Source organism: Aegilops tauschii, chromosome 7 (assembly GCF_002575655.3).
Source record: "Aegilops tauschii subsp. strangulata cultivar AL8/78 chromosome 7, Aet v6.0, whole genome shotgun sequence".
NCBI classification, from domain to species: domain Eukaryota; kingdom Viridiplantae; phylum Streptophyta; class Magnoliopsida; order Poales; family Poaceae; genus Aegilops; species Aegilops tauschii.
The window spans coordinates 342,953,096-343,097,274 of NC_053041.3; positions in this window are offsets into that span (position 1 = coordinate 342,953,096).

Consider the following 144,179-nt stretch of genomic DNA (forward strand, 5'->3'; position numbering starts at 1 on the left):
TTAGAGTCTAGTCTTTTAGAGTTTCGAGTTCTGGTCATAAGTTGTCACGCCGCCGCCGCACCATCATCATCGCCTTGCCATCTACCACCATTGCTTATCCGCCACTGCTTTGAATCCGTATCCATATACCACGACCGCTACCATATACCACCACCGCTGCCATATACTACCGCCATATATCCACCACCAATCCGAGTTCTTTTCATATTCGGTTTGTTTTAGAGATCCATATATTTTCCGTTTTGTGTTTCCTTGCCTGAGTAGGTCTCGGAAAAAAAAAAGTCTGGAGACCCCCGGGCAGTTTTTAGGCCAAAATTTCGGCAACCAAAAATATTTTTTCCCTATCCTATTTTTAGGCCCCGGGTAGTGTTTTGAGACACTCGCCATCATAGTGATTTTTTGTCGCACTTTTTCGTCGTCGCTGCCCTGATTTCCGAAAAAAAAAATAGTCAAAAAAATTTTGTGCCCATCTTGTCAGTTTGACCTGGGAAGAGTTTTGAGACACTCGCCATTATAGTGATTTTTCGCAAAAAAAAAAGAGGAGCGCAAAAAAAAAGAGCGCAAAAAAAAAGAGCGAAAAAAAAATTCCAGAGTGTGCTTTTCCCTTGTTTACGTGCAGCGCCGTGATTTTGTTAGTGTTCTAGGCTCGCGTCTCTAGCACGGTCTAGCCTAGGACCAGCACAGTACCGTCGTTGAGCGTTTATTCAACTTTGCATCTCTGAATTGATTATTGCTTACCATTTTGCTACCATATTATAAGCCTTCCCAGCTCCACATAAGTCTACATCGTGCGTTTGACTCTCCCTGGTAATCGCTATACCCAAGCTTTGAGAGTTTTTGACTACAACGGTTGCCGATCACCACCTGCTGCTGGGTAAGAACTGGTAAGAATTTGAGATTCGCTTGAAGGTTTTGTGACACACCACCATCACCACCACTTCTAGTAGTCTGCAGGATCATATTCTTTTGTGTTTCTATTGCTGCTAACCATGGCAGGTTCACAAGCCGATGAGACTGATTGGGAGAACATGACGAACAAGGAGTTGCATGATAAATTTCAGCAAATGATGAGTGGCCAGGTGGGAGATGTGCTAAACAGATTTGAAGAGGCTATGGAGAAGATAGATGCCGTGGAGAAGTCGTTTGAGACAAAGCTGGATAACAAGTTTACTGAATTACTCAAGCGTCTTCCCCAACCACCACCGGCTGCACATGTCGCACCTCTACAACAACAACAACCACATCTCCAACGCCGCCTTCCAAATCAAGTGGGACGGGCACAGCGCGTTCCAATTGAGATTGGTCAAAAATCGGGTGCTGCTGCCCCTACTGTTGATGCTTCTTTGGCTCCTGCTCCTGCGGCGGCTGAGGAGGATGACGATTATGCGGGCGATTATGAGGATGAGGTTGATCAAAATCAGAACTACGTGCAGCCACCAGCACCACCACCAGCAGGTCGACCTCAGGTATATATTCGCAACGGTAGGCCGGCACCACCACCTCAGGTACGAGATCATGACCATCTCCCTAAACTGAAATTGAATATTCCACCATTTGAGGGTAGATATGTTCCTGATATATATCTTACTTGGGAGTTAGAAACTGAACAACGATTTACATGTTTACAATATCCTGAGGAGAGACGTGTTCCTGCTGCTGTTTGTGCTTTCACTAGCTTTGCATGTGTTTGGTGGTCTGAACATTGTAGATTATATCCTGTTCCAGCTACTTGGGCTGCTTTGAAAACTGCTATGCGTACTCGTTGGGTTCCACCATATTATCAACGTGAATTACTTCAAAAATTGCAGCGTTTAAGACAAGGAAAAAATTCTGTAGAAGAATATTATCAGGAATTACAAACTGGCATGATTAGATGTGGTATTGTTGAGGAGAATGAAGCTATGCTTGCACGTTTTATGGGTGGATTAAATAAAGAGATTCAGACCATTCTAGAGTATAAGGATTATAATAATATCACTCGTTTATTCCATCTTGCTTGTAAAGCTGAACGTGAAGTGCAGGATCGACAGCCATTGGCGCGAACTAACTTTTCTGCAGGTCGACCTTCATCATGGACACCGCGCGCATCTTCTACTTCCACTTCACCATCACCTCCATCAGGTGCCACCTCCAGCCGTGATACAAGAAAGCAGGCACAACCACCACTCTCTGCCAAGAGCACACCTGCCGGGCCTGTGCAGAGCTCTTCTTCTTCCATGGCATCGATAGGGCACACAAGTGATATTATTTGTCGTCGTTGTAAGGGAAGAGGACATTTTGCGAGAGAATGCAAATCTCAGCGTGTCATGATTGCTACTGAGGATGGTGGGTATGAGTCCGCTAGTGACTATGATGAGGAGACTTTGGCTCTTATTACACGTGAAGAACATGGTGGAGATGATTCTGAAAATGAGACGCAATACATGGCTCCTGAAGACGCTGACAGGTATGAATGTTTAGTTGCTCAACGTGTTTTGAGTGTGCAGGTCACACAAGCAGAGCAAAATCAGAGGCATAATTTGTTCCATACAAAGGGAGTTGTGAAGGAACGTTCTGTTCGCGTCATCATAGATGGAGGGAGCTGTAACAACTTGGCTAGCATGGAGATGGTGGAGAAGCTATCTCTCACCACAAGACCACATCCACATCCTTACTACATCCAATGGTTCAACAACAGCGGCAAGGTTAAGGTAACACGTACTGTTCGAGTGCATTTTAGTATCTCTACATATGCTGATTATGTTGATTGTGATGTGGTACCCATGCAAGCATGTTCCTTATTACTAGGTAGACCATGGCAATTTGATAAAAATTCTGTACACCATGGTAGAAACAATCAGTATACTCTTGTTCATAAGGATAAAAATATTACTTTGCTTCCTATGACTCCTGATTCCATTTTGAAAGATGACATTAATAGAGCTAATAAAGCAAAACAGGAGAAAAATAAGAGTGAAAATCAGATTGTGGCAAAGGAATTTGAGCAACAAATGAAACCTAATAATAAACCATCTAGTGTTGTTTCTGAAATTAAATTGAAAAGTGCATGTTTACTTGCCACAAAATCTGATATTGATGAACTAGATTTCAGCAAATCTGTTTGCTATGCTTTTGTGTGCAAAGAGGCATTATTTTCATTCGAGGACGTGCCTTCCTCTTTGCCCCCTGCTGTCACTAACATTTTGCAGGAGTTCGCTGACGTCTTCCCACAAGACGTGCCACCGGGATTACCACCTATTCGAGGGATTGAGCATCAAATTGACTTAATTCCCGGTGCATCGCTACCCAACCGTGCACCATACCGTACCAATCCAGAGGAGACGAAGGAGATTATGCGTCAAGTACAGGAGCTGCTCGACAAAGGTTATATACGCGAATCTCTTAGTCCTTGTGCTGTTCCTATTATACTCGTGCCTAAAAAGGATGGTACGTCGCGTATGTGTGTTGATTGTAGAGGCATTAATAATATTACTATTCGTTATCGTCATCCTATTCCTAGGCTCGATGATATGCTTGATGAATTGAGTGGCTCTACAATATTCTCCAAAGTTGATTTGCGTAGTGGATACCATCAAATTCGTATGAAATTGGGAGATGAATGGAAAACTGCATTTAAAACTAAGTTTGGTTTATATGAGTGGTTAGTCATGCCTTTTGGGTTAACTAATGCACCTAGTACTTTCATGAGACTAATGAACGAAGTTTTACGTGCTTTCATTGGACGATTTGTGGTAGTCTATTTTGATGATATACTGATTTATAGCAAATCTTTGGAAGAACATTTGGAACATTTACGTGCTGTTTTTATTGCTCTACGTGATGCACGTTTGTTTGGTAACCTTGGGAAGTGCACCTTTTGCACCGACCGAGTATCTTTTCTTGGCTATGTTGTTACTCCACAGGGAATTGAAGTTGATAAAGCCAAGATTGAAGCTATTGAGAGTTGGCCGCCGCCCAAAACGGTCACACAAGTGCGGAGTTTTCTTGGACTTGCTGGTTTCTATAGGCGTTTTGTGAGAGATTTTAGCACCATTGCTGCACCTCTCAACGAGCTTACAAAGAAGGATGTGCCTTTTGTTTGGGGTACCGCACAGGAAGAAGCCTTCACGGTATTGAAAGATAAGTTGACACATGCTCCTTTACTCCAACTTCCTGATTTTAATAAGACTTTTGAGCTTGAATGTGATGCTAGTGGCATTGGATTAGGAGGTGTGTTATTACAAGATGGCAAACTTGTTGCATACTTTTCTGAAAAATTGAGTGGGCCTAGTCTGAATTATTCTACTTATGATAAAGAACTATATGCTCTTGTTCGGACTTTAGAAACATGGCAACATTATTTATGGCCCAAAGAATTTGTTATACATTCTGATCATGAATCTTTGAAACATATTAAAAGTCAAGCTAAACTGAATCGTAGACATGCTAAATGGGTTGAATTCATTGAAACTTTCCCTTATGTCATTAAACACAAGAAGGGTAAAGAAAACGTTATTGCTGATGCATTGTCTCGTCGCTATACTATGCTTTCACAACTTGACTTCAAAATATTTGGTTTGGAGACCATCAAAGATCAATATGTGCATGATGCTGATTTTAAAGATGTATTCCAGAATTGTAAAGAAGGAAGAACCTGGAACAAGTTTGTCGTTAATGATGGATTTGTGTTCCGTGCTAACAAGCTATGCATTCCAGCTAGCTCTCTTCGTCTTTTGTTGATGTAGGAGGCGCATGGAGGAGGATTAATGGGACACTTTGGCGTGAAGAAGACGGAGGACGTACTTGCTACACATTTCTTTTGGCCAAAGATGAGACGGGATGTTGAGCGTTTTGTTGCTCGCTGCACTACATGTCGAAAAGCTAAGTCACGACTCAATCCTCATGGTTTATATATGCCTTTGCCTGTACCTAGTGTTCCTTGGGAGGATATATCTATGGACTTTGTTTTAGGTTTACCTCGAACAAAGAAGGGGAGGGATAGCATATTTGTTGTCGTGGATAGATTCTCGAAAATGGCACACTTTATACCATGTCATAAAAGCGATGATGCTGTTAATGTTGCTGATTTGTTCTTTCGTGAAATTATTCGCTTGCATGGTGTGCCAAATACTATTGTTTCATATCGTGATACTAAATTTCTTAGCCACTTTTGGAGATGTTTATGGGCTAAGTTGGGGACCAAACTGCTTTTTAGTACTACTTGTCACCCCCAAACTGATGGACAAACTGAAGTAGTCAATAGAACATTGTCTACAATGCTTAGGGCTGTTTTGAAGAATAATAAGAAAATGTGGGAAGAATGCTTGCCTCATATTGAGTTTGCTTATAATCGTTCATTGCATTCTACTACTAAGATGTGCCCTTTTGAAATTGTGTATGGTTTCCTACCTCGTGCACCTATTGATTTGTTGCCTCTTCCATCTTCGGAGAAGGTTAATTTTGATGCTAAACAACGTGCTGAATTGATCTTAAAAATGCATGAGTTAACTAAGGAAAACATTGAGCGTATGAATGCTAAATATAAACTTGCTGGAGATAAGGGTAGAAAACATGTTGTGTTTGCACCTGGAGATCTTGTTTGGTTACATTTGCGTAAGGATAGATTTCCTGATTTGCGCAAATCAAAGCTAATGCCACGTGCTGATGGTCCTTTTAAGGTGTTAGAGAAAATAAATGATAATGCATATAAACTTGAGCTGCCTGCAGATTTTGGGGTTAGTCCCACTTTTAATATTGCAGATTTGAAGCCTTATTTGGGTGAGGAAGATGAGCTTCCGTCGAGGACGACTTCATTTCAAGAAGGGGAGGATGATGAGGACATCAATACCATTGTTACACCCACAGGCCCTGCTGCTATACATACTGGACCAATTACTAGAGCTCGCGCACGCCAATTAAATTACCAGGTACTTTCGTTTCTTGCTAATGATTCTAATGTTCATGAGAATATGATGCTGCCTAAATTGGATACATTTGTTTTGCTTACAAATGAAGGGCCTAGCTTTGAGAAGGATGAACATTGGAGCAAGAACAAGCATGGAGATGATGGCATGCGCATGGGGAACAAGAACGGAGTTACAAGTGATGATTTCAGGACGTTGAAGCCACCATAATGCGTGCATGAAGCCTTGGACGAAATATACAAGATGCTACTTCATAACTTTCGTCCAGAGGCTATTCTAGGTGCTGCGTCACCTTATTATTGGGCCAGGCCCATGTAATTTCGAAATACATAAGTATAGGCTGTTTTTAGAGTCCGTATGTGTGGGGAAACAAGAGATAGGGTTGGTTTCGGACCCCTTCCTCAAGGGCCACGAAATTCCCCCCCTCTTCCTCCATATATACAGCCCTTAGGGCGTCGTTTAGACTTTGGGTTTTGTTTAGATTAAAAGTTCGCCCTAGCTGCAACTTCGCGTACTTCGTTTGTGTTCAGCGACCAGACAAAGGCGTCACAGAACCCCACCTTGATCAATAAAGCTTTCATCTTATATTCGCAATATCCGGATTGCAATCTCAGTTTCTTGCTTGTTCTTCGTTTGCTCGCAGGAAACAGACCCTCGTGGTCAGGTTGATCGTGCTCCGGCGTGGTCGATAACCTCTCGGAGTTGGTTTAGCGATTGCTAAGGCGCGACGTCCTCGCACGTTCGTAGTCGGATCGTCAAAGTCGACTTCCACCAAAGCGATATCCATCATCTCATCGAAAGACGGGACACCTTTGCCTCTATCACCAGAAGGCTACACAGATTTCATCGGAGTTTGTCTACATTAAGCTCTTCGTCTTCAAGCGTCGTGTTCTTGGTTGAAGATGACCCAGAAGCAGCCAGAGCTCACCAACGACGCAGCCCACCCGCTAGCACTGGTGCTCTACCAAGGCGGCCTACATGCCCTCGGCGAACAAGTCGTGACGCACAGGTCATGCCGAACAGGTCTCCGATGCACAGGTCCATGATGTTCCAATCACGGTGTACAGGTTCCGACGCACAGGTCCTCGGCGAACAGGTCACCGGTGCACATGTCCATGATGCCCCAAATAGGTCACGCGCCTTACTTCCCGGAGGAGACGACATGGCGGAGCCGGAGCTCGCAACGACGTAGCCCGAGACAAGTCCATGACGAACAGGTCTCCCCGATGCACAGGTCCATGGCGTTCCGATCACGGTGCACAGATCTGGTGTCTTGCTTCTCGGAGGAGATGACGTGGCAGAACCGGTGCTCACAACGATGCAGCCCGAGACCAGTCCCGCCTATGAAGGCACACTCACCATGGCGTACAGGTCTCGGCGTCCAATCAAGGGAGGCGCACCCATCAGGGCGAACAGGTCGTTTGGTGTACAGGCCCATGGCATCGCCGTCGTTTAGGTCACCCTTGGTGTAGCATCAAACCAAGGCGATGTGGCCTCTAAGATGTCACCTTTCTATGGCCATGTGAGGTGGCATCCTTTGTCTTGGTGGACCGCCGTAAACTCGGTGTACAGCCGAGACGAGGTGCCAACCACGCCGGCATTGCCGATACGAGCATGTGTTGGTTTTACACCGACGCCGGTCTCCAAAAAAAACAATACTCCCGCGAGGCAACCCCTTGCTTACCTCGACGAAGCTGCTACATCGTCAAGAAGTCCGAGCCAAGCAGGACCCATGCAACTTCAACACCGACTACATCAACGTAGTCAAGACCGACGAGGCGCGACAGCAAGGGCGGACATGGCTAGCACAAAGCCATGTTTTGAGTGGCACGTGTACCGACGAGGACACGGGCTTTGTCGCCGCCCACACCATACACTCACACCATCATCATCATGCATGGAGAACGCGAAGCGAAGACGACGAAGACGACCACACAGCTTAATCGAAGGTATCTCGCGGAGCAACCCGCGGGAGTAATTCACCGGGAGCCTTCCGAGGCCCCGGGAACCAGAGACCGCAATCTCTATAGTCAGGCAGAACGCGCTAGTAGGCCACGGAGTGCATATCGGGAATTGTATTTGTTATCCTTGTGATTAATAAAATATTGTTCCCATCTCTTTGTTTTCATTGTGTACCACGGTACACTGGCACGCCCACATTCTTTTCCCCGACGCATGAGAGAAATCCATACTCCTTCTCTTTCCTTCTCCCGGAGTGCATTTAAGATTTTTCTCGTGTCAAACAAATTGGCACGCCTAGTGGGACCTGGTTCTCCTCCCATCTTCGCTTTGTTGTGGTCGTCTGAATCGTCTTCGCTCGTCTCCCAACCTGCACAGCATGCTGCATGACAAGGCGTAAGCGAGGATTTCCGCTCATCAAGATCCCTTTCATGCAGGTGGACTCTCCCGCGATAGCAACTTGGAGCCGGTGATGATCCAGTTTGGATCGATGCCGCCCATGGTCGACATCGAGCTCGGCGAGAAGGTCTACATCCATCAAGCCCAGGATCCTGCGCAGTTCCAGACTGTGCAGTCGAAGAAGGCACTAAGGTGGGAGGCTGCCAAGGTGAAGAAGGTGCGTCGTGAGCTAATGCTTGAAGCGCACGCCCTGTTGAAGGAGTCGACAAGGGCAGATTTGAAAGGAGATGTAGAGGCAGCTCAATGCCTCCGCACTAGAGCCGCCAATAGGCAGGCTAGTGCGGTGTCCCTCCACACCCCTACCATGACTACGCATTCGGAGCCGCTGAAACCAACCCCGTGGTGCACCGAGGTAGAGCTTCTCGAGGGTTTGGAGGCCATGTCCCATAACTTGCGTAGGCTCATGGCCAACGCTCGTTTGTCGGATAGCCCTCATCCCCTACGCAACTACAGGAGGAAGTACCGCAAGGTACAGTTACTCCACCAACAGATAGCTTCCCGCATCGCTCAGAGAACGGTGCCGGAGGAGGATTGGTCCCTTGGCGCTATGGACCTAGCTGATAAGGTGTTCACTTACCGAAGCACCTTAACCCTCCGTATGACTTGTTCCCTGATGATTGGGCATACCAGCCATGCAAGGTCAAGGAGCTGGTGAGACGCGCCATCATGAAGGAGTTCTGGAAGCGGCACTCGCGCAAAGAGCCCGTTCTACCAGGCCCTACTGTCTCCCTCAACATCGGCGACACTCGAAGGGGTGCATGGGCGCCGTGTCTCCACAACTCAGCAGTCGACAGAAGGTCTCTCCCCAGCAACAACAGGTTTTCCACCCTTCGGCATGAAGCACCCGCGCCACGGGACGACGACCTACGGCGAGAATTTCGCTAACTCCAAGAGCAGATGAACAATATCCAGAGGAGGCTCCAAGATCCAACGGCGCCAAGTGCATCAACGGCTCAAGCTGCTGGAAGGATGAGGCATCAAGCCCCAAGCCATCGTCCTCAACATGAGCGCCAGACTTTGGCACCTCGGCGACAACCTTCACCAACACGACACTTCCCACAACGATGATATCCCCACATGCCTCCACGTTGGAACCAATGGTCAAGACATCAAGATGATGAGAGGGACCCCCGGCCCACTCAACAGTGGCAACCACGGGAACCTTTGCGACAGACACTTCCACCACGACCGTCGTCACCTCCCAGGCGGGGACATCAAGACGATGAGAGGGACCCTCGGCCCACTCAACAGTGGAAACCACGGGGACCTTTGCGACCGACACTTCCACCATGACCTTCGTCACCTCCTAGGCAGGGAGATCGGCCACAGCTGCAGGCGATGACGGACAGGACTTCAACATCCACGAGGCGCCCTGCACCAACACTCCTACGCACGCCACCAGTGCAAAGGGATGGTGTCTTTCCAATGGAGAATCAGCGCAAGCGCGAGAGGCGTCGGAGAAACTGCCATCTTCTTTATAAAGAACTTGAGAACTTAGTCCTTCGACACACTCAGGTACGTTTACGACCCGATGGTGGGGTCGTTCAAGAAAATGACAGGATCAAATTTCGCATCTCCCCCGACTTGGAGGGGCATGAGCGGTATAGCTACCTGCTCAGCCGGTTGGCGCCGAAACCACGCAAGACGTCCACGAGAAGCACTGAGCAAGGGAGCAAGGAGGTTCTTTCTTCATCCCTTCCCCAGAAGAATGATGAACATGTGAAGGCTACTGCACCAGCACCCCCACTAGAGAATCAGAAGATGCCAGCGCCGACGGCCACACCGATGGAAGGCGTCAAAGAAGCCAAGCTTACGTTCTCCTCCAATAATGAAGTAGCTTCCGAGGGTGCAGCCAACGCTGCCCTCCCACAAGACACAACACTTCCCACGGAGTTTCTCTTGTTCCCTCTGAAAGGATGGACCAAGATGGAGAAGCTCAAGCCCAGCAGGAGGCTGAAAAAGCGAAGGAATCAACTAAGAAGAACCTTGCCTTGTGCGGTAATCTTGCAGTGCAGCCAAGTGAAGGGTCAAGTAATGAATGGCGGCCTCCCGCCATCACCGAGGAGTTTGACTATCCTTCTGAAGAAGAGATCATGCCGAACCCAAGGGCGGACTTCCAGAGGACCTTTCTACCGCGCCTTGGCCTTGTTCGCGCTTGGCTCATGGGTGCGGAGGGGGATGCCAAGACAGGCTCATCGACGTCGCAAGAAGCTGCAAGATCCAGGGCCACATGTCTTCCTATGACAATAGGGAAAGGCTCATTAGGTGGAGGGTGCACATCACAAAATGAAGATATATACAAGCGCCACTACACCGACTTTACATCAAGGCTTCCTCAAGACCTTGAAGGACGACAACAAGTTGCAAACCGGCCAGGGGCCAATACAAGATTAAAATCCATCGCCCGTTCAAGGCGTGACGGATGGGTTTCCCAGAGATGGAGAATGCCAAGACAACCTTGATGATGAAGAAGGCTTCTCCGACTCATCTTCCTCTCCATCGTTGGAGAGTCGCTCACACTCCCCTCGTTACCATGAACTAGTTGCATCGGTTTTGTCAGATTACGAGGGAGGTGATGAAGACCTCCACATCACGCCCGTTCGCATGGTGAATCATGGTGATAGCCTTGTGGATCAAGATCCTGCTGCCAAGCCACCCATTGATGGCACCCATGGCCCAAGTGTTGTAAACAAAGTAGCACCACAAGAAGTGTCTCTAGAAGAAGAGGTCAGAAGCCAGCGCCAGACAATTGACCAGTTGGCATCAAAGCTTGACCAGTTCATTGTGCTCATGATGTCCAGCCAAGGCGTTCCTCCACAAGGCGTGCTGCAGCGTGTGGTGGATCCGCAAGAGGAGGAACTGCAGGTGGGCCCTCCTGCTAGGCTGCCCTTAAATGATGTGCCTCAACACGACCCGAACAGACAAGCTCAGCCTTGGGTTAGCCCTACTGGAGCTGCCAACGCATTACCACGCGCGGTTATGCTGAAGGACTACCACAACATGGTCGGGGATATGGTGGACAAGAAGTTGAAGCAAATGGCGATAGATCAAGCCCCTCGCACCTCTGAGAGTGAGCTGGAGAAGCCTTACGAGGCGTGGCATGACATGATGGCGTATCCCGCAGGGTGGCACCCACCAAAGTTCCGTCAATTTGATGGAACCATTGATGCAAGGGAGCACTTGGCGTACTTCGAGGCGGCATGCAGCCACACAGCAAACAGCCCGTCACTTCTCCTTCGCCAATTTTCAGGGTCATTAACCGGGCCCGCCTTCGATTGGTACAGCCGTTTACCAGTTGGGTCCATTGGGAGTTGGGCGGCCATGAAGGAGGTTTTCAAGAAGCACTTCGTCGCCATGAAGAAGGACTTCTCTATTGTCGAGCTGGCGCAAGTCCGACAACGACTAGATGAGTCCATTGACGACTACATCATCCGCTTCCGCAACAGTTATGTGCGTCTTGCCAGGGAGATGCACCTCGAGGATGCCATTGAGATGTGCGTCCACGGGATGCAGCAACATTGGTCACTCGAAGTCTCTCTGCGTGAGCCTAGAACTTTTAGTGCCCTCAGCACGGAGGTAGCGGCCACGAAGCTTGAGTTTGAGAAATCACCGCAGATAATGGAGCTCTATAAAAATGCCAGCGCATGTGATCCCGCCAAGCGCTTCGCCTCGACGTCCAAGCAAATCAACAATGGTAGCAGGGCGAAGGCACCAGCCGAAACAAACACCACCAAGGTCTTCTTGTCTGCACCGCAAGGCCATGTGCCCATCTTGGGTGCAAGGGGCGAACAAGCCGGAGGGAGGCAACGCCCGTCGATGCAGGAACTCCTCAAGAAGCAGTACATCTTCCGTCGGGAGCTCGTCAAGGACATGTTCGACCAGTTGATGGAGCATTGAGCCTTGAACTTACCAGAGCCTCGGAGGCCTGATCAGGTGAGGATGACAGATAATCCTTTATTTTGCCCATATCACAGGTATGTGGGACATGTCATTGAAGATTGTGTCGCGTTTAAAGAATGGCTCCAAAGAGCTATTAATGAGAGGAGGATCAACCTCGACCCAGAAGCTATCAACCCAGATTACCATGCAGTAAACATGGTGAGCATGAAGTTACCGTCTCCGCCAAGTGAAGACACAGAGCTTGAAGAAACATGGGTGCCACTGTCCCAAGTCGAAGACCAGCTATCCAACCTCGTCCTCTCCAGGACGCAGGAATCTCCCTTTCAGCCACAGGTGACCCCAACCGTTCCCGAGGAGGAGCCTTGGAGGACAGTGCGCCGAAGGTCGTACGCAAGAAGGCTTCCACCCCGACATCCTCGCCCGGTTTTGCCAGAACGTGTTCCCCCAAGAATTCTAAGGCGGTTTGATCCAAGTGAACGCCAACCTCCGCCAAGATTTGTCCCTATGTCAGAGGGGGACGAGCCTTTTCCCCGACGGGGGCGTGTGCTACCAACCTTGGGGCAGTTCTTGCCACCTGGCTGGGGGCAAGCACCGGCAAAGGAGGAGGAGCAAGTTCAAGAAGGAGCCAGCTCATCCCAATCACCAATCATAGAGAGTTGCAACGCCAACCATGACTACAGCGACACCCCTTCCGAAGACGTGTTTACTCCTGAAGAGCAGGCGGTCATCCACGCCGAAGAGGAGACAAAGGAAGTGCCATTGGAAGAGGTGAACATGAACCTGCGTGGGGGCAAAGTCCTACCTGAACCACTAAAGATCAAGCCGACAAGGGTGCAGAAACCAATCGCCCCAAAGGAGGCGCCTTTGCAGGTGGAGGAATCTGAACACCAAGGCCAAGAGAAGATGAAGGCACGTGACGTCGACTACAACATCATCGCCCACCTCAAGCGGATCCCTGCACTTTTGAGTGTGCATGATGCGCTCATGATGGTGCCTGACCTTCGCGAAGCCCTTATCAAGGCACTCCAAGCTCCGGAACTCTACGAGGTGTCCATGGTGAAACACCGTCTTTGCTCCAGCCCTTTGTTCGTGAACGAGTTCACGTTCGACGAGGAGGATAAGCTCATAGATGATGGTGACCACAACCGGCCACTGTGTGTAGAAGGTAATATTGGTGTTGCACATCTTCGCAGGATCCTCATAGACCCAGGGTCTGCCGTGAACATTCTCCCTCTTCGGAGTTTGACGCGGGCAGGTTTCACGGTGAACGACTTGGAGGCTACAGACGTGATGATCTGCGGCTTCGACAACCAAGGGAAGCCTACGTTAGGTGCCATTACATTGAAGATCCAGATGTCAACTTTTAGCTTCAAGGTGCGGTTCTTCGTCATCGAGGCGAATACCCCCTACTCCGCCCTTCTAGGAAGACCATGGATCCACAAGTACCGTGTCGTTCCATCCACCCTCCATCAATGCCTGAAGTTCCTCGACGCCAGCGGCACACAAAAGTGCATCATCGGCAACATATCCCCTTATACTGTGCAGGAGTCTCACCATGCAGATGCGAAGTACTACTTCCCCGTTGTAGACAGCGACCAACAGTTGGGGCGCACAACACCTCCGGTGGATCTCTTGACCAAACCAAGTTTTGGGCCAGTAGCCGAGATGAAGCTCCCCATCGTGACGAGCTCACCTGCCTATGCAAAGGGCTCCTCCACTCGGAGCCATAGGAGCCAAGTCCGTAGGCGGTCATCTTCATCTGCGCGGTATGACTATAGCCCCTCTTCCCAATTGCAGGTAGGGAGCTCTACTTCGACATCATGTGGAACAGGATCTTCTATGCCTGGTCCAGTGGCCCCATTATTGTTGAAGGCAAGGTTCCCGACGTCAACACCAATAACGCTGAGGTCGGCCACAATAATTTCTCAAGAGGCTACCACTTCTTCATCAACTTTGGCGCGCTGAGAGCCCATTTGTTTAACACTTGGAAGCTCTGCAGGTGCCCAGGAAGGCTCCAGGACGCTAACAGGCGGCAATGATGCGCCACCACCCATCACGCTACGGGCACGCAACCCCCGGAGGGAAGAGCATGTGCCCGTACCAATATCCGATAGAAGAAGAATGAAAGAGGTGTAGGAAGTCGCAAGGGAAGCTCAAGGCGTACAACCCCCGTCGCTCTATGTCTTAGTGACTTCCCCATTGGAGGTTTGGGCAATCCCCGGTTTGTCTGGATCTAGAGTCCAGACCATTTTCTACAAAGTCCCGCAGGTAAAACAATGTGATTTTGTATTTGAATTTCCCCAAACTTGCAGTAACCTAGAGGAGGTACTATCGACAAGAAGGCGGAGCCCAAGATGGTTCGCTTATTGGAGAAGGCCGGGATCACTCTTGGGCGGAACAACAGGATTCCTCCACCACCTGCCATATGCGAGGAATGGTTGAGACAAGCGGAAGACCTCATCAAGCAAAAAGGCAAAGCTCAACCAAAGTTTGGGCTTGGCTACAACAACCCCGACGCCCGTAGCGATGAGGGGAAGCTCAGCTCCACGCCAGCACCACGAGAACCAGAAGATAAAGGGCGACCGATGCCAGAAGGAGACTTATACATTGCGATGCTAGTGGTAATGGCATAGGAGGTGTGTTAACGCAAGAGAAGCGTTGCATAACATATTTTAGTGAGAAACTTTTCGGAGCGCTACTCAATTACCCCATCTATGACAAAGAGCTATATGCTTTAGTGCGAGTTTTGCGTGAATGGGAACATTACCTCCGCTCTCCTGAATTCATCATCCACGCCGATCATGAAACACTTAAATATCTTAAGGGTCAAACTAAGTTGAACAGGCGTCATGCTAAGTGGACTGAATTTATAGCGTCATTTCCTTATGTCATCAAGTACATCAAAGGTAAGGAAAATGTTGTGGCGGATGCACTTTCCCGTATATGCATGATTGTTACTCAACTTGAATTGAATGTCATTAGCTTTGAGCACATAAAAGACTTGTATGTGCATGATTCTACTTTTGCCATTCCTTATGCCAAATGTTTGACGCATACATCTTGGGAACGATATTACATCAAGGATGGTTATCTTACGAGGGCTAACAAAATATGCATCCCCGAGTCTTCTCTTCGTTTGTTGCTTTTGCAAGAATCTCATGGAGGAGGACTAATGGGACATTTTGGACACGACAAAACCCTTGCTATGCTCTCCAAGAACTACTTTTGGCCTAAGATGTTCCGCGACGTCAATCGCTTCACCAATTGATGCTCTACATATTGCAAAGCTAAGTCTAAAGCTCAATCTCATGGACTATATATGCCTCTTCCAATTCCATATCAACCATGGGAAGATATTAGCATGGATTTTGTGCTTGGTTCGCCTAGAACTAGAAATGGCAAGGATTCCGTTTTTGTTGTTGTGGACCGATTCTCCAAAATGGCTCATTTCATTCCTTGCAACAAGATAGACGATGCTTCACATGTTGTCAATCTCTTTTGTAGGGAAATATTGCGTCTACACGGAGTTCCAAAGACGATTGTCTCGGACCGCGACGTCAAGTTCTTGAGTTACTTTTGGAAGACCTTATGCGCCAAGTTCGGAATCAAGCTACTATTCTCCACGGCATACCATCCACAAGCCGACGGCCAAACGGAGGCAACGAACCGCACGCTCTCCACTCTTCTTCGCATGCTAATCAAGAAGGACATCAAGGAGTGTGAGGAGTGCCTACCCATCGCCGAGTACGCCTACAATCGTGTAAGACATTCGACTACCGGTAAGTCCCCTTTCGAGGTCGTTTACGGTTTCAACCTGTTGTCCCCACTGGACATTCTTCCTCTACCTCTACAAGAGCGCACCAACATGGACGTGAGTGCCCGAGTCAACCACCTCAAGAAGATGCATGAAGATACAAGGCACACCATCGAGCGCCAAGTACAACGACTCGCGACCAAGCTCAACGTCAACAAGCAACCCATGATATTCAACATTGGCGATCTTGTGTGGCTACACCTTCGCAAGGACCGTTTCCCCAACGAACGCAAGTCCAAACTCCTACCTCGCACCGATGGACCCTTCAAGGTGCTAGCACGCTACAACAACAACGCTTACAAGATCGACCTTCCAAGCGACAAGTACAACGTGAGCGACGTCTTCGACGTGAAGGATCTCTCTCCCTACCATGGTGATGAAGATTTCGATCCGAGGTCGGATCTTTCACAAGGGGGGGGGGAGATGATGCGGAGCATCCCAAGGCCATCCCCATGGACCTACGTACATCTCCCACGACACCACTTGGACCAATGACAAGAGCCTGTGCGAGAGCCATCGAGAACGAGGTTAACTCTCTCCTGTTGTGATAGAGGCAAAAGTGTCCCGTCTTTCGGTGAGATGATGAATATCGCTTTGATGGAAGTCGACTTTGACGATCCGACTACGAACGTGCGAGGACGTCGCGCCTTAGCAATCGCTAAACCAACTCCGAGAGGTTATCGACCACGCCGGAGCACGATCAACCTGACCACGAGGGTCTGTTTCCTGCGAGCAAACGAAGAACAGGCAAGAAACTGAGATTGCAATCTGGATATTGCGAATATAAGATGAAAGCTTTATTGACCAAGGTGGGGTTCTGTGACGCCTTTGTCTGGTCGCTGAACACAAACGAAGTACGCGAAGTTGCAGCTATGGCGAACTTTTAATCTAAACAAAACCCAAAGTCTAAACGACGCCCTAAGGGCTGTATATATGGAGGAAGAGGGGGGGAATTTCGTGGCCCTTGAGGAAGGGGTCCGAAACCAACCCTATCTCTTGTTTCCCCACACATACGGACTCTAAAAACAGCCTATACTTATGTATTTCGAAATTACATGGGCCTGGCCCAATAATAAGGTGACGCAGCACCTAGAATAGCCTCTGGACGAAAGTTATGAAGTAGCATCTTGTATATTTCGTCCAAGGCTTCATGCACGCATTATGGTGGCTTCAACGTCCTGAAATCATCACTTGTAACTCCGTTCTTGTTCCCCATGCGCATGCCATCATCTCCATACTTGTTCTTGCTCCAATGTTCATCCTTCTCAAAGCTAGGCCCTTCATTTGTAAGCCAAACAAATGTATCCAATTTAGGCAGCATCATATTCTCATGAACATTAGAATCATTAGCAAGAAACGAAAGTACCTGGTAATTTAATTGGCGTGCGCGAGCTCTAGTAATTGGTCCAGTATGTATAGCAGCAGGGCCTGTGGGTGTAATAATTGTATTGATGTCCTCATCATCCTCCCCTTCTTGAAATGAAGTCGTCCTCGACGGAAGCTCATCTTCCTCACCCAAATAAGGCTTCAAATCTGCAATATTAAAAGTGGGACTAACCCCAAAATCTGCAGGCAGCTCAAGTTTATATGCATTATCATTTATTTTCTCTAACACCTTAAAAGGACCATCAGCACGTGGCATTAGCTTTGATTTGCGCAAATCAGGAAATCTATCCTTACGCAAATGTAACCAAACAAGATCTCCAGGTGCAAACACAACATGTTTTCTACCCTTATCTCCAGCAAGTTTATATTTAGCATTCATACGCTCAATGTTTTCCTTAGTTAACTCATGCATTTTTAAGATCAATTCAGCATGTTGTTTAGCATCAAAATTAACCTTCTCCGAAGATGGAAGAGGCAACAAATCAATAGGTGCACGAGGTAGGAAACCATACACAATTTCAAAAGGGCACATCTTAGTAGTAGAATGCAATGAACGATTATAAGCAAACTCAATATGAGGCAAGCATTCTTCCCACATTTTCTTATTATTCTTCAAAACAGCCCTAAGCATAGTAGACAATGTTCTATTGACTACTTCAGTTTGTCCATCAGTTTGGGGGTGACAAGTAGTACTAAAAAGCAGTTTAGTCCCCAACTTTGCCCATAAACATCTCCAAAAGTGGCTAAGAAATTTAGTATCACGATCTGAAACAATAGTATTTGGCACACCATGCAAGCGAATAATTTCACGAAAGAACAAATCAGCAACATTAACAGCATCATCGCTTTTATGACATGGTATAAAGTGCGCCATTTTCGAGAATCTATCCACGACAACAAATATGCTATCCCTCCCCTTCTTTGTTCGAGGTAAACCTAAAACAAAGTCCATAGATATATCCTCCCAAGGAACACTAGGTACAGGCAAAGGCATATATAAACCATGAGGATTGAGTCGTGACTTAGCTTTTTGACATGTAGTGCAGCGAGCAACAAAACGCTCAACATCCCGTCTCATCTTTGGCCAAAAGAAATGTGTAGCAAGTACGTCCTCCGTCTTCTTCACGCCAAAGTGTCCCATTAATCCTCCTCCATGCGCCTCCTGCAACAACAAAAGACGAAGAGAGCTAGCTGGAATGCATAGCTTGTTAGCACGGAACACAAATCCATCATTAACGACAAACTTGTTCCAGGTTCTTCCTTCTTTACAATTCTGCAATACATCTTTAAAATCAGCATCATGCACATATTGATCTTTGATGGTCTCCAAACCAAATATTTTGAAGTCAAGTTGTGAAAGCATAGTATAGCGACGAGACAATGCATCAGCAATAACATTTTCTTTACCCTTCTTGTGTTTAATGACATAAGGGAAAGTTTCAATGAATTCAACCCATTTAGCATGTCTACGATTCAGTTTAGCTTGACTTTTAATATGTTTCAAAGATTCATGATCAGAATGTATAACAAATTCTTTGGGCCATAAATAATGTTGCCATGTTTCTAAAGTCCGAACAAGAGCATATAGTTCTTTATCATAAGTAGAATAATTCAGACTAGGCCCACTCAATTTTTCAGAAAAGTATGCAACAGGTTTGCCATCTTGTAATAACACACCTCCTAATCCAATGCCACTAGCATCACATTCAAGCTCAAAAGTCTTATTAAAATCAGGAAGTTGGAGTAAAGGAGCATGTGTCAACTTATCTTTCAATACCGTGAAGGCTTCTTCCTGTGCGGTACCCCAAACAAAAGGCACATCCTTCTTTGTAAGCTCGTTGAGAGGTGCAGCAATGGTGCTAAAATCTCTCACAAAACGCCTATAGAAACCAGCGAGTCCAAGAAAACTCCGCACTTGTGTGACCGTTTTGGGCTGCGGCCAACTCTCAATAGCTTCAATCTTGGCTTTATCAACTTCAATTCCCTGTGGAGTAACAACATAGCCAAGAAAAGATACTCGGTCGGTGCAAAAGGTGCACTTCCCAAGGTTACCAAACAAACGTGCATCACGTAGAGCAATAAAAACAGCACGTAAATGTTCCAAATGTTCTTCCAAAGATTTGCTATAAATCAGTATATCATCAAAATAGACCACCACAAATCGTCCAATGAAAGCACGTAAAACTTCGTTCATTAGTCTCATGAAAGTACTAGGTGCATTAGTTAACCCAAAAGGCATGACTAACCACTCATATAAACCAAACTTAGTTTTAAATGCAGTTTTCCATTCATCTCCCAATTTCATACGAATTTGATGGTATCCACTACGCAAATCAACTTTGGAGAATATTGTAGAGCCACTCAATTCATCAAGCATATCATCGAGCCTAGGAATAGGATGACGATAACGAATAGTAATATTATTAATGCCTCTACAATCAACACACATACGCGACGTACCATCCTTTTTAGGCACGAGTATAATAGGAACAGCACAAGGACTAAGAGATTCGCGTATATAACCTTTGTCGAGCAGCTCCTGTACTTGACGCATAATCTCCTTCGTCTCCGCTGGATTGGTACGGTATGGTGCACGGTTGGGTAGCGATGCACCGGGAATTAAGTCAATTTGATGCTCAATCCCTCGAATAGGTGGTAATCCCGGTGGCACGTCTTGTGGGAAGACGTCAGCGAACTCCTGCAAAATGTGAGTGACAGCAGGGGGCAAAGAGGAAGGCACGTCCTCGAATGAAAATAATGCCTCTTTGCACACAAAAGCATAGCAAACAGATTTGCTGAAATCTAGTTCATCAATATCAGATTTTGTGGCAAGTAAACATGCACTTTTCAATTTAATTTCAGAAACAACACTAGATGGTTTATTATTAGGTTTCATTTGTTGCTCAAATTCCTTTGCCACAATCTGATTTTCACTCCTATTTTTCTCCTGTTTTGCTTTATTAGCTCTATTAATGTCATCTTTCAAAATGGAATCAGGAGTCATAGGAAGCAAAGTAATATTTTTATCCTTATGAACAAGAGTATACTGATTGTTTCTACCATGGTGTACAGAATTTTTATCAAATTGCCATGGTCTACCTAGTAATAAGGAACATGCTTGCATGGGTACCACATCACAATCAACATAATCAGCATATGTAGAGATACTAAAATGCACACGAACAGTACGTGTTACCTTAACCTTGCCGCTGTTGTTGAACCATTGGATGTAGTAAGGATGTGGATGTGGTCTTGTGGTGAGAGATAGCTTCTCCACCATCTCCATGCTAGCCAAGTTGTTACAGCTCCCTCCATCTATGATGACGCGAACAGAACGTTCCTTCACAACTCCCTTTGTATGGAACAAATTATGCCTCTGATTTTGCTCTGCTTGTGTGACCTGCACACTCAAAACACGTTGAGCAACTAAACATTCATACCTGTCAGCGTCTTCAGGAGCCATGTATTGCGTCTCATTTCCAGAATCATCTCCACCATGTTCTTCACGTGTAATAAGAGCCAAAGTCTCCTCATCATAGTCACTAGCGGACTCATACCCACCATCCTCAGTAGCAATCATGACACGCTGAGATTTGCATTCTCTCGCAAAATGTCCTCTTCCCTTACAACGACGACAAATAATATCACTTGTGTGCCCTGTCGATGCCATGGAAGAAGAAGAGCTCTGCACAGGCCCGGCAGGTGTGCTCTTGGCAGAGAGTGGTGGTTGTGCCTGCTTTCTTGTATCACGGCTGGAGGTGGCACCTGATGGAGGTGATGGTGAAGTGGAAGTAGAAGATGCACGCGGTGTCCATGATGAAGGTCGACCTGCAGAAAAGTTAGTTCGCGCCAATGGCTGTCGATCCTGCACTTCACGTTCAGCTTTACAAGCAAGATGGAATAAACGAGTGATATTATTATAATCCTTATACTCTAGAATGGTCTGAATCTCTTTATTTAATCCACCCATAAAACGTGCAAGCATAGCTTCATTCTCCTCAACAATACCACATCTAATCATGCCAGTTTGTAATTCCTGATAATATTCTTCTACCGAATTTTTTCCTTGTCTTAAACGCTGCAATTTTTGAAGTAATTCACGTTGATAATATGGTGGAACCCAACGAGTACGCATAGCAGTTTTCAAAGCAGCCCAAGTAGCTGGAACAGGATATAATCTACAATGTTCAGACCACCAAACACATGCAAAGCTAGTGAAAGCACAAACAGCAGCAGGAACACGTCTCTCCTCAGGATATTGTAAACATGTAAATCGTTGTTCAGTTTCTAACTCCCAAGTAAGATATATATCAGGAACATATCTACCCTCAAATGGTGGAATATTCAATTTCAGTTTAGGGAGATGGTCATGATCTCGTACCTGAGGTGGTGGTGCCGGCCTACCGTTGCGAATATATACCTGAGGTCGACCTGCTGGTGGTGGTGCTGGTGGCTGCACGTAGTTCTGATTTTGATCAACCTCATCCTCATAATCGCCCGCATAATTGTCATCCTCCTCAGCCGCCGCAGGAGCAGGAGCCAAAGAAGCATCAACAGTAGGGACAGCAGCACCCGAATTTTGACCAATCTCAATTGGAACGCGCTGTGCCCGTCCCACTTGATTTGGAAGGCGGCGTTGGAGATGTGGTTGTTGTTGTTGTAGAGGTGCGACATGTGCAGCCGGTGGTGGTTGGGGAAGACGCTTGAGTAATTCAGTAAACTTGTTATCCAGCTTTGTCTCAAACGACTTCTCCACGGCATCTATCTTCTCCATAGCCTCTTCAAATCTGTTTAGCACATCTCCCACCTGGCCACTCATCATTTGCTGAAATTTATCATGCAACTCCTTGTTCGTCATGTTCGCCCAATCAGTCTCATCGGCTTGTGAACCTGCCATGGTTAGCAGCAATAGAAACACAAAAGAATATGATCCTGCAGACTACTAGAAGTGGTGGGATGGTGGTGTGTCACAAATCCTTCAAGCGAATCTCAAATTCTTACCAGTTCTTACCCAGCAGCAGGTGGTGATCGGCAACCGTTGTAGTCAAAAACTCTCAAAGCTTGGATATAGCGATTACCAGGGAGAGTCAAACGCACGATGTAGACTTATGTGGAGCTGGGAAGGCTTATAATATGATAGCAAAATGGTAAGCAATAATCAATTCAGAGATGCAAAGTTGAATAAACGCTCAACGACGGTACTGTGCTGGTCCTAGGCTAGACCGTGCTAGAGACGCGAGCCTAGAACACTAACAAAATCACGGCGCTGCACGTAAACAAGGGAAAAGCACACTCAGGAAATTTTTTTTTTCGCTCTTTTTTTTTTTGCGCTCCTCTTTTTTTTTTTTTTTTTTTTTGCGAAAAAATCACTATAATGGCGAGTGTCTCAAAACTCTTCCCAGGTCAAACTGACAGGATGGGCACAAAATTTTTTGACTATTTTTTTTTCGGAAATCAGGGCAGCGACGACGAAAAAGTGCGACAAAAAATCACTATGATGGCGAGTGTCTCAAAACACTACCCGGGGCCTAAAAATAGGATAGGGAAAAAATATTTTTGGTTGCCGAAATTTTGGCCTAAAAACTGCCCGGGGGTCTCCAGACTCTTTTTTTCCGAGACCTACTCTGGCAAGGAAACACGAAACGGAAAATATATGGATCTCTAAAACCAACCGAATATGAAAAGAACTCGGATTGGTGGTGGATATATGGCGGTAGGATATGGCAGCGGTGGTGGTATATGGTAGCGGTAGTGGTATATGGAAACGGATCGGTGGTGGTATATGGATACGGATTGGTGGTGGTATATGGATACGGATTCAAAGCGGTGGCGGATAAGCAATGGTGGTAGATGGCAAGGCGATGATGATGGTGCGGCGGCGGCGTGACAACTTATGACCAGAACTCGAAACTCTAAAAGACTAGACTCTAAGACCAGCAACTTGACACGACGATGCAACCGCAAATTCAACAAAGCAAAAACCCTAAAAAGATTATGCAAAGGCTCAGATTGGTTCGGATATGGTGAACTAACCCTAATTTTTTTGTGCCTTTTTCGTGGACTGTAGGTATGAAGAACAGACTCGATCTAAACTACGAAAAACTGTAAAATCTCACCGAGCAACCTGGAAATCTGATACCACTTGATAGAGGCAAAGGTGTCCCGTCTTTCGATGAGATGATGGATATCGCTTTGGTGGAAGTCGACTTTGACGATCCGACTACGAACGTGCGAGGACGTCGCGCCTTAGCAATCGCTAAACCAACTCCGAGAGGTTATCGACCACGCCGGAGCACGATCAACCTGACCACGAGGGTCTGTTTCCTGCGAGCAAACGAAGAACAAGCAAGAAACAGAGATTGCAATCTGATATTGCGAATATAAGATGAAAGCTTTATTGATCAAGGTGGAGTCCTGTGACGCCTTTGTCTGGTCGCTGAACACAAACGAAGTACGCGAAGTTGCAGCTATGGCGAACTTTTAATCTAAACAAAACCCAAAGTCTAAACGACGCCCTAAGGGCTGTATATATGGAGGAAGAGGGGGGGAATTTCGTGGCCCTTGAGGAAGGGGTCCGAAACCAACCCTATCTCTTGTTTCCCCACACATACGGACTCTAAAAACAGCCTATACTTATGTATTTCGAAATTACATGGGCCTGGCCCAATAATAAGGTGACGCAGCACCTAGAATAGCCTCTGGACGAAAGTTATGAAGTAGCATCTTGTATATTTCGTCCAAGGCTTCATGCACGCATTATGGTGGCTTCAACGTCCTGAAATCATCACTTGTAACTCCGTTCTTGTTCCCCATGCGCATGCCATCATCTCCATACTTGTTCTTGCTCCAATGTTCATCCTTCTCAAAGCTAGGCCCTTCATTTGTAAGCAAAACAAATGTATCCAATTTAGGCAGCATCATATTCTCATGAACATTAGAATCATTAGCAAGAAACGAAAGTACCTGGTAATTTAATTGGCGTGCGCGAGCTCTAGTAATTGGTCCAGTATGTATAGCAGCAGGGCCTGTGGGTGTAATAATTGTATTGATGTCCTCATCATGTTGAACTTCCCTTTGACCCACTTGAGACATGGCTACTACCTCAAACGGAGATGCTTTGTGTGCTTAGGTACCATGTAAGCAACCAAGGAGAAGGAATGGTGCAAGATGGACACCAAGAGTATGGACATGGATTTTCCCAACACAGAGATAGAGGTACTACCGGTCAACTACCGCCCAACTACCGGTCGGCCGGTACAACCGCCCAACTACCGGTCAACTACCGGTCAAGCTTCTGTGATGAGACCGGTGCAAGGCCGGAACAGCACCGGAACAACCGCTATATCCGCTAAAACCGGTACTACCGGCCCCATGACCGGTACTACTGCCCTGCCTGCGCACAGTTGAAGGGGTTTCACCCCATGTATCCCCCAACTTACCCCTTGGACTATATATACATGTCCCTTAGCTCCGTACTACGGTTAGCATTGGTTTAGCTCATATGTGAGATAGAGCTTTGGTCATCCATTACGGATCTACTCTACGAGAGAGACCGCGGCCCCTCTACGGAGAAGATCCCCTTGGATTCAAGGCCCCCTCTTGGGGGGCCCCATCAAGACCTCCTCACGGAGAAGAACCGGTTACCTATGTATCGTCCCATGTTGGATTTGGACCGTGTGATCTCTATGTGTTCTTGGATTTAGCATATGAGTGACTTTCTCTTGTTGGTTTGAGAGTTCCTCTTGTGTTTTCCCTCGTGTTCTTCGTGTTCTTAGTTGGGATCCGCTCCTTTCATGAAAGATCGGCCGTTTAGGGTTCCACCCCGTATCAGATTGCCTCTTGGGCTGAGGATGAACAGTACAAGGGGAGAACAGCCTCGCGGGGAGAGTTGTTCTTGTGCTCGGTGAGCTTGTGTGTGTGAGGATCCAGTCTCCCCCTCCTACTGTGGTGGCTAGTCCTATTTATAGAGGCCCTGGTCCTCTTCCCAAATATTGCCCGGGGAGGGATCCCACAACGGCCAGTTTGAAGGGGGACAACTAGTACAAGCTATCCGGACTAAAGGTGGTCTTCGCCTGCCAAAGGCTCTGGTGGTGACGCCGCCTTGGTCTCCACGGTGACCTCCGTCTTGCCATCCTTCTGGTCTTGGTCTCGTTGCACCGATATGGAAACCTTTGCCTGATACCTTGGGACTCCTCGCCTACGCTTGCCCCTTTAGCACCAAAGAGGAAACGAGGACACTGTGCGCGCTAGCGCGCGCCTGGCCTTGGTCGTCATGGCTTACGTCTTGGGAACCTCGCGAGGTTCCCCTTGCCTTGATCTCTCCGCCCCTCGTGAGCCAGCCTGGTGAGGCTACCCCCGAGGAGGTCTTGTGTCGTCCGCCTCGCGAGGCTTGGCCCCTCACGAGGGTCTTGTGGGTTTGTTGGTGAAGATGGGCCGTACAGGGCCGCTGGTGGAGCCACGCCGTGGGCCGCAGGCAGGCAAGTCTGGGGACCCCCGTTCCCACGACGTCGACAAACATCCACCTACTGATAATGACAATAATGATGTTCATGTTGATGATCAACTAGACGATGATAAAGAACCCGATAATGATGTTGAAATAGAACATATTTTTGATCTTGTTAACCCATCTCCTAAGAATAAATGATATGATCAAATAGATTTCATTGCTGGAAAACATGGTAAAGTAAGAGAACCATGGGTGTAGAAACCTATTCCTTTCCCTACTAAGCCACCTAAAAATAAGGATGAGGAAGAATTTGAATGTTTTCCTGAAATGCTTAGGCCAACTTTTTGTGTACTTGTCTGACTATGTTGCTGTTCTGGGAACCAGGGTACCCAGACTTGCCTGCCTGGGGCCCACGGCGTGGCTCCATCAACGGCCTGGTACGGCCCATCTCCAGCATCGACAAGACAAGACCCTCGCGAGGCGGACGACGCCAAGACCTCCGAAGGGAGCGGCCTCGTCAGGCTGGCTCCAGAGGAGCGGAGATTCCTATGCAAGCGCCCATCTCATGTGGTCTGGATGACGCAAGCCATGACGACCAAGGCCAGGCGGGCGCCAGCGGGCGCAGAGCAGCAGGTTTCCTCTTTGGTGCTAAGGAGGCAAGCGCAGGCACGGAGTACTGGGGAATCAACCAAAGGTTTCCATTCCCGTGCAACGAGACCAAGACCGCCAGGACAGATGTCATTGTCGAGCCCACCACGGCGTCACAACCAGAAGCTTTGCAGGCGAAGACCACATTTCTTCAGGATAAGATGTACTACTTGTCTCCCATCAAACTTGGCCATTGTGGGATCCCTTCCCGCCTTCTTTTTGGAGGAAGAGGACCGAGGCCACTATAAATATAGCTTAGCCACCACCATAGGAGGGGATCCGATCCGACCGGAACCCTAACTAGCTCACACCAACACAAGAACAGACCTCCTGAGGTTGTTCTTCCTTTGGAATAGTTCATCCTCAGCCCCTCACGAGGCTAATCCACCCCAAAGCAGGAGTATGGTCTCACACCGCAAGGTAGCCCAAACCTGGGTAAATTGTTGTGTCTCTTTTCCTTCCCGTTCATCGAGCTAGGCTGTGAGCGCGACGAGTTGGTAGGCTGGGGAGATCGAGTTCTTCGCACGCACCCCAGAGTTCGAACTTTTCTTGGGTCTGCGGAGCCCTGAATCTGACATTTGGCGCGCCAGGTAGGGGTGCGTCGGAGCCTCTCTCCCGTCGGTCGATTCGCCACCGTTCCACCGATCTCATGGCTGGCGCTCGTCGAGTTCGTGCTGAGCGCCGGGCTGCCCTCGCCGCCTGCGTCGCCCAGACAGTGCCTGCGGGCGACGGCGCCCCCGCCGTTCCCCATCGCCTGTGGCTAACGCCGCCACCGGCCCTGCGGCCCACGAGCAGCAGGCTTCGTCTGTGCAGCGCGATGGACGCACCGCCACTCCATCACTGACTCCGGCTGCTACTTCGTCTTCCCATGCTCGTTGCGGGCCGGCGAACGCGCAGGCTGCATTTCTCATGGCATGCGAGCCTCTGTGCTATCTGTTCGAGGGGTTTTTGTGCACTTTGCATAAAATTATATTATTATTATTTTTGATGATTTTTCACGCAGGTTATACGTACAAAGAGAAGATTTGATGCAAAGGCAAAATACCTTTGCATGCCACATGCGTGCATGTACTTGTATATGCACATGCATGCATGAAATCATGGTGCAGACTATACAGAGGCAAGTTTGATAATGTAGCACGTACACATATGTGTCCGGCTGCCTACGCACATACATGCATGCATAAAGGCGGCAATATGTACAACAGAGATATATACCTTGGTTATACGTGGCGGCCGCGACGACGGACCCAGCGAGTAAAAGTAAAAAAAAGAGATATATCACAAAAGCCATCAATTTATTGATCGATCATACAAAAATTCACTGGGACTAATCAATCTTTATTTTGGACGAGCTAGGACAGTTTATATTTAACTAAGATAAAAAAAATGTATTTGAACTAAGTGCAGCTTTTGCAGAGCAGACCATGATCTCTAGTCGGCTCCCTCACTCAGGAGCTTTGTACGCGAGGACTCTAGCGATCTCCGGAAGTGTTCCCCTGGCGGCCAGGAAGGCAGTGGCCTCTGCACGGTGTCTTTCGTACGACTCGGCCACCTTCGAAGAAGTCCGGATGGCATCCTCATGAGCTTCAAGATGGCGGGAGCTAGAAGTCATCATGCCAGCTAGGACGCCTGCGCGCTTTTCAGCTAGTGCCGCCATCTCGGTTTCCTTCTCGCAGAGGGCCTTGTACTCCTCGGCAAGCTGTTGATGTTTGCCGGCAAGCGTCCGATGTTCTTCAGCCAACTTCTTTTGTCTGTTGCAGATGGAGGCAAGGTTGGCAAGGTGTCCCTCTAGGCGCGACCCTTCCTTCTCGAGGCGGCGAAGTCCTTGAGTGATCCCCGCATGAGCCGCATCGAGTATCTCCAGCAGAGATGGCACTTGCGCCGGCACGGGTGCCGATGTGTGGGAGGTGGCAAGACCACCCTTTCCGCCTAGACAAGCCACCACTGCTTCAAGGTGGCGAATCAGAATCTCAAGGTCCGGCGGGACCTCATTTGCATACGGGATCTTCCACATACTTATCATAGACACTATTCTAGTTATGGTTAGCTCCTCATTGATCGGCTGCTCCCTTAGCGCCTCTTGGATATCTTTGAGTCCTATCGAGATATACTTTGCTGCTGTTCCGGGCAGGAGGACAAGGCTTGGCGTCGAGATGTTGTTAGCTAGAGGGACTTTGAGCTTCTCCAGCAGAGTACTTTCTCCGGCAAGGATGTTCTGGTGTCTCTCAAGTATTGCCTGGAGCTCCTTTGCTTCAGGGGAGTAGAAGCCTTCTAGTTTAGTTGACTTGTTTGTGACATCTAAAAAAAAGAGAGTCAAGAGAGCATATAAAAAAGATAGAAAGAATATGCAAGAGCGCTGGCGTAGTATACACGTACCAAAAGCAGACGATCTTGGCCTATTCACAGTCACCCCATCGTTTTTGTTGTTGATAGCTCCTGGTGACCCTTTTTTGTTTGCTTCAGTGGTCCCGGTTGATGTTGCTAGAGAAGCGGGTTTTGTCATCACGAAGGTGGATTTGGCAATGAGGTCGTTCCCTGCCGCAGATGAAGAATTCACAGTTGGATCATTCGCTGACGGTGATGTGTGTTTCGCCGCCGAACTAGACCCAGCTGGAGGTGCCGATTTGGTGACCAGATCGTCTTGGTCCATGCCTTCCATCACTTCGTTTAGGAGTCGCTCCACGCCGCGATTCATAGGCACATGCGGCAACACATCTTCGAGTTTGTCCTGCATGCACACATGATATACGTGGGATTAAAGGAAGATATACATTCATACAAGTTTTATTTGTTACTAGTATAATTACTATTTTCTCTACCTCCAGGTTCCCTAGTGGCGGAGCATCGGCGTCAAGGGAGAGGACCGTCCTGTCAGAATTTTTGGAGTTTCGGCTAGGTTGATGTCGCAAAGATAGTGGTGCACTCGGCAACGGAGGCGTCAAGCGCGTATACTCCACACCGCTAGAGCTACCTTTCGACCTGCTTGGCGGTGTGGGAGGAGTCGAGTCACCTTTGCTTTTCTTAGTACCACTCGTCGAGCCGTCGGCATCTCGACTCCAGCCAGACCTCTTTCCCATGGTATCCTGATGACACGGGGGAAGACAACAAATACAAAATTAGCAGGAGACCAAGAAACACATGTTTTTCTTGCATGTATTCAAGACGTGCATAGGTAAAGCAATGCATTGGCTTGTGAAGAGGTAACGAAGCTGTACCTTTTGTTTTTCTTCCAATAGGACGTGTCGTCGACAATGGGCGAATTCGTAAGCTTTGAGACGCTGCCCAGGATCTCATCTTTAAAGGAGCTCATATGATGTTTACATGGCAAGATCCGTGCGAGAGCCCTGGTCAGACGCGTCAAGAAATAGCATCAACCGGGAGCTTTGGTCTGCGTTGAGGATGTAGCTTCCTTGTATAAAAATTGGAAACTGAACTTGGCTTGTAGGGAGATGTCCGAGGGCGACTCATTATTCATCGGCAAAAAGAGTATTATACATGAGATTTGGTTTATTATCATATGCACTTACCTTATGCATGCATGTTCAAGAAAAAGAAGGTTTGCATGTACGTGGTTAGCTTTGCCTAGACTTGATACGTATATACGTATTCGGGTATCTCGGCCGGCCGGCAAGCTTGCCGGTGTACGTATACCCGAACACCCATACAATACTTGGTTAACTTGCCTTTTTTTACATAACTAAACCAATACAAACGCTAGTTTGGATACATGTATGGGTTTTACATGTTATTTTCTTTGGTGTTATTAAACAGGTATACATGGACATGGCATGTTTTGGTCTTCCAAAGAATCACACGTTCGGTCTGGAGCTGGCTAGCTAGGTATGTTACGATTTGTTTTGCAGCCGTGCAGGGCAAGAAGAACGATGGCATGGAAAGGCAAGTTTTAAGATGGAAACCCCAAATATTGGAAGGTTTGCGCCGACGTACGACCCAGAAGGTTTGACTCCTCCCTATAAATACCAAGGACTTTGGCACCCACAGGGGCACAACTCATGCAAAAGGACAACTCACGCACGACCAGAACCCACGCGGCCGCAACATCACCTCACGCATCCATCCGGCCGGCTTCTACAAGCGCAAGGAACCCCGGCGGCTGCAACATGAACATGAAGCTCACGTTTCCCTATGGTGAGATGATTGTCTAATTTTTCTTTCTTCTATTTCTCCCTCACATCCAGCATGCATGCACTATGCACGGAGAGTACGTACCCGATCCCGCCGTCGCCGCCGGAGACGATTTCATTGGACCAAGAGGCTACATAGATTTCATCGGAGTTTGTCTACATTAAGCTCTTCGTCTTGAAGCATCGTGTTCTTGGTTGAAGATGACCCAGGAGCAGCCGGAGCTCACCAACGACGCAGCCCACCCGCTAGCCCTGGTGCTCTACCAAGGCGGCCTACATGCCCTCGGCGAACAAGTCGTGACGCACAGGTCATGCCGAATAGGTCTCCGATGCACAGGTCCATGATGTTCCAATCAAGGTGTACAGGTTCCGACGCACAGGTCCTCGGCGAACAGGTCACCGGTGCACAGGTCCATGATGCCCCAAATAGGTCACGCGCCTTGCTTCCCGGATGAGACGACATGGCGGAGCCAAAGCTCGCGACGACGTGGCCCGAGACAAGTCCATGACGAACAGGTCTCCCCGATGCACAGGTCCATGGCGTTCCGATCACGATGCACAGATCTAGTGTCTTACTTCTCGGAGGAGATGACGTGGCGGAATCGGTGCTCACAACGATGCAGCCCGAGACCAGTCCCGCCTATGAAGGCACACTCACCATGGAGTACAGGTCTCGGCGTCCAATCAAGGGAGGCGCACCCATCAGGGTGAACAGGTCGTTTGGTGTACAGGCCCATGGCATCGCCGTCGTTCAGGTCACCCTTGGTGTAGCATCAAACCAAGGCGATGTGGCCTCTAAGATGTCACCTTTCTATGGCCATGTGAGGTGGCATCCTTTGTCTTGGTGGACCGCCGTAAACTCGGTGTCCAGCTGAGACGAGGCGCCAACCACGCAGGCATTGCCGATACGAGCATGTGTTGGTTTTACACCGACGCCGGTCTCCAAAAAAAAAAGAATACTCCCGCGAGGCAACCCCTTGCTTACCTCGACGAAGCTGCTACATCCTCAAGAAGTCTGAGCCAAGCAGGACCCATGCAACTTCAACACCGACTACATCAACGCTGTCAAGACCGATGAGGCGCGACAGCAAGGGCGGATATGGCTAGCACAAAGCCATGTTTTGAGCGGCACGTGTACCGACGAGGACACGGGCTTTGCCGCTGCCCACACCATACACTCACACCATCATCATCATGCATGGAGAACGCAAAGCGAAGACGACGAAGACGACCACACGGCTTAATCCGAGGTATCTTGCGGAGCAACCCGCGGGAGTAATTAACCGGGAGCCTTCCGAGGCCCCGGGAACCAGAGACCGCAATCGCTATAGTCAGGCAGGCCGCGCTAGTAGGCCACGGAGTGCATATCGGGAATTGTACAAGGTGTCCATGGCGAAACACCGTCTTTGCTCCAGCCCTTTGTTCGTGAATGAGATCACGTTCGACGAGGAGGATAAGCTCAAAGATGATATTGACCACAACAGGCCACTGTATGTGGAAGGTAATATTGGTGTTGCACATCTTCACAGGATCCTCATAGACCCAGGGTCTGCCTTGAACATTCTCCCTCTTCGGAGTTTGACGCGGGCAGGTTTCACGGTGGACGACTTGGAGGATACAGACGTGATGATCTGCGGCTTCGACAACCAAGGGAAGCCTACGTTAGGTGCCATTACATTGAAGATCCAGATGTCAACTTTTAGCTTCAAGGTGCGGTTCTTCGTCATCGAGGCGAATACCCCCTACTCCGCCCTTCTAGGAAGACCGTGGATCCACAAGTACCGCGTCGTTCCATCCACCCTCCATCAATGCCTGAATGTTCCTCGACGCCAGCGGCACACAAAAGTGCATCATCGGCAACATATCTCCTTATACTGTGCAGGAGTCTCACCATGCAGATGTGAAATACTACTTCCCCGTTGTAGACAGCGACCAACAGTTGGGGCGCACAACACCTCCGGTGGATCTCTTGACCAAACCAAGTTTTGGGCCAGTAGCCGAGATGAAGCTCCCCATCGTGAGGAGCTCACCTGCCGATGCAAAGGGCTCCTCCACTCGGAGCCACAGGAGCCAAGTCCGTAGGCGGTCATCTTCATCTGCGCGGTATGACTATATCCCCTCTTCCCAATTGCAGGTAGGGAGCTCTACTTCGACATCATGTGGAATAGGATCTTCTATCCCTGGTCTAGTGGCCCCATTATTGTTGAAGGCAAGGTCCCGACGTCAATACCAATCACGCTGAGGTCGGCCACAACAATTTCTCAAGAGGCTACCACTTCTTCATCAACTTTGCACGCCGAGAGCCCATTTGTTTAACACTTGGAAGGTCTGCAGGTGCCCAGGAAGGCTCCAGGATGCTAACAGGTGGCAATGATGCGCCACCACCCATTACGCTACGGGCACGCAACCCCCGGAGGGAAGAGCATGCGCCCGTACCAATAGCCGATAGAAGAAGAATGAAAGAGGTGGAGGAAGTCGCAAGGGAAGCTCAAGGCGTACAACCCCCATCGCTCTATGTCTTAGTGACTTCCCCATTGGAGGTTTGGGCAATCCCCGGTTTGTCTGGATCTAGAGTCCAGACCATTTTCTACAAAGTCCCGCAGGTAAAACAATGTGATTTTGTATTTGAATTTCCCCAAACTTGCAGTGACCTAGAGGAGGTACTATCAACAATGAAGGCGGAGCCCAAGATGGTTCGCTTGTTGGAGAAGGCCGGGATCACTCTTGGGCGTAACAACAGGATGCCTCCACCACCTGCCATATGCGAGGAATGGTGGAGACAAGCGGAAGACCTCATCAAGAAAAAAGGCAAAGCTCAACCAAAGTTTGGGCTTGGCTACAACAACCCTGACGCCCCCGGCGATGAGGGGAAGCTCAGCTCCACGCCCGCACCGCGAGAACCAGAAGATAAAGGGCGACCGATGCCAGAAGGAGACTTATACAACAATGGCATGCCTTTTGGGTTGAAGAATGCAGGTGCAACATACCAGCATGCCATGACATGCATCCTTGGAGATCCGATACACGATGCGATGGGATGTTGTACCTACGATGTCTCTGCCGATGAAGAGGAGGAGCTCGGTGTCGGAACACGAGTCAACTGCCACGCCATGTCTATCTCATCAAGCGATGAGGCTGACACTTTGTCCGTCGTTCCTCATCAACAACACTCTGCCAACGGTGAGCCAAGTGACGCCGAGGAACTTAGCTCCATATCAGCACCACAGGAGTTAGAAGACGGAGGGCAGCCCACCATCGATGATCTCGTCCAAGTCAACCTTGGAACAGAGGATGACCCATGCCCCACTTTTGTTAGCGCCACGCTGACGGAAGAGGAGCGGGAGGACTACCGAAGCTTCTTGATGGAGTACCGAGACTGTTTCGCCTAGAGTTACAAGGAGATGCCAGGTTTGGACCCTCGTGTTGCCACGCACAAGTTGGCAATTGACCCACGGTTCCGTCCCATCAAGCAGCAACCACGGCGGTTACGTCCAGAACTTGAAGACGATGTCATCGCAGAGGTTGACAAGTTAATCGCTGCAGGTTTCATCAAGGAGACGAAGTATCCACGATGGCTCGCCAATATTGTCCCAGTGGAGAACAAGAATGGGCAGATACGGATCTGCCAGGATTTCCGCGACCTCAATCGGGCCTGCCCAAAGGATGACTTTCCTCTCCCAATCCCAGAGATCATCATCGACTCCACTACAGGCCATGCCGCACTTTCCTTCATGGACGGTTCGTCAGGCTACAACCAGATCAAGATGGACCCCGATGACGCCATCGACACCGCTTTTAGGATCCCAAAGGGCAACTTCTACTACACCGTCATGCCGTTTGGGCTGAAGAATGCTGGCGCAACGTACCAGCGTGCCATGACATGTGTTCTTGGTGATTTGATATATCATTCAGTGGAATGCTATGTTGATGACATGGTAGTCAAAACCAAGTATCGCAAACATCACCAGGAGGATCTTCGAGTTGTCTTCGAGCGACTACGTCGACATCAACTCAAGATGAACCCCATGAAGTGTGCCTTTGCTGTTCAGTCAGGCCTCTTCCTTGGCTTTGTTGTTCGTCACCGAGGCATAGAGATCGAGCCTAAGAAGATCAAGGCCATCCTCGACATGCCGCCGCCTCAAGATCTCAAAGAGTTGAGGTCATTGCAAGGGAAGCTAGCATACATCAGGCGTTTCATCTCCAACCTCTCCGGACGCATCCAGCCCTTCTCGAGCCTCATGAAGAAAGGAGCTCCGTTCGTGTGGGATGAAGGATGCCAACGTGGATTTGATGAAATCAAAAGGTACCTCCTTAATCCACCTGTCTTGGCAGCTCCCGTGAAGGGGCGCCCACTCATTCTATACATTGCAGCACAGCCTACTTTGATAGGCGCTTTGTTCGCCGAAAACAATGATGAAGGGAAGGAGGTAGCGTGTTATTACTTGAGCCGCACCATGGTGGGGCCTGAGCGAAACTACTCTGCTATAGAGAAGTTGTGCTTGGCCCTAATCTTTGCTTTGAAGAAGCTCAGGCACTACACGTTGAAGCATGAAGTCCAGCTCGTCGCAAGGGCGGACCCCGTGAGGTACGTTTTAAGTCAGCCCGCGCTCATGGGGCGACTTGGAAAATGGGCACTTATCATGATGGAGTTTGACGTCACCTTTGTGCCTCAAAAAGCAATCAAGGGTCAAGCCTTGGCGGAGTTTCTCGCAGCGCACCCAAGTCCAGACGACTCACCTCTTGTCACAGACCTTCCTGACGAGGAGGTTTTCAATGTCAACCTCGACGCGTCGTGGGAGCTTTACTTTGACGGTGCCTCCCGCATGGACGCCGACTCTGATGGTACCCCAAGACGAAGAGCCGGTGCAGGTTTGGTGTTCAAGACGCCACAAGGAGGGGTGATGTATCACTCATTCTCCCTCCTCAAAGAAGAATGCTCCAACAACGAAGCAGAGTACGAGGCGCTCATCTTCAGCCTCCTCTTGGCGCTCTCCATGGAGGTTCGTTCCTTGCGGGCTTATGGAGAGTCTCAACTCATCATTCGTTAAGTCAACGACATCTATGAAGTTCGCAAGCCTGAACTGGTGCCGTACTATTCCGCGGCCCGGAATCTAATGGGAAAATTTCAACGTGTTGAAGTGCTTCCTGTCCCGCGAAGTAGGAATGCACCTGTTGATGGCTTAGCAAAACTAGCAGCAGCGTTGGTGCTTCCTGAAGATAAAACAATGCAGGTGAACATGGAAGAAAGGTGGCTACTCCCAGCTGTCTTGGAGCTCATCCCGGTGGAGTACGAAGTCAACACCGTCATGACAAATGTCGTAGAGGAGGGCGAGTGGCTGCAACCATTCCTCAACTACTTCAAGCATGGGAGCCTCCCCGACGACCCTTTCACGAGGCGCCAACTACAACGATGACTCCCTTTCTACCTTTTTGAAGCAGGTGTCCTATACAGGCGTTCGCATGGGCAGGAGGTCCTACTTCGGTGCGTCAACCGAAGTGAAGCCGACAAGATCCTACAAGAGATGCATCATGGAGTCTGCAGCAGGCACCAAGGAGGGGCCAAGATGTATCATAGTATACGTCTAGCAGGATACTACTGGCCCGGCATTATGGTAGACTGCCTTCGGGTGGCTAGATCGGGCCACAATTGTCAAGTTCATGGTGATTTCAAGCATAGGCCACCGGTCCTTCTTCACCCTACCATTCCCTCTTGGCCATTCGATGCCTGGGGAATCGACGTCATTGGCCCTATCGACCATCCATCTTCCAGGGGGCATCGCTTCATCCTCGCCGCAACGGACTACTTCTTGAAGTGGGCGGAAGCTGTTCCACTACGGGAGGTGAAAAGTGACAACGTCATCAACTTCCTAGAGCGAAACATAATATATCGCTTTGGGATACCTCATCGGATCACCTCCGACAACGGCAAGGCCTTCAAGTCCAACAAGATGTACAGGTTCACGGAGAAGTACAAGATCAAGTGGAACTACTCCACCGGCCACTACCCTCAAACTAACGGTGCGATCAAGGCTTTCAACAAGACGCTCGGCAAGATACTCAAGAAGACGGTGACAAGAAATCAGAGAGACTGGCATGATCGTCTCTTCGAGTCCTTATGGGCATACCGTGTCACAGTCCGTACCCCAACGCAGGCGACTCTGTTTTCTCTCGTTTAAAGGAGTGAGGCGGTCCTACCACTGGAGGTCCAGCTACCCTCTTTGAGGGTGGCTATCCAAGATGAGATCGCCCAAGACGAACAGGTACAACTGCGGTTTCGGGAGCTCGATGCCCTTGAAGAGGGGCGACTTAATGCCCTACAAAACTTGGAGCTTTACCGCCAGAATATGGTGAGAGCTTACGACAAGCTCGTCAAGCAACGCGTCTTCCGAAAAGGCGAGTTGGTTCTCGTGCTCAGGCGACCCATCATCATGACGCACAAGACGAAGGGCAAGTTCGAGCAAAAGTGGGAAGGGCCATACATCATCGAGCAAGTCTACGACGGGGGAGCATACCAGCTTGTAGCTTCCCAGGGAGTTCGACCTATGCCCCCAATCAACGGAAGGTTCCGCAAAAAATATTTTTCTTAAAATTTTGCCTCTTTTGTTGCCTTTTGGATTTTCATTGGGGAAACTTTTTCTGTGGGCTCTCGGATCCATGATGCATTCTCCTTAGCATTTCGTGGATATATCTAGTTTTCCCCAATTTTCACGGACTAAGTCCAAAAAAAATGGCTTCCCCCTATCGCACTACGCTGTTGATTGAAGTTTCGGCTACCCTAGGACTTGTTGGAGGGCGGCACAATGTGTCGATTTGCAGGTGGAGCGGCTCCTACACCCACAATGCACGACATGTACCAGGTGTGTGTTTCCGGAGGCAACAAAGATGATTACTTGGGCACTTCTGAGTATTGAGACCCGCGCTCTTCATGTTTCCCGGCGTGCCTCGTGTTCACAGAGGCTCGCACTCCAGGGAAGACCATAGCAAAAGATCATGGAGGGCTGCCTGCCCCAACACAAGTTGTTTCGGTGCGTAGTCACATGGCAACCCTGGGGTGCGCTACTAGAAGCCCCAGATAAAGTGCTAGAGGGTTTTTTCCCAAGTCCACAGAGGTGAACAGTTCCCTTCCAAGTTCCCAAGGTGGGTCCCGAAGAATCCTGGAAGAAGAGTCCCCAAGAAGTTCGAGCCGAATGTCAAAACAAGTCCATGAAGTCTGTGGCCAATCAATCATCCGCATGAGCAATCAAGATGAAATTCTGAAAGTCCAAGAAGCAAATTCAAGAAAGAAAATCCCAACAATCCAAGAAGCAATTGAGCGGTCCCAAGCAGTAAGGAACCCACTGGAAGGAAGGCGGGAGGAAGCTGTTCACCACCCCTCAATATGCATGAAGAAAAATCGCCAAGCCGTTGACCCAAAACCATTTACCCTGAACTTATCACACCCAAGTCTCTGGATTCATGAGGCGTGTGCAGTGGGCATGTTGAGCTATGGGGGCCCTCAGTATGATGATGGGCTAGAGTATGAATTTTTGTTGCCTCTCGGAAGCATCCCGAAACACGGCGTCTTCATGCACGTACACCAAAGCTATTTAAGTTGTTGAGTTGCAATCGTCAAGGTCTTTCGACGGTTCCCAATGACAAGTCCTTCGGTAGCCTTCTCAGATATCACGCCTATAGCTGGTGTATAATGGGAAAGCCAACATTTTAAATCCTGCAAACATTTTCCCCTCTCTTTTTCGCCTGTTTTCGTTTGGTGCTTCTAGTTTGTGCCCCACCAACATCTTTGCAGCCATGGAGAGACGCTTCCTGTCGTCGTCGACGGCATTCCGACGATAAACCACTACATCGACCTACATCGTGGGCGTTTGGGGGCAGCAGTACCCATGTATCCATGACAACACCAACGACACCCGGACAACCAATGGTCTAGAGCGACACGCACGATGGGCGCCAGAAGGCCACGCCTGCGCTCATGAAGGTGGAGCAGATTCGTCTCCGCAACCTCGTCTCCGACAACAATGAAGCATGGGGGCAACGTCAACCCCTCAATTATCCGTAAGGCCGATGGCGTCCCGGCGCACCACCAGAATTGTCACACCATGGATGGTGTGACGGTTCGTCAACGAAGGGGAGCTATTGACAGTCTACCGATGCCTCACCTACATCAACACAAGGAGATCACGGGAGCAGTGCAACGCGCCAGTGCGGCCAGCGTGAATCTGTGAAACCCTCCAATCAAGTCAGCTGGCACCGTAGCAGCTAGACGGTCGTAACGAGATTGGTAAATATATTTTTTCGGGATAAGGCATGATGTTTCGCCATGGAATGAAGACGGAATAGGGTTGCTTTTGTTGACTGGCATCATTCCCATTATACGATCCAACGAGCTCCTTAAAAGAATGCAAGTGTAGATGGACATGCCTACACCAATTTACATTGTTGTTACACTATCATCTTTGGAACCGCTTGCACGGTGTCACAGAGAGGGTCGATCCTTCTTCGGTTCTTCGGGTTTCACACATGTTGGTGCACCGAATCAATCCAGGAGAAATATTCGTCGAGTCAAGCTCGATTTGCTTCGCACTCAAGCTCAACTCGACGAGGGGGCATTTGTTCGAGGGGTTTTTGTGCACTTTTGCACAAAATTATATTATTATTTTTTGATGAATTTTCACACAGGTTATACGTACAAAGAGAAGTTTTGATGCAAAGGCAAAATACCTTTGCATGCCACATGCGTGCACGTACTTGTATATGCACATGCATGCATGAAATCATGGTGCGGACTATACAGAGGCAAGTTTGATAATGTAGCACGTACACATATGTGCCCGGCTGCCTACGCACATACATGCATGCATAAAGGCGGCAATATGTACAACAGAGATATATATACCTCGGTTATACGTGGCGGCCGCGACGACGGACCCAGCGAGTAAAAGTAAAAAAAAAGATATATCACAAAAGCCATCAATTTATTGATCGATCATACAAAAATCCACTAGGACTAATCAATCTTTATTTTGGACGAGCTAGGACAGTTTATATTTAACTAAGATAAAAAAAATCTATTTGAACTAAGTGCAGCTTTTGCAGAGCAGACCATGATCTCTAGTCCACTCCCTCACTCAGGAGCTTTGTACGCGAGGACTATAGCGATCTCCGGAAGTGTTCCCCCGGCGGCCAGGAAGGCAGTGGCCTCTGCACGGTGTCTTTCGTACGACTCGGCCACCTTCGAAGAAGTCCGGATGGCATCCTCGTGAGCTTCAAGATGGCGGGAGCTAGAAGTCATCATGTCAGCTAGGACGCCTGCGCGCTTTTCAGCAAGTGCCGCCATCTTGGTTTCCTTCTCGCAGAGGGCCTTGTACTCCTCGGCAAGCTGTTGATGTTTGCCGGCAAGCGTCCGATGTTCTTCAGCCAACTTCTTTTGTCTGTTGCAGATGGAGGCAAGGTTGGCAAGGTGTCCCTCTAGGCGCGGCCCTTCCTTCTCGAGGCGGCGAAGTCCTTGAGTGATCCCCGCATGAGCCGCATCGAGTTTCTCCAGCAGAGACAACACTTGCGCCAGCGCGGGTGCCGATGTGTGGGAGGTGGCAAGACCACCCTTTCCGCCCAGACAAGCTACCACTGCTTCAAGGTGGCGAATCAGAATCTCAAGGTCTGGCGGGACCTCGTTTGCATACGGGATCTTCCACATACTTATCACAGACTCTATTCTAGTTATGGTTAGCTCCTCATTGATCGACTGCTCCCTTAGCGCCTCTTGTATATCTTTGAGTCCTATCGAGATACACTTTGCTGCTGTTCCGGGCGGGAGTACAAGGCTTGGCGTCGAGATGTTGTTAGCTAGAGGGACTTTGAGCTTCTCTAGCAGAGTACTTTCTCCGGCAAGGATGTTCTGGTGTCTCTCAAGTATTGCCTGGAGCTCCTTTGCTTCAGGGGAGTAGAAGCCTTCTAATTTAGTTGACTTGTTTGTGACATCTAAAAAAAGAAAGAGAGTCAAGAGAGCATATAAAAAAGATAGAAAGAATATGCAAGAGTGCTGGGGTAGTATACACGTACCAAAACCAGACGATCTTGGCCTATTCACAGTCACCCCATCGTTTTTGTTGTAGATAGCTCCTGGCGACCCTTTTTTGTTTGCTTCAGTGGTCCCGGTTGATGTTGCTAGAGAAGCGGGTTTTGTCATCAGGAAGGTGGATTTAGCAATGAGATCGTTCCCTACCGCAGATGAAGAATTCACAGCTGGATCACTCGCTGACGGTGATGTGTGTTTCGCCGCCGAACTAGACCCAGCTGGAGGTGCCGATTTGGTGACCAGATCGTCTTGGTCCATGCCTTCCATCACTTCGTTTAGGAGTCGCTCCACGCCGCAACTCATAGGCACATCCGGCAACACATCTTCGAGTTTGTCCTGCATGCACACATGATATACGTGGGATTAAAGGAAGAAATACATTCATAGATGTTTTATTTATTACTAGTATTATTACTATTTTCTTTACCTTGTAGGGAGATGTCCGAGGGCGACTCATTATTCATCGGCAAAAAGAGTATTATATGTGAGATTTGGTTTATTATCACATGCACTTACCTTATGCATGCATGTTCAAGAAAAAGAAGGTTTGCATGTACGTGGCTAGCTTTGCCTAGACATGATACGTATATACGTATTCGGGTATCTCGGCCGGCCGGCAAGCTTGTCGGTGTACGTATACCCGAACACCCGTACAATACTTGGTTAACTTGCCTTTTTTGTCCATAACTAAACCAATACAAACGCTAGTTTGGATACATGTATGGGTTTTACGTGTTATTTTCTTTGGTGTTATTAAACAGGTATACATGGACATGGCATGTTTTGGTCTTCCAAAGAATCACACGTTCGGTCTGGAGCTAGCTAGCTAGGTAGGTTATGATTTGTTTTGCAGCCGTGCAGGGCAAGAAGAACGATGACATGGAAAGGCAAGTTTTAAGATGGAAACCCCAAATATCGGAAGGTTTGCGCCAACGTACGACCCAGAGGGTTTGACTCCTCCCTATAAATACCAAGGACTTTGGCACCCAGAAGGGCACAACTCACACAAAAGGACAACTCACGCAAGGGAACTCACGCACGACCAGAACCCACGCGGCCGCAACATCACCTCACGCATCCATCCGGCCAGCTTCTACAAGCGCAAGCAACCCCGGCGGCTGCAACATGAACATGAAGCTCACGTTTTCCTATGGTGAGATGATTGTCTAATTTTTCTTTCTTCTGTTTCTCCCTCACATCCAGCATAGATGCACTATGCACGGAGAGTACGTACCCGACCCCGCCGTCGCCGCCGGAGACGATTTCATTGGACCAGGAGGCTACACAGATTTCATCGGAGTTTGTCTACATTAAGCTCTTCGTCTTCAAGCGTCGTGTTCTTGGTTGAAGATAACCCAGGAGCAGCCGGAGCTCACCAACGACGCAGCCCACCCGCTAGCCCTGGTGCTCTACCAAGGTGGCCTACATGCCCCCGGCGAACAAGTCGTGACGCACAGGTCATGCCGAACAGGTCTCCGATGCACAGGTCCATGATGTTCCAATCACGTTGTACAGGTTCCGACGCATAGGTCCTCGGCGAACAGGTCACCGGTGCACATGTCCGTGATGCCCCAAATAGGTCACGCGCCTTGCTTCCCGGAGGAGACGACATGGCGGAGCCGGAGCTCGTGATGACGTAGCCCGAGACAAGTCCATGACGAACAGGTCTCCCCGATGCACAGGTCCATGGTGTTCCGATCACGGTGCACAGATCGGGTGGCTTGCTTCTCGGAGGAGATGACGTGACGGAATCGGTGCTCACAACGATGCAGCCCGAGACCAGTCCCGCCTATGAAGGCACACTCACCATGGCGTACAGGTCTCGGCGTCCAATCAAGGGAGGCGCACCCATCAGGGCGAACAGGTCGTTTGGTGTACAGGCCCATGGCATCGCCGTCATTCATGTCACCCTTGGTGTAGCATCAAACCAAGGCGATGTGGCCTCTAAGATGTCACCTTTCTATGGCCATGTGAGGTGGCATCCTTTGTCTTGGCGGACCGCCGTAAACTCGGTGTCCAGCCGAGACGAGGTGCCAACCACGCCGGCATTGTGGATACGAGTGTTTGTTGGTTTTACACCGACGCTGGTCTCCAAAAAAATAATACTCCCGCGAGGCAACCCCTTGCTTACCTCGACGAAGCTGCTACATCGTCCAGAAGTCTGAGCCAAGCAGGACCCATGCAACTTCAACACCGACTACATCAACGCTGTCAAGACCGACGAGGCGCGACAGCAAGGGCGGACATGGCTAGCACAAAGCCATGTTTTGAGCGGCACGTGTACCGACGAGGACACGGGCTTTGCCGCCGCCCACACCATCATCATCATGCATGGAGAACGCGAAGCGAAGACAACGAAGACGACCACACGGCTTAATCGGAGGTATCTCGCGGAGCAACCCGCCGGAGTAATTAACCGGGAGCCTTCCGACGCGCCGGGAACCAGAGACCGCAATCGCTATAGTCAGGCAGGCCGCGCTAGTAGGCCACGGAGTGCATATCGGGAATTTATTTGTTATCCTTGTGATTAATAAAATACTGTTCCCATCTCTTTGTTTTCATTGTGTACCACGGTACACTGGCACGCCCACATTCTTTTCCCCGGCGCATGAGAGAAATCCATACTCCTTCTCTTCCCTTCTCCTGGAGTGCATTTAAGATTTTTCTCGTGTCAAACACTATCGCCCGACCAATGACCTCTACGAGGACTGGCTGGACTGCATCGCCGAGCTCATCAACGCCGCTGGAGAGGCCCCTGCATTGTCTCGCTCGCTGCCTCCCCCGCCGCCTCTTGCGGGCAACATGGCCCACGGTGCGCCTCCTCCACCTCCCACGCAAGATGTCATCCTGGAGCCAAGACGTGAGCCCCCGCCCGCGCGACATGCTGTGTAGGGCGCCAACGCACGACGAAGAAAGCTGCCAAGTGGTGCAGCTGCCTCAAGGAGAGGCGCGTGCGCTCCCAGCACTGCCGCGTCAAGACCGCATGCTTCTCGAGGCGACGGCGCGCGAGCACTAAGGCTAGGCTCCCCCTCTACGGCGGGCTCTCGTGAGCACGACAGGCTGCCCTGCGTTCACCCCGGAGCTGCGCCGCATCGTCTGGCCTAGGAAGTTCAAGCCAGACCTGCCTCCACATTATGACGGCACCCCTGACCCTGCCGAGTTCCTCCAGCTCTACGAGCTGAGCATCAAGGTGGGGAACGGCGAAGAGAAGGTCATGGCAAACTGGTTTCCCATGGCCCTTAAGGATGGCGTGCGCTCATGGCTCCTAAACTTCCCCGCGGGATCGATCTCCTCCTAGGATGAAATGCGAGAGCGTTTCATCGCCAACTTCCAGGGCACTCGCGACCGCGCCCCTGCTACAGGCAACCTATGGCGCATCAAGCAGCAACCAGGGGAGACCTTGCACAAATACATCCAGCGCTTCACCAACGTTCACCTCAAGATCCCCAAGGTGTCGGATGAGGCCATCATTTCGGCATTCACTGATGGCGTCCGGGATTTCAAGATGAAGGAAGAGCTCGCCATACATGAGGACCTGTGCTCGGCTCTGGAGATGTTCAACATGGCAATCAGAATGCGCGAGGGCTGAGGAAGGTCGCCTCTCCCTCCTTGAGCTCCTGGAGGCCGATCCTGAAGATAGGAAGTCCAAGGCCAAGGGCGTGAAGCGCAAGGGCCCGGCTGTGCTCGCGGCCGAACCTGAGATGAAGCGCGGCTGCGACCACCCTGAGTCTTCCAAGGGCAGTCGCCCGTTCTACGTCTTCCACAATGTACACAGCGACAACGCCACTGACTGCCAATAGCTCAGGGCCATCCGAGACGAGCGCCTTCACTACAAAAAATACACTTGCGTGATGATATGTGTTTCTCACAGTAGGTCACGTTTTCTGTCATGCATGTACATCCATGATGATTTTATGACATCATCAAGATAGTCATACCTGTGCTGTCGTAGAAGTGTTCCATGACATTACCAAAATTATCATGACAAAAGTGTCCACTTCCATGACGATAAATCGCGCGTCATAGAAGTGCTTTCGTCAAGGGTGACCGGCACGTGGCATCCACCGTAACGGGTCGCCGTTAAGCTATCGGGTTCCGGTTTGGATCCGATAGCCCGTTAACAGGCTGGACTAATGGGGATTTTCCACGTGTATGATTCTCAATGGCCAGAGGAACCACGTGTCGGCTCGCCGTTGGGACAGATGTCATCCACTCATTGGACCGAAGGCACCTATGATACGTCGACACATGGCACGGCCCAACGGAGGCCCATTCCAGTGAAAAGGCCGGCCCATTTGACTTGGTCAAAAGGTAGCGGGCCGGCCCATGGAAAGCCTGTTAATGGCATGTTCGCATATAGCCCATTTACAGCCTGCTAACTCACGGCCCAACACGGCCTACCGTAATTTGGCCCAGTAGCATCATCTGGGCTGTCCAATATGATTCCAGCCCGTTCTAACTTCCGGCCCATGTATGGCCCATGACGTCTTTCGGCCCATAGGAGGCCCTTTGTAACCCTGGGCCCATTAAAGGCCCGAGATGAAACTGGCCCATAATGAACAGTGTATCGCTTTATGCCCATTAACGACCGATTATTCCGTCAGCCGTTTCCAGTCTGTGTTAACTTTCGGCCTTCTAACGGCCCATTTATTCTTCAGCTCATTTCTAGAATTCGGTTAATTATGGTCCGTTACTGGCCTGTTCTGTTTGTGGGCCAAATTCAGCCCGTGGTTATAGTCGACCCGTTTGTGGCCCGTTAACCCGTTGGGCTGTTTTCATAGCGTCATCAAATACGGCCTATTAACGGCCCGTTATGGTCGGGCCATAAACAGCCGATTTCCACTCTAGCCCGTTTACGACCCATTCTGCGGACCGTTATTGGTCCACGAAGAGTATGGCACATGTTTGGCGAAATGATTATACGGCCCGTAGAAGGCCCATTGATTAGACGACCCGTAGAAGGCCCATGGATCCTATGGCACGTAGAAGGCCCATGGATCATACGGCCCGTAAAAGGCCCATGGATTCTACGGCCCGTAGGAGGCCCATAGGTCACTACAGCAGGTAGCAGGACCATGGTTACAACAGTCCGTGTGTTGCCATGGTTATTTTGGCCTAGTTATAAAAAATAGGTCATTGTGGCCACAGAAAAACGCGAAAAAAGAACTACAGTGACTACAAGCAAACAACTAAACAAGACAATAAGGAAATAAATAAGCAAGCAACTAACACTAGGCTATTACGACTATTACACATATTACATACACTGGGCATCAAAGTTCGCCAACAGTGCAAATATAGGGAACAAAGCAGCATATTACATAAACTGGCCGTCTAAATTGGCTACCAGTGCAAATAAACGTGGCAGCAAAACAAGTCCATAACTGAAACAACTTCAGAAGAGCTCAAGAAACGTTATCCTGGGTATCCACCATGCTAGCAATAAGCTTAGCAAGCTTATTAGCTTTGTCCTATTTGGCGCTAAAATCCTCCAACGCTTGTTGTTGCACCAGAAAGTATGCATCTGAATGCTCCAGGGACTTCCGCGGTCCTTCCATTTCTTGTCGCAACACAACTGTCGATGTCTTTTAGCTTGTAGTTGAGACTCAAGAAACCAAACTGATTCATACAGTGAGTTTGAATTGCTTGTGCCAGCGGTAGTGGCCAGGAACTCAAACACTAAACCAAGACAGGACTTTGGGGTTGTCTCATTGTCTTCAAGATAGTTTTCCTTAGCTGTTTTATCAGCTTTGTTGGAGACCAACAAGGATGTCTCACTAACCTGAACCATATCTGCATTACTTCCTTTACCATTGCTTAATAAGGCACTCTTCCCCAATATTCTTACAACATTCTAAAAGAAGAATGAAGCAGACACATAACAGGTTTAGCATGTACTAGTATATTAAACTCATTTCGGTGAACCAGTTCATTAGTAAGGTGGACAGGATTAAACTACCAAGTCTTCTATTGCCAAGTAGTACATTATAAAAGCATCAAACAAACATATATCCATGTCCTATGGTCACTGCATTGTCTTGCCAAATCAAAATAGAGACACGGTTCAAATCATATCAGTTCAAGACAAAGCAGCACTGAAAGAATACAAAGCATGGGAAACTGCACGATACAACAAGATTTCAGATGGGTACCACGGGTCTACATGTACAACAACACCGTTGGCTCTGTTGTGATGCTAGTAATGTGCATGATATGAGAAGTCAACTGTATACACAATTGAAATTGAAATCAACAGAGTTATTTATAAGAGAAAACCTGTTAAAGAAACATGCATAAACATACCTGTTGTGCCATTGGAGTTTCGATTGGATCCTTCAATTTAAAAATAAGTTTGTATGAGTAAATACAGTGATACAAGAGCAAAGCAGTATGCGCGATAGCAATGGAATCTTAAATGAGAACAACTGTTCTTCAGGTTTAAGCACTTGTTGTACATGAACAGAGTATAGTAAGACGCAAGCATATAGTACTTAAAAAAATGAGCCCACAAACCTTACCACATTCTTGGTTTGGGACTAGTACAGAACAAGGTGTTCCTAGTCATCTTCCAGTAAATGTGTCTCAGGAGAACGTAAGGGAATTTGATGAGTTTCTTTGTCAGTGAAGTATGTTTTCTTCAGGTAATTCCGATACTACCACCAAGCATTCTTGAAGAGAGCAGAGGTATTAGCACAGGTTACCTCATCCTGAGTTTCCAAATCGGTCCTTCTCTATAGAGAAAAATGGGAAAATTTGATGTATTATAACCATCATGGAGGTAGAATGTATGGGACAAAGCAAAGTAATTGCCATGCATAACATTATTACAAATAACTCCTGGACAAACACCTGCAACTGGCGTTTCCCTTCATCTTCAATATAATATTTCCATGATGGGAAGATACGCACATAGGATTTAACAACATCGAATGCGATAGATGATAAACTACGAATTGATGGTTGTGCTTCCTCCATAGGAATAGGTGTACTAACTGGTGGAGTTGGGGTTCGCCGTGGTAGTACTAGCGCTTTGGGCACTGGAGCTGCCTTATTAACTTCTCTTGATTGGGATCTCTATGGTGGAGATGGTGTTGTGTCAACAGGAACTGGGTTACTATCTGCTAGGGTTGGGGTTAGATTGGGTGAAGCTGGTTCTCTGTCCATCGCAGTAGGGGTACAATCTGCGAGAGTCTGTGTTATGTGTGGTAGGGCTGGTTCTCGTGCATGTACAATCGGGGTGCTATCTCCACCAAAAGGTAGCACTGTTTTATTTGAAGACCGTGTTTTTACACCGCTAGATACTGCCATCACCCGCTCCAATTCAAATGGCTGATAAATAGGAAACAAAGTTGAATCTACAGACATTGTATGAGAGACAGATGCAATAGATAGTGTGGAGAAAAGAGGGCATGAAATAGTTGACATGTATATTGTTTAACTAAAAAGGATAGCATGACATAATTTCACATATATGATGTCTATCTAAACTGGATAGCATAGCATGACATAATTCAAAGATATGATGACTAACTAAACAGGATGGCATGAGATAATTATATGATGTCTTTAGTAAACAGGTTCGCATGACATAATTCACATACATGTTATCTAAGTAATCAGGATCGCATTATTTAATGCACATATATGATTTATATGCTAAGCAGAGGACATTCGCATATATGATGTCTGAACTAAGAACATGGTGTTGAATATTGTGTATATGGTGTCTAAACTATGCAATGCAAGACACCATATGCATGATATGAGCAGTATAACCATGCCAAGTTAGAGCATACACCTCGGTGGGGAAATAGGACTGGTCATCTGTCTTTGAACCCATCTCTGAGGAGCTATCGGGACCCAGCAAGAGATCTGCTTAGACAGGTAGCACTGTCTGCTCTGAAGACCTTGTTTTCACTCCAGATTTCCATCACCCACTCAAACGGCTGATTCACAGGAAGAGTAGTTTAATGTACAAACATTGTCAATAAATGGAAATGTAATGAAGAAAAGGATGGGTAAGATATCATTAAAATATATGATGCCTGGTTAAACAGGATGGCATTGCATATTTCACATATATTATGGCTGGCTAAAAGAGATGAGACTGCATAATTCCCATATATGATATAGAAACTAAACATGTGGCATTATAGAACATGTCTAAACTAAGCAGATGACATATATGATGTCGAAAGTAGGCACTGCAAGAGCAAACACCTTGGGGGGTAAATAGGAGTGGTCAGCTGCGTCTGAATTCGCCTCGCCTCCGAACAGATATCTTCCTCTGGATTACAATCTGGAGAGGGGGGGCGTGGGTTTGCCATTGAACCCACCGTGGAGCGATGTTTGCATGACATTGTATTGCCGTGCAAAACTCTTCTCTTTTTCTCTACATGTTCAGCATGACTGTGTACAATATCTGACATGCATACAAAAAAATTATAGTGAGATTATGTAAGGAGAGCATGCAGAAATCTAGAGTGATGGTAACAACCAGTGGATGGATCCAAAAATAATGATAGCAGGTTGATGATAGCTTTAATTTAATAAATAGACAGATGATGATTGCTTTACTATTTGTTTCCTACCCAAGATGAACAACATAGGCATACCATAGGGGAACCAGATAATAGACAGAGATACTATTCTTAGCTGCCTCGATATGTGCCTCACAAGTAATTTAAAACTCAAGTTTGAACATTAATTAGGACCTGACTTGTAGTCTAAGAGGTGAACAGGACGATAAAGTAGCAAGTAATATTAAGCAATGCATAACATAAGCAGAAACAAAAGAGTGTGACCTCTCTTATGGACCCGTGTACTCCTCAGGTTCATCTACTGAGTCGATGATGGTGATGCCATTGTGGTGGGTGCCGATGGCAGGGAAGGAGATCTGAGGCAGCGAAAGACGGTCAGGAGTCGTGATGTCTGGTTTGGTGGATGCTTTTGTCGATGGAGCAACTGAGGTGAGGTGGACGACGTCGCGGCAGGAGCAGGAAAAACCACACAAAGTTTTCTTCGACACCTACCTGTAACTGAAGTAATTCTATAAGGGCTCCTTTGGCTTGCAGGATTCTAAAAATGCAGGGATAGGAAAAAGACCGGAATAGGATAGGAATGCACGTGGGAAACATAGCATTTGTAGACACAAGATTTCTGTCGACTTGGGTGTTTGGTTCACAGGAATTGGAAGAGCAGAGGAATGGAAAGAAACATGGCGAAATTAAAGTGAAACCATATGAAAGTGTGTACAGTTAGAATGTTATTCTGCCACTAATGCACTTGGGCTTGTTTTCATGCATAGGATTTTGAAAAGTAGGTCCAGGTGGATGTTTTGCTCCATTCCTTTCAACAGAATGCATGAATAATTGAATAGTAGAGTGCCATAGGAAAATTTCCTATTGCTATGTTTTTCCTTTGAACCAAAATAGCCCTAATGGATCGACATGAATGTAGAGTAATAAGTGATGCGACAAGTGTACAACCTCTTTGCTGTAGCCGTGTCGACCTCAGCATCATTGGGTTGGTCGTTGAAGAAGTTGAGGCAGAGGTGGCTGTCAGAGGTGTGGAGGAAGTTCTGGAATCTGTAGACGGCGTCCAGGTCACTTCTCTGTTGTGATGGATGCTTCCGTCGTTGGAGCAGCTCCGGCGAGCCGTAAGACGTCGAGGCTGAAGCAGTACAAGATAGACATCGTTAATCTCAGGTGGCATTCTAATAGCATCCCCAATAGATGATGCAAAATACATTACCAAAAAGTGATAGTTGTAAAATTTACATCACCAAAAAACACCTGACTACAACAGATGAGGTAAAAACTGTTGACTCTGAACTTAACTGTCGAAACTTAAATTTACTGTGGAATCTGAATGTTACTGTGGAAACTAAACGCACTGGTAGCACATAGGCACTTCACATGTAGTTTAGGCCGCTCAAGCACTAGTAGTAGAGAAACAGTGATCTAAATCAACAGGCGATTGATGGGGAACACAGTAGTAGCTAGCAGCCGGAGCAGCAACTCGTGTAGCTGCAGCGGCCCGTGTACCAGCATCAGCAGCGCAAGCGAGAGCAAGAGTAGAGCAGCAGCACGAGCGAGGGGGAGAGCAGAGCTCCAGCGTGGGCGAGCGACAAACGGAGCAGTAGCAGCAGCGCGAACGAGCGAGCGAGAGCCGGAGCAGCAACACCAGCGCGAGCAAGTGAGCGAGAGCCGGAGCAGTAGCAGCAGCGCGAGCGAGCGACCGAGAGCCGGAGCAGCACCAGCAGATCTGGGTGGTATGGACGCCGCCGCCGAGGGGCCTTGCACTGGGGGAGAGCCACCGTGGAGATGTCACCCACGGCACCAGCTTCAAGGTAACCGCGCCATGGGGGTGCGGGATGGAGCACCGTAGACGCCGGGAGGTCGAGTTAAGTTGAAGGTACTTTGCGAGGCGGCGCTGTGGCGCTGAGTAGGCCTCGGCTTCGTCCGAGGAGTCGGTGAGGAAGTTGCGGTTCCGGTGGAGCAGGTTAAGGCGGCGCTGTGGGGATGGAGCAACCGCGATAGACGAGGCGATCGTCAGATCAGCTCCTTGGAGGTGGAGGACGGGGCGGCTGAACCGGTGGGACGATGAGATGGATGACAGATCCTCATCCGGGGAGGTGGACGAGGGACGTCGAGCTGTTGCGGTGGACAACGTCGTCGGGGAAGAGGCTCCGGCTGGGCAGCCGTGAGGTGGCGAACGGAGGAGGGTGGGCTTTCGCGGCTGGAGCAAAGAGGTTATGGCGGCCTGGGATTTCAAATGGCGAAAAGGAGGCGATTGGAGGGGGAACCATGACTTAGGGACGCGCTTGTCCAAAATGTAGGGGGTGTTACAAAAGTACCCCCACCGATTTGAACTAGCGGCCCTTTTGGCTCAGGGTTAGAAGGGAGATTTCGCGTGTCGGGATTTGGCAGCTGGAGGGAGTTTTCGCGCGCATTGTAATTTCTGGATAGCAAGGCGCGGGTTGTGAAGGCGCATGTTTTGGGAGCACGATATCTGAATTTTCAGGATATAACAAGGCGCGGGTTGAATTTTAGGGACAAGCCTAACGTGTAATATTGTACTTGTACGTAACAAATCAATTTTGCACTTCCCTCAACGAAAAAAACGAAAAGAATAAAACTATTCACACAACACAAAGAGAGTCTTGTCCCGTTTTACTATACAAATGCTATTCAAAGCTATGAATCCATGTTATGTCCAATTAAATTTTTTGCTGGTTGTATAATGCATGTAACCTACCATACCAACATTTTAGTGCATTCCAAATGTCTATACTACCGCTGCAATTCGAACTAAATTTGAATTCGTTTCTCTATTTGAATAAGAATCTACAATCATGGTTGTTGCCAACTTAAACCATCATCCGTGTATTACCTTAACAACACGCCACATGATTACTATAGAGATAGATATGAACTATGTGTACTATATGAACTCGAATTCAAATTTTTGAATACACTTGATGTTGATTCCAAATAATAGTACATTTGATGTACTAACTAGATATTCATAATCTAAACCGTGTTCCATACGTACACCGTGTTTATCACACAAAGTATAGTGCCCCGCCCCATACATTATGACAAGTATTTAGCCCTGAGCTGCAAAAGCCACACATTATCCCAAATTATAATCAATGTTCCCAAATTATAATCAATGTTCTATATATTATATGTAGTACTAGCAAGATGCCCATGCGTTGCACGCAACATCAAGATGCATTTGTATGAGTACTTTATCTTGTGAGAGAAAAGGATGAACGAGGTAAGGCCTTATTTGCAAATGTGGAGAGGGGTATGGGTATCTTTATTCAAAATTGCCATAGTTTCCTTCCTATCCATCAGATATAAATCGGACGGCCTATATTGCAGGATGGCAGGCACACCATCATCACCAACTCTGTTTTTTTATACATAAAATATATTATATGTAGTATAACATGTTCATAACCACACCATGCGTATCACCTTTATATATATATATATATATATATATTCATGCATGCGTCGTTTAAAACACTATGATAAATTCTTCAAATATCCGAATTCACTTTTTACAACGAATTATGATCTCTATTCGTCTTTTACACCCACACAATCATCTTATCTTTGTAGCTAGCGCTAACTTTCTCGCGTGCATGCACACGCCCTCCTCCCTCTCACCCTCCCTCAGCATTCTCTAGCTCCATCGCGCAAATTCGTCTTTTCACTTTAGGTCGTTCACCCACGGTGTGTGTAGGCCCCCCAGCTCCTTCTTTACAGCACACACCGATCGTTATGCCTCTCTAGCCAGGTGTGCCTACCACAAACACAAGCTTTCCCTCTTCTCTTCTCACCGTCCATGCCTCACTCCGGCCCCTGTTTTAATCGATGTCGTACTCGCACACGCCTTCCCCCTCGATATAGTATGCCTCTCGCACCACCTCCTAGCTGCATCCCTCTCTCTCTATCCTTCTCTCTGGGCTTATTTGCTTCTAACACATACTTGCATGTATCGCGATCGATCTCCCTACATATACCTAGGTCGACTTTAACTATTTGCCCTGTGCATCGATTGACGTACCTCACAAGTTATGTGTCTCCTTTCTTCGACAAAAGATGACTGATCTTCCTATCTAGTTAAGTCTGCTTACCAGAGCCATATTGTCCCCCCTCATCATTCGTGCATGCCTCCTGGCCCGTCTCTCACATGCACGTGCACAGACAGGCAGACATCCCCTCTCTTATTGATATTGCAGGCGTGCCCTCTGTTTGTCTAGCAAGCCTCTCCCACCATTTGTGAGAAGCAACTCCACCACCAACCCCTCCGACACTCTAGCTCTGTCTCTCTCCCAACCTTATTCCTCTCCTACACATATGCATAGATGCCGATAGATATCCCTCAATACATAAGGTTGGTCTCTCTCCTCCTCCACACATATACCAGCCATTCACTACTGCAGGATGCTGCTAACGCGACACTACGACCGGAGACCCTTCGACGAAAGTGTGTGCGATGCAATAATCAGAAACGATGGTGTAAAAACCTGTCAAAAAGGTGCAAAACGTTTGCGATGACGAATGCATCAAACAGGGTTCAGATTTTAATTGCGTGTGCGATGCAGGGCATACGGTTCAGTCCAATTAACTGTTTGCGATGAGGAGGAACAAAAGAAACGGGAAGCCAGATGAAGGTGTGTGATATAGAGCATATGGTTCACTCGGATGAACTGTTTGTGATTAGGCAACACAAAAGAAACGGTCAGCCAGATCAAGGTGTGTGCGATATATGGCATACAGTTCACTCGGATGAACTGTTTGCATTGAGCCAAGAGAACAGAAACGGTTCAACTTAACAAGATGTGTGCGATTCGCGGCAAACAGGTCTGTAATCGAAAACGTGTGGGAAGACCGATAACAACACAGACGATTCCTATTAACAAGCTGTGTGTGTTGTGAGCAAACAATTGCTGGTATACAATTTTCAATGATTGATGAAATCATCACCGACGGGTTCCATTGTTTAGTCCATGTGCGATGTGATTTGCTTTGTCTACAGAGCATCAACGTATATACTTAAAAGGACAGCATTGCAAAACCAAATTAAGCATACAATTACACAAGTGACTACACACATAACATTTCCACAGACCAAAGTAAGCAATTACATGCATAGTAAACTAGGAGAAACGAGGATCTAATCATCTACTTATTGTTGCAACGATGCTTGCCATTGCTCTGCTTCCGGCTGGATCCCTAGCCGTTTTGGGGAAGGAGGCACTTCCTGATGTCAACGGTCCGCCTGTACATGTCGTAGCTCGTGTATGCCTCCTTGGCCGCGTACACGACATGAGCTTTGTCGAGTATCTCCATCCAGGCCAAGTGCCAGGCACGCTTGTCCTTGTTGCAAGAATCCTTCATGTCTCTATAGTAGGGGTCGATGATGGCCTCGGCGAGGTGAACCAATGAGTCCTTCTCATGCTCCTTGCTGCCCCAGATCTTGTATTGGCCCTGGATGTCGACAAGATTCTGGCAGGTGACAACCGAATTCTCGAGCACCTTTACATCGTTGGTGATGTCCACCATAGCGAACATGTAGTGGGGGCTGTTGACAAACTTGGCGAAATGCTCGCAAGGCCTTGTGGCCAGGCAGTAGTGGTAGACGAGGACATGGTGGCGCATGCACATCTGGGTGACGGCGACCTTGGGACGAGACCCGGCACGAGCGCGGGTGTACTCGAGGTCAAACCCGACCACCTTGTACTTCTCCTCGGCAAGCAACAGCTCCATGATGTGGATGGAGTGCTCCACCCAGACTGGGTCATTAGTGTACACCATCGAGAGGTCCATGAACCTTCTGTGGGTGTCAACCACGACATGCATGGTGAACTGTTACTCGTCGTCGGCAGCCGCTCGGAGCGCTATTGGAGCCGCGCAGGATACCCTATAAGAATTTGTCGTGGTGGGTGTGCTTCTTGCAATGGTGGGGCGCGATTGAAAGGTTGAAGAGACACAAGGGTTAAATGGCCGCTGTAATAAATGGGGACCAGCCGGCCTGTAATCGCCACGTCTTGTCACAGCATTCATAGCGGAGGATTCCAGTGCACGCTTGACAACACGACACCGCACGCGTTTCGTTTGACCACGCGTGGGCTCGCCGAGGCGCCAAATGTATCGTCGGTGAGCCTGTTCCCGCGCTACCATGCAGTTTACCGTGCAAGCTTCCCGCGCGGCTAGTTTGGCCACGCGTCGGCTAGAAGAGGGACAAATCATGGGCGTTTATTGGCAAAAAGCTTTGTACGAAGTGTGTGGAATGATTTCGGTCATAAGTTTAGCCATGGGTGACGAGGTCAAAGTTACACAGAAGGGTGATGATGGACACTTGAGTGCGATAATTAATTCTGCGATCTATAGGGCACACGGTTGAAGAAACCAACTGTGTGCAATAATGTCGAAGATCGCAGTCAAGTTAGCTATATAGATCGTGTGCTGTGAGACCGACAAGGTAAACAAATTCGAGAATGGTTAATAAAATCTAAGACCATTGCATATTAAGGTCGAAATAGTGCTACCAATATGCGAGTCTCATATGATGCCATTTCAACGATTGTACCACAAAAGCTCAAAATATTACAAGGTTCAAATTCCAGAGTTATATGGCTCAAACTCAAAGATTACAAGGTTCAAACTGATATTAGAAATGAAATTCAACTCATCAGCTGCAAACGCTCGCGCTAATCTGCTGAACATGGATATCAGAGAGGTTCAAACTAATATAACCACTTCTAAGTCTGGTTTCGAAACCTCATAATTTTTGCAAAGGGGTCAGCCACTGAGGAGTCATGTATGGGGTTGACATGATGACTTCCGATTACTCTGTCATCTAAAGTTCCAAAATGAAATTCAGCATTTTTGGCGCCTATTCCATTCTGCCACACGCGCCGGCGCTGATCAACAAACCATTCATTTTTGCGAAATAAATGTTGGGCAAACCTCATTACCTTCAGCACCATTGCTCTGACAACAAAGAACCTGGCGAATATAATCTCCGGTAAGGTCCCTCGATAGGATTCAAAGTAATTTCTGAGAGATGCAGATCTAGGCATTTGACGTGATTGTTATATTGTGTACATTATCTACCATTGGGCATAATCTTATCTGCAAAAGAAGAAAACGTGTTAGTGCCTACTAAAATGCACTAACATGCCATCTTCGATCTGACATGATTAACATGGGCATATGATTACATTTAAGTCAAAAATGTAGCCTTCTTCACAAGAGGTTCGAGTGGATGAAAAGTTCCCTAAGAAAACTAGTACAGACGAATCCAAAGGAGAAATGCTTATGGATTTTAACCATATGGATCAAGCAACCAATATGGCTGGGGAAACATGTATGTACTGAAATCCTTCAAAAGAATCCTTCAGAAATCGTAGTACATTGTCATTGTAAACTTGGAAAAAGGTGTCATAAATTGAACTCCCTTATGGTTAACATTTAACAGGAAAGGAACATCACCTCGATATATAGCTTCTCCAGGCACGGAAAGCATCTCAGGAAACTGACAACTTGCTCCAGGTTGGGGCCGATAGATTCTAGTGCCAAAACCTTCACTGTGCGTAGTTTCAGGGTCAAGCTTGTCAGAATCATTTTCTGGATGACAGATGAACAAACATCTTCAAAATTAGAAATAATCTTAATTTGTAGAAGGAGAGGTAGAAGGCGACTGTTGTACCTGAACGGGTGTGGATCCAATAACAAGTTTGGAGTATTGGTCAAACGAGTAGCCCACCACTCTCAATTTCGGCATAGAAATGACATTGATTCTTGTTGGACCTTCTTGATCAACTACAAGTAATCTCTCAAGTGCAGGTGTGTCCTCAGTGACCATACCATGGTACACATCTTGTGATGTCTTCCTGCCGCACCACAAACACACATAAATAGTCGGGAGAGTCATGGTGGTGATGTGGAAGCTACTCAACCGATTGATCCCCTGAAGACGAAGGTACTCGAGTGTAGTACAGCCACGGAGCAGGCGCTCCATGTCACCGTTTGGGAGGCAGACGGCGACGAGGTCGAGGTGCTTCTGTCATGGTAGAATAAGAGCGGGCACGTCATTAAGGGGGATGGCAGATCCTGAACTTGGCGACGCGCAGCGTCAGCGCGAGGCAGAGCGCGGACGTTGGCAGCGAGCGCATATGCCCATCATCAAAAGTGAGCTCCTCGAGCTGATCTAGGGTGGGGGATCATAACTAGTCGTCAAGCTTGCCTTGGTCCTTGCCGTTGGAACGGAACTTGCCCATTCTAAGGCCTCTGGTTGGGCCAAGGTGACTGCCGAGGATCTTGGAGAACGCATCCAAGCTTTTACGATAGCCATGGCAGAGCTCGTGGGTGTCGATGAGGTCGAGAGGGGTGGAGTTCCATAGGGTGCGCCACCGCCGGCAAAGGACGGTTGTCCGCACCCCATATTTAATTTGGAGGTGGGAGATGATGACTGTCAACATATCATGAGGGAGGTTGCTGATGAAGTCTACGCCTGCTGGAATCGCTTGCGGTTCTTGCTCATCCCGCCTGCGCTTGTTGGCAGCCCCGTTCTCCACCTCCGGAGTCTCCTTGTCAGCGGTGCTTTCTGATAGAAGTGGGAGTACATGGAACTTTAGTTAAAATAGGGCAATAGAAAAGTTTATTGGTGACTAGAAGTTATTAGGTAGGAATATGGTAAGAAAATGGAATAACAATTGGTTGCTTAAATACTACACAATTCATTTGATATGCTGGGTAAGTCAATATGCAGATACTTGAAAAGAAAACTTACTTCGAACAAAGTCTGGACGGATGATATCGTTGGGGAAGTTAGCATATATCTCATGACCAGGCCCTTTTATGTGCAGTGTAATTATAGTGCCATCTTTCAGTACATTAAACTTAGAAATTTCTTTCCAAAGGCCAGTGGCAAAATAGGAGTCACCGTGAATATCAAGTCTTATAGTAGCAACGATTGTAAATCCATGTTTTGTGTTCAGTATGACATCCCTGCAGTCTTGATTCATGTAAAGGGAAAGATTGTGCACTACAGATTCTGTTGCATAGCAAGGGACGCGCTACAGAAAATTGTAGGATTGTTAAAGAAAATATGGTAACATGCAAATATGGGCCCAAATTGAAAGAACTATACAACTGTTGAAATCGAAGGACAAAAATCTATAATTAAATAGATAGGGTAAACATGATGTCATGGAAATATGAGAGTAATCGAAAGAACAATAGATCATTAATTTGCCTAATATAGAAAGAAGAGGGGAAAATCACCTTTGACGTCTATGGTGCATGTGGCACCTTTTATCCAAATGTAGCAATATTTAGAATATGTTCAGGAAAGTAGGACATGCCAACCGATTTAGGGTGAGATTGAACATACTGCGCACATCCTCAAGTCATCTGGTATGGTGAGATGGAATGTCTAGCAGAGGCCGCAAAGTCCTGATGTGTCCGCGCACTGTACAAGAAAACCCTCAAATCAGTGCGAATAAAAATGAATTCACGGCGATTTCAACCGGGTGATTAAAGGAGGCAAATGAACTGGGATAAGTGATGAGATAATATCTCATTAAATTAGTTACCTTGTTGTCCATGAGAAAGAACCCTCAGTACGGCAGATTCCCCAACCGAGCGGAGCTGGGTCAACCGCGAGCAACGTCAAGAAAGTCGATGGCGATAGGTGGCGGCAAGCGGAAGTGGCGAAATGCGGTGGGCTTTGCTGGCAGCCAGGCGGCGGCAGCAGGCGTCGAGCTAAGTGGTTACCGCCGCGATAGGCGATGCCATGCATAGACGCGGAGGAGCTTGTGTAGGTGTGAATGCGGACCGGAGGGGGTGGCGGGCGGGGTGAGGGTTTTTGTGATGTGGGGATGGTGAGGGTTTTCTTTTTTCGTTTTTGAATTGGGTGGTGAGGGTTTTCTGTCCCACAAAGAATTTCGGAGGCAACAGTTTGCTAGAGCCAACCCTGTGTGATTGACGCAACAGGCAAAATGAAAGTCATTGCACACGGTTCCAATTTTGGGAACCGTGTGTGATTGACATACTACCTCTGTCCTGGTTTATTGGTCCCCTTTGTAATTTGTACCAAATTTTGACCAGATATTTAACTAAGAAATGTTTATGCATGTCACAAAAAATTATATCATTGAACACTATGCTCAAATACCCATTCAATGATATAATTTTAACTGACCTGAACTAACATTTTGTCAGTTAAATCTTTGGTCAAAATTTAACACAAATTACAAAGGGGACCAATAAACCAGGACGGAGGTAGATTCCATCAACCGAACTGATTGCATCCATATCCCACGGTTAGACATAAGTAAACATAGATTAAACATACTCAGACATAGATAATAAGCATACACGTACACAAGCATAGTTCGACCATAAGTACATAGTTCAACCGTCAATAAGCATACTCAAGCATACATAGTTCAATCCCACATCTCATCTCACATGCCGGCACGATCCTGAAGCTTCTCCAGGTACTCGGCGTATGCGCCGTGCGCCACCCTGCGAGAATACATCTGCTTGAAGGAGCCAATGGCCCGTCCTCTTACATGCGCCAGAACACTTAGATACACGTCATGAAGCTTGTGGTTGCAAAATGGGCATCGATAGCCGCCGTTCCAGGTCCTAATACGCTTGTTATGCATTCCCGTATAAGGCTCCTAGGATTTGCATCTTGTACCTCCTCTGGCCATCTTCATCCTTGCTGTCCACATCATCAGACAGGACTATACAAATAGTAAAACAAATTTGGCATCAAATCAATGTTTACGTGCTGTGATGTAGGATTAGGACTTTATGGCTATTTATTTATACATATCCAGAGATTATGGTTCGATTTTTAAGCACAGTCGTCTATGTACAGACCAATCTTGAAGAAAATAATGGCATAAACATATGTAGGTCATTCAAAATCAATTGTCAAGTCCTGGCTAGGAATTATTAGCACGAACACTAACCCTAGTCGGATTATTAGCAAAAATCATTTGCAGAGATGAAACAACTAATCACTTATCATTTGTACCATTCAAACAATCAATACACTACACGGATCTAACGAAACTTACTCAGATTACATGGATTGGGAGAACATAACAAGAGGATTTCTATTCCAAAAAGGGGGAGGCAGGAGTAACCAGAGAAACCCCGGGATCTATTTGACACATAAATGGGTATAGATGACTAACCAGTTGTCCGTCGTCGTCGGAGTTGTCGCAGGGGTCGTCGCCCGAGTCATCACCAGAGTCGGTGTGGAACTCCGCCTCCGACTATGGAAGCTCGACGCCGTCGACGATGCCAGGGTGCAGCAATACCTCACCGGCGGAGACGGCAACCTCTGTCTCCATCTCCACGCCGTGCTCCGGTGCTTTAGCAGCCCCGGCGTCACCACTCCCTCCGATGGGGCGATTCGGCGGCATCCTCATACACTGACGGCTTTGAGGACCGAGAGCGGCGTCGAGGATGCAAGCGGAGAGAGAGGATTGTGTGTGTGGCGAGGATGGGGGGTGCGCCCTGATGCAACAAAGTAGCATAAGTATTTCCCTCAGTTTTGAGAACCAAGGTATCAATCCAGTAGGAGACGATGCAACAAGCCACCGAATACCTGCACAAACAAACACCAACTTGAAACCAACGCGACAAAGGGGTTGTCAATACCTTCACGGTTATTCGCAAAGTCAGATCTGAAAGAGATGGATAAACGGTAAAGTAATATTTTTGGTATTTTTAGTTTATGGAATGGAAAGTAAAGATTGCAAAGAAAAGTAAATAGGAAACTAGAATTGTAGATCGGAAACTTGTATGATGGAAAATAGACCCAGGGGCCATAGGTTTCACTAGAGGCTTCTCTCGAGATAGAAATTATTACGGTGGGTGAACAAATTACTGCCGAGCAATTGATAGAAAAGCGCAAAGTTATGACGATATCTAATGCAATGATCATGAATATAGGCATCACGTCCGTGTCAAGTAGACCGAAACGATTCTGCATCTACTACTATTACTCCACACATCGACTGACTCCTGCCTGCATCTAAGAATAGAGTAACGCATTAAGTAAGAAGACATGATGTAGCGGGATTAACTCAAGCAATATGATGAAATCCCCATCTTTTTATCCTCGATGGCAACAATACAATATGTGCCTTGCTGCCCCTACTGCCACTGGGAAAGGACACCGCAAGATTGAACCCAAAGCTAAGCACTTCTCCCATTGCAAGAAAAACCAATCTAGTTGGCCAAACCAAATCGATAGTTCGAAGAGACTTGCAAAGATATCAAATCATGCATATAAGAATTCAGAGGAGATTCAAATAATATTCATAGGTAAGCTGATGATAAATCCACAATTCATGGGATCTCGGCAAACACATCGCAAATGAGTATTACATCGAATAGATCTCCAAGATCATCGAGGAGAACTTCGATTCAAAGTCAAAGAGAGAGAAGAAGCCATCTAGCTACTAGCTATGGACCCAAAGGTCTGTAGTAAACTACTCACGCTTCATCGGAGAGGCAATGGTGTTGATGTAGAAGCCCTCCATGATTGAATCCCTCTCCGGCAGGATGCCGGAAAAGGCCCCAAGATGGGATCTCACGAGTACAGAAGGTTGCGGCGGTGGAAAAGTTGTTTTGTGGCTCCCCTGGATGATTTTAGGGTATAAGAGTATACATAGGAGGAAGAACTAGGTCATGGGACCTACGAGGGGACGACTAGGTCGGGGGGTGCGCCCTACCCCCCTGGGCGCGCCCTCCACCCTTGTGGCCACCTCGTGGCTCTTCCGACTTGCACTCCAAGTCTCCTGGGTTTCTTCTGGTCCAAGAAAAATCATCGCGAAATTTTTATTCCGTTTGGCATTCCTTTTCTGCGAAACTCTAAAGCAAGGAAAAAACAGAAACTGGCACTAGGCTCTAGGTTAATAGGTTAGTCCCAAAAATCATACAAAATAGCATATTAATCTTTACCTAATAATAAAGCAAATTGGGTTTCTGGTCGTCCGTCATGGCATTTTTCAGAAAAGTCCCTCTATTTTAGAGAATTCAACCCACAGTCCTGTTTTAAGTTAAAACGAATCGTTTTTTCGTATTTTACACAAAAGTCCCTATATTTTCTTAAAATCAACCAGCCGTCCGGATTTAAGTCACACCCGAACCGTTATTTTACATTTTTCGAAACCCCCCTGATGTTTTAGGTAATTCATCCGCGGATCATATTTAAGTCAAACAAATGCTTTTTTAAATCATCCATATATTTTAAACTGTAACTCTGATTTGAACATGTTATATATGAAATTTGAGTAGAAAAATATGTAGAATATGAGATTATTTTTACCTATTAAGTATTTTAAAATATTATTTTGGAATATATTTAAATCAAACAAATGATTTTCTAAATTATCCATATCTTTTAAACTGTAACTTTGATTTTAACATATTATATATGAAATTTTATTAGAAAAATGTGTGGAATCTAAATATGATGTTAAGTGTACCTGTTAAATATTTTTAGAATATTGTTTTGAAAGCAAACTTATAATTTATAACGCAAGATCAGTTTTTCTTTCGTACTGGCGGCGATCCGGATTGAAAATAAAAACCCCATTATAACCATATAGGGAAAATAAAATATCAATAACTAAACATGCATACCTCTGAAAAATGTCGCAGGGGAAAACAACAGATTTCTCATCGCGAGAGTGAGAGAAAGCGAGAGAGAGAGAGAGAGAGAGAGAGAGAGAGAGAGAGAGAGAGAGAGAGAGAGAGAGAGAGAGAGAGAGAGGAGGGAGGAGAGAGGGGGAGAGAGACGCCTTAGAATTAACCATATTCAAACATGTTTTTTGTTGTTTTGTGTGAACACCGAGGCCATCGCCGACGAGGGTGAGAAGGAGGATAAGCGACAACACAAATATGATGCCTCGCAAAAATAAAAGAGATGCACCCATTGTGGCCTTGAGTGATGGTTGTTGGGTTAAGAGCGCGTGTTATGTTTTCTCTTCCGTTGCAACGCACGGGCTTTTCTGCTAGTGCATATAAAACATCCAAAACAGATAATATAATAGCATGGAACAATCAATATTTATAGATACGTTGGAGACTTATCAAGCATCCCCAAGCTTAAATCCTGCTCGTCCTCGAGTAGGTAAATGATAAAAACAAAATTTTTGATGTGGAATGCTACCTAACATATTTATCCATGTAATTCTCTTTATTGTGGCATGAATGTTCAGATCCGTAAGATTCAAAACAAAAGTTTAATATTGACATAAAACAGTAATACTTCAAGCATACTAACAAAATCATTATGTCTTCTCAAAATATCATGGCCAAAGAAAGCTTATCCCTACAAAATCAAATAGCCTGGCTATGCTCCATCTTCATCACACAAAATATTTAAATCATTTACAACCCCGATGACAAGCTAAGCAATTGTTTCATACTTTTGATGTTCTGAAACTTTTTCAACTTTCATGCAATACATGAGCGTGAGCCATGGACATAGCACTATAGGTGGAATGGACGGTGGTTATGAAGAAGACAAAATGAAGGAGATAGTCTCATCAACTAGGCATATCAACGGGCTATGGAGATGCCCATTAATAGATATCAATGTGAGTGAGTAGGGATTTCCATGCAACAGATGCACTAGAGCTATAAGTTTATGAAAGCTCAAAAAGAAACTAATAAGTGGGTGTGCATCCAACTCGCTTGCTCACAAAGACCTAGGGCAATTTGAGGAAGCCCATCATTGGAATATACAAGCCAAGTTCTATAATGAAAAATTCCCACTAGTATAAGAAAGTGATATCATAGGAGACTCGCTGTCATGAAGATCATGGTGCTAGTTTGAAGCACAAGTGTGGGAAAAAGGATAGTAACATTGTCCCTTCTCTCTTTTCTCTCATTTTTCTATTTGGGCCTTTTCTCATTTTTTTGGCCTCTTTTTTTCGTTCGGCGTCTCGTCCCGACTTGTGGGGGAATCATAGTCTCCATCATCATTTCCTCACATGGGACAATGCTCTAATAAGGAAGATTATCAGACTTTTATTTACTTACAACTCAACAATTACAACTCGATACTTAGAACAAAATATGACTCTATGTGTATGCCTCCGGCGGTGTACTGGGATGTGCAATGAATCAAGAGCGACATGTATAAAAAGTGATGAACAGTGGCTTAGCCACAAGTGCGATGTCAACTACATGATCATGCAAAGCAATATGACAATGATGGAGCGTGGCATAATAGACGGAACGGTAGAAAGTTGGATGGCAATATATCTCGGAATGGCTATGGAAATGCCAAAATAGGTAGGTATGGTGGCTGTTTTGAGGAAGGATATGTGGTAGGTTTATGGTACCGGCGAAAGTTGTGCGGTACTAGAGAGGCTAGCAATGGCGGAGAGGGGAGAGTGCGTATAATCCATGGACTCAACATTAGTCATAAAGAACTCACATACTTATTGCAAAAATCTATTAGTCATCGACACAAAGTACTACGCGCATTCTCCTAGGGGTATAGATTGGTAGGAAAAGACCATCACTCGTGATGAGGACATCAATACCATTGTTACACCCACAGCCCCTGCTGCTATACATACTGGACCAATTACTAGAGCTCGCGCACGCCAATTAAATTACCAGGTACTTTCGTTTCTTGGTAATGATTCTAATGTTCATGAGAATATGATGCTGCCTAAATTGGATACATTTGTTTTGCTTACAAATGAAGGGCCTAGCTTTGAGAAGGATGAACATTGGAGCAAGAACAAGCATGGAGATGATGGCATGCGCATGGGGAACAAGAACGGAGTTACAAGTGATGATTTCAGGACGTTGAAGCCACCATAATGCGTGCATGAAGCCTTGGACGAAATATACAAGATGCTACTTCATAACTTTCGTCCAGAGGCTATTCTAGGTGTTGCGTCACCTTATTATTGGGCCAGGCCCATGTAATTTCGAAATACTTGAGTATAGGCTGTTTTTAGAGTCCGTATGTGTGGGGAAACAAGAGATAGGGTTGGTTTCGGACCCCTTCCCCAAGGGCCACGAAATCCCCCCCCCCTCTTCCTCCATATATACAGCCCTTAGGGCGTCGTTTAGACTCTGGGTTTTGTTTAGATTAAAAGTTCGCCATAGCTGCAACTTCGCGTACTTCGTTTGTGTTCAACGACCAGACAAAGGCGTCACAAAACCCCACTTTGATCAATAAAGCTTTCATATTATATTCGCAATATCCAGATTGCAATCTCAGTTTCTTGCTTGTTCTTCGTTTGCTCGCAGGAAACAGACCCTCGTGGTCAGGTTGATCGTGCTCCGGCGTGGTCAATAACCTCTCGGAGTTGGTTTAGCGATTGCTAAGGCGCGACGTCATCGCACGTTCGTAGTCGGATCGTCAAAGTCGACTTCCACCAAAGCGATATCCATCATCTCATCGAAAGACGGGACACCTTTGCCTCTATCAAGTGGTATCAGATTTCCAGGTTGCTCGGTGAGATTTTACAGTTTTTCGTAGTTTAGATCGAGTCTGTTCTTCATACCTATAGTCCACGAAAAAGCCAAAAAAAATTTAGGGTTAGTTCATCCTATCCGAACCAATCTAAGCCTTTGCATAATCTTTTCTGTGTTTGCTTTGTTGAATTTGCGGTTGCATCGTCGTGTCAAGTTGCTGGTCTTAGCGTCTAGTCCTTTAGAGTTTCGAGTTCTGTTCACAGGTTGTCATGTCGCCGCTGCCATATATCACCACCGCATCATCATCATCGCTGCTGCCATATACAACCACCGCACCAACTTCATCGCCGCTGCCATATACCACCACCACATATTCACCGCCAATCCGAGTCCATATACGCCACCACATATCCGCCGCCATCACGCCAATACGAGTACACCTGCAACATATGCTCCGCCACCAGTCCGAGTTCCACCAGATTCATCTCCGCCACCAGTCCGAGTTCCACCAGATTTATCTCCGCCACCAGTCCTAGTCCGAGTCCAGTATTTTGTTACTCTGTTTTGGATTTCCAGGTCACGCCATACTCCGAGTCGTGACAGAGAAGGACTCCCAAACTTCTGTGTTACCCATAGTAGAAAAATAGTTCCAGTTTCAAAAAAAAAACTAAGTCTGGAAAATTCTGGCTAGGCAGTTTTTAGACCATTTGTAGACTTTTTCGAAAAAATTGTTGCGGAGCAAAAAAAAAAGAGGAAAAAAAGTGAAAAAAAGTGAAAAAAGAGATTTTTTTTCAGAGTGTGCTCCTCCCTTGTTTACGTGCAGCGCCGTGATTTTGTTAGTGTTCTAGGCTCGCGTCTCTAGCATGGTCTAGCCTAGGACCAGCACAGTACCGTCGTTGAGCGTTTATTCAACTTTGCATATCTGAATTGATTATTGCCGACCCGTTTTGCTACCATATTATAAGCCTTCCCAGCTCCACATACATCTACGTCGTGCGTTTGACTCTCCCTGGTAATCGCTCTATCCAAGCTTTGAGAGTTTTCACTACAACGGTTGCCGATCACCACCTGCTGCTGGGTAAGAACTGGTAAGAATTTGAGATTCGCTTGAAGGATTTGTGACACACCACCATCACCACCACTTCCTAGTAGTCTGTAGGATCATATTCTTTTGTGTTTCTATTGCTGCTAACCATGGCAGGATCACAAGCCGATGAGACTGATTGGGAGAACATGACGAACAAGGAGTTGCATGATAAATTTCAGCAAATGATGAGTGGCCAGGTGGGAGATGTGCTAAACAGATTTGAAGAGGCTATGGAGAAGATAGATGTCGTGGAGCAGTCGTTCGAGACAAAGCTGGATAACAAGTTTAATGAATTGGTCAAGCGTCTTCCCCAACCACCACCGGCTGCACCTGTCGCACCTCTACAACAACAACAACCACATCTCCAACGCCGCCTTCCAAATCAAGTGGGACGAGCACAACGCGTTCCAATTGAGACTGGTCAAAATTTGAGTGCCGCTGCACCTACTGTTGATGCTTCTTTGGCTCCTGCTACTGCAGCGGCTGAGGAGGATGACGATTATGCGGGCGATTATGAGGATGAGGTTGATCAAAATCAGAACTATGTGCAGCCACCAGCACCACCACCAGCAGGTCGACCTCAGGTATATATTCGCAACGGTAGGCTTGCACCACCACCTCAGGTACGAGATCATGACCATGTTCCTAAACTGAAATTGAATATTCCACCGTTTGAGGGTAGATACATTCTTGATGTATATCTTACTTGGGAGTTAGAAACTGAACAACGTTTTACATGTTTGCAATATCCCGAGGAGAGACGGGTTGCTGCTGCTGTTTGTGTTTTCACTAGTTTTGCATGTGTATGGTGGTCTGAACATTGTATATTATATCCTATTCCAGCTACTTGGGCTGCTTTGAAAACTGCTATGCGTACTCGTTGGGTTCCACCATATTATCAACGTGAATTGCTTCAAAAACTGCAGCGTTTACGACAAGGGAAAAATTCTGTAGAAGAATATTATCAGGAATTACAAACTGGCATGATTAGATGTGGTATTGTTGAGGAGAATGAAGCTATGCTTGCACGTTTTATGGGTGGATTAAATAGAGAGATTCAGACCTTTCTAGAGTATAAGGATTATAATAATATCACTCATTTATTCCATCTTGCTTGTAAAGCTGAATGTCAAGTGCAGGATCGACAAGCATTGGCGCGAACTAACTTTTCTGTAGGTCGACCTTCATCATGGACACCGCGTGCATCTTCTACTTCCACTACACCAGCACCTCCATCCGGTTCCACCTCCAGCCGTGATACAAGAAAGCAGGCACAACCACCACTGTCTGCCAAGAGCGCACCTGCCGGGCCTGCACAGAGCTCTTCTTCTTCCATGGCGTCAACAGGGCACACAAGTGATATTATTTGTCGTCGTTGTAAGGGAAGAGCACATTTTGCGAGAGAATGCAAATCTCAGCGTGTGATGATTGCTACTGAGGATGGTGGGTATGAGTCCGCTAGTGACTATGATGAGGAGACTTTGGCTCTTATTACACATGAAGAACACGGTGGAGATGATTCTGATCATGAGACGCAATACATGGCTGCTGAAGATGCTGACAGGTATGAATGTTTAGTTGCTCAACGTGTTTTGAGTGTGCAGGTTACACAAGCTGAGCAAAATCAGAGGCATAATTTGTTCCATACAAAGGGAGTTGTGAAGGAACGTTCTATTCGCGTCATCATAGATGGAGGGAGTTGCAACAACTTGGCTAGCATGGAGATGGTGGAGAAGCTATCTCTCACCACAAGACCACATCCACATCCTTACTACATCCAATGGTTCAACAGCGGCAAGGTTAAGGTAACACGTACTGTTCGGGTGCATTTTAGTATCTCTACATATGCTGATTATGTTGATTGTGATGTGGTACCTATGCAAGCATGTTCCTTATTACTTGGTAGACCATGGCAATTTGATAAAAATTCTGTACACCATGGTAGAAACAATCAGTATACTCTTGTTCATAAGGATACAAATATTACTTTGCTTCCTATGACTCCGGATTCCATTTTGAAAGATGATATTCATAGAGCTAATAAATCAAAACAGGAGAAAAATAAGAGTGAAAATCAGATTGTGGCAAAAGAATTTGAGCAACAAATGAAGCCTAATAATAAACCATCTAGTGTTGCTTCTGAAATTAAATTGAAAAGTGCATGTTTACTTGCCACCAAATCTGATATTGATGAGCTAGTTTTTAGCAAATCTGTTTGCTATGCTTTTGTGTGCAAAGAGGCATTATTTTCATTCGAGGACGTGCCTTCCTCTTTGCCCCCTGTAGTCACTAACATTTTGCAGGAGTTCGCTGACGTCTTCCCACAAGACGTGCCACCGGGATTACCACCTATTCGAGGGATTGAGCATCAAATTGACTTAATTCCCGGTGCATCGCTACCCAACCGTGCACCATACCGTACCAATCCAGAGGAGACGAAGGAGATTATGTGTCAAGTACAGAAGCTGCTCGACAAAGGTTATATTCGCGAATCCCTTAGTCCTTGTGCTGTTCCTATTATTCTAGTGCCGAAAAAGGATGGTACGTCGGGTATGTGTGTTGATTGTAGAGGCATTAATAATATTACTATTCGTTATTGTCATCCTATTCCTAGGCTAGATGATATGCTTGATGAATTGAGCGGCTCTACAATATTCTCCAAAGTTGATTTGCGTAGTGGATACCATCAAATTCGTATGAAATTGGGAGATGAATGGAAAACAGCATTTAAAACTAAGTTTGGTTTATATGAGTGGTTAGTCATGCCTTTTGGGTTAACTAATGCACCTAGTACTTTCATGAGACTAATGAACGAAGTTTTACGTGCTTTCATTGGACGATTTGTGGTAGTCTATTTTGATGATATACTGATTTATAGCAAATCTTTGGAAGAACATTTGGAACATTTACGTGCTGTTTTTATTGCTCTACGTGATGCACGTTTGTTTGGTAACCTTGGGAAGTGCACCTTTTGCACTGACCGAGTATCTTTTCTTGGCTATGTTGTTACTCCATAGGGAATTGAAGATGATAAAGCCAAGATTGAAGCTATTGAGAGTTGGCCGCAGCCCAAAACGTTCACACAAGTGTGGAGTTTTCTTGGACTCGCTGGTTTCTATAGGCATTTTGTGAGAGATTTTAGCACCATTGCTGCACCTCTCAACGAGCTTACAAAGAAGGATGTGCCTTTTGTTTGGGGTACCGCACAGGAATAAGCCTTCACGGTATTGAAAGATAAGTTGACACATGCTCCTTTACTCCAACTTCCTGATTTTAATAAGACTTTTGAGCTTGAATGTGATGCTAGTGGAATTGGATTAGGAGGTGTGTTATTACAAGATGGCAAACCTGTTGCATACTTTTCTGAAAAATTGAGTGGGCCTAGTCTGAACTATTCTACTTATGATAAAGAATTATATGCTCTTGTTCGGACTTCAGAAACATGGCAACATTATTTATGGCCCAAAGAATTTGTTATACATTCTGATCATGAATCTTTGAAACACATTAAAAGTCAAGCAAAACTGAACCGTAGACATGCTAAATGGGTTGAATTCATTGAAACTTTCCCTTATGTCATTAAACACAAGAAGGGTAAAGAAAATGTTATTGCTGATGCATTGTCTCGTCGTTATACTATGCTTTCACAACTTGACTTTAAAATATTTGGTTTGGAGACCATCAAAGATCAATATGTGCATGATGCTGAATTTAAAGATGTATTGCAGAATTGTAAAGAAGGTAGAACATGGAACAAGTTCGTCGTTAATGATGGATTTGTGTTCCGTGCTAACAAGCTATGCATTCCAGCTAGCTCCGTTCGTCTTTTCTTGTTGCAGGAGGCGCATGGAGGAGGACTAATGGGACACTTTGGCGTGAAGAAGACGGAGGATATACTTGCTACACATTTCTTTTGGCCAAAGATGAGACGGGATGTTGAGCGTTTTGTTGCTCGCTGCACTACATGTCAAAAAGCTAAGTCACGACTCAATCCTCATGGTTTATATATGCCTTTGCCTGTACCTAGTGTTCCTTGGGAGGATATATCTATGGACTTTGTTTTAGGTTTACCTCGAACAAAGAAGGGGAGGGGATAGCATATTTGTTGTCGTGGATAGATTCTCAAAAATGGCACACTTTATACCATGTCATAAAAACGATGATGCTTTTAATGTTGCTGATTTGTTCTTCCGTGAAATTATTCGCTTGCATGGTGTGCCAAATACTATTGTTTCAGATCATGATACTAAATTTCTTAGCCACTTTTGGAGATGTTTATGGGCTAAGTTGGGGACTAAACTGCTTTTTAGTACTACTTGTCACCCCCAAACTGATGGACAAACTGAAGTAGTCAATAGAACATTGTCTACTATGCTTAGGGCTGTTTTGAAGAATAATAAGAAAATGTGGGAAGAATGCTTGCCTCATATTGAGTTTGCTTGTAATCGTTCATTGCATTCTACTACTAAGATGTGCCCTTTTGAAATTGTGTATGGTTTCCTACCTCGTGCACCTATTGATTTGTTGCCTCTTCCATCTTCGGAGAAGGTTAATTTTGATGCTAAACAACATGCTGAATTGATCTTAAAAATGCATGAGTTAACTAAGGAAAACATTGAGCGTATGGATGCTAAATATAAACTTGCTGGAGATAAGGGTAGAAAACATGTTGTGTTTGCACCTGGAGATCTTGTTTGGTTACATTTGCGTAAGGATAGATTTCCTGATTTGCGCAAATCAAAGCTAATGCCATGTGCTGATGGTCCTTTTAAGGTGTTAGAGAAAATAAATGATAATGCATATAAACTTGAGCTGCCTGCAGATTTTGGGGTTAGTCCCACTTTTAACATTGCAGATTTGAAGCCTTATTTGGGTGAGGGAGATGAGCTTCCGTCAAGGACGACTTCATTTCAAGAAGGGGAGGATGATGAGGACATCAATACCATTGTTACACCCACAGCCCCTGCTGCTATACATACTGGACCAATTACTAGAGCTCGCGCACGCCAATTAAATTACCAGGTACTTTCGTTTCTTGTTAATGATTCTAATGTCCATGAGAATATGATGCTGCCTAAATTGGATACATTTGTTTTGCTTACAAATGAAGGGCCTAGCTTTGAGAAGGATGAACATTGCAGCAAGAACAAGCATGGAGATGATGGCATGCACATGGGGAACAAGAACGGAGTTACAAGTGATGATTTCACGACGTTGAAGCCACCATAATGCGTGCATGAAGCCTTGGACGAAATATACAAGATGCTACTTCATAACTTTCGTCCAGAGGCTATTCTAGGTGTTGCGTCACCTTATTATTGGGCCAGGCCCATGTAATTTCGAAATACTTGAGTATAGGCTGTTTTTAGAGTCCGTATGTGTGGGGAAACAAGAGATAGGGTTGGTTTCGGACCCCTTACCCAAGGGCCACGAAATCCCCCCCCCCCCTTCCTCCATATATACAGCCCTTAGGGCGTCGTTTAGACTTTGGGTTTTGTTTAGATTAAAAGTTCGCCATAGCTGCAACTTCGCGTACTTCGTTTGTGTTCAACGACCAGACAAAGGCGTCACAGAACCCCACTTTGATCAATAAAGCTTTCATATTATATTCGCAATATCCAGATTGCAATCTCAGTTTCTTGCTTGTTCTTCGTTTGCTCGCAGGAAACAGACCCTCGTGGTCAGGTTGATCGTGCTCCGGCGTGGTCAATAACCTCTCGGAGTTGGTTTAGCGATTGCTAAGGCGCGACGTCATCGCACGTTCGTAGTCGGATCGTCAAAGTCGACTTCCACCAAAGCGATATCCATCATCTCATCGAAAGACGGGACACCTTTGCCTCTATCAACTCATCCCCAACCGCCACTTATAAGGAAGACAATCAAAAATATAAATCATGCTCCGACTTCGTCACATAACGGTTCACCATACGTGCATGCTACGACACTCGCAAACTTTAACACAAGTATTTCTCAAATTCACAACTACTTACTAGCATGACTCTAATATCACCATCTTCATATCTCAAAACAATCATTAGGAATCAAACTTCTCATAGTATTCAATGCACTTTATATGAATGTTTTTATTATATCCCTCTTGGATGCCTATCATATTAGGACTAATTTTATAACCGAAGCAAATTACCATGTTGTTTTGAGACTCCCAAAATAATATAAGTGAATTATGAGAGTTCATCAATTTCTATAAAATAAAATCACCGCCGTGCTCTAAAAAGATATAAGTGAAGCACTAGAGCAAATTTTGCCTAGCTCAAAAGATATAATTGAAGCACATAGAGCATTCTAATAAATCATGATTCATGCGTGTCCCTCTCAAAAGGTGTGTACAGCAAGGATGATTGTGGAAAACTAAAAAGCAAAGACTCAAATCATACAAGACGCTCCAAGCAAAACACATATCATGTGGTGAATAAAAATATAGCCTCAAGGAAAGTTACCGATAGACGAAGAGGAAAGAGGGGATGCCTTCCCGGGGCATCCCCAAGCTTAGGCTTTTTGACATCCTTGAATATTACCTTGGGGTGCCTTGGGCATCCCCAAGCTTAGGCTCTTGCCACTCCTTATTCCATAGCCCATCAAATCCTTACCCAAAACTTGAAAACTTCACAACACAAAACTCCAACAGAAAATCTCGTAAGCTCCGTTAGTATAAGAAAATAAATCACCACTTTTGGTACTGTTGTGAACTCATTCTTTATTTATATTGGTGTAATATCTACTGTATTCCAACTTTTCCATGGTTCATACCCCCTGATACTAGCCATAGATGCATCAAATAAGCAAACAACACGCGAAAAACAGAATCTGTCAAAAACAGAACAGTCTGTAGCAATATGAATATTTCGATTACTTCTGTAACTCAAAAAATCCTGAGAAAATGGGAAATCCTAGATAATTTTTTTTATCAATCTTCGGCAAAAAGAATCAGTATTTTATCTCATTCCTGCTAAGAATAAGAACTGTTTTCGTGAGTGCAAAAGTTTTTATTTTCTGCAAGATCAAATTAACTATCATCGTAGGCTATCCCAAAGGTCTTACTTGGCACAAACACTAATTAAAACACAAAACCACATCTAACCAGAGGCTAGATGATTTATTCAAAGCAAAACAGGACCTAAAGAGCAAGAACAAAAATAAAATTGGGTTGCCTCCAAACAAGCGCTATTGTTTAACGCCCCTAGCTAGGCATAAAAACACGAATAGATCTAAATATTATCATCTTTGGCATGCAATCCATAAGTGGCTCTCATAATAGATTCATAAGGCAATCTAATTTTTTTCTTGGAAAGTGTTCCATGCCTTTCCTTAACGGAAGTTGAAATCTAATGTTTCCTTCTTTCATATCAATAATTGCACCAATCGTTCTAATCAAAGGTCTACCAAGAATAATAGGACATGTAGGATTGCAATCTATATCAAGAACAATGAAATCTACGGGCACATAATTCCTATTTGCAACAATAAGAACATCATTAATTCTTCCCATAGGTTTCTTAATAGTGGAATCCGCAAGATGCAAATTTAAGGAACAATCATCAAATTCACAGAAACCTAACGCATCACATAAAGTTTTCGGAATCGTGGAAACACTGGTACGAGTCGGTGCTATACAAACAGTTTTTAACCCCTTTCCGCGACGACATTTGGAACCGTCGCCAAGTGAGTGTGGGCGATAGGGGGGTCCTTCACACATGACCCAGAAACCGTTGGGGATAGGGAGCCCTGATGCATACAGTTGTCCCTATATAACCGTTTTTGATATCTCGAATATCCCAAACGCTTCATCCTTGCTACTCGTTTGTGCTCGCATTGCCATCGCAGTTGGAGTTTAGTGGTTTTACCTAAAACCAGGCAGATTGCAGGCACGGGAGCTTTCTAGGCAGATTCCACGCAGATTCCAGGCACGGAAGTTTTACGATGCCTGGCACATCACAAACAGTTCATGATTATAAACCATGTATGATACGTAGACAATCACACACATTTAGTTTTCCCGCACCGTATGTGATAGTGTCTGACATCACAAACGCTTTGCAAACGGCAATTGTGTGCATGCTTGCACACGTTTTCTCTTTGTGAACCGTCTCGGATTATGGTGTATATCGCAAACGTTTGTGTTTTACCAACCGTGTGTGCCGTAATGACCTGCACAACGTAATTTCGCCCTAATTTAATTGCTTCCATTCAAAATGTACCTAATTTAAACTTTAAAGTAGGCTATAGCTTTATTCATATCCATCAGGGTTAAACAACCCATGCATTATTCGATTCACAGGTACATATGTTTAAGAATTACACAAGCACCAAATAAAGAATGATGAACCAGGGTTCTATACTTGTACTATTACAGATGGTAAAGAAAGAGGCGATAGACATTCCGGTTGCTGAACAAGGTGAAGCGGAATGGCCCTATTGTGCTCTCCTAGATGCAGAAGGCATGCAGGACTCTAGTCCAACCCCTTGTGATGCCCGACCGCCAATCATGTAGTTTGAGAGGTAATCTTGAGTAAACTGCTTCAGGATCCACTGCAAAAGAAAAAAGATTCAGATATTGTCATCTAACACAACTCATTACGGGCAGTAAAAAGAAGGCTACAGGGTTCTTACTTACCATCCTCCAGTTCACTCTTGTCTTGCATAAAGTGTAAACAAATAGTTCGATTGACATCTTTTGACCCATTTTAATAACAATCTTTATCAGTTTCCTCACTTGATGCTGGTTCAGGAATATCTCATTACCCCATACGCAGATAGGGTCGAAGTGTGGATCTTTGGCAATGATATATGTACCTAAAAGCACCAAGTTAATATTAGAAGCTAAACAACAATTGAAAAATGATGTAGTACAACACTCCCTCCATCCCATTATATAAGATTTTATTACATGTATATCTAGACATCATCAGAACATTAAGGTAACACTCTTCCTTGTTACTATGTAGCCTGGGATTGCATATTTAGTCATTCAGTACAATGCATGTTGCTATGTAGCCTCATATATATTAAATATGGCCCTAGTTAACCTACTGATAAATGGGTTACAGATATATCCAGTGAAATGTCCGATTCGACAATTAATCCCTTATCAGCCCCAGGCTATATGGTACCAGCTACCAATATCCTGAACAGTGAGTACATATAAGCAATGCGATGAAACTAACCTCGATGGAATCAACACTGTTCTGAATATTGTCCTGCATGAGTACATATAAAGGCATGTTAAGCACAAACAGGCTAAACATCAACCAAATATATCCATGGTAGACAACATAATCTACAAATGATAGCTTCAGTGTGCAGGCTTAAGCACGCTAGTTAAGCAAAACAAGAAGTGGAAAGGTGTGTTAACTACATCAGGCATAACATTTAAAAACAAGCAAATAGTCATTCAAACTGGTATTGTGCAGGTCTACAGTACACTAGTTATTGTTAAAAAATGAAAAGCGATGTTAACTGCAATATCCTTAACAACAACCAAATATCGTAATTCATAGTGGTATTGTTGAAACTGTTATTGATGAAATTGAACTGCACGGCAGATAGTTGCTCTTATAGAGCATCACATTGTGAAGAACTGAAATAAACAAGTCATAAGGACATGTCTAGGCGATCCTTAAAAAGTTAAAGGACTAAAACCCTTAGTGGATATATATATATACATATGCTCCAGCAATTTTTAGCTTTTTCTAGTGGATCCCCTAAACTTACGGTTGTAAACTTCAATTTGATCAAGTTCAAAGCAGGTTCAACCGAAAGCAGCATGCATTCAAACATAAACATAGATAGTTTTGCAAAACCGAACATAAAACATAAATTTAAACTAAGCTAAACAACTTTCGGTCGAAGTAGAGGTCGAGCCAATCCTTCCTCATCATGTACGGTGTGCCGCGAGCCAGGTCCGGGCCTGTACCGTCGTCGGGGTCGTTGGGGAAGGCACTCCTCCACTTGTCGACGTAGATCTCCTCGTCCTCGGGGCCCACCTCGACGCCCTACGCGCCGCCGTCACCGCCGCCTTCGACCTCATCATCGGAGGAGAGCGCGATAACCTCGCCGCCCTCCGCGCCGCTGTCCTCGCCGCCTTTGACCTCGTCATCGGAGGAGAGCGTGATAACCTCGCCGCCCTCCACGCCGGCAAAGATCGCCCGCTCCGCCTCCACAAGCTCCGGGTGCAGCCGGCGGAGCTCTTGCATGTAGGCCTCGTCGGCGGCCTCGGCCTCGAGGCGCTCCCACGCCTCGCGGTCCTCCCGCGCCATAGCCGAGCTCACCACCCCTGGCTCCGATGGAACGAGGTCGACCGGACGTGTGCCAAAGGGGAAATTGAGCCTAGCCGCCGCGTCGTGGTAGCTGACCTGCCAGCGGTCGTACTCCATGGCCGCGAGCTTGGCTGTGTGGAAGCTACCGAGCCATCGGCGGGGGTTGGTCTCCCGATCTGTAATCTCAGCGACCCACGTCCCCTACCACCGCTGCCGGACCCCGAGGTAGGACCTCGTCGGCTGCCGGGTCCGAGGGAGGACGGGGAAGTCCTCGAACCGGCGTAGGGGCACGGCGACGGGCAGACCAGGGGACCGTGATGACAGATTGAGCCCGCAGAGGACGATGGGGACACATCGGCAGCCACCTCGCCCGCGTCGGGCGAAAAGGCCGCGATAATCCTCTTTTTGGCCATTGGCTCCTCGAGCTCCCCAGCACACATGCAGAGGTGGAGGATGGAGGCGCTGGCGATGGCGGCGACCTACCAATGGTTTCGAGGGTTGTGTTTGTCTTTTTGAGTGGAGGTTTTGGTGTGTGTGTGGAGGGGGGCGGGGGGGGGGGGGGGTTTGAGGAAATACTGCGGCAACTAGAAATTTTACTAGGCAGGAGTAACAAGGTGGGGCTACTGAAAATTTGGATCAAGGGCGAGTAGATATTTTTGTGATTGCGAGGGATGCAGAGGCGGGAGTAAAATGCCGGGGCTACTGAAAATTTGAATCAAGGGACTGAAGCAGAGCAGGAGTGACAGACATCGCCCATGGTCCGCACATACTAATCGTGTGCTATCAAACACTAAAACCTTCCAGGCGGTTGATATTTTCGAGATTACGAGGCGGTAATATTTTTGAGATTGCGAGGGATGCAGAGGCGGGAGTATTTGGGGAGCGTGCTAGTGTGCTTGACACGCCGGCTGTGGACTGTAGCCGACACACCTTCTCGCGTAAGCCATAGGCGTACTATACACCGACGGTGCTCCAAGATATTTGGTACTACATCTCACACGGTTGGTGATAATAAACTGTGTGGTATCTACTTGATTTGAATTACATAATGGGGTCACAGCGGCAATGGATGTTGTTTAAATTGCTAGACCTTTTATCTGCAGTGAACATGCAACTATATGTGTGTCGTAAAAGAATTGGAATTATTCAGGGTTCGTTTGGACATTTTATACATTAAACTGTTTTCTAGCCATTTCAGGTGCACAATTCAAAATTAAACTACATGCACATGCTCCGGTGCATATAAATTGGTTGAAAAATCAAATATGTGTCCTTGAGTGCATGCTTAGGTCCCATGCAAGAAATGGGAATGAAATTCAAACACTAAGCCACTGTTGATTGCCGGCAAAACGTTGAGATACCTCATTTTTAAATTGTAGTAAATCCAAAACTCGCCTGGAATTCATGAAACTTGGCATGCTATCATGGAGTGGCATCAACATGCCGTGGTAAAAAAAAGTTGTCCCATTTGGGGACAGGTTTGGGTATAAGCTTCTCACAAACCAGAGCTTCTCACAACAAGCGTGATGGTTTCGGTACGGAACGTGCCACCTTTGGGGACGAAACGATATCCGTTGCCTCTTATTACTTTCAAAAAAATTCTAGTGCCAACATAGAACAACAGGAGTGTTGTGTTAAGTTTTGGAATTTTTCGGGGTTTGTTTGGACATTTTTATACATTAACTGGGTTTTCTAGGCATTTTATGTGCATAATTCAAATTTGAAATACATGCACATGCTCTAGTGCATACAAATTGGTTGAAAAATAAAATCTGTGTCCTTGGGTGCATGCTTAGGTCCCCATGCAAGAAATGGGAATGTATTTCAAACACCAGGGCACTGTTGATTGCAGGCAAAACGTTGGGATACCTGGTTTTTAAATTCTAGTAAATCCAAAACTTGTCTAAAATTCATGAAACTTGGCATGCTATCATGGAGCGGCATCAACATGCCGTTGTAAAAAAATTGTCCAATTTGGGGCATGTTTGGGTATAAGCTTCTCACAAACCAGAGCTTCTCACAACAAGCGTGATGGTTTCGGTAGGCGTGCCACCTTTGGGGACGAAACGATATTCGTTGCCTCTTATTGCTTTCAAAAAAATTCTAGTGCCAACATAGAACAACAGGAGTGTTGTGTTAAATTTTGGAATTTTTCGGGTTTCTTTTGGGCATTTTTATACATTAACTGGGTTTTCTAGGCATTTTATGTGCATAATTCAAATTTGAAATACATGCACATGCTCGAGTGCATATAAATTGGTTGAAAAATCAATTATGTGTCCTTGGGTGCATGCTTAGGTCCCATGCAAGAAATGGGAATGAATTTCAAACACCAGGGCACCGTTGATTGCCGGCAAAACGTTGAGATACCTTGTTTTTAAATTCTAGTAAATCTGAAACTCGTCTGAAATTCATGAAACTTGGAATGCTATCATGGAATGCCACCTAACATGATGTGGTATTTTTCGTGTCCATTTTGATTGAAGGGGCACTCGACTAATGACAGCCAACAAAGGCATTTTGAAAAAATAGCTGCCACTTTAATATCTCAAACGTTTGTATAATTCAAACCGTGTGCATTCTGTTAACCATTCACATGACGCCACGTTTCTTGGTTTTGATGGCTATAGGAGGTGCCGTGTGGATAGCTGCTTGACTGAACGGGAGGCGTGCAAGCGTAGTCCGGTGCGCAGGCTCACCGGGAAGCGTACAAGCTGTTCAACGCAGGATCTGTGCATCTTTTCAATGCAAACGGTTCTTATTACGGTATGCAAATTAAAGCTAGACTTCGGCGCTAAGCCAGGAGACACTGCGATTTGTCAAAATATGCAGCTAAAATTCAATAGCACTATCTATTTTTTGCAAGTAAAATTAAATAATTAAGCATAGATTTCATTCATAGAGATTAAGCAGTCGTTCTCACCGGGAAGCGAGACAGCCTTGGACCGCCGCCCGCCTCGCTCCCACTGGTCTATATTAATGGCGCTGCCGAGCGGCCGCACCCCCCATCCTCGCCACACACACAATCCTCTCTCTCCGCCCGCATCCTCGACGCCGCTCTGAGTCATCAAAGCCGTCAGTGTACAAGGATGCCGCCGAAGTGCCCCATCGGAGGTAGTGGCGATGCCGGGGCTGCTGAAGCACCGGAGCACGGCGTCAATATGGAGACAGAGGTTTCCGTCGCCGCCGATGAGGTGGAAACGAGGCTGCCAACAAGCAGAGGAGGGTCGAGAAAGAACCGCAAGCGACTCCAGCAGGCCTAGACTTCATCAACAACCTCCCCGATGATATGTTGATAGTCATCATATCCCTCCTCCCAATCAAATATCAGGCGAGGACAACCGCCCTTTCTCGGCGGTGGCGCCCCCTATGGCTCCTCACCCCTGTCGACCTCCTCGACGCCCACAAGCTCTGCCATGGCTATCGCCAAAGCTTGGATGCGTTCTCCCAGATCCTCGATAGTCACCATGGCCCAATCAAAGGCCTTATCACGGGCAAGTTCCATTCCAATGGCAAGGACCTAGCCAAGCTTGACGAGTGGTTCCGATACCCCGCCATAGATCAGCTCGAGAAGCTCAGTTTTAATGATGGGCATATGCGCTTGCTGCCAACGTCCGTGCTCCGCTTCGCGCCAACGCTGCGCCTCGCCAAGTTCATGAACTACCATTCCCCCCCTTAATGACGCGCCCGCTCTTTTTCTACCATGACTGAAGCACCTCGAGCTCGTCGCCGTCCGCATCCCAAAGGATGACATGGAGCGCCTGCTCCGTGGCTGTACTGCACTCGAGTTCCTTCGTCTTCAGGCGATGAATTGGTCGAGTACCTTGCACATCACCTCCAGGACTCTCCGGACTATTTATGTGTGTTGCTGGTACTGCAACGAGAGATCACAAAAGGTGGACCAGAATATGGTCACTGAGGCAATTGGAAGTCACTGTGTCAAACCCAAACATGACTTGTCAGCGGATGATCCCTTTGCAGAAATGACGATGCTTGCAATGTTTGAATTTGAGCGTTGTAATCTTTGAATTTGAACCTTGCAATATTTATGGCATTTATTATATTGAACCGTTTCTGTTCTCTTGTCTCAACGCAAACAATTCATCCGAGTGAACCGCATGTCGTATATCGCACACACCTTGATCTGGCTGACCGTTTCTTTTTTTGTTGCCTAATCACAAACAGTTCATCCGAGTGAATCGCATGCCGTACATCGCACCAACCTTGATCTGGCTGACCATTTCTTTTATGTTACCTAATCACAAACAGTTCATCCAAGTGAACCGTATGTTGTACATCGCACACACCTTCATCTGGCTGCCCGTTTCTTTTGTTCCTCCACATCGCAAACGGTTGATTGAACTGAACCGTATGCCCTGCATCGCACACGCAACTAAAATCTAAACCGTGTTTGATGCATCCTCCAGCGCAAACGTTTTGCACCTTTTTTTACGGTTTTTGACACCACCGTTTGCGATTATTGCATCGCACATAGTTTCGTCGAAGGGTCTCTGATCGTAGTGTCGCGTTAGCAGCATCCTACAGTGGTGAAAAACTAGCACCCAAGTAAGACAAAGCATAGCATTCATAATCTTTATTCCTAATCTTAAAAGTAGGTTCCCACTCGTCATAAAGTTTTCTAGGGATAGAAACTTCCAAATTAAGCTTTTCTCCATAAGATTGCATCATAGCATCAACGATATGTTTAGTAAAAGCTTTATTTTTATCATAAGCATGAGGAGAATTCAACATGGATTGCAACAAGGAAATACAATCTATTAAATAGCACTTATCATAATTAAAGTCCTTGAAATCCAAAATAGTGGGTTCATTGCTATCTAAAGTTTTGACCTCTTCAATCCCACTTTTATCAATTTTTGCATCAAGATCTAAAAACTCCAAATCATTGGGACGCCTTCTAACTAAAGTTGACTCACCAGTCCCATCTTTATCAAGATTTACATTGGAAAACAAAGATTCAATAGGAGTCACATCAATCACTTTAAGATCTTCATCATTATTTTCACGGAAACTAGAAGAACATGCTTTTATAAACCAATCTTTCTTAGCACGCATCTTAGTGGTTCTTTCTTTGCACTCATCAATGGAAATTCTCATGGCTTTGAGAGACTAATTGATATCATGCTTAGGTGGGATAGATCTAAGTTTCAAAGAATCAACATCAAGAGAAATTCTATCCACGTTCCTAGCCAAATCATCAATCTTAAGCAATTTTTCTTCAATCAAAGCATTGAAATTCTTTTGCAAACTAATAAATTCTTTAACACTATTCTCAAATTCAGAGGGCATCTTATTATAATTTCCATAAGAATTGTTGTAGGAATTACCAAAACTATTAGAGGAATTACTAGGAAACAGCCTAGGACTAAAATTACCTCTATACGCATTATTACGAAAATTGTTCCTGTACCAAAAAATTTCACATCCATAGATTGATTATTGTTTTCAATCAAAGTAGACAAAGGCATATCATTAGGATCAATAGGAGCACTCTTACTAGCAAACAATTTCATAAGCTCATCCATCTTTCCACTCAAAACATTTATTTCTTCAATTGCATGCACTTTTTTACTAGTGGAAGATCTTTCGGTATGCCATTGAGAATAATTAACCATAATATTATCTAGGAGTTTAGTAGCTTATCCTAAAGTAATTTCCATAAAAGTGCCTCCCGCGGCCGAATCTAAAAGATTTCTAGAAGCAAAATTCAATCCGGCATAATTTTTGTGTATAATCATCCATAAATTCAAACCATGAGTAGGGCAATTTCTAATCATCGATTTCATCCTCTCCCAAGATTGTGCAACATGTTCATGATCAAGTTGCTTAAAATTCATAATATCCTTCCTAAGGGAGATGATCTTAGCGGGAGGAAAATACTCAGAAATAAAAGCATCTTTACACTTATTCCATGAATCAATACTATGTTTAGGCAAAGATGAAAACCAAGTTATTGCGCGATCCATAAGTTCGAACGGAAATAGCTTCAACTGAACAATATCATTATCCACATCTTTTTTTTGCATATCACACAAATCAACGAAATTATTAAGACGGGATGCAGCATCTTCATTGGGAAGGCCAGAAAATTGATCGTTCATAACAAGATTCGGCAAAGCAGTATTAATCTCACAAGATTTATCGTTAGCATCGGGAGCAATCAGAGTACTAATAAAATCATTGTTGTTGGTGTTGGAAAAGTCACACAATTTGGTATTATCTTGGGCCATCGTGACAAAGCAAGCAATCGAACACATGAGTACACAAAAAGCAAACGAAGAAGATGAACGGAAGAGGGGCGAAGAAAAGGCGAATATTTTCAAAAAATTGTTTTAGAAGTGGGGGAGGGGAAAACGAGAGGCGAATGGCGAATAATGTAATGCGAGGGGTGAGAGTTTATGATGGGTACTTGGTATGTCATGGCTTGGTGTAGATCTCCCCGGCAATGGCGCCAGAAATCGGCAAGTTGACGGGAGATCAAACATTGACTTGACTTGGCGCAAATCTCCCCGGCAACAGCGCCAGAAATCCTACTTGCTACCTCTTGACCTTGCGTTGGTTTTTCCCTTGAAGAGGAAAGGGTGATGCAGCAAAGTAGTGTAAGTATTTCCCTTAGTTTGAGAACCAAGGTATCAATCCAGTAGGAGACAACGCAACAAGCCACCGAATACCTGCACAAACAAACACCAACTTGCTACCCACGCGACAAAAGGGTTGTCAATCCCTTCACGGTTATTCGCAAAGTGAGATATGGTAGAGATGGATAAACGGTAAAGTAATATTTTTGTTTATGGAACGGAAAGTAAAGATTGCAAAGAAAAGTAAATTGGAAACTAGAATTGTAGATCAGAAACTTTTTTGATGGAAAATAGACCCGGGGGCCATAGGTTTCACTAGAGGCTTCTCTCGAGATAGAAATTATTACGGTGGGTGAACAAATTACTGCCGAGCAATTGATAGAAAAGCGCAAAGTTATGATGATATCTAAGGCAATGATCATGAATATAGGCATCATGTCCGTGTCAAGTAGACCGAACGATTCTGCATCTACTACTATTACTCCACACATCGACCGACTCCTGCCTGCATCTAAGAATAGACTAACACATTAAGTAAGATGACATGATGTAGCGGGATTAACTAAAGCAATATCATGAAAACTCCATTTTTTATCCTCGATGGCAACAATACAATACGTGCCTTGCTGCCCCTACTGTCACTAGGAAAGGACACCGCAAGATTGAACCCAAAGCTAAACACTTCTCCCATTGCAAGAAAAACCAATCTAGTTGGCCAAACCAAATCGATAGTTCGAAGAGACTTTCAAAGATATCAAATCATGCACATAAGAATTCAGAGGAGATTCAAATAATATTCATAGATAAGCTGATCATAAATCCACAATTCATCGGATCTCGGCAAACACACCGCAAAAGAGTATTTGAAAGCACAAGGGCTCCCTGGGTGATTTTGGTAATTAATGTCAACATATTTCTTGTTGGACTAATGCTTTCATCTAGTATGTTTCAGATAAGTTCAACAATGGAGTGGCGTGGACTAGAGGATGTGGAACCCCTTCAAGATGATAAGGACAAAGGATTGGCTCAAGCTCAAAGCTCAGGACTCTACATTTTCTATTTTAGTGATCCAAGATCACATTGAGTCCATAGGAAAAGCCAATACTATTAAGAGGGGATGAGGTGTTGCTTAATGACTTGCTTGCTCAAAGTGCTTAGTGATATGATCCAAAGCCCTCAACCACCTTCTCATATCCACACATGTCACAAACCAAAAGTCAAACTCGGCCCCACCGAAATTTCCTCTCCGGCGCCACCGAGTTCTCTTGACATAGCCACTGCCAGCAACCCTAATCAATTCAGTCTCACCGATGGGATCTCGGTCTCACCGAGATGGGCTTGCAAACTCTCTGTTGCCTATTGCATTATTTTCGGTCTCACCGAAATATGAAATCGTTCCCACCGACTTTGCTTGGCCAACTCTCTGTTGTGCTTATTACCCAAATCGGTTCCACCGAGTTTGTGTAATCGGTCCAACCGAGATTAGGCTTTACCCTAACCCTAGCATCATGTTGGTCCCACCGAAATTCCTAACGGTCACATTATGAACCAAATTGGTATGACCGAGTTTTACAATTCGGTCCCACCGAGTTTGGTGATTTGTGTGTAACGGTTAGATTTTGTGTGGAGGCTATATATACCCCTCCACCCACTCTTCATTCGTGGAGAGAGCCATCAGAACATGCCTACACTTCCAACATACATTTTTTGAGAGAGAACCACCTACACTTGTGTTGAGGTCAAGATATTCCATTCCAACCACATAAATCTTGATCTCTAGCCTTCCACTAGTTGTTTTCCACTCAAATCATCTTTCTACCAAATCCAATCCTATGAGAGAGAGAGTTGAGTGTTGGGGAGACTATCATTTGAAGCACAAGAGCAAGGAGTTCATCATGAACACACCATCTATTACCTTTTGGAGAGTGGTGTCTCCTAGATTGGCTAGGTGTCACTTGGGGCCTCCGTCAAGATTGTGGAGTTGAACCAAGGAGTTTGTACAGGCAAGGAGATCACGTACTTCGTGAAGATCTACCCTAGTGAGGCAAGTCCTTCGTGGGCGATGGCCATGGTGGGATAGACAAGGTTGCTTCTTCGTGGACCCTTCGTGGATGGAGCCCTCCGTGGACTCGCGCAACCATTACCCTTCGTGGGTTGAATTCTCCATCAACGTGGATGCACGCTAGCACCACCTATCGGAACCACGGATAAAAAATCTCCGTGTCTCCAATTGCGTTTGCACACTCCAATCCCATCCCTTTACATTCTTGCAACTTGCATGATTTACTTTTCGCTGCTCATATACTCTTATCATGCTTGCTTGATATGTATTGTGAATGTTTGAACTTGTGCAAAAACTCCACTTCAACTTAAAGAATTTAAAAACTGCAACTTTTCTTGCTAAGAGTCTATTCACCCCCTCTAGACACCTCTTCTCGATCCTTTCAATTGGTATCAGAGCTTTGGTCTCCATTGCTTTGGTTTAAACACCTTTGGAGGAAGATGGATGCACTACTAGAAAAAGGCTTACTAGTGGCGCACCAGTTTTGCCTACTAATGGCGCACTACTGGTGCGCCACTAGCACCACGCCACTAGAATATTTTAGTAATGGCGCACCACAGGTGCGCCATTAGTATCTGGTATACTAATGGCGCACCACGGGTGCGCCATTAGTATCCCACAGGTGCGCCATTAGTAACTGGTATACTAATGGCGCACCAGATGGAAGTGCGCCATTAGTAGCATTTTGTTTTTTTTAAATCGTTTTTTTCTTAATCTCAGGTCACTATTTCACATATGAGATATCCAACACATATATATACAACAAGCATCCATATAACAATCATATCCAACACACAAGTTTCATCATATATACATACATAGCCAACACATAGTTCCATCGTTACATATTACAAAAGTTTCACATTGTTCATCCAACATCGTTATCCATCCAACACCATATTACAAAAGTTTCACATAGTTCAGTTCTCATTGTTCTTCTCCTTCTCCTTCCTCAGTCTGATGCGCCAAGAGCGGCGAGGCGGTGGAGGCAGCTGTGGGATGTAGTCTTCTACCACAATTGGCGTGGTCATGTCGCCCAGCTGTGGGATCACCGGCGCCACCACCGGTGCGTGGTCATTGTCAGGCACCACCACCATCGCGAGGCCACCTTCAGGCAGGACGGGCACGACCATCGCTAGGTCATCCTCAGCCACCACCATCTCTTGCCCATGGTCAGCCACCACCATCTCTTGCCCATGGTCAGCCACCACCATCTCTTGCCCATGGTCAGCCACCACCATCTCTTGCCCTTGGTCAGCCACCACCAGCTCTAGGTCATCCTCAGCCTGATGCCCATCGTCATCCTACAGCGGCCCACTCTGCTCCTCTTCTCCCCCACTCCAGTCCGGATCATCCTTCTTGCTGTCTTTGCTGCTGCCAGAATCGCTGCTGCTTTCGCTAAAGCCAGAATCGCTGTTGCTTTTGCTACAACCATAATCGCTGCTGCTTTGGCTGTAGCCAGTGTCGCTGCTGCTGCTCCCATTGCCTGTCCAAATGCAACAATGGCCGTTAACAATCGATGTGAGACAAAGCCAAATGTAGAGGAATAAGAAGAGGCAGAACGCACTGGCATCTTCGTCGTCAATGTAGCGCATGCGACACATAGTCGTGTTGAAAACCTTCACGATGAGCATTGTGGCGTCAACGTCGTACCTGAAGAGAAGAAAGTACCCGGTCCGTAGGTCGTAGGCACTGTAGAACTTCTCCCAGCCACGGCACAGGTACATGTGGCCCTCCTCGATCACCAACTCCACGTCCCACAGCCTGCGAACCCCGCTGCCGGCCTGTCGGAGCTTCACATTATGTGGTGGATCTTCACCCAGCATGTTCATAAAAGTGTCAGGCAGCCTCTGCAATTTGGGACAAGGAGTGATGTAGCAAACAACAGAGTTATCATAATGAGATGGGTGAAGGGGAGATCTCTCGTTTTATATACCTGCCTCGTGGCTGATACTGAAGTCCCAAGTATGATACTGAAGAACTCGAAAGCATCCAACTCGTACTCCGGTGAGGCAGAGCGGCGGTGGCTGCTTCCCCCCATCTCTGATAAGCAGCAGAAGAGACCAATTAGTACCAGGATTATACATCGACTAATTATACATCTGACCCAATTTATAAAACATGCGATGTATTCCACAATACAAAGAACAACTACTATTAATAGGTTGTTGTTTAGAAGGTTTCCCACATGTGTATCAGAGAACAAACATATGATCTAAGGTGAAACATTAGTGCCATGGTTAGTGGTAATTGGTAAATGCTATTTCTTTCTTTAGTCGATTTCATTTGCCTTGGTCTGAGAAAAAAATGCTACAGTTAGGAAATGCAAACATCAGATTAGAAATTATGTAGAATAGATAATCAACTTTGCTGATTCCTAATAATAGACTTATTGATTGACATTTAGGATCAAAATGCAACCAATGAAAAAAGAAAACAGAGGATCAGAGACAAGCCATGTCTTGCATTGTTTCTATTTTTGTGTTTACGGAAGTACCTAATGGTATTTTTATGATGTTTTGCAGCTGGTGAAAACGTATGAAATTGCATTGTTTTGCAGCTGGTGAAAGAAGCACCTAATTGCATTAACACATGTCCAGTTCCAACAGAAATCTTGGGGTACATTCATGCTTGAGACCCATAACAGGAGCTTACTAGCATTAACACATGCATTAACACATGCATCAAGCACCAGCTGCATTGTTTTGCAGCTGGTGAAAGAAGCACCTAAACTACAATACCTTACATGTAAGCAGTGCAAAAGGAGATGAAGAAGATATCAGTTGCTAAACCCGACAGCAATTGTTACACCGCTTTAATATCTCTCAACACTTTCTAGTAGCAACTAACAACCTGTATCATCACATAAGGTTTGCCCTATTGAAGTTTTGCACGATTTGGAATATATAACAGTTAATGATGTAATATGGCAATGAAGCAATTGCATTAAAAAAACTAAGACATGTGGAAGAGTGGACATTGTACCTGTCAAGGGAGAGGATTGCTCTGCGACACCACCACTTCTCAAACTTGGCCTTCACAACACACTACATAGACAGATGTAAACTAAAATATGAATTCCTTTGCACTGGGATCATAAAACAAAATATTTAGAACTGAATCATATAGTAATTAATCACAATCTACAGGGCTGCTGCACTCTAATCTTTGCAAAAGAACAAAAAAATAACATTGTTTTAACCTAAACAGAAGTGCCAAATACTAAACAATGACCATTGTTGTTATACTAGTGAACTATCTGCTAGAGATTCTACACCCATACTGAAAGCAATGTACGAGGCTACGAGCTGCCACCTTTTTGGCGCACCAGGGAGCTGGAGTGGCTGGAGGTCGAGCTGGGCTGCTAGACGTCGACGGGGCGGATCTCGACTGCGAGGGAGTCAGTCCATGGTGATGGAGTCGGCGCTGGACAGGTGGGAGGGAATGGGGAATGGTGGAGAGAGGGAGGAAGGAGGAAGGAGGAGAGGTACCTGGTCATCGTCGGGGTCGGGGTCGGCGAAGGGGTCGCGGTCGGGATCCGAGCTCTTCCGGATCCTCGCTCGCCGCGGTCGAAGGAGAGGAGGGGCCGGTGGCGGAGCACGGCAGGGGCAGGCGGGATGGGCGCGTCGGGGCCGCGCTCGCCGGCGTGCAGGCGCGGCGGACGGAGGGGGCGGAGCAAGGGGGCGGCGGCGTACGGTTGGGGTCGAGGAGTGGGGGATCTGGCGAGCGAGGGAGGGAGGGAGGCGACAGTGCGGGGGGAACAAGTATAAAAATTCTAATGGCGCACCTCCCCCTGGTGCGCCATAAGTACGTCGATTCTAATGGCGCACCTCCCACTGGTGCGCCATTAGAATTTTGTTTTACTTACTAGCCCGACTGGTCAGGTTATATCCCACCTAACGCTATCTCCATCAGAACACGCCCACTAGCCCGACTGGTCAGCACGCAGCACACACACTAGGAGGTCCTGGGTTCGATTCCCAAGCTCCCCAATTTTTTTATGCATTTAAAATGCTGTTCGATATTTATTTGTGTTTAAATATGTTCAAACTTGTTTAAATCATAACAGTATTTTTTTTATAAAAACAGTAATTTTTTTTATAAAAAATGCATTTAAAATGCTGTTTGATATTTATTTGTGTTTAAATATGTTGAAACTTGTTTAAATCATAACAGTAATATTTTTTTATAAAAACAGTAATCGGGGAGGGTGCGGTGGGTCATCGGCGGCGGTGGAGCAGGGGAGCTAGGGTGCGGTGGGTCGTCGCGGCGGTGGAGCGGGGGAGGGTGCGGTGGGTCGGCGGCGGCGGCGGTGGAGCAGGGAAGGGTGCGGTGGGTCGTCGGCGGCGGTGGAGCGGGGGAGGGTGCGGGGGGTCGGCGGCGGCGCCCGGTGGAGCGGGGTAGAGGGTGCGGGGGGTGCTCGGCGGCGAGGGGGCCGGATCTGGCGAGGTGGGATAGCGATCGAGATGGAGGGGGATCGCTAGTAATGGTGCACTGTTCCCTGGTGTGCCATTAGTAGTTTTGCAAAAAATAAAAAATAAAAAAAATATAGTAGTGGCGCACTATGTGGCTAGTGCGCCATTACTAGTTAGAACTAGTAATGGCGCACTGTGTCCTGGTGCGCCATTAGTATGTTTGGAAAAAAAATAAAAAAAATTGTTACTAATGGCGCACCGTTTGTCTGGTGCGCCATTAGTGCACCAGCACATGGTGCGCCATTGCTATATAGCAATGGCGCACCACATGTCTGGTGCGCCATTAGTGGCCATTCCATCTATAGCCCTTTTCCTAGTAGTGATGAGTCTACGTTGGGGAGTCTTAGACATAGAGTGCCTATTCTTGATGGAGAGTACTTTCATGAGTGGAAAAATGAGATGCTTGAGATTTTCAATAAATATCATTTGACCAAGTACATTACTACTCCCTCCTTGTGCTCGCATTGTTGATCCTTTGCATCCCACACCCGATGAGGATCTTGACATGATTCGCAATCTTAGAACTGTTAATCTCATGACTAGAGGCTTGCCTAGAAACTTGATTAGTTGCTTGCCTACTCTTGATTGTGCCTACACTATATGGATATTTCTTGAGGAACGATTTCCAAACTATTCCTTGCAAAACTTAGATGAAATTCTTCATAAGTCTATTGCCTTGAGTAAGATGAATTCCAATGATCCTAAGTTTGGTGATTGTCTATTTGAGCTCACTAACCTCATGCGCACCAAAGGAGATGTTGGAATTATTAGCAATATCATTTCTGAAGTCATTAGAATTCACAGAGATGAACATTGTTATGGTCATACTTCTAATGAATCACTCTCTCTAGGAATTGATCCATCACATGATGATGTTGAACATGGATACTATGATGAGAATGATGATAGTGACTATGATCTTGATGATGCAATTAGACACTTTGGTCTTATGGCCAATCTTCGTGACTACATGGCTGGAGGAAAGGAATGGGTCCTTGATAGTGGATGTACTGATCATATGACCGGAGACAAAGATATGTTTCGTGAGCTTGCTGAAAACGACGGCCCTCGAAAGTATGTCACTTTCGGTGATAACTCAAAGGGTAAGGTGGTTGGCCTTGGTAAGGTGGCCATCTCACATGATAGCTCCATACAAAATGTTATGCTCGTTGAATCGCTTGGCTAAAATTTACATTCCGTATCTAGCCTTGCTGACTTTGGTTTCAACGTCCTATTTACTGAAGTAGATTGCCAAGTGTTTCGTAGACATAATCATAAAATGGTCTTTACCGGTATCTGTAGAGGTGATCTTTACATTGTTGATTTCACTAAAAAGGCTCAACCTAGAACTTGCTTTATGGCTAAATCTTTAAAAGGATGGTTGTGGCATAGAAGGTTAGGTCATGTGGGCATGCGAAATCTTGATAAGCTTATTAAAGGTGATCATATCCTTGGAGTAAAAGACGTTATATTTGACAAGGATAGAGTTTGTAGTGCTTGTCAAGCAGGAAAACAAGTTGGAGGAAGCCACCCTGTGAAGAACATTATGACCACGAGAAGACCGCTCGAGCTACTTCATATGGATCTCTTTGGTCCCAATGCCTATAAGAGTCTCGGTGGTAACTTATTTGGTCTAGTTATAGTTGATGATTTTTCAAGATTTAAGTGGGTGTTCTTTCTTGATGATAAATCGCAGGTCCAAAAGATCTTCAAGAGCTTCGCTTGGAAGGCCCAAAATCAATTTGAAGTGAAGATCAAGAAGGTTCGCGGCGACAATGGAACGGAGTTCAAGAACACAAATGTGGACACCTTTCTTGACGTAGAAGGGATTTCACACGAGTTCTCGGCTACGTACACGCCTCAACAAAATGGAGTTGTTGAGAGGAAGAACCGAACTCTTATTGAGATGGCAAGAACGATGCTTGATGAGTACAAGACTCCAAAACACTTTTGGGCAGAAGCAGTTGAGACGGCTTGTCATGCAACAAATCGCTTGTATCTTCACAAGCTACTCGGCAAGACGGCATACGAGCTCCTCACCGGTAACAAACCCCAAGTTGGATACTTTCGAGTATTTGGCTCAAAGTGCTACATTCTTGATAAGCATCGTCGTTCTAAATTTGCTCCTAAATATCATGACGGTTTCCTACTTGGTTATGGCTCAAACTCTCACACTTACCGTGTCTACAACAATTTCACCCGAAAGGTTGAAGAGATGGTAGATGTGAAGTTTGATGAATCTAATGGCTCGCAAGTAGAGCAATTGCCAATTGATGTAGGAGACAACGACCCTTCGGAAGCAATCCAAGACTTGTCTATTGGCAAGATTCGTCCAACGGAGGTGAAGGAGAGTACCTCGTCCGTCCAAGTGGAAGATTCTACCTCATGACAAGGTGAACCAAGAGTCGACATGGAAGCATCCACAAGTGGGACACATCAAGATGAAGAAAACGAGGAAGTACACCAAGATGAACCTCATCAACCTCCTTCTCCACCACGACAAGAGAACGACAATGCCAACACTGAAGAAGGCCAAGAAGAAGGACAAGATGAAGAAGATGTTCCACCCTGACCCAAGCAAAAGCTCCCACGAGTTCGAGCAAGAGTCTCAAGAGATCATCCCGTCGAACAAATCTTCAATGATATTCAAACCGGGAGAATCACTCGCTCTAAAACTCGTTTGGCTAGTTTCTGTTAACATTATTCATTCATCTCTAGTATTGAACCTATGAAGGTTGAAGAAGCATTGGAAGATCCGGATTAGATAAACGCCATGCATGAAGAGCTACACAACTTTGAGAGAAATCAAGTATGGACATTGGTCGAGAAGCCCGACAACAACCACAACATCATTGGTACCAAATGGGTGTTTCACAACAAGCAAGACGAAGATGGTCAAGTCGACCGCAACAAAGCTCGTCTAGTCGCCCAAGGCTACACTCAAGTCGAAGGTATGGATTACGGTGAAACATATGCCCCCGTTCCTAGACTTGAGTCCATCCGCATCTTAATTGCCTATGCTAATCACCATGATATCACTTTATACCAAATGGACATTAAAAGTGTTTTTCTAAATGGTGAAATTGAGGAGGAAGTTTATGTTAAACAACGTCCCGGCTTTGTCAATCCTAAGAAACCCGCTCATGTTTACAAACTTCACAAAGCTCTTTATGGTCTTAAACAAGGTCCTACAGCGTGGTATAAATGCTTGACCAAGTTCCTTATTGAAAAAGGCTTTGAGATTGGAAAAATAGATTCTACTCTTTTTACTAAAAGGGTTAATGGTGAATTATTTATGTGCCAAATTTATGTTGATGATATCATATTTGGTTCGACTAACCCTCATTTTAGTGAAAAGTTTGGAAAGCTAATGTCAAAGAAGTTTGAGATGTCTATGATGAGTGAACTCAAGTTCTTTCTTGGTTTGCAAATCAAGCAAACTAAGGAAGGCACCTTTGTTTCTCAAACAAAGTACACCAAGGACTTATTCAAGAAGTTCAACATGCAAGAAAGCAAAGGTATGAAAACTCCCATGCCTACTAGTGGACATCTTGATTTGACTAAGGATGGTAAACCGGTTGATCAAAAGGTTTATCGCTCTATGATTGGATCATTGTTGTATCTATTTGCCTCTCGTCCCGATATTATGCTAAGTGTGTGCATGTGTGCACGATATCAAGCGGCCCCCAAAGAATGTCATCTTAAGGCTGTGAAAAGGATAGTAAGATACTTAATACATACACCAAATTTTGGCATTTGGTATCCTAAGAGGTCCTCTTTTGGTCTTGTTGGCTATTCTGACTCAGACTATGCCGGAGACAAGGTTGATAGAAAGTCCACTTTGGGTACTTGTCAATTTCTTGGTAGATCTCTTGTGTCTTGGTCTTCCAAGAAACAAAACTCGGTATCCTTATCCACCGACGAAGCGGAATACATTGCCGCCAGTTCATGTTGTGCTCAATTACTTTGGATGACCCAAACTCTTAAAGGTTATGGGATCAATGTGAAACACGTTCCATTGCTTTGTGACAATGGAAGTGCTATTAAGATTGCTCACAACCCCGTGCAACATTCTCGAACTAAGCATATTGAAGTTCGTCATCATTTCATTCGAGATCATGTTGCTAAAGGGGACATTGATCTTAAGCATGTTCGTACCGATAAGCAATTGGCGGATATATTCACGAAACTGCTTGATGAAAAAGTCTTTTGCCGTTTGAGAGGAGAATTGAACATCATTGATGCTTCAAACTTGGAGTAGGAACTCCATTTGGATACATGTAAGGCATGAATCTATGACTAATCCTTGATATTTCTCTTATGAAGATATTCATATGTCTTGGATATATTTGCACCCTTGCATGTTATCTAACCCTTGTAGGTACTTGGATGAATCTAAATCTATGAGATTGCAACTCACTCACATCTTGAGCAATCTCTACATCACCAAGTCTCCACACAATGGTGGTTGATGGCTAGGAAGCATGAAAACCTTCAACATATCCTTTGACAAATTATATATATCAAATTTCATTTGGTATCAAGTTTCATGATTGTCATTTTGGATGCACAAGTGCTTTACTTGCAAAGACTAACCCATGTAGGTAGAAGAACTCACTTCCAAGTAGTGCTCCCGAGTCTTGATGAGCTACATCAACCTCGAGCAACTCACACAAGTTCCACTACATGACTAGGATCAACACCACCACCCAAGGTATGTCATTCCATCTTAGAGTTGCTTAACCTCAAGTGATAGGTCAAAGCAACTCAACAAGATGAGAATACATCAAATGCTTAAATGAAAAATGGTAACCCCATTTTGAGCTTAAATGATGAGTATGACTTATGATCAAGTGTTCTCATTTGACTCCTTAGTCAATATACTCTAACATAGGTGACTTTGTCACCGCCCAATTCTAGATGAAGTTCTCTATGTTTCTTTGAGTTGTTGCATATTTATTCCCCTTCCTTTATCAAAAAAAACTTCATCTAGATTTTATTTTCTCTGTTTTGTTCTGCATTCCCTGAATCCAATTCCTTGCAAATTCTTCAGTTAATTCCTTGCAAATCTTTGTGAGATCTTATTAGCCTTGCGAGCTGAGGTGACAAGTGTTCTCTCTGTGTTGAACTCGGTCACACCGGTCTTCCATTTTCGGTCAAACCAACACCTTTCGGCGCTACCGAAGTAAACAACTCGGTGTCACCGATTTCTACGCAGAAAAGACCATTTGCCACTTGTTCCTGCATTTTTGTTCCAACTCCACTCGATGATCCCTGTCCTCTACCAGCATCACACTATATATGCTGCTTTGCTCTGTGACTCAAGGACCAAACCCATTTTGTCTCGCACTCAAGAAGAACCCTTCTTGGAAATTGATGTCAAACGGGGAGAGAGAGATCACATCAAAGCTTAATTCTTCAAAAGGGGGAGAGAGAGATCACATCAAAGCTTAATTCTTCAAAAGGGGGAGAGAGAGATCACATCAAAGCTTAATTCTTCAAAAGGGGGAAGAGAGAATACTTCAAATAGGAGAGAAATCACATGAAAGCCCCAGATGCTTGGTATTCAAAGAGGAGAGAAGTCACATGTCTTTAGAGGGGAAAAGACATGTTCATGTTTACTTATTTGAGTAGCTCTGATTTTCTATTCCCTATCTTCATCCAGTATCCCATACAAGATTCAGGGGGAGCAAGACATCTAAGGGAAGAAAATCTTCGAATTCATTGCATATCTTTACCTTTTGGGGACATGTCTATATCTAATAGAGTATCCAGTGCTCACACTCTACATGTCATCCCAATCTTGGTACTCTTGTGGTTCCTTTTGTTTGCTCTGGCTAGTAGGTGTATCTGTGTTACCTAACCTTGTTTACTCAGGTTCATCTCTTTCTAAGCCAACTCAAGACCACAAGGTAAGTATATGCATCACACTCGTGTGCATGAGGATTTCTTGCTGATGTACATACTGTTTGCAAGAAGGACTCATGAGCATGAAGGTACATTTCCTATATTCACATCTTTTGCTCTGATGCATATAGCCAAGATACATGTAACACATTGCTTACTCTGTCATGCTTATGCATTCACATGCTCTTATATTCCATATTTACATGATTGCATACATATAGGGGGAGCCTATGCATGTTACATGTCTTTCCAAAGCTTTACTTGTTATTCTCTATATCTTTATCTAAAGCTTTGATGTATGTTGTCATCAATTACCAAAAGGGGGGAGACTGAAAGAATAAGTGCTCCCTGGGTGATTTTGGTAATTAATGTCAACATATTTCTTGTTGGACTAATGCTTTCATCTAGTATGTTTCAGATAAGTTCAGCAATGGAGTGGCATGGACTAGAGGATGTGGAACCCCTTCAAGATGATAAGGACAAAGGATTGGCTCAAGCTCAAAGCTCAGGACTCTACATTTTCTATTTTAGTGATCCAAGATCACATTGAGCCCATAGGAAAAGCCAATACTATTAAGAGGGGATGATGTGTTGCATAATGACTTGCTTTCTCAAAGTGCTTAGTGATATGCTCCAAAGCCCTCAACCACCTTCTCATATCCACACATGTCTCAAACCAAAAGTCAAACTCGGCCCAACCGAAATTTCCTATCCGGCGCCACCGAGTTCTCTTGACATAGCCACTGCCAGAAACCCTAATCAATTCGGTCTCACCGATGGGATCTCGGTCTCACCGAGATGGGCTTGCAAACTCTCTATTGCCTATTGCATTATTTTCGGTCTCACGGAAATATGAAATCGGTCCCACCGAGTTTGCTTGGCCAACTCTCTGTTGTGCTTATTACCCAAATCGGTCCCACCGAGTTTGCGTAATCGGTCCAACCGAGATTAGGCTTTACCCTAACCCTAGCACATCGGTCCCACCGAGTTGATCATGTTGGTCCCACCGAAATTCCTAACGGTCACATTATGAACCAAATCTGTCTAACCGAGTTTTACAATTCGGTCCCATTGAGTTTGGTGATTTGTGTGTAACGGTTAGATTTTGTGTGGAGGCTATGTATACCCCTCCACCCACTCTTCATTCATGGAGAGAGCCATCAGAACATGCCTACACTTCCAACATACATTTTCTGAGAGAACCACCTACACTTGTGTTGAGGTCAAGATATTCCATTCCAACCACATAAATCTTGATCTCTAGTCTTCCCCAAGTTGCTTTCCACTCAAATCATCTTTCTACCAAATCCAATCCTATGAGAGAGAGTTGAGTGTTGGGGAGACTATCATTTGAAGCACAAGAGCAAGGACTTCATCATCAACACACCATCTATTACCTTTTGGAGAGTGGTGTCTCCTAGATTGGCTAGGTGTCACTTGGGAGCCTCCGTCAAGATTGTGGAGTTGAACCAAGGAGTTTGTACAGGCAAGGAGATCGCCTACTTCGTGAAGATCTACCCTAGTGAGGCAAGTCCTTCGTGGGCGATGGCCATGGTGGGATAGACAAGGTTGCTTCTTCGTGGACCCTTCGTTGATGGAGCCCTCCGTGGACTCGCGCAACCATTACCCTTTGTGGTTTGAAGTCTCCATCAACGTGGATGTACGCTAGCACCACCTATCGGAACCACGGATAAAAAATCTCCATGTCTCCAATTGCGTTTGCACACTCCAATCCCATCCCTTTACATTCTTGCAACTTGCATGATTTACTTTCCGCTGCTCATATACTCTTATCATGCTTGCTTGATATGTATTGTGAATGTTTGAACTTGTGCAAAAACTCCACTTCAACTTAAAGAATTTAAAAACTGCAACTTGTCTTGCTAAGAGTCTATTCACCCCCCCTCTAGACACCTCTTCTCGATCCTTTCAGTATTACATCGAATAGATCTCCAAGAACATCGAGGAGAACTTTGTATTGAGAATCAAAGAGAGAGAAGAAGCCATCTAGCTACTAGCTATGGACTCGTAGGTCTAAAGTAAACTACTCATGCTACATCGGAGAGGCAATGGTGTTGATGTAGAAGCCCTCCGTGATCGAATCTCCCTCCGGCAGGATGCCGGAAAAGGCCCCAAGATGGGATCTCACGGATACAGAAGGTTGCGGCGGTGGAAAAGTGGTTTTATGGCTCCCTTGGATGTTTTTTAGGGTATAAGAGTATATATATAGGAGGAAAAACTAGGTCAAGGGACCTACGAGGGGCCCACAAGGTCGGGGGGCACGCCCTACCCCCTGGGCGCGCCCTCCACCCTTGTGGCCACCTAATGGCTCTTCTGAATTGCACTCCAAGTCTCCTGGGTGTCTTCTGGTCCAAGAAAAATCATCGCGAAAGTTTTATTCTGTTTGGACTCTGTTCGGTATTCCTTTTCTGCGGAACTCCAAAACAAGGAAAAAACAGAAACTGGCACTGGGCTCTAGGTTATTAGGTTAGTCCCAAAAATCATATTAAATAGCATATTAATGCATATAAAACATCCACAACAGATAATATAATAGCATGGAACAATCAAAAATTATAGATAAGTTGGAGACGTATCACGGCCGCTCGGGCGCACCATTAATATGGAGTAGTGGGAGAGAGGCGGGCGACGGTCAAACCGCTGGCTCGCCTCCCGGTGAGCCTGTGCACCGGACTGCTGGCATGCCTACCGTCGTTTCACACAGCTACTCGCATGCCTCCCGATGACACTGCGCAGCGAGCACGCCTCCGTCAATTCACACACCTGCACGCACGCCTCCCGGTCTGCCTGCGCGGCGGAGTGCTCGCATGCATCCCGTCAAGTCACGCCTGCTCGCACGGTACACGGGTCGCATGGCGGCACATATATTGTTTTTCTAATTGGATGAGTAATGTTGTCGCTTTATTGCTTAACCGAAGCATGGCACGTATCCATTGTTGGTCTAACGCTCACGGTTCAAATAAATAATTCGTTTGGGATATTGATTCCACATTATTAATAATCTCCCATTTGTAATTAGATAAAGATTACATCAAAACTAGTCTCAAATTTGACAAAAAAAGTACAATGCCACTTTGTATTGGTGTCCATATGACAACACGATAAGTTTCATGAACTTCAAATAAGTTTTGGATGTACTAGAATTTAAAAATCAAGATTCTCAATGTTTGAAATTTCTTGCACGGGGAGTAAACATGCACCTAGTGAGACACATGTGTTTTTGCAATCCATTTAGGTGCACTGTCACGTGTACATGTAGCTCAAATTCGATTTTTGCACATTATACCCATAGAAAATCAATCAATTAATGTACAAAAACATCTTAATGATCTCTATTTTGTTTAAATTAAAACGTCCCTTCTTTGGTAACATATGTTCACCGCGGGATAATTTAACATGCATCATAGTTGCGGTTGGTTCGCGGTGTGTGTGTGGGTGTGTGCGTCTAGGGGGTGGCGGGTGGCTCACAGTACACTACAAGTTGTGAGCCACCGTGTGGGTTGGCCATTTTGTTAGGCAGGTGCCACATCAGAGTCGTGAATTCGTTATTTAAAACATTACAGAACCCTTTCATACATACATATTTTGGCCACATGTAGTCGATGGTTGTCCTACACAACACTCGATACTCGCAAGTAACGCTTTTTGTGGGCCCGCGAGGTCGTCGTCCATCACTTTGATGAACAGCCGGCAGTGAGGTTAATTTGACCAGCAAGGTAGAATTTTTTTGTTTGTGTTATGATGGTATATAGCCGGCAGTGGGACTAGCATATATACTATACGTACGCGTCCGTGAACAAGTACACCTCACTTAGTTTTGGGACTTTTCGGTTTCCGAGGCATGTGGGCACATAAAAGTTGTGAAATTGGCTATTCAAACATCACACAACACCTCTTTGGGCCACATATGCATGCAGGCGGTGGTTATCCTAGCTAGGACACTCACGTGTGACGCTTCCATCTGTGGGCCCACGAGGCCATCATCGATGCATGCATCACTTTGACCTACATCGGGAGAGGTTAATTAATTTCACCATGGAGGAGGATCCTTTTTGGGTTCTATTACGGTAGGAGCATATAATATGCGTCGAAGCGGGGGAAGGGGACCATCATATGTAGTACGCTTCATGAACCTCACTCTGTGTGGGGGGTTTACAGTTTTTGAAGCATGTGGCACATAAAAGTTGTGCATTTTGGGTATTCAACACATGTTTTGCCCACATGCAAAGCAATGGTGGTTGTCCTCTCGCACCTACTTAAGCGGTTATCAGCGATATCGATGCTTTCCATCTGTGGGCCCGCTTGGTCCATCCCTACTTTTTGCCTCACAATGAGAGAGGTTAATTTTACTTCGGATGGGGATTATTTTTTTCTTGTAATACGGTATATATATAGGTCATGCTCTGGATGACATGATACAGTTTGAGCACACACACATGCATGTGTACGCATGAATCCCTCCCATCGAGTCGAAGTGGCTAGTACAACGACACGTCATGAACCGATCTCGCTCTGTGTGGGGACTATACGATTTTCGACGCACGGGCCACAACAATGTTGTGAGATGGTAATCAAACTTGCATGCACGCATCACCTCCATACATATGCATGTAGTGGTTGTCTTCGAACGGTACACTCCCTCGCGTGGTTATTGGCGACAAGCCTATATATTCGTGGGCCCGCGTGGACATCCATGATCACCTTGACTGACAACAAGATTGGTTACCATGGCGGATTCTTCCTTTGGTTCGTGTTATCGTAGCATAGGTCATGGTGAGATTCAGACCTAATTAAGTTTGAGCGCATATACTATGCACGCATGCATGAATCCCCATCGTGGGCTTGAAGTGTGGTGTAACATACATATGCATCGTCAACCGAACCCTCACTCAGTGTGGGGATTTCTATTTCGAAATCACGGATTTCTATTTCTAGGTTAACCTCGGTTGGGGGGGCATGCATTCATAGCTTAGGATTCCCTTCATGCCGACATGAGGGGGGCAAGCAATACCGTGCGCTTTGCGAGATAGGTGCCACATCGAAGTTGCATTTGGTATTTGAACATCAAACCACCCTTTTCATACATAATTTTGATCCACATGCAAGTCGGATGATGCAACAGACACGGTTCACTCAAACTAACCATGTGCCACGCTGGTGCCCCTGTCACACACACATCAGTACAGTACACTGGGCTCCACGAGGCTTCCCCTCTCAAAAATATCTACCCACCTGTAGCTTTTTTCTGTTTGATAACACATAGTTATTGTGATGAAGTATGCATCGTAAGCGTTGCACCACAGAATAGCGTGTGCGATAGTTGTCGTGTACGAAGATGTTACGATGGTCCGACGTTTCGTAATCCTGTCCGACACTCGTACGACGATTAGCTAATCTTCTTAATTAGTTATTGCATATGGTTTGGGAAAAGTGAATGTGTGTGATTCTATGCTTATCATACACGTTCTATAACAGTGAACCGTTTCTGATGGGCCGCGCATTGTAAATGTAGCACCACAGAATACCGACTGCGATGGCAATTCGAGAACAAACGAATAGGAGGACTGTACATGGATCTTGGCTCCCTATCCCCGACGGTTTCTGGGTCGTCTGGGAAGGACCCCCTATCGCCGACACTCACTCGGCGACGCTTCCAAATGTCATCGCAGAAAGGGGATAAAAAACGTTTGTATAGCACCGATGCGTACCAGTGATTGTACCTCTATAGTTAGGTCTCCCCCCCACACACACACCGATAGTCGAGCGCTGTAGGTAGGTATCCATGCCACAGAGACAAACTGCACATGTCCCCTCTCACGTTCTAGTAGGCCAGCCGCCCTATATCTTTGACGTGGGCACACACAAATTCGATGGCACTCTTTATCGATCGCGCGCGCGCACACACACACAGTCATCATCCCTCTCTTCGATTCTATGGATATCTCACGTTGATGATACCTCCACTCTCTTCTCGTGGATCGCCCCTCTATATATATGATATATCCAGGCCTCTATTTCACACACATTGCATATGTTACATTTTTTTATTGAAACATCATCGACACATATTCCCTGTCTATCTCTCACCCCCGCCCCCCCAAAACACTCACGAACCCACACACTATTTCTCTCTACGTTTGTATCTCTCTCACACAACCCCACGTAGGTGGTGTACGTACACGAAGAGAATAGGTGCACGTACTCACGCTTCGTGCCCAGCCACACCCACGCGGGTACACAGCGGAGCTCATTTCTGTACGAAATGGCAGCCCACGTGGTAATTTGAGCGCGTGTAGCGGTTGTTTACCTATGGAGGTCGTGTACCACGCGTGCATGAAACAAAGTTCGACTTGATGCGTTGGCGCGTTATTTTTAAATAAAGTTATATCGCTCAATGGCACATACACAGAATATAAAATGATTTTTATGGAGAAAAAGGTAGTCCGCTCCACAATATACAATGGAGCCTGCCTGTCGGGGTTTGTCTCTCTTCAGAGTATCTCACACAAGGCGGCGGTGGCCTCTCTCTCTCTCTCTCTCTCTCTGTCTCACCGTTGGTCACTGATCCGACCACATTCCGTCCACCGGCGAAAAGGGAGGATGTGCATCGTTTCTCCGTTCGACGGCGCCGAGGCAACTTGTCCTGATCTCCGGTACTTGCCGTTCTCTCTGACCAAGCTCTGGCGCGGTAGGGCCTACGCCACTTGCTCACTGCCGCAGTATGGGAAGATCCCGCCCGCCGCCGCTTTGCTAGTTACATCCCGACGACCCCCATGTATCCCCTCCGGCCTTGCTCCACTGCCCATCTTCCCACGTCGCTGCATGTGGATCTTCCATAGTTCTTTGCCCAAAACGTAGCTTGTCCGGCGTACTTTCCATATTGCAATCTCGTCCTCACACCGTTTTAGATAAACACAACCGTGTTGTTATCTTCCCTTAGGACAAGGAATATGCTTCTTTTTTCGTTGTATGTGTCATCAACTGTTATTGGCCAGTAATTGTTTCCTTTCTACCTCTTTTTTGCACACAGGGCTATCCATTTCACCTCGTTGCTATTGCGACCTTTTGGTGAACTGCACAAATCACTTTTTTCTTAAGAGTGTTTTGTGTAGTTGTACTAAAATGTCACATGGGCAACGTCTCTACATTTCAGTGCGACTGCACAAAGGTAGATTGGTTTTGCTCTATCCTCCTCATCCAACTCCAAGCCTAATCTTCTCCAACTATTTTCTTAATCTTCTCCAACTAGTTAGTCTTAAGAGAGACTACAAAGGTGACCGAGTTCTATTTGTGTGGCTATTGTTTCATCAGTCCTCTATTATTGTAATCACACTTAATATCTTTGGAATAGGGATGCTCAACTCTATTTTAGTGCAACTGCACAAAATGATCGGAATGTTGCATGCTCCTGGCAGCTAGTTTTTTTCCCAACATGCCTTGTTGATTTAGACAGAGCTGGGGGGAAGTTGCTGCCAATCAAAGCATGGATCAATTTTAATTTAACACCTTCTCACAACTTTGTCTTTAGTTGTGATGTAAATATTAGCTCTGATCTGCTAATCATTGAGATGCATTAGCAAGGAAGTTAGTTTTTTATTCTTTCCGAAAGAGCATGGATGGCAAGACACACGAAACAAAAGCTGAAAGCTCAGAGCATTGTACAATTTCATGTCGCTGGAAAATTATTTGTATAGTACGGCAATTATGTAAACAAATGCTGGAAGCTTGATAGCATTGCCAAAAGCCTCTTCAGCATCCGTGTCCATGTGCCATGCGCAAAATTATACTCCCTCTGTTCCTAAATATTTATCTTTTTAGAAATTTTAAATGGACATATTTTAGAGTGTAAATTCACTCATTTTGCTTCGTATGTAGTCACTCGTTGAAATCGCTAGAAAGACAAATATTTAAGAACGGCGGGAGCAGTGCACAACCGCATGGGAGACTCAACCCGATCGTTGCGCCGCACTAATAGTGAGTAATGAGCAGTCAAATCATAAGCCCCACCTTTCCCACTGTAAATTGCTCGAAAGAAGCAACCATCAATACACTCTTCTTTGAATCCGTTAATACTACTCCCTCCGTCACTGTTTATGAAGCGCGCTTCAACAATCTCTGGGACCAAGGCGACTAGCGATCGGCCTGAAAAATAGCATTGGTAGTTATAGCACGGCATCTATTACTAGAGGAAATAATGCGTACACACATGCATGCAGTGCTTCCACCCCAGGTACACACATGCATGCACTTACTCCACTCCGCGTACACACCTAGTACATCGATAGAAAATGGTGGACTTGATTGCGGTTACCATGCCCTAATTAATTGAGCATTAAACCAAAGGCGTCTAAAATATCTCGGTGGTGGAAATGCACGAGAATGAAGCGCGCCCTGTAAACTGTGATGGAGGGAGGAGTAGTATGAAGGTGCAAAACCAAGTATGCGTATGGCCAGTCGGTCAACGCACTTCCTCTTGGCATATCACTGACATGTGGGATTGGAGTGTGAGCAAACCGATCTCAATTGACGGCAAAATGGCCAACCCGCTGTTCCTTGAGAGAGACGTGGAGCGAGAACACACAGACGGGCTTACACGTAGGCCAAAATATATTCGAGCATGGTTGATTGATATCATCATTACATGTTCGATGTTTTTTAATAGTACTATTGTGCTACCGTTTTCCGCACTTCTCCCGAATAAATGTGTACTTTATCAGAGACTAAAATAAAATAAGAGTACAGGCACTCCACCATGTGGTTCCTAGTACCTGTATACTAGTAGTAGTACTACTCATACTATTAAACCTTGCGCTTGGCTCTTTGCCTCTTCGTGAAGTAGAACAATGATGCTACTACAGTGTATGCCTCTGACAAGCTGACACCGAATGAACTGCCGCACGTCCACCGCCTGGGAGAGCGTAGGTTGCATTAGTCAAAAGCTTCTTGTCGTCCTGCGAGCCACCCGGCTTGAGGTAGACAGAGAGGGCGTAAGCGAGCTTCACCTTGTCCTGCAAGCTTCTCCTCATTCTGCGAGTTGAAGGGACACGCCAAAAAGTAGTGCTAGTCCATACTCCCTCCTTTCCGATTAATATGGCTTAATCTTTTTTGCGGGTAAATGAGAGAGCTTTATTCATATATAAGCATTTTTAGGACGATCAGCCAAGCGACTGGTCACTAGGAAGCGAGGTGTTTCATCAAGCCAGCTCTCGGTCACATTCAAAGTGCAGCAAGCACGGTTCACAACAAAGATGCTCCGCAAGGTTTGCTGACCTGTTTACAGGCTGACTAACAAAAAAAGAGAAAATATTACCGAGCGCTCCTATTTCTAACAGGATAGGATCCAGAATTAAGCGAGAATTGTGGCAAGTTATCCATGCAATCAACTTCCATTATCACATGCGAGAACCCTCAAAGAGAACCAAATGTGTTGAAGATTGCTTTATCACAGATTAAAATAAAATAAGAGTGCAGACGCTCCACCATCCGGTCCCTAGTAGTACATACCTCTATAGTAGTAGTACTAGTACTTGTAAACTTTGCGCTTGGATGTTCGCCTCTTCGGGAAGTCGAACAATAATGGTACTATTAAAGTGTATGCTTCTGGCAATCTGACACATAATTAACTGTTGCACGTCCACCGCCTGAGCGAGGGAGAGCTTTCATTAGTCAAAAGTTTCTTCTTGTCCTGCGAGCCACCGCGCGCAAGCTTCTCCCATCCTGCAAGTTTCTCCTCGTTCGGCTAGTTGACGGAACATAGCAAAGTAATGCTAGTCCATACTACCTCCTTTCCGGTTAATATGGCTTAATTTGAAATGAGATAAATACACTATCTGTCACTGTATATTTGTAAAAATACGGTCAGTAGACTTCATAACACGCTCATTTGCGCTCAATATATACATTTTCCGGTGTTTATACGGTCACTAGGTCACCCTGGCTGAGTATGTGTGTGCATGCACGTGTAGGTTGAGCACTTGAGCGTGACCGTCTGTGTTCCGTCATGTGCTCGGACCTACATGCATTAGGGCGTCGCGCACGTTTTTGCGTCCATGTGTACGTGTGACTGTTGCATGCATGCATGAGGTTGTAGTCCCTCACATTCACATGTTCATAACTCAATGCTTTGTCAAAACATTGCACGCAAGGTTTAATCGTTCGTTGCTCACGCTTGCATTCCCGATATTAATACGTTGGTAAAGACAATTTCTTGAGGAAAACGAACCCATGAATTGAGTACAAAGGGGACCAATAAGCCAGGACGGAGGGAGTACTAGTAGTGAACCGGAAGGAGGGAGTAGGTACTAGTAGTACTACGTAAAACCGTGTAGTAACAAAATTCCTCTATGAGCATCCTGTCTATGGGTCATGCAAGAAAATAGAGATAAGCACAAGTGAGACTCAGGAACGGTCATACACGTAGGGGGAGTACGTGTAGGGGCCACTCAGGAGAAGTCAAATCACACAGTAAGTTAGTCGGAAGAAGCAACCTTCATTTCACTCTTCAATGACACGTACACAATATGAAATGGTTGATATGGAGAGAAAAAGAAAACCGCTCCACTATATATACACTAGCAGGAGCCTAAGCTACAAGCCTGCTTGCTTGGGTTGCTCTCTTCACAAGCATAGAACGACGGTGGTCACACTGCTGGTTATAGATCCGGCCTGATCCCACCGCTGGGGGGAAGGGGACGATGTTCTGCGTAGACGTGGTCGACAGCGGCGAGGGAGAAAACCCACTGTCGGTGCATCCCGATCGGGGGTCCCTGCGGTATGGGCTGATGCCGCCTCCCAACCGCCCTTCTAGCTACAACCCGAAGTCCCAGGTACAAGTTCCTTTTGGAGCCGACTTGCTCCACTGCCGCAGCTCCCCACGTAGCTCCATCTCCATGTGGATATTTCTCTACTTCTACCGGCTTCTATTTGTGATGAGTTTATGTCTCATGAACTAGTGCCAGCACTATTATCCTAATCACACTTCTTCAATATCTTTGCCAACAGGGATGCTCAGCTTGATTTTGCTGGAACTGAACAAAAGCATCGTATGATCCGGGGGTGCCAGCCGTCTTTCCTTCGACAGGTTCTACCTAGCCAGGAAGTTAAATCATGTTTAGGGTTTAGGGTTTACGTCGTAGGGACCCCATCAGTAGTTTTTTTGTACACACTCTCACAACTTTTGTCTTTAGTTGTGAAGTAAATATTGGCTATGATCTGTGAATCATTGAGATGCAGCAGCATGCGTGTTAGTTTTCCTTTGTATTTGATGGAATGTTGTAACGGGGCAACCTTGGAGTAGGAATGAAAATGGAGTGGAACGTTTCTGTTTTTCTGGAGAAAAATGGAAACGGAGAGAAACCAACGTTTTGTTTCGTTGGATCGCGTCATCGAGCAAAACCAGCAGTTAAATCACGTCTGTCGCATTCGTGTCTCGCCCTCCTCCATGGCTCCACCCCACACGGTTGCTCGGCATGCCACTCATCGCAAACCGAGTATACCATAACTTTCCCGCCTGCTTGTCGATGGATCACGCCATGGAGTACTAGCACTACTGAAGATATTGACGAGGAGGGGAGGACAGCTAGCTGTAGCACGGACTCCCAAGAACTTTTTACATGCATGTTGTGGCTGGCTATTGCGACCTTTGAACGCAGAGCAGTCACGTGCACCGGGAAGTGGCGCGGGCGACGCTCTCTCAGCCGACGCGCGCTGGAATGCCGGCGCCAGTGAGAGGTCGCGTCCGCTCTGGCCGGGCATGAATGCGGCACTGACCGTTTCAGGCAGGAAGCACGCGCGGGTGATGAAGAGGGTTCGGGTTGGTCAGGAGCGGGTGTGGCAGCGGTCTGGACGACCGCAAACAAGAGATGATGTACGTAAATATTGCTGCGTATATAATTAACAACGTAAATAATGTGCCAATTGGGCAAATATGATTGGAGATGGAGATGGAAATGGAGATGGAATTTTATGTAAACACAGATATGCATGTCTATGTCTATGTGTGTGTGCACGACGACTCTCGCGACTACTCGTACACACCATCGATGTCTCGTTCTCACTACACTCACACAAACTTAGTACCGCCTCATTTTGTTCCTAGGATAGGAATATCATAGAAGTGGGAAACAATACGAAGTGAGATAAATGGAGTACGACGTACAAGAAGAAATGTACACGCACTCACTCTGCCTCCGAGATACCCGCGAGTACACAATGGAGCGCATTTGTACACGAAGAGGCAGCTGACGTACGTAATAATTTTACCCTTTAATTTGTTCACATAATAATGGAGGGTCGGGGACCACATGTGAGCGATACAAACTGTGACCTGGAAGTGGGGGCATGCTTTTAATCGAGTTTTCTTTCTTGGTACGTTAAAAAAAAATTGTCCGCCAGTTTTTGTTTCTTTTTTTTGCGAACGCGCGTATTCTATTTAAAACCACTGCTATGGAGAGATTTTTTACTCCATTGTATATATAGCCTCTTGTTTGATAGGGTTTCTCACGTCTCGCTCTCTTACCCTCCCCATATCTAAACAAGATGACAGTGTCCACTCTATCTCTCTCCCCACCGGTGGTCACATATCCGGCCAAATCCCATCGCTGCGGGAGGTGAGGAGGTGTAGTGTTGACTTTGTCGCCATCAACGATGGAGGAAGCCGATGCGGGCTGTCCTCTCTGAGCAGGCACTGGCATGGACGAAGGTCCTCCGCGCCCTTGTTCGCTGCCGTCGTGTGGGCAGATCCCGTCCGCCCGCCTAAGCGACATCTCGCCCACCTGAGGTGTAACTTCTTTTGGATTTCATGCTTCATTGTACTGGTTCAGCTTCCCAGGTCGCTGCATGGGGGTTTTCTTCTATGTCACTACTCCCCAGCTCCACATGTACAGTAGCTAGGGTTCGTCGGCTGGTCCAACATCACCTATTTTTTACTATTATAGAGGAAAGGCCACTCGAAAAGTAGTCCTGGTTTATGCCTTGGTGGAGGTATACATGTTTTTTCGACAAAAAGTACATGGTGGTTGTGCGGTCATTGTCCATATGCTCCTATTGCTGCTGCTAATCTAATACTATCACTGGTTAAATGAAGCAATGACTATGGTAAAGTGACGTCCCTTTTAAGTAATGCTGATGTCAATCGAGAGGCGTCAATAAATGCTTCTGTCCTGCTTTTTTTCTCGGGTATCCTGGTTTAGTTCCCATCAAGATAATCATGATGCTTCTGTTTGTTGGTGTACTTTTCATTAAATCTTATTGACAATTGATATGTCACTGTTAATCTTGTACCACTGCCAAAACAAAGTAACAACACTATATCCCTTTTTTATATTTTGCAAACAGTGATGCGTATCTCCATACCCGGGCATGTCTTCCTCAATTTTAGTGGAACTGCACAAAATTGGATGGCCATTGTTGTTCCGCCTCATTGTCCTCTGCCACGTGGTTCTTCCTTCCTCGAGCTTGATTACAGAGAAGAAACAGACCACAGTGAGGATTTGTCGAACTTCATTGGTGCCTCACCCAAACTTGATGCCAGATGTATGATGCATCACCACGATGACCTATCGATGCTAATGGTTGCGTCTCATGGTTGCATTGGCTGGTGAAGCTGATCGATTTTCAACGAGAAACAAGTTGTCTTCCATCAGTGCTCTTTGCTTGTTACCCACAAATATGATATCCTTCATCAGTTCACCTTGGTTGCGTTGGAGACACAGTCGTCTTTCACGTTGGTGCAATTTTATCACACAATTGGCTATGAACCAAATGTTTCCTCGAAGAAGGATCGATGTTGGTACTAAGAGCATAAGTTTTGTATTGATTTCTAAGCCTTCTCACAACTTTGTCTTCAGCTCCCCTGTAATTTTATTTGTCCAGCTATTAACTAAATATGTGGTCAGACTTTGATTAATAAAATGGTATGGACTAAAAACCCGGATGGACGTAGTAGCCCGCCGTTTTTATTTACTCTGCATATTAGATTTGACGGAAGTAAATTTTTTTTAAAGTTTGACCAAGTTTAGGCCGAACACGGCAAACCATAATTATTGAGAGAGGGCAAACTGTACGTACTCTCAAACCTTTCTGACATTTGAAATTAAAATTCTTTATTTGTACACACTGTCACACATGTACGATAATTTGGCGCGTGTGTGGTTGTTCACTTAACGGAGAGGGTAGTGTACCACACGTGAAGGATAGGAAGTGCGACCAGGACGCGTGGATCGTTAGTTGATCGTAAGTAGTTTTCTTCACTGGTACGTTAAATAAAGAGTTCTGTTTCGTACTTACACAATTTAAAATGATTGTTATGGAGAGAAAAATAAAACCACTCCACTATATATTAGTATTATACACGAGTACTATATAAGTACTATATAAGCTGGAGCCTCAGCGCTTGTTCGCTAGGGTTTGCACTCTCCACACTCTCGCCGCACTACATATATATACACGCTGGAGGCTCAGTGTTCCTTTGCTAGGGTTTGCTATATTCACAGTCTCTCACCCTCTTCACCAGATCTAAACAAGACTACATTGGCCTTTGTCTCTCCCCCCTCACAGCTGGTGAAGGAGCCGTCCGGATCCTGTCGCACCGGGAAGGGGAGGAGGTGCAGCGTTCACTCTATCGCCTTCGGCTAGGGAGGCAATCCACTGCCGGGTGCGCTGTTCTCTTTCAACCAGCACCTGTGCGGGAGGGCCACTGGCCCCTTCTTCCTCGCTATCGTACGTAGTGTGGACAGATCCGGCCTCCCGCCGCACACCTAGCCACATCCCGACGACCCTAAGGTATAACTTCCTTTGAAACCGTCATTGCTCTAGCTGCATGCGGATCTTTTTCGATGTTAGTCGAATCTAGGTCTTGGTTCAAAGAGGAAAGAATGGTAGCGTGGGTGGAGCATGAACCTAGGACGTGGTTCAATGAGGAAAGGAGGGAGGAAAAGTAGTATAGACTGGCTATCCAGCCGCTTTGTTGGTCGAAAAGGGTAAAAGGGGGTAACCGAGTACACAAATCTGTAAGGAACCGATCTCTTTGTTGAAAAAGGAAAGAAACTGGGGGGTCGGGTAGTTTGTGCAGGACTATATTTGATGTCCTCACATAGGAAAAAGGTTCAAAGAGAACACATATGGGACCAACGCAGATATGTTGCTTGGCAACATACTCCGCATCACCCATTTATACGTGTGGACGCACATGGTGCTGGCATGTCCCATGTCCCATACAACTATTTTTCTGTTGTTAATCTAAGAATGCCGCTGGAAAATTGAAGTAATGCCACTGTTAAAAGTAAATTACATTTTTAACGAATGTTGTTTTAAGAGAATGTCTCTATTAATATGAATCAATGCAGCCATTTTAGAAATGCTACTGTCCTACTTTGTTTTCCATTAAGATAAGTTAGATGCTTCTTTTTGTCGCCGTATGTTTCATCCTCCTTTATTGGCCAGTAATTGTTTCCTTTTTTTGCCTCTGTTAAAACAGGGTTATCTATTCAACTTGTTGCTATAGTGAACTTAAATGTCGCACCGGCGACTTTGCTTGATTAGTTGAAATACACAAAACGAGATTGGATTTCCTATTCTTGTTGGCAGATTCGTAGGTGATCTTGACTTCGTCATGAAAGGTCAGTACCTGCCTTCATCCACATGATCATGTAGTGTGCTTTGAGATGCTGTGCTACTTGTATTGTTACTGTTTTAAATAAATGTTGAATTGAAGCTATTGAATTGCTGTCTTTTCCCAATAAGTGAACAAAAATGGGACCAACCCAGACATGATGCTTGTTGCTTTGTTACAACAAACTCTGCATCACCCACTTTATAAGTAGATGGAAGCACATGGTGTTGTTGCACCCAGTCTCCCCTGGAACTGTTTATGCTTTTTGTTAATCTAATGCCGCTGGTAAAATTATGCAATGCCACTCTCATAATTAACTACTGAATTTTAGTTCAAAACTGCAACACTTGTTAGGGATCGGCAGGAGTACCATTTCTGTTAGGGATCGGCTGGAGTACATGTTTAAGAAATGTATTTTTGAGATAATGTCTCTGTAATTATATATCAGTTACAATGCTTTACAAATGGTACTATCCTGCTTGGTAGTTCTTTCTACATGTTTAACTAAGGTATTGTTAAGATAATGTCTCTGTTAATATGAATCAGTCGTGGTACTTTTCTGCTTTGTCGTTTTTTATACATGTTGAAACAAGGCATTGTTAACATAATGTCTCAATTAATATGAATGAATCACACTGTTTGAGAATTGCTACTCTCCTGCTTTGTTTCCCATTAAGATAATGTAGATGTTTTTTTTCTTCCGGGAGTATAAGTCATCGACCGTTATTTCTCAGTAATTGTTTCCCTTATACCTATTGTTGCATACAGGGATATCAAAACTTCCACTCGGTTTTATTTCAACTTTGATTTTAGTTGAACTGCACAAAAGGAGGCAATGTGTTTAAGCCAAACTGTTGCATTAGTGGGCCCAGTTGGTCTTTCCACTTTGCAGAAAGAAGCAGTCACTGTTTGCGCTACATTAAAGAAGGAATGATCGAGAAGCTTTAGGGTATTGTAGACGCTGGTGACATGACTAGTCTGTAGACCTAGGAAAACTCAAGTCAACAGCACGTGGGGTGCAAAATTCACGCCACAAGGAAATGTATGACCAAGTCAGTCGCCGGCGCAGCTGTAACAAACGAGGTCAGTATCGGCCTTCATCCACATGATCGTGCTTTGTTATGTTGTGCTGATTATATTGTTGTATTGTTTTGAATAAATGTTTATTTCAAGCTATTGTATTGCTATCTTTTCCTATTAAGATAATGAAGATGATTATAGTTGTAAGCGTATGTTTAATCAACTAGTACCACTATTATATTCATCACGCTTTTTCTGTATTTATGCAGACATGGATGCTCAGCTTGATTTTAGTGGAACTGCACAAAATGTTCAGATGGTTCGTGTCCTCCATAATACTTCATCATGCACAATACATTGAATGGTTCTCTAATCATTCGTCGTCACCTTAAGCCACCGGACTATCTACTTGAATGGAGCTGCCAACCTGTTCAAAGCCTTGCAACATATAAATATGAAATCCACCATGCTACGCAAGACATTGTCTTAACAAGTACAAGAAGCCAGGACAGGACTCCAAGTCTGTCAATGTCACTCTAAGCAACAATGATGGGCCATCTGGGTACGGTAATCTATTTACCGTACTTTCAGTTTGTCAGCCCACTGATTGGTGGGTTGACACTGGAGCCAATATTCATGTGTGTGCTGATGTGTCTTTGTTCTCTGCAACATATAAATACGAAATCCACCATGCTACACAAGACATTGTTTGATTTCAGTTGAATTGCACAAAAAGATATGCTGGTAAATCCGGCTCCATGTGCCATTTCAATGTGCAAAATGATGACAAACCCTACCCGTTCCACAATCATAGGCTTTACATATTTTGAATGCAAAAAGCTTGTCAAAGTTTAATCATTGATGTTAGCAAGAAGACATTAGTTTAATATATTGGAATTGGAAAACCTTGTCAAATTTTGCTCATTGATGTTAGCCAGAAGACATGCATTTGATATTTTTGAGTGGGACGCCCTTTGCTGTGAGCAGCATCGATCGTTTTTTCCTATTCCTGTGTTCAGTTCAAAAGTAAATATTTACTCTGCTGAGATGCATAGTCACATGAATGTTGACTTATGTAAGGTATTTTAAGAGTTTGTTCTGAATGTTGTCTATGTAATGCCAGGCCTTGTGAGTTTGATTGCAAAGTTGAGCTTGGAATGTTGTGGCATGCGGCATCACGAGCTGTTCATCGTGCCTCCTGAGAATAATGCTTCATATTGTTTTGCATGTTGATCTATGCCAGTGATTTGCATGTTAAGAAGATCATCCTCTTCTGTTGTTTCTATTCTTAAGAAGTTCATTGTCTTATGTTTCATTCATAGCCTATACGACAACTCGGATAGGTTATAGGTGAAACCATATGATCTTCCGACTAACTCATCATCTTAGGCCGTGATTGGATCGTCGTTTTCCAACCAAAACCGCTTGTAAAACTAACGCTTGTAAATAAAAGCAGATGGTCTTGGGCGAAGTGCTTGGTTGGTTGATTTCGACTAGTAAAATATACACTGGTCTCTCAAATTACACACGTAACTCGCCGGTTTTCGTTACAGACCTCGGGCCCTCGGTTTCATTATGCCTGTATTTTACGCGTTGTTTCCGGTGACGAGTAAGTTACACTTGTATCTTAGTAAAGGTGTGAAACAATCTAGAGCTCCCAAGCGCGGCCTTACTATTTCATGCCGTCTCAGTCTCTTGAAGGTGCTCATAGGTGTCCAATGTTCCTGGATTCCTGAATAAGCAGCGGGCGCTGTATCAGACCATCCGTAGGGCCTGCGAGGCCTTCTCCGTCGTCCTTCAAGTTGTTGCGCTCGCCGTGGTGCCGAGCATTGTCAACATGGTCAACGAACATGAGGAATCAGGAGATGACTTAACTTGGAGAGGAAGACAGTAGGGACCCACCAGGGCCATAGCCGTACGTGCGCAAGTTACTCCTTACTAAATACAAATATAATTTTTTTGCTTCCTCCTGGTTTCCTGACATCACGGTCCCACGCCATCGTCAACCCATATAGTCAATAAACGAGAGAATTGCACAAGGAGCGGCCGACAGTTGGGACCCAGCAGCTCGAGCAGTATTTGTTTTTTTAGGTGTAAGCGGAGTTTTTCTTGAGTAATGTTTTGTTGTTGTTCAGAGGAGCAGGGTATCAACTGGGCGGCTGTGGCTCGTGTAGCCCAGGCTATTATTTTATGTCGACCAAATATCAAGCCCATATATTATTTTTTCAAGATGAAAATGGCTAGCCCAGCTATACATTTTTTTTGCGGAATACCCAACCCAGGTCAACTTGTTATTCTCCGCCCCGCTGGGCTATAAATCTTTCCTATGAGGGATGCATTAGGCCTAACAAGAAAATGGGCTTTAAGAAATAATAAATGGGATGTAATTGTAAAAACTGGGTTGTAAATATACAAAAACGCACCAAACAGGTAATTAGTTTCAAAAATATTATTTTTTGAATTTGGAAATTTCAATTTCATTACTTATTACGCACGCAATATTTCTTTAGATTTTTACCTAATACAAATTCTTTTGAAATTATATTTAATCTGACTCGAAATTTTGGGATAAAAGTATTTCGGATCCCATGAAAATGTGGGATTTTTGGTTGAATCATTGTCCTAGGTAGAAAATGGGCTGTAATTTTAATAGACTGTAAATGGGTTGTAGTAAATTCAATTAGAATTCAAAAATGTGGTGTACATTATTACAAATCGCAAATGGGCTATAAGTTCTCTACCACAGATGTCATGCTCACTTGTGGGCCTACTATTTTTTTGAGAATTATAGACAGTGACGCGTACGGAAGGCTTGTGGGCCTACTAAGGCATACGGAAGGCTTTCTAAACTTATAGTCAAGACACGATTCTAGCAGCAGTGGCCGTTGGATGTCCATCAAACAGCTGTAGTGCTTCTTCAATCTTGGATATTCTTGCTTCAGCCGCCCAAACCACCGCCGGTGGTACCACCTGCTACCGCCTCTCGTGGCCGGCTGTGCTGCCGCGCAGGCTTCACCGGCCCACCCTACTCCCAAACGTCGTCCAGGCCATTCCTCTACTCACCAACACCTCTTGTTCTTCTCAAGTGACGGCAATCTCACACCGCAGCTGAACCAGTGAACCCTCGTACTCCCCTCCGCGTGGGCATCCACTTCTGTGTCTTTGCTGGCTTGGGGTCGTTCCCATCGTAATACTCGCCATCGTTCACTACATTGGTTCTCTCGGGGCGGTGTGGTCAACTTTGTCAACAAAGGACAACCATCAGATGAGGCATGTACGTGGATTGGCTGATAGTAGGGACCCACATGGCCCATGGCCGCATGCAACAAGTGCCCTAGTATTATGCGAAAACAAATAATTTCTCCCCCTCACAGGTTTGACCCACCAGCTACATCTTCGCACGCAAGGAAGTGCTTCCTTTATTACGCGGAAATAAAAGGTTTCCTCTCCTTGACAGCTGAGACCCACCAGCTTTATTATGATCCTTTTCGTGAAAATATAGATTGTACCGAAGATGCTAAATCGTTTTATTTTTATTCTAACTCGAAAAAGAAGAAATAAAAAAACTAGAAAACATCTTTGCACGCAAGGAAGTGCCACCTTATTACGTGAAAAAAATTTGATTCCCCTGCTAGCTGGGACCCACCAGATTTGGAGACTAACTTGTGGGACTACTAAGTTAACGTGTACGCAGGGCTTTGTCAACTTAGTCAATAAACAATTTTAACTGCACTAACCGTTGGATGTTAATCCAACGGCCAAGCCGTGTCTTCAACCTCTAGTCTTGTTGCTCCAGCCGCCCAAAACTGCGCCCACCGTACCGCCTGCTCTAGCCTCCCATGGCCGGCTGTGATACCACGCAGGCCTCACCCCCCGACCATACTACTACTGGCCAGGCCTTCCCTCTACTCACCCACACCCCTTGTTATTCTCCGGAGACGGCGGCCTCAAGCCACAGCCGAAGCAGTCAACCCTCGTACTCCCCTCTGCGTGGGCATCCACTGCTGCGTATTCCCCGGCTCAGGGTCGTTCCCTTCCTAGGTCGCACCGTCGTCCACCACCTTGGTGCTCTCGTGCGGTACGCCGTCGTCAACGCGGTCAACGAACGACGGCCATCAGAAGAGCACTATAAGTGGAGAGCCTGACAGCTGGGTCCATGGCCGCACGCAAGGAAGTGCCTCCTTATTCCGCACAAAATAATGATTCCTCCACCTGACACCTCGGGCCTACCAGAAGGGCCTCTGTATTTCGTGAAAAAAGGCCCGCCTGACAGCTGGGACCCACCGGCTTTATCTTCGCATGGAAGGAACTGCCTTCTTACCCCCTGATAGCTGGGACCCACCAGGTTGAAGCAAAGGTAGTGTTATCTGTCTGGCCGCGAACGTGTACGTACATAGCGGTCGATCGGTCTCTTTGCAGCGACGTACCGTGGCCGAGTAAGGAGCGGCACGTGTTGAAGTAGAGGGGCCGACGTAGCATGTCACGCAGTCCCGTCTATATTGTGTACACGTACATATGGCCATGCTGCAAGATAGTAAATACGGCTACGTACGTACATACGGGCAGGGTCTCTAATGCGTACAGTGACTAATCCTGTTCATCGGAAGCTAACCGGCTAGGTCGAAACGGAGAAACTGCATCATGTTCATGGGGAGGCAACGGAATGCGTCGTGTTCATCAAGAGGCAATGGAATACGTCATGTTCCGGGAGCCAACCGGCTTGGACGGAACAGCTGAAATGAGGTCTGGCATACCGCAGAACGGGGGAAATGGTCCTTCTGTTCGACCGCGTATGGACGAAACGGGGTCCTGTTGATTGGGAGGGGTGTGGCGTACCGCAAAACGGAGGAAACAGACTTGTGTTGGAGCTCCTACGGTCGAAACGGGGTCCTGTTCATCGAGAGGGGTGTGGCGTACGCAAAACGAGACTCCACGGGCTACTGTTCATCCACCGTCGACTTCCTCCAGCCTCCACCTGCTACTGTTCATCCACCGTTGAATTCCTCCAGCCTCCACCAGCTACTGTTCATCCACGGGGTCCTGTTCATCCAGCCTCCACCGGCTACTGTTCATCCAGCCTTCCACGGCGTCCTGTTCATCCAGCCTCCACCGGCTCCTATTCAACCAGCCCTCCACGGGGTCCTATTCAACCAGCCCTCCACGGGGTCCCTCCACCGGCTACTGTTCATCCACCCCACCTCCTTGATCGGGGTCCTGTTCATCCAGCGGCAACGGCCTCTACTACCACGGGATCCTGTTCATCCAACCCCGACCGGGAACTATTCATCCAACTCCCACCGGGAACTGTTCATCAAGAGGCGGCTTCAATCGGCTTCAGTTAGCAGCAGTAGCGAAGGAATCACTTGGGTTCAGTTAACAGCAAGGGATCGATCGGGGTTCAGTAACGTAGCTAGTGCAATCGCTCGGGTTCCGTTAGAGCCCAACGCCTCGCTCGGGTTCACTTAGAGCACAATGCCTCGCACACACACGCGTGCATCGCTCGGCCCCGACCACCCACCGTAACCGGGAACTCTCCAGAATTTTCCTCGCCCTTGCTTCTACCAAGACTTTTTCCTTCATGGACAGGCCAAAGAATGTCATGCAAGTGCCTCTCCAGCCCACCAAGACGAAAAGCCCATTTTCTATCATGATTTTTTGTCATAGAAGTAGGAGCCCACCACCTCTATGATGATACCGGGTTTTGTCACAATTATCGTCATAGAAGTGTCATAAGCATGACAGGAAAAAAATTCGTTCGGTCCAAAATGTCACGAATGTGTCTTTTATTTGTAGTGCTTGGACGCTGCCTTGAGCGCAATGACCGCAGCTACGGCCGTGGAGGAGGCTGAGGTGGGGGACGTTGGGACAACCGCCACCCCTGCCAGGACTGGCGCGATCAGGCTCATGAGGATCGCTGGTAGGGCCAGCCTCACGAAGGCCCCTGGAGGGATCAGCCTCATGAGGATCGTCCTTAGGGCAATGCTAGCCTTCCTCGATGCCGCCGCCGCAAAGGAGGAATGACGACCACCACCAGGATGATGGGCAGGGGGCTTCGAGGAGCCTTGTGCCATTGCTGACATCCTAGGCGGCGCTCAGGCCCTCGCCTCCCATCGCATCTTCAAGCAGTTCGCTCGCGAGGTGAACGCGGATCTCCCCAAGCTCGAGGCGTCGCGTCCGCTCAGGTGGTCCAAGTACGCCATCACCTTCAACTCTACTGACCAGCACAAGTGCGCGGCCACTACCGGCGTGCTCCCGATGCTCTGCTCGCCCACCATCAGCACATCCTCATCACAAAGACACTCATTCATGGTGGTGCGGGGCTCAACGTCCTCTCCGTCGAGACGTTCGACACGCTCCAGGTGCCCTACGGCCAGCTTCAACCTACCAAGACTTTTTCGGGGGTAACCGATGGCTCCACTGTCCCCATAGGGCAGATCTGCCTCCCTATCACCTTCAGCAAGTGCGACAACTACCACACTAAGCTCATCGACTTCGACGTCGCCCACATTCGCCTCCTGTACAATGCCATCCTTGGATATCCAGCCCTGGCCAAGTTCATGGCCGCGACTCACCACGGCTACAATGTCCTCAAGATGCTAGGAAGCAGTGACCATCACGGTCGCCTGCAACGAAAAGGATGCAGTGCGCTCCATCGAGCGCGCCTATCAGGCTGCGGCAGTTGAGAAACCATATGACGAAGGTGCCATCTACCACACTAAGGTCGTCCCCAAGAAGAAGAAGCAGTTGCTCCGCCGAGGATCCCAGGAGGATGGGGAGTCTGACGATCATGCCTCAGGCCTCACGCCTACTGATGGGGTGCCTTCCCCTCTCGCATAGGAAGGCGCGCCCTAGCGCCCCTCTTAGGTTGGCCTCGAGGGATCTCCTCTGGAGGGCCTCAGACCTAGCCAGCGTCATGAGGGAGGCGTTCGGGCACCATGTGGAGGCGTGCTTCGACGCGCGCTTCCGCGAGAAGAGCGCAGGGCACGAGCTGCCGGGTGCTCAGGAGTTCATCACCAAGGAAATCAAAGAGCTTCAGGAGGCGAGAGCCAAGTGAGGCGAGCGTTGCCTGTCGGTGTCAAAACCGGCTGATCTCGGGTAGGGGGTCCTGAACTATGCGTCTGAGGATCGGAGGTAATAGGAGATAGGGGACACGATGTTTACCTAGGTTCGGGCCCTCTTAATGGAGGTAATACCCTACTTCCTGCTTGATTGACTTTGATGAGTATAGGGGTTACAAGAGTTGATCTACCTCGAGATCGTAATGGCTAAACCCTAGATGTCTAGCCTATATGATTTGTCTTAGCCTCTACGCACTAAACCCTCCGGTTTATATAGACACCGGAGGGGCCTAGGGTTGTACAGAGTCGGTTTACAGAGAAGGGAAACTACACATTCGGACGCCAAGCTTGTCGTCCACGCAAAATAGACTCCCATCCGGACAAGGGGGAAGGCCTCCTATCATTTATCTTCACGGCCACCAGACCGGCCCATGTCACATAGCCTGGACGCCCGGGGACCCCCAAATCCAGGACTCCCTCAGTAGCCCCTGAACCAGGCTTCAATGACGATGTGTCACGCGCGCAGATTGTCTTCGGCATTGCAAGGCGGGTTCCTCCTCCGAATACACCAAAGTAGTCTTCCGAACAAGAGAACTGAATCCAGCTCTGTATAATAGTTACAACCCCCAACCACAGGGGCAAAATACTTAAACAAAATAAGTCATGTCCACTGACAGCTTTTTTGGTGAAACATTACGTCTGTCCTTATTATTATTTTGAACCATTTTTTAGCCTCCTGCTTCGCGTTTCGTTTTTTAGAGATCGTGTCCCCTTATTACGGGATTCTCATCAATACGGGTTTGGGTAATCCAACCGTGCCGTTCGCATGACCCCTTGGGAATATGCAAGTTTTAAGGCTTGTGAGGGGGCGCTTGATATCCACTGCCTTTATAAGAGGATTAGGACCCATCTTTTTACACCACGCCTTCTTCTTCCTCAGCCCTTCCATCCTCGAGCTCCAGCGCCCAAGTTTTGATCCTTTCCGTCCCCACCAAACACTCCAGCCATGTCTTCCGGCTCATAGGGCAAGTGGATGGCTTCCTCCGTCACGGAGAGGAATGTCAAGGAACTCCGGGAAGCGGGATACTTGGCAGCGAACATCACGCATCGGCTCCCTGCCAAAAAGCAGATCATCCCTACTCTGGAGCCCAATGAGAGGGTGGTGTTTATCCCCCACTTTCTCCGCGGACAAGGGTTTCCCCTCCACCCTTTCGTCCGCGGCTTCATGTTTTATTATGGGCTAGATTTCCATGATCTAGCCCCAAATTCCTTTCTCCACATTTCGGAGTTCATCGTCGTGTGCGAGGTGCTCCTCCGCATTCCCCCCTTTGGCCTATGGCTTAAGGTCTTCAACATGAAGCAGAAAGTGGTCGACGGGCAACATGCGGACTGTGGCGGCGCCATGGTGAGCAAGCTCCCCAACGTCACCTGGCCCAAAGGGGCCTTTGTGGAGACCGCGAAGGGATGGCAGCAGGAGTGGTTCTACATCACAGAACCTCGCGACACCACATGGGCCGCCACACCTGAGTTTAAATCTGGACCTCCAATGCGGCTTGCATCGTGGATTAACAAGGGCCTAGATTGGTCGTCGTCCGACGAGGTGATGATGCTTCAGAAGCGCATCATGAATATGATGGAGAAGAACACCAGTCTTGCTGATGTGATCCACGTGATGCTTTTTCGCCGGATTCTCCCCTGCCAGCGCCGGCCTCTCCACATGTGGGAGTTCAATCCGGCCGGCCCTCGGACCCTGTAGCGATTCTTCGGCACGACGCACGAAGAGATCTGGAAGCTGCTTCAAGGCCCAGATGTCGTGGCCGGAGAAGACCGAAGACATCGGCCTCGACTGCGCTCATTCGGTCACTCCAGTAAGTTCTCTGATTTCCGAATACAACTTCAACTTGTAAATCCAAGGGGTATGCTGAGCTTTCCATTCTTCCCTTAGGGTTGGACAAACAAGGCGGAGCGGATCCGATGTCCGGCTCCGCTACCCGAAGACCCAGCCATTCCTCTGCTAACGAGGATGCTGGTCCCGGCGCCGTACCAGGCGCCGGAGAAGAAGGCCAAGAAGAAGGGCAAGGAGGACAAAAGTGGCCTCGGCAGTAAAGGTACTTCGGACGCTATGTCCGGAGATACCGAAGCTCTCTCCTCCCACGAGGGAGATGAAGACGAAGAGGAGGAGGAACAGAGCAATTCTCCCCTCAAGGAGAAGAAGAAGAAGAGGGCGGCCTCCGCTGACCTGGAGGTGGAGGTGTCCAAAAGGGGGAAGATATCCCTCTCGGATGGCTCGGACTCGGATGCCGAAGCCATCCCCCAGTGGCACCCCAGGGCGAAGCCCCTGGCCAGATCGTAAGTATTCAAAGATACTATACATATATCTGGCCTTTTACAAATTGTTGGATAACATATCATTTATGTATTTTAGTCCGGCCCGTGATCTCCCCCAACAATCATCGTCTTCGGGGAACTCTTTGGCGCCGGAGATGATGGAGAGCGAAACGCCTCCGCAGGCCTCTCAGCCACATGCCACGGATGACACCGAGGTGTTATCCAAAGGACCTCTCCGGGCCAGGGAGAGGTGCGGAAGGCCGCTGAAACGTCGCGAGAGGGTAATGCCTCAGCTGCCGAGAACATGGGGGGCACAACCCCCATGGAAACCGACGACGGGGGCCCGGACCAGTCCGGCCTCCAACCGAATACCACTCCGGAGACCCACATGGCTCCGGAATCGAGCGAGCAGCCCCCTTTAAAGGAGGGGAGCACAGACTCCACCCACGACCTCAATCAATCCGGAGACGCAGGACACTTTGAGGGGAAGCACTTCGACGTGCTTCCGTCGTGGAGTAGCATCGTACCCTGATGGGTACGGTGGTTGAGAAGGTTCAGTCCGCCAAAAGTGGGCTGAACAAAGCTTTCACCAGCCTGTTAATAGGCTTTGAGGTATGCAATGTAATATTCTTAGCCTCTTTTGTATGTGGGAAAAATATGCCTGTGTATAGATAGTAGCCCCTGAGACTCTGTTCGGCTTTTGGACAAAGGGGCCGGACAGAGGATCAAATATTCGCCAGAGATAACATACTTGTCTATTTTGATAAACAAGCTTCACTGTTAGCGGCTTCTGCCCAGGCCGCTGAAGTTTCCGAACTCAAGCGGAAGCTGAAGCTGGCTGATGATGAGATCGACCGCATTAACAAGCGGTTCGATGAGGCACAAGGTATGCTTTTAAAAGGTCCCTTACAAGCCTGAATTGTAATGCAAACTCAGAGTTTAAGCTCATGTGCTGCCATGTGTATGATTATAGGCAGCGCGACCGAGGTCGAGACCCTGAAGAGTGCCCTTGCCGAAGCCAAGGAGGAGGCGAAGGTGAGCAAAGCGGCCGCAGACAAAGCGGCTACGGATTTAAAGGCCGAACAGGTCGCCCGCCGCCAATATGAGGAGAGGGTGACCGAGGTGGAGCAAGAGCTCAAGGACGCTGCCGGGAAGTGCGAGTCCTTGGAGGAGCAGAATAAGGCCTAGACAGCCGAACTCGCCAAGGCCCTCCAAGAGGACAAGGAGGCGCAGACCGAGTCCCGGGCGGCTCGCGAGGAGATCAAGCAAGCCGAACAAATAGCGGCTGGTAAGCCTTTTCTTTTACAGAGTATATTTGGCGGTCGGAGGTATGCTTTGCTAAATCGACTATGGAGTGCTCCAGACGCCTTTGCAGATCTCCCAAGGCGTGCTGCCGACGCCGCCCAGCATTTCCCGGCCCAAGGAGGGAACACTACGGAGAAGCTCTTCTGGTCGCAGTACCTGGCGCCGGAGTGGCTAGTGCTACTAAACAACTAGATGATGTAGCTAACGGAGCTGCATAGGATGCTTGGTTTGGCCACGAAGGACATCATAGTCCGGCTATGGCCAGCCGGACCCATTCCTAGCAGCTACTTCGGCCTGGTCAAGTAGCTCGGTGACGCCTTGCCCCGAGTTGAGGCCGTGAAGCTCTTGGCATGCATAGAAGATGCGTGGATGGCCTTTGCCCGTGTCAAGATGCACTGGGCGAAGATGAAGGCTGCCGTCGTGGCAGTTGAGGGTCCGCCCGGAGGCAAGGACCACCGCAAGCAGGAGCGCTATTTTGAAGACGTCCTAGAGGGTGCCCGTTTGATAGAGGGTCAATAAGGATATTATGTTTGAGTGAATGTATCCAAACTGCCAAGACGTTGTATTATAAACCAAGGCTTTGTAATATATTTATGCTTTCATCCCAACTACACACCTCCTGTGTGGCCGTATTTTATTATTCTGAAAGTTTACCAGTCGTTGGCTTCAGCCCCCACGTAGAAGTTACGGGGGTGTTCATAATAACGTGTAAGCACTCTTGACCCAACGTCTTGGTCAGTAAAGGAGGTGACTTACGTAACGAACCAGGCAACCAGACTATACAGCTTCAGCACTTTCACTTAGCCATAGGAGTTTGATGGTGGGGCTAAGAACTAGCCCCCGGTGTGCATGCGGCTGTTCGAACTGGGATGCCTTAAGCGTGTGACCGAACTGAAGCCAGTCCTTTGTATAATACGGAAAAAATTGCAAGAGATTTGTATTAAGTCGCTGAATAGCCGACCAGCTCTCGCCGTACCATGACAGTCAGTTTTCGGCTTTCTCTATTGAGGTGTTTGACCGGACGAACCAGAAACACAATCGCAGTAGTTCTCCCTTTACTACCTTAGCCGAACAACCGGAACGTAAGGTGGTAACCATAGGAGCCGGGCAACCCAACTTTTGACCAAAGACATGATTAGGAGCCCATCCATATAATGCCATATTCGAGATGCCGAAGTATACTATAAAAGTGTTCAGACTTCTTTTTTTTGAAAAATATATGTGGCCGCATAGAGCCCCTGGCGATTTAAATCGTGCCGAGGTGTATATGACAATCTGACATAAAGAGGGAATACAGATTAGGAAATAAGCCAATACCAAACAGGGTTGGGCGGAACTGTTTCCATTATAGTCTAATTGATACGTCAAAATGTATTTTTACAGAGGATGCCATAAGCATCGAGGCTATTTTACATGCCAAGAATTTGAGAACAAGGGAAAGCTGTATACAGGTCCTAAAAAAGGATAAGGTGATCTTGAAGATCCTTTGGACACTCTGCCGCACGTCTGCGCCACTTTTCGCCTTGGTGTATGATCCTTTGAGAGGATCAACGATCGAGTATACATAAGGGGCCTGGAAAAGGGCCCTTGGTACCATCGAAAAAGTGATGTGGGTTGTAAAGAACCTGAAAAATAAAAATAAGAAGAAAAAAGAAAGAATATGAGGGTCCGGATAGGGTCGAGCCGTATTGTGGACTTTGTTTTTAGTGTGCCTCCGTCCTTGCCCATGGTATTTTTAGTGCGTAGTTATGTACACGCGGTACGTATGCCGCAATCAGGTTGGGGCTTTGACGGAGGCCGAATTGGTAATCTAGCTCTAGACGAGGCGGACTGTCATTCTGCAGGGTAGACCGGACTCGTTTGACAGTGTCCAGGGGGCTTGACTGCTGATGCAATATTCGGCTTGATGAGGCCACACTATACTTTAGCTGTGAGGGCCGCGGTATGCTCCTCCGTACGGAGGGAGCGCTCCATGTTTCCATTGACTGTTATAACGCCGCGTGGTCTGGGCATCTTGAGCTTTAGATAAGGGTAGTGCGGGGCTGCATTGAAACGGGCGAAAGCGGTTCATCCGAGCAGTGCATGATAGCCACTGCGGAAGGGGACAATGTCGAAGATCAAGTCTTCGCTTCGGAAATTATCCGGTGAGCCGAAAACAACTTCCAGCATTATTGACCCTGTGTAGCAGGCCTCTACGCCGGGTATCACTCCTTTAAAGGTGGTTTTCGTGGGCTTGATCCTTGACGGATCAATACCCATTTTGCACACAGTGTCCTGATAAAGCAGGTAAAGATTACTGCCGCCGTCCATAAGGACTCGCGTGACATGGAATCCGTCGATAATTGGGTCGAGGACCAGTGCTGCCGAACCTCCATGAAGGATACTGGTCGGATGGTCTCTACGATCAAAAGTGATCGGACAGGCTGACCATGGGTTAAATTTTGGGGCGAGTGGCTCTATGGCATAGACGTCCCTTAGAGCACGCTTGCGCTCCCTCTTGGGGATACGTGTAACATATATCATATTCACCATTTTTACCTCGGGGGGAAATTTCTTCTGTCCCCCTATGTTTGGTGGGCGAGGCTCTTCATCGTCGTCCTCGTTGGGTGGCCCTTTCCCCTTATGTTCGGTGTTTAGCTTACCGGCCTGTTTAAAGACCCAACAATTTCTGTTGGTATGATTGGCAGCCTTGTCAGGGGTGCCATGAATCTGGCAGGGCCGATCTAGTATTCTGTCCAAACTGGATGGACCAACTTTGTTTCCTTTGAATGGCTTCTTTCGCTGACCTGGTTTAGAGCCACTGAATCCGGCATTAACCGTCGTGTCTTCGGTATCTTCGTTGTTGCTTCGACGGTTGTGTTTGTTGCGTCATGGCTTGCCGTTGTCATCTCTAGCTTCGGAGATGCCAGGGTCGCTGGTGCTGTTGCTTCTACGACTAGCCAGCTATCTTCTCCCGCGCAAAAGAGGGTCATAAGTGCGGTGAGAGCTCCCACAGACTTTGGTTTTTCTTGGCCGAGGTGTCGGGCGAGCCACTCGTCATGGACGCTGTGTTTAAAGGCTACGAGGGCTTCGGCATCCGGACAATCAACAATTTGGTTCTTTTTAATTAAGAACCTGGGCCAGAGTTTTCGGGCTGACTCTCCGGGTTGCTGGACTATGTGCCTAAGATCATCGGCGTCTGGGGGGCGAACATAGGTACCTTGGAAGTTTCTCTAAAGGCATCTTCCAAATCTTCCTAGCTGCCAATAGAGTTTTCTGGAAGGCTGTTTAACAAGTGTTGTGCTGGTCCCTTGAGTTTTAGGGGGAGGTACTTGATGGCATGTAGATCATCACTGCGAGCCATGTGGATCTGGAGAAGAAAATCTTCGATCCATACTGCGGGATGTGTCGTTCCATCATATGATTCAATGTTCACGGGTTTAAACCCTTCTGGGAACTGGTGCTCCATTTACCTCATCGGTGAAGCATAAGGGGTGTGCAGTGCCTCCGTATCAGGCCACGTCACGACATAGTTCGGATGAAGTCCGTATGCGGTTTTCGGCCCGGGTGAGGTTGTGCCTGTTGCGCCAGGCCTGATGGTCGTCTTCTCGTGTTGGAGCGCGCCCCCTTGATCCATAGATTGATCTGGCTTGGACTGCTCTATTGTCCAGGTCCTGTCGTAGGTCGTAGGTGTATCCTGGAGCCGCTGCCTCTCTGCCTCTATGGCCAGGTGGTGCGGGTTGGTGTTCGGCCTGAGTGGCCGCTCTGTCCCGTCCACGCGGTGGCCGGTCTGGTTCATCAGCGTGGTCATGTCTTGACGGTATTGGCTCGAGGGCCTCAACATCAAATTGTGGTAGTAGCCGACGCTTCAGATAACTCTTTGCTGGGGGCTGAAGGCCATACTCTTCGGCGGCTAGGACCTGGGTCCATCTGTCGTTGAGTGTATCCTGTTCGGCTTGGTGTTGTTGCTGCTTCTTTTTTAGGCTTCTCGCAGTAGCGATTAGCTGGCGCTTAAAGCACTCCTGCTCAAGAGGTTCCTCTGGCATGATGAAGTCTTCGTCGCCGAGGCTCACATCATCCTCGGAGATTGGTAGATAGTTACTATCCTCCGAGTCCTCGTTCCCGACTGGATCGTCAGGGTTAACTTGCCCCTCCTCCCAATCATCCTGTTCGAACGTTGGCTCGTCGGGGGCTTCGGGGTCTTCGGCGTTCTCCGGAGTGTTATTGTCTCTGGTGTCGGTATTGCTGTCTTTTCCGTGACGCGATTTTGAGCGGCGCCGCTGACGTCGATGCTTTGGTGGTGCCTCGGCAGGCTTGTCCTCAACCGGATCCTTCCTGCCGTTGCCGTCAGCATCTTTGGGTGTGTCCACCATATACACGTCATATGTGGAGGTAGCCGTCCAACGTCCGGTAAACGGCGGGTCTTGGCCTTGTTCGTCTCCGGCATCGTCGTTCACGCCGTCGATGTCTTCGGAGGCGTAGTCCAACATGTCGGTTAAATCTTCGACAGCGGCTATGAAGTGGGTGGTGGGTGAGACGTAAAATTTCCCGCTTTGAGCCCCTAGTCCGGGCAGGGCATAATTCGGAGGTGATTCCTCTGTGATGGCGAGGGATCGCATTCTGTCCAGCGCCTCGTTTAAGAGCGAGGTTTGGACGAGGAAGCGAGAGTCCATGGAGCTAGGTAGGGCAGAAGCCTCCTGGTCGTGCTCACCTGTCGTAGACCTCGAGAGTTCGGAATTAGCGTCTATGGACGAGTCCGGCTTTCCGATGATAAGGGGAATCCAGTTTGACTCCGAGCTTGCCGATGACACAGTCCCCACTGGATCTCCGGTTGTAATCTCCCTAATTGCGGTGAGTCCGGTGGGCTCCAGGCTCCCCTCTTCGGACCAAGTGGTTTGCTTCGGATCTAAGGCCAGGGCGGTGGTCAGGGTCGTGATCCCTTCGAAGATCAAGTCTCCTCGGATATCAGCGACATAATTTAGTTTTCCAAAACTGATCTGCTGACCAGGGGCGTAGCCGTCAATCTGTTCAAGTTGGCCAATCAAGTTGAAACGTAGGGCGAAGCCGCCGAATACGAAAATTTGACCAGGGAGAAAAGTCTCCCCCCGAAACATCATCGTTGTAGACGATCGATCGAGCCATCAAACCTCCTGTCGACGGCATAGTGGAACTCTCAATGAAAGCACCAATGTCGGTGTCAAAACCGTCTGATCTCGGGTAGGGGGTCTCGAACTGTGCGTCTAAGGATCGAAGGTAACAGGAGACAGGGACACGATGTTTACCTAGGTTCGGGCCATCTTAATGGAGGTAATACCCTACTTCCTGCTTGATTGACTTTGATGAGTATAGGGGTTACAAGAGTTCATCTACCTCGAGACCGTAATTCTAAACCCTAGATGTCTAGCCTATATGATTTGTCTTAGCCTCTACGGAATAAACCCTTTGGTTTATATAGACACAAGAGGGGCCTAGGGTTGTACAGAGTCGGTTTACAGAGAAAGGAAACTACACATTCTGATAGAGGCAAAGGTGTCCCGTCTTTCGATGAGATGATGAATATCGCTTTGATGGAAGTCGACTTTGACGATCCGACTACGAACGTGCGAGGACATCGCGCCTTAGCAATCGCTAAACCAACTCCGAGAGGTTATCGACCACGCCGGAGCACGATCAACCTGACCACGAGGGTCTGTTTCCTGCGAGCAACGAAGAACAGGCAAGAAACTGAGATTGCAATCTGGATATTGCGAATATAAGATGAAAGCTTTATTGATCAAGGTGGGGTTCTGTGACGCCTTTGTCTGGTCGCTGAACACAAACGAAGTACGCGAAGTTGCAGCTATGGCGAACTTTTAATCTAAACAAAACCCAAAGTCTAAACGACGCCCTAAGGGCTGTATATATGGAGGAAGAGGGGGGGAATTTCGTGGCCCTTGAGGAAGGAGTCCGAAACCAACCCTATCTCTTGTTTCCCCACACATACGGACTCTAAAAACAGCCTATACATATGTATTTCGAAATTACATGGGCCTGGCCCAATAATAAGGTGACGCAGCACCTAGAATAGCCTCTGGACGAAAGTTATGAAGTAGCATCTTGTATATTTCGTCCAAGGCTTCATGCACGCATTATGGTGGCTTCAACGTCCTGAAATCATCACTTGTAACTCCGTTCTTGTTCCCCATGCGCATGCCATCATCTCCATGCTTGTTCTTGCTCCAATGTTCATCCTTCTCAAAGCTAGGCCCTTCATTTGTAAGCAAAACAAATGTATCCAATTTAGGCAGCATCATATTCTCATGAACATTAGAATCATTAGCAAGAAACGAAAGTACCTGGTAATTTAATTGGCGTGCGCGAGCTCTAGTAATTGGTCCAGTATGTATAGCAGCAGGGCCTGTGGGTGTAATAATTGTATTGATGTCCTCATCATCCTCCCCTTCTTGAAATGAAGTCGTCCTCGACGGAAGCTCATCTTCCTCACCCAAATAAGGCTTCAAATCTGCAATATTAAAAGTGGGACTAACCCCAAAATCTGCAGGCAGCTCAAGTTTATATGCATTATCATTTATTTTCTCTAACACCTTAAAAGGACCATCAGCACGTGGCATTAGCTTTGATTTGCGCAAATCAGGAAATCTATCCTTACGCAAATGTAACCAAACAAGATCTCCAGGTGCAAACACAACATGTTTTCTACCCTTATCTCCAGCAAGTTTATATTTAGCATTCATACGCTCAATGTTTTCCTTAGTTAACTCATGCATTTTTAAGATCAATTCAGCACGTTGTTTAGCATCAAAATTAACCTTCTCCGAAGATGGAAGAGGCAACAAATCAATAGGTGCACGAGGTAGGAAACCATACACAATTTCAAAAGGGCACATCTTAGTAGTAGAATGCAATGAACGATTATAAGCAAACTCAATATGAGGCAAGCAGTCTTCCCACATTTTCTTATTATTCTTCAAAACAGCCCTAAGCATAGTAGACAATGTTCTATTGACTACTTCAGTTTGTCCATCAGTTTGGGGGTGACAAGTAGTACTAAAAAGCAGTTTAGTCCCCAACTTAGCCCATAAACATCTCCAAAAGTGGCTAAGAAATTTAGTATCACGATCTGAAACAATAGTATTTGGCACACCATGCAAGCGAATAATTTCACGAAAGAACAAATCAGCAACATTAACAGCATCATCGCTTTTATGACATGGTATAAAGTGCGCCATTTTCGAGAATCTATCCACGACAACAAATATGCTATCCCTCCCCTTCTTTGTTCGAGGTAAACCTAAAACAAAGTCCATAGATATATCCTCCCAAGGAACACTAGGTACAGGAAAAGGCATATATAAACCATGAGGATTGAGTCGTGACTTAGCTTTTTGACATGTAGTGCAGCGAGCAACAAAACGCTCAACATCCCGTCTCATCTTTGACCAAAAGAAATGTGTAGCAAGTACGTCCTCCGTCTTCTTCACGCCAAAGTGTCCCATTAATCCTCCTCCATGCGCCTCCTGCAACAACAAAAGACGAAGAGAGCTAGCTGGAATGCATAGCTTGTTAGCACGGAACACAAATCCATCATTAACGACAAACTTGTTCCAGGTTCTTCCTTCTTTACAATTCTGCAATACATCTTTAAAATCAGCATCATGCACATATTGATCTTTGATGGTCTCCAAACCAAATATTTTGAAGTCAAGTTGTGAAAGCATAGTATAGCGACGAGACAATGCATCAGCAATAACATTTTCTTTACCCTTCTTGTGTTTAATGACATAAGGGAAAGTTTCAATGAATTCAACCCATTTAGCATGTCTACGATTCAATTTAGCTTGACTTTTAATATGTTTCAAAGATTCATGATCAGAATGTATAACAAATTCTTTGGGCCATAAATAATGTTGCCATGTTTCTAAAGTCCGAACAAGAGCATATAGTTCTTTATCATAAGTAGAATAATTCAGACTAGGCCCACTCAATTTTTCAGAAAAGTATGCAACAGGTTTGCCATCTTGTAATAACACACCTCCTAATCCAATGCCACTAGCATCACATTCAAGCTCAAAAGTCTTATTAAAATCAGGAAGTTGGAGTAAAGGAGCATGTGTCAACTTATCTTTCAATATCGTGAAGGCTTCTTCCTGTGCGGTACCCCAAACAAAAGGCACATCCTTCTTTGTAAGCTCGTTGAGAGGTGCAGCAATGGTGCTAAAATCTCTCACAAAACGCCTATAGAAACCAGCGAGTCCAAGAAAACTCCGCACTTGTGTGACCGTTTTGGGCTGCGGCCAACTCTCAATAGCTTCAATCTTGGCTTTATCAACTTCAATTCCCTGTGGAGTAACAACATAGCCAAGAAAAGATACTCGGTCGGTGCAAAAGGTGCACTTCCCAAGGTTACCAAACAAACGTGCATCACGTAGAGCAATAAAAACAGCACGTAAATGTTCCAAATGTTCTTCCAAAGATTTGCTATAAATCAGTATATCATCAAAATAGACCACCACAAATCGTCCAATGAAAGCACGTAAAACTTCGTTCATTAGTCTCATGAAAGTACTAGGTGCATTAGTTAACCCAAAAGGCATGACTAACCACTCATATAAACCAAACTTAGTTTTAAATGCAGTTTTCCATTCATCTCCCAATTTCATACGAATTTGATGGTATCCACTACGCAAATCAACTTTGGAGAATATTGTAGAGCCACTCAATTCATCAAGCATATCATCGAGCCTAGGAATAGGATGACGATAACGAATAGTAATATTATTAATGCCTCTACAATCAACACACATACGCGACGTACCATCCTTTTTCGGCACGAGTATAATAGGAACAGCACAAGGACTAAGAGATTCGCGTATATAACCTTTGTCGAGCAGCTCCTGTACTTGACGCATAATCTCCTTCGTCTCCTCTGGATTGGTACGGTATGGTGCACGGTTGGGTAGCGATGCACCGGGAATTAAGTCAATTTGATGCTCAATCCCTCGAATAGGTGGTAATCCCGGTGGCACGTCTTGTGGGAAGACGTCAGCGAACTCCTGCAAAATGTGAGTGACAGCAGGGGGCAAAGAGGAAGGCACGTCCTCGAATGAAAATAATGCCTCTTTGCACACAAAAGCATAGCAAACAGATTTGCTGAAATCTAGTTCATCAATATCAGATTTTGTGGCAAGTAAACATGCACTTTTCAATTTAATTTCAGAAACAACACTAGATGGTTTATTATTAGGTTTCATTTGTTGCTCAAATTCCTTTGCCACAATCTGATTTTCACTCTTAGTTTTCTCCTGTTTTGCTTTATTAGCTCTATTAATATCATCTTTCAAAATGGAATCAGGAGTCATAGGAAGCAAAGTAATATTTTTATCCTTATGAACAAGAGTATACTGATTGTTTCTACCATGGTGTACAGAATTTTTATCAAATTGCCATGGTCTACCTAGTAATAAGGAACATGCTTGCATGGGTACCACATCACAATCAACATAATCAGCATATGTAGAGATACTAAAATGCACACGAACAGTACGTGTTACCTTAACCTTGCCGCTGTTGTTGAACCATTGGATGTAGTAAGGATGTGGATGTGGTCTTGTGGTGAGAGATAGCTTCTCCACCATCTCCATGCTAGCCAAGTTGTTACAGCTCCCTCCATCTATGATGACGCGAACAGAACGTTCCTTCACAACTCCCTTTGTATGGAACAAATTATGCCTCTGATTTTGCTCTGCTTGTGTGACCTGCACACTCAAAACACGTTGAGCAACTAAACATTCATACCGGTCAGCGGCTTCAGGAGCCATGTATTGCGTCTCATTTTCAGAATCATCTCCACCATGTTCTTCACGTGTAATAAGAGCCAAAGTCTCCTCATCATAGTCACTAGCGGACTCATACCCACCATCCTCAGTAGCAATCATGACACGCTGAGATTTGCATTCTCTCGCAAAATGTCCTCTTCCCTTACAACGACGACAAATAATATCACTTGTGTGCCCTGTCGATGCCATGGAAGAAGAAGAGCTCTGCACAGGCCCGGCAGGTGTGCTCTTGGCAGAGAGTGGTGGTTGTGCCTGCTTTCTTGTATCACGGCTGGAGGTGGCACCTGATGGAGGTGATGGTGAAGTGGAAGTAGAAGATGCACGCGGTGTCCATGATGAAGGTCGACCTGCAGAAAAGTTAGTTCGCGCCAATGGCTGTCGATCCTGCACTTCACGTTCAGCTTTACAAGCAAGATGGAATAAACGAGTGATATTATTATAATCCTTATACTCTAGAATGGTCTGAATCTCTTTATTTAATCCACCCATAAAACGTGCAAGCATAGCTTCATTCTCCTCAACAATACCACATCTAATCATGCCAGTTTGTAATTCCTGATAATATTCTTCTACAGAATTTTTTCCTTGTCTTAAACGCTGCAATTTTTGAAGTAATTCACGTTGATAATATGGTGGAACCCAACGAGTACGCATAGCAGTTTTCAAAGCAGCCCAAGTAGCTGGAACAGGATATAATCTACAATGTTCAGACCACCAAACACATGCAAAGCTAGTGAAAGCACAAACAGCAGCAGGAACACGTCTCTCCTCAGGATATTGTAAACATGTAAATCGTTGTTCAGTTTCTAACTCCCAAGTAAGATATATATCAGGAACATATCTACCCTCAAATGGTGGAATATTCAATTTCAGTTTAGGGAGATGGTCATGATCTCGTACCTGAGGTGGTGGTGCCGGCCTACCGTTGCGAATATATACCTGAGGTCGACCTGCTGGTGGTGGTGCTGGTGGCTGCACGTAGTTCTGATTTTGATCAACCTCATCCTCATAATCGCCCGCATAATCGTCATCCTCCTCAGCCGCCGCAGGAGCAGGAGCCAAAGAAGCATCAACAGTAGGGACAGCAGCACCCGAATTTTGACCAATCTCAATTGGAACGCGCTGTGCCCGTCCCACTTGATTTGGAAGGCGGCGTTGGAGATGTGGTTGTTGTTGTTGTAGAGGTGCGACATGTGCAGCCGGTGGTGGTTGGGGAAGACGCTTTAGTAATTCAGTAAACTTGTTATCCAGCTTTGTCTCAAACGACTTCTCCACGGCATCTATCTTCTCCATAGCCTCTTCAAATCTGTTTAGCACATCTCCCACCTGGCCACTCATCATTTGCTGAAATTTATCATGCAACTCCTTGTTCGTCATGTTCGCCCAATCAGTCTCATCGGCTTGTGAACCTGCCATGGTTAGCAGTAATAGAAACACAAAAGAATATGATCCTGCAGACTACTAGAAGTGGTGGGATGGTGGTGTGTCACAAAACCTTCAAGCGAATCTCAAATTCTTACCAGTTCTTACCCAGCAGCAGGTGGTGATCGGCAACCGTTGTAGTCAAAAACTCTCAAAGCTTGGATATAGCGATTACCAGGGAGAGTCAAACGCACGATGTAGACTTAGGTGGAGCTGGGAAGGCTTATAATATGGTAGCAAAATGGTAAGCAATAATCAATTCAGAGATGCAAAGTTGAATAAACGCTCAACGACGGTACTGTGCTGGTCCTAGGCTAGACCGTGCTAGAGACGCGAGCCTAGAACACTAACAAAATCACGGCGCTGCACGTAAACAAGGGAAAAGCACACTCAGGAATTTTTTTTTTCGCTCTTTTTTTTTTTTGCGCTCTTTTTTTTTTTTTTGCGCTCCTCCTTTTTTTTTTTTTGCGAAAAAAATCACTATAATGGCGAGTGTCTCAAAACTCTTCCCAGGTCAAACTGACAGGATGGGCACAAAATTTTTTGACTATTTTTTTTCGGAAATCAGGGCAGCGACGACGAAAAAGTGCGACAAAAAATCACTATGATGGCGAGTGTCTCAAAACACTCCCCGGGACCTAAAAATAGGATAGGGAAAAAATATATGGCGGAGGGCAAGGAAACACGAAAATCACTATTTTTTTTTTCGAGACCTACTCAGGCAAGGAAACACGAAACGGAAAATATATGGATCTCTAAAACAAACCGACTATGAAAAGAACTCGGATTGGTGGTGGATATATGGCGGTAGTATATGGCAGCGGTGGTGGTATATGGATACGGATTCAAAGCGGTGGCGGATAAGCAATGGTGGTAGATGGCAAGGCGATGATGATGGTGCGGCGGCGGCGTGACAACTTATGACCAGAACTCGAAACTCTAAAAGACTAGACTCTAAGACCAGCAACTTGACACGATGATGCAACCGCAAATTCAACAAAGCAAAAACCCTAAAAAGATTATGCAAAGGCTCAGATTGGTTCGGATATGATGAACTAACCCTAAATTTTTTTTTGTGGCTTTTTCGTGGACTGTAGGTATGAAGAACAGACTCGATCTAACCTACGAAAAACTGTAAAATCTCACCGAGCAACCTGGAAATCTGATACCACTTGATAGAGGCAAAGGTGTCCCGTCTTTCGATGAGATGATGAATATCGCTTTGATGGAAGTCGACTTTGACGATCCGACTACGAACGTGCGAGGACGTCGCGCCTTAGCAATCGCTAAACCAACTCCGAGAGGTTATCGACCACGCCGGAGCACGATCAACCTGACCACGAGGGTCTGTTTCCTGCGAGCAACGAAGAACAGGCAAGAAACTGAGATTGCAATCTGGATATTGCGAATATAAGATGAAAGCTTTATTGATCAAGGTGGGGTTCTGTGACGCCTTTGTCTGGTCGCTGAACACAAACGAAGTACGCGAAGTTGCAGCTATGGCGAACTTTTAATCTAAACAAAACCCAAAGTCTAAACGACGCCCTAAGGGCTGTATATATGGAGGAAGAGGGGGGGAATTTCGTGGCCCTTGAGGAAGGAGTCCGAAACCAACCCTATCTCTTGTTTCCCCACACATACGGACTCTAAAAACAGCCTATACATATGTATTTCGAAATTACATGGGCCTGGCCCAATAATAAGGTGACGCAGCACCTAGAATAGCCTCTGGACGAAAGTTATGAAGTAGCATCTTGTATATTTCGTCCAAGGCTTCATGCACGCATTATGGTGGCTTCAACGTCCTGAAATCATCACTTGTAACTCCGTTCTTGTTCCCCATGCGCATGCCATCATCTCCATGCTTGTTCTTGCTCCAATGTTCATCCTTCTCAAAGCTAGGCCCTTCATTTGTAAGCAAAACAAATGTATCCAATTTAGGCAGCATCATATTCTCATGAACATTAGAATCATTAGCAAGAAACGAAAGTACCTGGTAATTTAATTGGCGTGCGCGAGCTCTAGTAATTGGTCCAGTATGTATAGCAGCAGGGCCTGTGGGTGTAATAATTGTATTGATGTCCTCATCACATTCCAACGCCAAACTTGTCATCCACGCAAAGGAGAGTCCCATCCGGACACGGGGGAAGGCCTTCTATCTTGTATCTTCACGGCCCACCAGTCCGGCCCATGTCACATAGCCCGGACGCCCGGGGACCCCCTAATCCAGGACTCCCTCATTGCCCCGCACCACCAGGCGCAGCTCCCTCCCCTGATGAGGGCAGCGAGCTGCGCGCCTACGTCAACATCCCAGGGCTCAATTGAGTCGCGTCTCAAGAGCTCTTCTGGACCCCCACGTTGGCCGGTGCGATGGCCCCCGTCACCGCTACGTTCGCACGCCTTTCGGTCTGCCGAGCGCGGCTGTTGTGCACCAGCGCCACATGCGGGCCGTCCTAGAGGCTCACGAGGCCAGGCCCAAGATGCTCCAAATGGAGGAGGTGACGGATCCTCGCGAGCTCCCCGGACCTCCGGAGCCTCACGAGGCTCAGGAGCCGGACGACTCGTGAGGGGCGACTTCTGCGGCGCGCATCTTCAGCTACTCCAACACTTCTTCGGCGATGATGCCAGGTGACTTTTTTGGTTTGTTCAGTTGGGGCGCCCCTCGGGCTACATTTTGCCCAAGCCGTATGGGTCTGTCCATGCGGCATGTATCATTTTTCGCATATATCAAAACTGGCCTTACCCTTTCAAGAGTTGCTTTATGTGTCATCACCTGCCTATCGGCGCTTCACCGCCATGAACGTCGTACGCCCTTGCAAACCCACCCACGACCGCCTCATGATTAAGGACTGGTGAGGCTTCTGTGCTCAGTTCCGTCCTTGCAGCGTCGCTGAACCCATGTGGCTGACCTCTGGCTCGCGGGCCAGCTCCCGTGCACCTCACCTCCCATGGTCCTTGATGCCTTGTTCTCGCATGAGCTAATCGAGAGCGGACAAGTTAGGGCACGCGACCAGGTGCCTCGTCGTCGCGGGAGCCGTGTGCCGATTGTCTTTCCTGAGGATGTTCGCATGAGAAGACTGGGCATGACGTCCATGCTCGGGTCCATCCCAGCAGCATCGACAAATCCAACGGCTGAGATCTGTCTGGCGGGCCGGCCTCGTTCACATCACCTCCTGGGGTCGTTCGTGCTTGGCCTTCTCATGCGATACCCTCCGGAGATTCACCCGGCGCAGGCTACCTGACTATCTCGTAGGACCCATAAAATGTTCCAAACCAAAATTCAGGCGCAACCCGCCTTGAGGTCGGGCCTCGTGAGTCCCGCGCTGGCTCAAGAGTGCCCATACACACCTCCTCCAATCCTGTCGTGCAAGCCACGTGCCAGGACGGGGATGTACACGCCCCGGAGTCTCCCCTCAGAGGGAGCTCCCACCCATGTACCAGTGGAAGCCCATGCTCTGTGCTGGCGAACGACACGGTCGAGGAGCGGCTATGCCCGTGCAAGAACGGAAGCACTATGCTCCGTGCTAGTGAATAAACAACTAAGGGCACCCTAGCGGCTGCAGTAACCTTAGGAGAGCCACCAGGCTCACTGCTCAGCCTCACCGCACCGCTTCCCTTGGAAGGGTCGCGCAAGGGGGCTGGGCACGGGGGCTACGCTCAGGTCACGCCTGGCGTATGCCACCTCACCAGGTCTCTCGGACCTGGTCTTCTCATGTCCCTCTCGAGCGGAAGCCCGGCGAGGAAAGGTATGGAGAGTTGTTCGTACGTCAAGGGGGGCCCCTGAGCATCGCGACTCAGGGGCCTCACTGGTCATGTAGCCCCTCACTCCTTGGTCTCGTCCTGGTGACCCAGACACCCCAACGGCGGCTGAGGTATGCGCGGGGCCAGGCCCTGCCGTTGCAGAACACTAAAGCAAATAGAAAGGAAATCGCGGAGTCCTGGCAAATTATTACAAAACATATTGTCTCTTAAAAGTTCAAAGCAGAAGTTCTCACGCCTCCACGAGGCACCGTAAATGTCGCAAGGTTGAACCGGGAGGAAACGCCGCCTTCGAACCACTTCTTCAGCCTTGGTCGCTGCCGTTGCTCGCCTAGGGAGGCCCGTCATCGACAACGTCACCGCCGTCCTCGCCACTGGCACCGGTCATCGCTGTCGTGGGGCCGACACAAAGGAACTTCTGCAGCAGGGTCTCCACCTGCTTCTCTATGGCCTCGGCGGCAGTGTCGCGGAACTCAGGGGCCACAGGTTTGAGCAGCGCGCCAAGGTCGAAGCTTGGGTCCCAAAGGTGGAGGTGCCTGAAGACGCGCGTCGTGGCCGAGGTGAAAAGCGCGCGGCTCTCCCCCTCCACCATGGTGCCCACTCCGGCGACGATGCCCTCGAGCGATGCGGCAAGCTTGGGGAGCAGCCCAGCGATACCCTCCTCCGGAGTTGCCAGCGGTTCCTCGTACCCTTCCCCATAAAGGGTCTGTAGTGCTGTGCAGGACCTCGGCTCGAGGGAGACGAAGGCATCGCGCCCCGCGGCGGCCGCCTTCTCAGCCGCGGCGAGGGACTTCTCCCTGGCCTCCAGCCGGGCCTTCTCCTCGGAGACCAGCTTGGCATGGGACGCCTGTGCCATCTCCGTCTCTTCCTTCAGCTTCCCCAGGCGGCCCCGCTCCGCGGCCTATTCCTAGACTGCCTGCTCCAGCTTGGTGTCGCGATCGGCGAGCGCAGTCTCCCGGGCCTTGACCTCCTCCTCCTGCTCCTCACGCCGTCGGGTGCGTGCGGCCTGCTCTTCGTGGAGGGCCTTTAGCTCGGCCTCCACCGTGCGGCAGCGCTCCTTGGCACATGTTGCGTCGGTCAGTGCTGCATCGCGAGCCGCTGTGGCCTCACCGGCCTCCTTCGTGCACCCCATGACGGCAGCCTCGGCCTGGCCCCAGGCCATCCTAATGGACGAGTCGGCCTAGAGCCACCCTGAGATCAGCCCCAGACGCCCCGTCACCACGCGCCGGTCGGCGCCCCAAAGATTAGTCCGGGGCTGGTCCAGCGTGACATAGGCCTCCTCTAAAGTGTCGGGGCTGGCAGAGGAGCCATATTCCCCCAGCACGGGGGCTTGGGAGGAGGCGGCACCGGCGCCTAGACTGGTGCCGCCACGGCAGAAAGGGCCGCAGGGGGCTCTGGAGCCCCTAAACCCCCCGCGGATGCATCAGGGACCGGCACCCCCCTGAGTCTGTTGGGCCACGGAAGCGGTCTCCTTGCGAGGCGTTACCACCAAGCTTCGAGGGGCCTGTTCCATCACTAGTGAACGCGAGGCGGCCCCTTCTGCCCGCGCCGGGGTCACCGCAGCAACGACAGGTCGCGTGGCCTCGGAGGCCCTGGCCTCCTCCTTCCTCTTCTTCACCACCGGCTTCAGCCTGGCCACTAGGAGGAGAACATCATGAGCACGACATCAGGGATGGAAAGAAAAAACAAGATAAGATGCTTACTCGTCATCGGCGACGTACGCCCTCCTCTTGGTCAGGAGCGCGGCACCCCCGGGCTTCTTCAACGCAGGCTTCGTCGCACCCTCAGGATCGACCGGGCACACGACGGCTGGCTCTAGAACGGTGGCAACGGACGACAAGGTGGGGGCCTCGCCCCGGGTCAGCGACACCGCCTCGCCCTTCTTCGGGGTTGCTCGCTTGAGCCTCCGCAAAGGGGTTCCCTCGGACCTCGTGACGACCCTGGGGAGCGCGGGGATCCCTCGGCCAGGTACTCACCGGCGTCGGCGTCGTCGGAGAGGCTGCGGAGGAGCTCGCTCTGCAATGGAGGAGAAGTCTCCCCCACCTCCTCCTTGGTCGCCTCTGAGTCCTCCTCCCCCTCCTCCTCAAAGCCCTCGCCGGATGACACCGGCACCGCGGAGTTGGGGAGCTTGGGCGGCACGAGCCCTAGCTCATTGAAGATAGGCATGGCGGTGGCCACCTCCGCCACGTTGCCGCGGCGGTACTGAGGGAGTCCTGGATTAAGGGGTACTCGGGCGTCCGAGCTATGTGACATGGGCTGGACTAATGGGCCGTGAAGATACAAGACAGAAGACTTCCTCCCGTGTCCGGATGAGACTCTCTTTTGCGTGGGTGGCAAGCTTAGCGTTCGGATGTAAAGATTCCTTTCTCTGTAAACCGACTCTGTACAACCCTAGGCCCCTCCGGTGTCTATATAAACTGGAGGGTTTAGTCCGTAGAGGCAATCAGAATCATAATCATACAGGCTAGACATCTAGGGTTTAGCCAGGACGATCTCGAGGTAGTTCAACTCTTGTAACCCCATATTCATCCAAGATAATCAAGCAGGAAGTAGGGTATTACCTCCATCAAGAGGGCCCGAACCTGGGTAAACATCGTGTCCCTGTCTCCTGTTACCATCGATCCTAAGAAGCACAGTTCGGGACCCCCTACCCGAGATCCGCCGGTTTTGACACCGACATTGGTGCTTTCATTGAGAGTTCCTCTATGACATCGACGACAGGATTGATGGCTCGCCTTTTTATCAAGGACAGTATCACTTCCGGAGGAGCCCTGGCCTCAGGCCAAACCCTCCGGCTGGGCAGCTTTACCATGGCCGCCCGTTCAGCCGTTAAGCCGATGATGACCTCTCAAGTCATCGAAAATCGTCTCCGTGTTGGCCCCGAACACTCCAAACGGATGGATCCGGCGGATTTGTCATCTCTAAATGAACTCCTAGATCGCATCGCCGTCCTGGGGGTCACTACAGACTATGATCGGATTGGGCTTAAACCCGATCAGAGAGAAATCAAATCTCCGCCGATCACCCATCAGATAGCGGTCATAGAGGAGCAAAACAACGACAACTCTTTCCCTATGCTAAAAACAAGCTATGTTCGGACCTCCGAGCTCGAAGAGCCGGATACCCGTCTGCGGGGTGACACCCCTAGTCCTCCGAGAATCGGGCATTAAGCCTAGAGAATCATTGGACATCCCAGAGCCCGAACTAATGAGCTCGGAAGTTTTTCAAACTCCGGACTCCACAGTGGGTCAGGGTTCGGATTTAACGCCACCCACCCACCACAAACAATATTCGCCAAGCAAATCCGGTCCCCCGGATATATGCGACCTCATGTACGTACGGCAGCAACATTAGGAAACGGTCCACTGCGCCAGATTCCTCCTTGTCAAGGACAGGATTAAAGGTTGCCGCGACGAGGACGCAATTTCAGTATTCTGCAATAATTGCACGGACGAAGGGATCCTCAACGCCCTCAACCGCCGTCGTGTATCACACTTCGCTGACTTGGCAACCATAGTACAGAAATACTGCGCAATGCAAAGCGCTTGGAAAACTCAGACAGCTTGCTGGGAACTACCGGCCTTCACGCCATCTCCCGGGCGGGCAAAAAGGATGCACCCTCGTGGCGCACCCGACCCTGTGGGCAAGAAAATAAAACCCATTGCGGGACGTGGAACCGTTCTTGAAGGATGGCTCGATAAGCCATGCAAAATACACACAACACCGGATACCGAACCAACCCACAACCTTAGAGCATGTTGGATACTTCGGCAAGTGACCAAGAGCGGTGAAGATATCCTCACCAAAAACACATCGGAGCAGTACTCTGCGAAAAGCGACGACCTCGGAGTATTGACGGTCTTCGAGACTTTCGCTTCAAACAATCGGCGCAAGAGGGCACTACGTGACCTCACCGAAGTCTGCCAAGTTGCAGCAATAAATCCTTGGAACGACACGGCCATAACTTTTACTGCCGATGATGAACCAAAATTTCGGTCAGTCCGGGCACCAGCCGCCTTGGTTCTCAACCCAATTGTGGACGGCTTTCAGCTCACTAAAGTGCTCATGGACGGCGGCGGCGGGTTGAACCTCATCTATGAGGACACGCTCAATAAAATGCAAATAGACAGAAGCCGCATCGAGCAAAGTAATACGACCTTACGAGGAATCATTCCCAGTCGAGAAGCATGATGTGCAGGAAAAATTAAGCTCGACGTGGTATTCGGCACGCCGGAGAACTATCGGTCCGAAGAGATAACCTTCCAAGTGGCCTCTTTCAACAGTGGATATCACGCCCTGTTGGGGCGTGATGCATTCACGCGTTTCCAAGCCATACCTCATTACGGGTATATGAAGCTCAAGATGCCCGGGCCCAACGGTATTATCACTCTCGCCAGTGATCCGGACATAGCACTCCGCGCCAAAAACAAAACTGCATCCCTGGCCCTCGAGGCACTATCCGAGGCCCTCGCAGCCGAAGAGTTAACCACACTACGCCCCACGGTGGATAGGGACGACGTAATTCTCGATAAGCGGCCCAAATCCACCTCCTTGAAACCAACAGACGAAATAGTCAAATTTCAGGTTCACCCAACGGACCCTAAGAAGACAGCTTCCATCGGGGCACAGTTGGACCCGACGATCAACGCCGCATTACGCGCGTTCCTGCGCGAGAACTGGGACATATTCGCCTGGCATCCCTCAGATATGCCAGGAATCCTACGCAGGTTGGCCGAACACAGTCTCGATATATTGAAGGGACACAAGCCGGTCAAGCAAACACTACGGCGCTTTTCCGAACCCAAACGACAAGCTATGGGGGAGGAGTTAGCCAAGTTAATTGAGGCCAGATTCGTTAGAGAAATAAAACACCTGGACTGGTTAGCAAACCTGGTGATGGTACCAAAGAAGGACAAATCCTGGCGCCTGTGTGTCGATTTCAAAGACCTCAACAAGGCCTGCCCTAAGGATCCCTTCCCACTGCCCCGCAGCGATCAGATCATTGATGCCACTGCAGGACACGACTCACTGTGCTTCCTCGGCGCATACTCCGGATACCATCAAATCAAAATGAAGGAATCCGATCAAGCCGCAATGGCATTCATTACCCCATATGGGCCTTCCTGCTTCAATACTATGCCCTTCGGGCTGAAAAACGTAGGCGCCACCTACCAACGCATGATTCAAACATGCCTGGAGAAACAAATCGGCAAAACGGTCGAAGCATATGTGGATGACGTCGTCATCAAAACTAAGCATGTCGAGTCACTAATAGACGACCTGCGTCTCACATTCGACAACCTCCGTACATATGACATCAAGCTTAATCCAGAAAAATGTGTTTTCGGCGTCCCCGCCGGAAAACTGCTGGGCTTCATCGTCTCCGATAGAGGAATTGAGGCCAACCCAGCCAAAATCCGAGCTTTGTCACAATTGGCTACACCAACAGACCTCAAACAGGTCCAAAAACTAGCCGGGTGCGAGGCAGCTTTAAGCCGCTTTATCTCCAGATTAGCAGAAAAGGCACTGCCACTATATCGCCTGCTCCGGCGCACAGACCACGTCGAGTGGACGGACGCGGCAACGGCCAGACTGGAAGAAATAAAAGGTCTTTTAGCAAGCAACCCAATCCTGGCCGCGCCAAACGTCAGCGTGCCTATGTTATTATACATCTCTGCAACACACCAGGTGGTGAGTG